The sequence below is a fragment of the Zingiber officinale genome, chromosome 4A (genome assembly GCF_018446385.1).
Source record: "Zingiber officinale cultivar Zhangliang chromosome 4A, Zo_v1.1, whole genome shotgun sequence".
Lineage (NCBI taxonomy): Eukaryota > Viridiplantae > Streptophyta > Magnoliopsida > Zingiberales > Zingiberaceae > Zingiber > Zingiber officinale.
This window is the reverse complement of record NC_055992.1, coordinates 31,396,961-31,541,139: the sequence shown is the minus strand read 5'-3', so window position 1 is coordinate 31,541,139 and position 144,179 is coordinate 31,396,961. Positions and strand designations below refer to the sequence as shown.

General features: G+C 37.5%; 1 protein-coding gene across 3 annotated transcripts; it reads right to left on the bottom strand.

The window, feature by feature from the left end:
- Positions 1–77,571: 77,571 nt before the first annotated feature.
- LOC121969778 (vesicle-associated membrane protein 727-like) lies at positions 77,572–79,936 on the bottom strand. 3 transcript variants are annotated; one of them, XM_042520023.1, is made up of 6 exons: positions 79,811–79,936; positions 79,250–79,489; positions 78,960–79,155; positions 78,756–78,876; positions 78,050–78,112; positions 77,572–77,881 (listed from the first exon to the last, which is right to left on the bottom strand). In XM_042520023.1, exons 2-6 carry the CDS (start codon positions 79,437–79,439, stop codon positions 77,738–77,740), a joined length of 714 nt encoding a protein of 237 aa, XP_042375957.1. In that variant the 5' UTR covers positions 79,440–79,489; positions 79,811–79,936; the 3' UTR covers positions 77,572–77,737. The 3 variants fall into 3 exon arrangements, with proteins under 3 accessions (XP_042375957.1, XP_042375956.1, XP_042375958.1); XM_042520022.1 differs by having other exon boundaries at positions 79,815–79,910; XM_042520024.1 differs by lacking the exon at positions 79,811–79,936 and adding an exon at positions 79,635–79,798.
- Between the last annotated feature and the right edge of the window lie 64,243 nt (positions 79,937–144,179).

The following is a 144,179-nucleotide window of genomic DNA, read 5'->3' as shown; positions in this document are numbered from 1 at the left end:
CTTTTTAAATTAATTTGGCCGGCTCTCACTAGCTTGAGTTCAAGCTAGGGCCGGCCACCCAATTTTATACCTAGGCCGGCCCTAGCTTGGTTCCCAAGCTAGCTTGGCCGGCCCCCTTTAGGTGGATATAGAAGGTGGGTATAGGTGGGTATAGTACTCTATAAATAAGAAGCTACGATAGGGACCGAGAGGAGGAATTGGTTTTAGTCTCCCGATAAAATTAAGCATCCCGTGTTCGCCCCGAACACACAACTTAATTTTATCAATAATAATTCATTCCACTAGAGAACTATTATTGAACTACCGCACCAATCCCAAATTACATTTTTGGGCTCCTTCTTATTATGAGTGTGTTAGTCTCCCTGTGTTTAAGATATCGAATGTCCACTAATTAAGTGAGTTACTGACAACTCATTTAATTAATATCTAAGTCCAAGAGTAGTACCACTCAACCTTATTGTCATGTCGGACTAAGTCCACCTGCAGGGTTTAACATGATAATCCTTATGAGCTCCTCTTGAGGACATTATCAACCTAGTATCTCTAGGGCACAGTTTCCTTCTATAATCAACAACACACACTATAAGTGATACCATTTCCCAACTTATCAGGCTTATTGATTTATCGAACTAAATCTCACCCATTGATAAATTAAAGAAATAAATATCAAATATATGTGCTTGTTATTATATTAGGATTAAGAGCACACACTTCCATAATAACCGTGGTCTTTGTTTCTTTATAAAGTCAGTATAAAAGAAACGACCTCAAATGGTCCTACTCAATACACTCTAAGTGTACTAGTGTAATTATATAGTCAAGATAAACTAATTCTTAATTATACTACGACCTCCCAATGGTTTGTTCCTTTCCATTTTGGTCGTGAGCTATTGTTTATAATTTATAAGGTACTGATAACATCATCTTCTATATGTGACACCACATACTATGTTATCTACAATATAAATTAATTGAACAACTACAAACAAATGTAGATAAATTGACCAAATGTGATTCTTTATTTAACATAAATGTTTACAAAAGCTTAGGCTTTCAGTATACACTCCAACAGGCGGTATATCGACCATTTCTACGATTCAGGCTCAGAAGCTGTTATCACATGGCTGTCAGGGATTTCTATTGTTGTTGATTAATGCTGACGACAACAGTGGTTCTTAGATATCAGACCTTCTAGTGGTTCGAGAGTATCCAGATGTATTTCCAGATGGGCTACTAGGCTTGCCTCCCCGAAGGCAAGTGGAGTTTGCTATTGAGCTGATTCCGGGGACCGCGTTGGCATCGAAAGCTCCTTACCGTATGACACTGAAAGAGTTGGACGAGCTAAAGGTTCAACTCCAGGAGTTATTAGACAGGGGATTTATTCATCCTAGTGTATCTCCGTGGGGTTCTCCGGTATTGTTTGTCAAAAAAAAGATAGTACTCTGAGGTTGTGCATCGATTATGGATAGTCGAATGTAGTGACCGTCAGAAATAAGTACCCCTTACCACAAATCGAGGATTTATTTGATCAACTCAAAGGTACATCAGTGTATTCTAAGATTGATCTGCGGTCCGGATATTATCAGCTGAGAGTTAAAGATTCTGATGTTCAGAAGATAGCATTCCGCACCAGATACGAACATTATGAGTTTTTAGTAATGTCATTTGGGCTTACCAATGCTCTAGAGGTATTTATGGATTTGATTAACCACATTTTCCTGGAATATCTTGATTGATTCGTCATCGTTTTCATCGACGACATTTTGATCTACTCACGTTCTGAGGAGGAACATGCACAGCATCTTCGCATAGTCTTAGAGACTCTTCGACAACATCGTCTATATGCGAAGTTCAGCAAATGTGCCTTCTTGCTATCTTCAGTCAATTTTCTGGGACACGTGGTTTCTAATAGAGGTATTTCCATAGACCCTCAAAAGATCGAGGCTGTCATCAACTGGGAATAGCCGAAATCAGTTCAGGAGATCCGTAGTTTTTTGGATTGGTCGGATATTATAAACGGTTCGTTGAGGGTTTCTCTCGCATTGATATGCCGCTGACACACCTGACCAGAAAAGGTGTGAAGTTCACGTGGTCAGAAGCCTGCGAGACCAGCTTCCTGAAGCTGAAGCGAAGATTAGTGTCGACACCAGTTCTAATTTTACCTTCTGGAGAGGATGGATTCGTACTCTACACTGACGCTTCTCTACAAGGTTTGAGCGCTGTTTTGATGCAGCATGGCAGGGTAGTCGCTTATGCTTCTCACCAGTTGAAGGAGCATGAGAAGAACTACCCAGTACATGATCTAGAGCTGGCCTCCATTATTTTTGCTTTGAAGATTTGGCGGTATCATCTTTATGGTATTACATTTGAGATTCTCACTGATTATAAGAGTCTCAAATATCTTTTCACTCAGAAGGAACTCAATCACTGACAAAGGAGATGGATGGAGTTCCTGAAGAATTATAACTATACCATTAGCTACCATCTAGGGAAAGCTAATGTGGTTGAAGTCCAGAGGGACTTTAGCTTACCACCGAGTTTTAGTCACAGACTTGATTCAGGGTTTCTCTGAGTTGGGTCTTGAGGAGCAGAGACAGATAGAGCAAGGTATCCTTGTTACCATGGTTACTCAGTCATCAATCAGGATGAGGATCCGAGAGGCCCAGGCTGGTGATCAGCGCTTACAGTCCATTGGCAACCAGATAGCTTCTGGGTAGCAGATGGAGTTCACCTGAGATGATAAGGGTATTATTTATTTTCGAGGCAGATTATGAGTACCTCAATCTCACCTGGTTATAGAGGAGTTACTTCAGGAGGCTCATTGCTCCCGATTTGTTATCCACCCAGGCGAAACCAGCATGTATCAAGATTTGAGGTGTTCCTATTGGTGGAACGACATGAAAAAAGACATTGCAGAGTTTGTAGCTAGATGTCTAGTCTGTCAGTAGGTGAAGGCTGAGCACCAAAGACCTACCGGATTACTTCAGAGGATTCCTATTCTGGTGTGGAAATGGGATCACATCACCATAGATTTTGTGGTGGGTTTGCCTAGGACACGATGAGGTCATGACACGATTTGAGTAATTGTTAATCGATTAACCAAATCCGTACACTTCTTAGCGATTCAGAAGACCGATTCTCTGGATCGATTGGCAGAGCTGTATTATCGGGAGATCATCAGATTTCATGATGTTCCTTTGAGCATTATATCGGATAGAGACTGACGGTTCACATCTCGGTTCTGGCAGAGTCTGCAACAGGCCTTGGGCACACAGCTCTGTTTCAGTACAACATTCCATCCGCAGATAGATGGACAGTCAGAGCGAACCATCCAGACATTAGAGGACTTGCTGAGGTTTTGTGTTATGGATTTCGAAGGCAACTGGGAGGATCACCTACCATTAGTAGAGTTTGCCTACAACAACAGCTATCATTAGGCTATCCAGATGGCACCGTTTAAAGCATTGTATTGAAGACCTTGTTGGACACCCATCCTCTGGGAGGAAGTTGGGGAGGCCCAACTGCTAGGACCTTATAGAGCTCAGCAAGAGACAGAGTTGGTCCGCACTATCAGATGGAGGATGCTCGAGGCGCAGGACCGTCAGAAGAGTTATGCTGATCAGAGAGAGAGACCCCTGGAGTTCTCTACAGGCGACCATGTATTTTTGAGAGTCTCACCCACGAAAGGGGTGAAGAGATTTGGTCTCCGAGGTAAACTAGCTCCACGATATATTGGGCCTTTCCAGATCTTGGAGAGGATTGGAGCGGTAGCTTACCGTCTGGCGCTACCACTAGCTCTGGCAAGCATTCACGATGTATTCCATGTGTTCATGTTGAGGAGATACGTATCTGACCCAGCACATGTTCTGTCAGATATATCAGTTCTCATTCAACCTGACGTTACCTACGAGGAAGTTCCGGTACGGATTCTGGACCACAGAGAATGTCAGCTGTGGAACAAGATTATCCAGCTGGTTAAAGTCGGATGACAATATCATTTTGGCGAGGAGGCTACCTGGGAGCTTGAAGATACGATCCAAGCTCGATACCCCCATATTTTTACTTGAGGTATGTGGGTTAGATTTTCCGTTCAGTATTTATACTGCCAATTTATTGCTAGTACTTGCTGATGGTAAATAACGTAAATTTGGGGACCGGATTTTTATTAGTGAAGGATAATGTAAAACACTGTAACAAAATAATAATAAAATAATAAGGTTTAATGGATGAATAATCTTAACGGAATTTTTAGGCATTTTTAGAGATTTTCTGGGAATATTTTTGGAGCTCGTATAACATATTTTGAGGGGATGAATTTATAGGCTTGAGAAAAACTTGTTTGGAATATCCAAATTTAGTGGGAATTGATAACGAATTAACATAGTGTTTAATCAAATTAACCTAAGTTGATTAATTAACCTAGGTTTATATGCCTAAGACGATTCCTTCTCCTTTTTCCTAATTCCCTCCCCCGATCCGTAATATCCTCACCATCACTTCCTCTTCTTCCCCTCTCATCTCCTCCGTGAGCTTTCTCCACCACATCCACTGCCGCCAACGTTGAGAGCCACCCGAGTGTTGCTTGAGGCCCTCTCGTTGGTACCCTTCTTCCCGATTCCCATTTCTTCATCTGCCATCTACTCCCCGACGCATCTCGACGCCACGAATCCTGATCGCACTGGCATTTTCTCCGAGCGAGAGTCTTCCCGATCCTCCACCCGCAGCCTCTCCCTCACGGTGACATTGGGTGTGTGCCACCCGATCTTGACGATGACAACCATCCCTAGCAAACCAACCAGAAGATCCAGCGATCACCTGGATTTGTTCGCGGTAGATATGTTCCCATGGGCACCGATGTCATCTCTGAGGGTGTCGTGCCAGCATATCCACTAGCCTCACCTTCCCATCGAGCGATCGATGGAGAAGCAACCCGGGCCACTACAAGTATGACTCGAACGTGTGCCATCATCGGAGGGTGACTATTCAAGGTATTTTCCAACCAGATCTTTAGGGATTCATGGAACTAGTGTAGTGAGTTCTCTTTGGTTGTTCTTCTCTTATCTGGACTAATGAGGGGCATTCAACATAGTGTACTATTGGATTCTTGTTGAATCGATCATGGATCTCATCAGCACATCCTATTGTTGAGGATTCAGTTGGAGAAGAGGTGGCTGATTGGGGGTAAGTTGTTAATTAAATGTTATGAATTAAGAATTAGAGTTGAATTCTTGGATGTGGTTGTATTGTTAGTGAATTGGAAATGATGGAAATAAAGGGGCAGCGACTTTATTGTGGTTTCGGCCAAGAGTTTCCAGTAGTGAGCTTCTTCGGATAAGTTAACATTGAAGTCTTTGGATTTGGGTAAGTTTAGGTAATGGTTTATGCATAGATGTAATGCAATTTGATTATGGAATGTGTATGTTGGATTCATGATATCTAGAAGTTGATTTAATGGATTAAATGATGGATCGATTAGGGTTTTTGCTAATTAGGTTGTAGTATAATTAAGGATGATTGGGGGATTACTCAAGAATCATGTTCGATTAGCGTTACCCTAATTAGATTAGGAATTTTATTTAGCTATTTACTTCCTGTGTAATTAGCTAAATACATTATGTGATTGTAGGACGTTGTTTGAGATGAGCATCTCGACGTGGGATTGTTAGCACGATCAACAGATAATGGCGGGTACCTTTGACTTATCTCTTTTGATATTATCATTTTGATATGCATAATAGGTTTTAGCTAGTAGTAATGATTATGTTTATATTTGCTTGGTATGTTACTACTTGATACTCGTAGTATACTCATATTGTTATCTGTTATGCATTTATGTTTATGCCTCTTGATTCTTACCATGTGTACTTATGTTCATAGAAATAGTGACTTACAATGCATTATTGGGTATAGACCTAGCTATTAGATATACTTCGCATGTGTACCTAAATTTATTATCTAGCATGTGTACCTAGTTTTATTATCTGGCATGTATACCTAGATCCTTATTATGGACATGGTTTTCCTTTTGGTACATATTATATGGAGGATGATATTTTCAGGAGTTATATACTTTAGTGTCTTGCACCATTTTACATAATTGCATGCTAAGCGATTGTCGGCTCCTTTATAGTTGAGCACATCGCCAGTTACATGATCTACACACACAACCACTCATGGATTAGTGGTACATCAGGCAGCATGTGTGCAGTTTGCTCTGTCGGGGCTCCGCTGGTCCGCTCATGTGTAGTGTGACTACAGCGTGGTAGTGGGCAGGGATCCCTCCTCTTGACTATGACATAGGGAGATGAGAGCTTAGGCTCCCCCACTATGTTTGGGGTAGGAGGATAGGTGTACTCCGATAACATCCTATCCACTCGGACACTCAGGAGTAGTGATGGCAGAGTGCACAGTTGTCATATCCCTACCCACTCGACCTCACCTTTGCGTGTGAGGTGGCTGACAGTTATCATAGCCCTACCCAGTCAAGGATGCCATGTTATTTGCATCATATACATGGATTGCATTTATTGCTTGTGAATGCTACATTTTGGATGCTACATTTTGGTGGTTACATATGATTGACATGCATACAGGAGACATGAGGTATTTGGTCTGACGACCCTTATATCCGGATAGGAGCTCTTGGTTAGAAAACTGCACTGCATGATTGTTACTGATAGTTATATCTTAGTATGAATGTCTGATCTATACCCGCTGAGTTCTTGAACTCGCTCCATTGATTATTTCCTATTTTAAGTTGAAGTCTTTAGGAGGTTCCAGTTGCTAGTCCCCACTCTATATCATGACAGTTTTCATTTTTTTTTGGTCTTTTGTTTCTTGTTATGTGATATATATACTTGTGATGTGTGTTCCTGCCACTCGTGGATCTTATATCGAGATTTTGGTATGCTTCCCATGTTTTTCGCTGCGATGGTTTTCCGTTGTGGGTGGTGTTTTCCTCGTTGTAGTAGAGTAGGTTTTATATTAAACTGCGTGGTTGAAATTTGTTGTACAGTCAGCCTGAGGCTATACCATTATAAATGCGTGGAATGTTTATTTAAATTATTATTTATGTACCAGACATGTTGGCCGAGGATTGAGAGGCCTTGTGGGCTATATATTTAGGTTTCTGATTGTCACCGATACAGGGAAGATGTTGTCGAATTTTCGTCTTTCCAGGACTCCTCTGGGGCGTGACATCAAATATGTCGATGCAATCCTAGATCACGTTTTAAAGAATTGAGATCAACCTCTTCAGTTTCTGTATTTTGAAAATCTTGTAAGAGGAATTTTAGATAAAATATCATTGTTATTTGATCTTGTCGATGGAGTTATAGGAGCAAGTGGATCTAACAAAATTTTCCATTTGAAGTGTATGAAGATGGAGTTATAGGAGTAGATAGATCTAATAAAATTTTCCATTTAAAGTGTATGAAGCATGTGATAATGAAAAACTTGAATTAATTCAAATAAGTGAATAATAATAACAACATTAAACCAAACATTAAATTAGTGATAAAAAGTGACTAATAACAACAACAACATCAAAAAAAAAAAAAAAAAAAAAAAAAACTAAGTTTTTTTTATCATTTCATCAAATATTAAATCAACAATTTCAACTTCAATTATTTAGGTACTTTAATTTCTAAAATCACAAGTTTAGATTAAAATGCCTAAAATTAATCATTGCTGGTTTAAATCATTGTATACTTTCTATTTTAGCTTCAAATAACGCAAAGCTAAAATTCAAATGACTATTTTTTCTAATTGTTGGGTTTTTCGGGCCGCGAAAACCGTTTTTTCGCGTCGCGAAAACCCCGAATCACCCTAGCCAACGGATCCGTGTAAAGAGTATAGAATAAAATTTACGAGTACGAGTTTACAACTTAGATCTACTCCTAGATCTACATGAAGAAAGATTTATACCTTCGATGCGTGCCCTTTTCGTAATCCCGCAAGTCCAAGATACGCCGGATCTCAAGATTGTCAATGTAGATAATCCTCTAGTAGTATCCACACGAACAAGGTGTGTTCTCTAACACACAAGGATGGAGAAGAGAGCACCACAAGTGTGCTAGCACTTTCTAGGGCTCTTGGATGGGATTGGAAAGAAAAATAGAGAAGATGAAATACAAGAACACTCTTCTTCTTCTTCTATGTGACAATCACTCTATTTTCTTTCATGAAACTCAAAATCACTCACCTTGTTTCTTCCTTGAAACTCACGGCCAAGAAAGAGGAGAGGGAGGAGGAAGAGAGCTAAGGAGGAAGAAGCATTCAACACCACAAAATCAATGCCACAAAATGAAACTCTTTTCTTTATGTGGCCGGCCACATACATGTAATTCCCCTCATTAATGTGGCCGGCCACATTAAATGGAATGGTGTGTAACCTCCATGAGGTGGCACACCATGATGAGGTGGAGATGATGTGGCAAGGTTAGTCATGCCATGTAGGATGAGTCAACCTTCATGATGTGGCAATACATCAAGTCAAACTTGATGTCTCAACTTCCATTTGGTCAAGTCAAAATTGACCAATTCTCTTCCTTGTTGAGTTAAAACCAACCTTTGGTTGGTTCAAGTCAATTTTAATTTAATGAATCTCAATTCATTAATATAAATTGACTCAATGAATCAAATTTAAATTAGACTCATTCAAGAATTGAATCTAATTGAGTCTAACTTAATAAGTCTAATTTGAATCCAATCTTTGGTGCATCATATAAACCTAATCTCCATCCACTTGTTCTTTGTGTGTGACCCAATAGGTTCTTGTAACGTTGACAATGTTTCTAAACTCCTTTAGAAATATAAGCAATGAGCGGCATCTAGCAATACATCATTGCTATCCAAGTTACAAGAATGTTGAGATCCAACATCACCTTGTGACTACTAATTGTGACTTCTCACAATATGTGACATTGTCCTTCTATCCTAGACATCTAGATTGATCAATGTGAGGCATAGACCGTGTCATCCTCTAATCAATCTAAATCTTGAAATCCAAGTAGACTCACTCGATCAAATGAGCTCAACATCTCATGTTGACTCATTTGGGCATGGCCATGTACTTCGTGGTCTAACTCTATCAAGAATACCGATGTCGCTCCCGTCATATGGGAGGGATAGATCCCATCTACATCACTCACATCCCTCTGCATAATTCGTTATATACCCAGTAATCGCCTTTATAGTCCACCCAGTTATGGGTGACGTTTGACGAAACCAAAGTACATAACTCCTTATGTAGGGAACCATGGTGACTTCAGGTCAAAGTACCAATAGTCATACTAATAGTCACATGAGAAAGTATATGACACTTATATAACAATCCATGATACTTTCTCATGGCGGGTCATTCAGTATACATTCTCCAATGTATACCCATGTGTCAACTTGATATCTCCATATCCATGACTTGTGAGATCAAGTCATCGAGTTGACCTACATGCTAGTCTTATTGCATTAACATTGTCCCTAAATGTTAATACTCGACTAGGAATGATTTAGAGTAGTGTTCCCTATATCATCTCACTATCGATTCAACCAATCGATTGATATAGGTAAGAACCTTCTACTCAAGGACGTTATTATACTTAGTTTATTTGGCACCAATACAAGTATAATAACCAAAACCAAATGCCTTTATTTATATAGAATATGATACAACAAGTCCAAAATACAATAATCAAATGATTGGCTCTAGGGCTCTAGCTATCAATCTCCCACTAGCACTAGTGCCAATCAGTATAGGCTCTAAGCCCCAATGACCTAGTGTGACCATCATGCTTCCTCTGTGCCAAAGCCTTGGTCAAGGGATCTGCGATGTTAGCCTCTGTAGGTACTCTGCAAATCTTCACATCTCCTCTCTCGATGATCTCTCGAATGAGATGGAAGCGTCGTAGTATGTGTTTGGTCCGCTGGTGTGAGCGAGGTTCCTTCGCCTGTGCTATAGCTCCATTGTTGTCACAATAGAGCTCAATGGGATCAGCAATGCTAGGAACCACCCAAGTTCAGTGATGAACTTGCGAATCCAAACTGCCTCCTTTGCTGCCTCTGATGCAACAATATACTCGGCCTCTGTCGTAGAATCAGCTACCGTGTCCTGCTTCGAACTCTTCCAGCTCACAGTACCACCATTAATGCAAAACACGAACCTCGACTGCGATCTATAGTCATCCTGGTCGGTCTGGAAGCTAGCATCACTGTAACCCTTTACAGCTAGCTCATCATTGCCTCCATATATCAAGAAATATTCTTTAGTCCTTCTTAAGTACTTAAGAATATTCTTGACCGCTATCCAGTGACTTTCACCTGGATCTGACTGGTATCTGCTCATCATGCTTAAAGCATACGAGACATCAGGTCGAGTACATAGCATGACATACATGATAGATCCTATGGCTAAAGCATAAGGGATCTGATCCATGCGGTCTCTCTCCTCTCTAGAAGAGGGACTTTGAGTCTTCGAAAGACTCACGCCATGTGACATCGGCAGAAACCCCTTCTTGGAGTTCTGCATGGCAAACCGAAGGAGTACCTTGTCAATGTATGTACTCTGACTTAGGCCAAGCAATCTCTTAGATCTATCTCTATAGATTTGTATCCCTAGAATGCGGGATGCTTCACCTAAGTCCTTCATTGAGAAACAAGTCCCTAGCCAAGTCTTGACAGACTGTAGCAAAGGGATGTCTTTCCCAATGAGCAGTATGTCATTCACATACAATATGAGGAAGACAACTATGCCCCCTACAACCTTCTTGTAGACACAAGGTTCATCTTCGTTCTTGATGAAACCAAACTGTTTGATTGCATCATTGAATCGAAGATTCTAGCTCTGAGAAGCTTGCTTTAGTCCATAAATGGACCTATGCAGCTTGCATACTCTGCTAGTATGCTGTGGATCTACAAAACCCTCAGGTTGTGTCATGTACACATCCTCGAGCAGGTTTCCATTCAGAAACGCGGTTTTGACATCCATCTGCCAGATCTCGTAATCGTGGTAAGCTGCAATAGTAAGCATGATCCGAATGGACTTAAACATCGCTATTGGATAAAAGGTTTCATCATAGTCAATACCATGAATCTGCTTGAAACCTTTAGCTACCAAGCGACCCTTATAGATAAGTCTATCCATGTCAGTCTTTCTCTTAAAGACCCACTTGCACCCAATGGGTTTTACCCCTTCAGGTGGATCAACCAAAGTCCATACTTGGTTGGTGTACATAAATTCCATTTCGGATCTCATGGCTTCTAACCATTTCTCGGAATCTGGTCTCATCATAGCTTCATGATAGGTGGTAGGCTCATCATCTATGAGCACAACGTCATCATGGTCAGACAAGAGAAATGAGTATCTCTCAGGCTGACGACGTATCCTATCAGACCTGCGAAGAGGTATGTCTACTTGAACTGGTTGTTGTTCCTCAACTCCTTGTGGAACAACATGATCCACAACACTTTGTGGTTCCAGTTCAACTTCCATCGAGGCTTCAGTGCTATCATTCGCATCTTAAACTTCTTCAAGATCGAATGTGCTCCCACTAGTCTTTCTAGAAACAAAGTCCCTTTCTAGAAAGACCCCAGTCTTTGCCACAACTACCTTGTGCTGACTGAGAATGTAGAAGTAATATCCCTTAGTTTCCTTGGGATATCCAATAAAGTAGCACTTGTCAGATTTGGGTCCTAATTTGTCTGAGACTTGACGTCTAACGTAAGCCTCACAACCCCAAATCCTCATGAAAGACACCTGGGCATCTCTCCCAGTTCATATCCTATATGGTGTCTTTATCACGACCTTTGATGGAACTCGGTTGAGTATAAAAGCTGTCGTGTCTAGAGCATAGCCCCAAAGGTATGTCGGAAGATCTGTGTGACTCATCATAGATCGTACCATATCTAATAGAGTATGATTCCTCCTTTCGGATACACCATTCCACTGTGGTGTTCCAGGAGGAGTGAGTTGGGATAGAATCCCACACTCAGCTAGGTACTCACGAAACTCATGGCTAAGGTATTCTTCACCTCGATCTGATCAAAGTATCTTAATACTCTTGCCAAGCTGGTTCTGTACTTCATTCTTGAATTCTTTGAACTTTTCAAAGGATTCTGACTTATGTGTCATTAAGTACACATAACCATATCTACTGAAGTCATCAGTAAATGTGATGAAATACCTATAACCTCCTCTAGCAGCGACATTGAAAGGGCCACATACATCACTATGTATAAGTCCTAACAAATCAGTCGCTCTCTCGCTGTGCCCACTAAAGGGAGTCTTGGTCATCTTGCCTCATAGGCATGACTCGCATATCTCATATGATTCAAAATCAAATGAGTCTAGCAAACCATCCTTATGTAGCTGGGATAATCGCTTGTCATTTATATGACCTAAGCAACAGTGCCAGAGGTAGGTTTGGTTCATGTCGTTTGACTTGAACCTCTTGGTATTTATGTTATAGATAGGGCTCTCAAGGTCTAGAATATAGAGTCTGTTCATCATAGGTGCACTACAATAGAACATATCGTTTAAATAGATGGAACAACATTTGTTCTTTATTGTAAACGAAAATCCTTTCTTGTCCAAACAAGAAACTGAAATTATGTTCTTAGTCAAGGCAGGCACATAACAACAATCATCTAATTCTAGTACAAGCCCAGAGGGTAGAGATAGATAGTAAGTTCCTACAGCAATAGCAGCAACCCGTGCTCCATTGCCTACTCGTAGGTCTATCTCACCCTTCGTCAATGCTCTGCTATTTCTCAGCGCTTGTACATTAGTACAAATGTGCGAAGCACATCCAGTATCTAATACCCACGATGAAGAAATAGAGAGGTTGACTTCTATAACATGTATACCTAAAGTAGAAATCTTATTTCTCTTCTTCTTAAGATCTTCCAGGTATTCTTTGGAGTTCCTCTTCCAGTGCCTTGCTTGTCCTTGATATAGGTGACAAAGATGTTCAACCATATCATAAGCACCCATCAACTCATGTTGCTTCTGAAGCTCAGAGTTCATGGTCGCGAGCATAAGACAGGACACATCTAATGCATCATCTTGATGCTTCTTGTAAGCATCTCGGTTTGCTCGCATGGCAGTAGCAGGAGGAGCCTCCGGAATGGGCTGCTCCAGAACGTACAATTTACGTTCTTGAGTGAGAACTATTCTCAGGTTCCTGTACCAGTCCAGGAAATTTACTCCGTTGAGCTTGTCCTTCTTAAGGACAGAACGCAGAGAGAAGTTGTTCGTGTTTGACGTCATGGAAATTCTACAACAGAAATAAATGCAGAAATAAATATCATATTCTTTTAAATCATTTAATTAGGCCTTCAACTAAATGATGCTCCCACTGAATTCTATAATTCATGTGGGACAAGATCCACATCATACTAACCCTTGAGTTAGCTTTGACTAATACGCCCAAGATTTAGTATGATCGGTGGGTAACGATTACCAATTACATCTCTATGCAACTCTTGTTTATAGGATCATCATCCACAGTTATATTAAAACTTGAGTTAGCTTTGGCTAATACGCCCAAGAATTAATATAAATGTGATTTATGTCCTATCTTTCCCACCGTTGGAAGAATGCCTATAGTTGTACTCGATCCAACTGAGTTAACTAGTTACTCAATCTAATTGAGTTGTACTCACCCATGCGTTGATAGGTGGGACCAAGATTGTCCCTCCGTACCCTACCAAGATAATATGTGTTGCTCTGCTTTGGCAGATTCAACAACACATGTGATCGAGGTAGTGATAGGTATCACGGCACGGTAGGCATTAGAGTTAACGTGATTTAGATCTAATCTAAACGTCGATGTTGTATCATATACTCGATATAGATCTAATCTAATCGATAGGGTACATCTTGTACATGATGTAGATCTAATCTAATCGTAAGGGTGCATCTTGTGCACGATTTAGATCTAATCTTAATCGTTAGGCACTAATTAATTACTTAATTAACTAGCATGCATCACATACACACAAAAGCAATTAATTAAATAATTTTGTGATTATGTCATGGCTCTACTACGATCTTCTCAAGCCAATGAGAAGATCGGATGGTCAACCTAAGGTCAACAGCTTCTCAAGCTCCTTCCTTTGACCACCTCGTGTTGCTCGCGCCCTCCTCGTAACTCCGTCTCGAGTGGACCTTCCACCGCTTCAAAATTTACATTACAATTTTGAAACTCGAGTTACATTCGAGTCTAAATCTAATTTACAACCAGAATATAAATAGGGAGACACGACGCGCAGGTCGCATATCAAATACAGGACACACAAACACATGACGGCACGCAGGCCGTATTATAAATTACAACACAAATCCAATCATATTTGGTCTTTTTGGGCCATGACTATCACAAAAATAATATATAATTCAAAATTATATATTTTCATAATTTTTTGTAATTTTTCATAATTTTTTACAATTTTTATGAGTAAAATTTTCCGGCGGTCCCGTTTAGCGGTTTTCGAGCGCAATCACAGAACAAATCCCCTTGCGAGGCCAGGGGCATTGCCCCTACCCGCGATCTAACCATCACGAGGGTTCCTTTGTGATCCAAGAGCACCTTAGCCCGCTGTCCCAAAAAGTTTTGGGGTGAAACTTTGCCGTTTTGGAAAATTCTTCTCGGTAGTCGAAGCCTACAAGTGTCGAAACACTTGTGCTTCGCTTCTACGAGAAAAATACTCATAAAAACCATTTAAAACTTAAAATTACAGAAATTCATAGAATGTTTATTTTTCATAAAAATCAAAATAAACTCGTATTCATCTTCGCACGTGGCTCTGATACCACTGTTGGGTTTTTCGGGCCGCGAAAACAGCTTTTTCGCGTCGCGGAAACCCCGAATCACCCTAGCCAATGGATCCGTGTGAAGAATATAGAACAAAATTTACGAGTACGAGTTTACAACTTAGATCTACTCCTAGATCTACATGAAGAAAGATTTATACCTTCGATGCGTGCCCTTTTCGTAATCCCGCAAGTCCAAGATACACCGGATCTCAAGATTGTCAACGTAGACAATCCTCTAGTAGTATCCATACGAATAAGGTGTGTTCTCTAACACACAAGGATGGAGAAGAGAGCACCACAAGTGTGCTAGCACTTTCTAAGACTCTCGGATGGGATTGGAAAGAAAAATAGAGAAGATGAAATACAAGAACACTCTTCTTCTTCTTCTATGTGACAATCACTCTATTTTCTTTCATGAAACTCAAAACCACTCACCTTGTTTCTTCCTTGAAACTCACGGCCAAGAAAGAGGAGAGGGAGGAGGAAGAGAGCTAAGGAGGAAGAAGCATTCAACACCACAAAATCAATGCCACAAAATGAAACTCTTTTCTTTATGTGGCCGGCCACACACATGTAACTCCCCTCATTAATGTGGCCGGCCACATTAAATGGAATGGTGTGTAACCTCCATGAGGTGGCACACCATGATGAGGTGGAGATGATGTGGCAAGGTTAGTCATGCCATGTAGGATGAGTCAACCTTCATGATGTGGCAATACATCAAGTCAAACTTGATGTCTCAACTTCCATTTGGTCAAGTCAAAATTGACCAATTCTCTTCCTTGTTGAGTTAAAACCAACCTTTGGTTGGTTCAAGTCAATTTTAATTTAATGAATCTCAATTCATTAATATAAATTGACTCAATGAATCAAATTTAAATTAGACTCATTCAACAATTGAATCTAATTGAGTCTAACTCAATAAGTCTAATTTGAATCCAATCTTTGGTGCATCATATGAACTTAATCTCCATCCACTTGTTTTTTGTGTGTGACCCAATAGGTTCTTGTAACATTGGCAATGTTTCTAAACTCCTTTAGAAACATAAGCAATGAGCGGCATCTAGCAATACATCATTGCTACCCAAGTTACAAGAATGTTGAGATCCAACATCACCTTGTGACTACTAATTGTGACTCCTCACAATATGTGATATTGTCCTTCTATCCTAGACATCTAGATTGATCAATGTGAGGCATAGACCGTGTCATCCTCTAATCAATCTAAATCTTGAACTCCAAGTAGACTCACTCGATCAAATGAGCTCAACATCTCATGTTGACTTATTTGGGCATGGCCATGCACTTCGTGGCCTAACTCTATCAAGAATACCGATATAACTCCTTATGTAGGGAACCATGGTGACTTCAGGTCTAAGGACCAATAGTCATACTAATAGTCACATGAGAAAGTATATGACACTCATATAACGATCCATGATACTTTCTCATGGCAGGTCATTCAGTATACATTCTCCAATGCATATCCATGTGTCAACTTGATATCTCCATATCCATGACTTGTGAGATCAAGTCATCAAGTAGACCTACATGCTAGTCTTATTGCATTAACATTGTCCCTGAATGTTAATACTCGACTAGGAATGATTTAGAGTAGTGTTCCCTATATCATCTTACTATCGATTCAACCAATCGATTGATATAGGTAAGAACCTTCTACTCAATGATGTTATTATACTTAGTTTATTTGGCACCAATACAAATATAATAACCAAAACCAAATGTCTTTATTTATACAGAATATGATACAACAAGTCCAAAATATAATCATCAAATGATTGACTTTAGGACTCTAGCTAACACTAATTCCACAAAACTAGCTTTAAAACTTGAACTGAGTTTTTCAAACTTGGTATTTGCAATTTTAATGCATTGAAACATTCAAATATCAAATTATACGACACTAGAAATTTGGAAACCTCCTATTAAACAAGATAATTTTTTTGGAAAAATCCCAAACAAATTTAGAAATTCATTTGTTATCTCAAATCAATGCAAAGTTCATACCGACATCTAAAGATACAACAAATATCAATTATTGATATCAAAATCAAACCAAATTCGTATAATTCTGTATTGCCCAAAACTGGTCCATGTAAACCACATGCTTAATTAAAAATATGTTAAATGATTTGAATTAATTAATGTAGATTATTAAATACCAATTATATGATTACGTGATTAGCATTTTTATGCTGGATTATGTTATGGAAATTTAAGGGAGAAATTCGGTGCTTGGCCAAGTAGGAGATCAGGGGTTATTTTAAAATTAGAAATTTAGTTTACAAAAAAAAGTTTAAAGTTGAATCTTTGATGTGTTAGGGGACCTAAATATTTTATTAAGATATATGTACAATTTTAAAAATTAAGGGGGTAAAGATGGTAACTATTTATTAAGTAATTAAGGTAACCTTTAGCTTAAAGATTAAGCCAAGGTTTAATATTTAGTTAATTAATCAATTATATTATGGTGAATAACAATATGTATATGATTTAATTTATTTAGTATTAAATCATTTAATTGGACATAGTCTTGGAGCAATAAATAAGTATGAAATAGGGTGGTTATTATTTTTTTGGAAATTAAAAGAGAGGAAATAAAACCTAGGGTTCTTCCTCTTTAAGAGCTACCGCCCCTTACAAGGGAGAGGGAGACTGCGAGTTGATGGGTGAAAAATTGAAGGAGAAGTAGAGCCCCGAATGCACCCCTCGCTCCCTCGCGCCGATAGTGGGTCTTCTGAGTGTTTAGACGCAAAGGCATGTTCTAACCTCTTTTTGCAACTTTTAGTTTAGCTATGGTGTGTTTGATGTCATTTTCATGTGTATGGATGAAGAAAAACATGCTAGGTATTCATCTTATCATATCAGATTTATTTTGCAAAGTTTTCTTGACGAATCTTGATCTTTTAATTAAGTTCTTGATTGATTTGTAAGGGGGAACCAACCTAGGCATTCCCGCTATCCATAGACATGTTGGGAGTGTGTTTTGATATCAATTAAGGAATATGGTTGATGAGAATGACATGGTATAAATCTGGTTAAGGAAGTGATCAGATTTGGTGCAGTTTAGGCTCGTAGGGGTTGACGAAAGTCAGAAAAGTATTAGATCAGCCCTATTTTTATTAGTTTCGCATGCTAGGAATTGTATTTTTATGGAAATGCTACATGCATCTATATGTATGAGTTGTAGGAAATATATGTTCATGTAGGGGTTAAGATCAGCCCTGTTTTCATTAGTTTCACATGCTAGGGATTTTGTTTTAACACCACCCCCTCCCTCTTAGCTGCTATTTTTATTTACCTCCTATATACTAGCACTTTGAGCTCTATTATCATAACGATTAGTAGGATACTAATGCATGCAAGTTAACTATTTGTTTTAGCATGTAAATCATTTTATTTATTTAGCAATATCTTTCTACGCATGAAAAATAATAATATTTTGTTTAATAATGTGAACTATATGTGACAATGTGACGGGTAGGAGATGTTGAATAAGTGTGAATGGAGAAAAGGTGGAAGGGGATAGAAGCTATTGTGAATGAGATTTTAGTCCCACATTGAGAACTTCAAGGCATGTTGGTTAGTTTATATTTATTCATATGCATTGAGGATGTAAACAAATGCATGGGGAGAGATTCTCTCTCATGCATGGGTGTGCAAGGGGGGCACAAATCTAGGGTCCAGATTGCACTGAACCATGTTGACTCGTGTGCGGGCACGACCTGCACGTGCCGAATGCCGGATCTATCGGGACAAAAATTTGCCCGAGTGAAACAACCAACCTAAGTGATAATGAGTGAAACGCGTAATGGTATTTAACCGACTATTAACGCTGCCCATTGATCTGAGTTCCTATATAAGGAGCCTGTGATCACAAGCAGAAGACACACGGAAAGCAACAAAATCTCTCCACCGGTGTTCCCTCCTCCTCTATCGTGCAACTCCTGCTCGATAAAATACCCGTGATAGCAATCGGGTGCCTCTTAATTCGCCGTGACCACCAGTGCTTGGTAGAATTCACGGTCAGCCATTGTATCCTAGAAACATCGACCCTAGTAAGCCTCGAAGTACAGCCGGAGGTGGGACGGATCTGTTTCAAGGAAACTGCGACTCTCACAGGCCTTGGTCAACTTGCCCAGTCGGCCTCTTCGCTCGACCGACCTCTCCACTCGCTCGGTCGGTCTCTTTATCCGCCCGACTGACTTCTCTAACCGCTCGGTCTGTCGCTTCGCTCGTCCGCCCGACCTGCCTGCCTCTCGCTAGGCTTGTCTGCCCGCCCGACCGTACCACCCAATCGACCTTACTACCTGCCCGACTGTACTGCTCGGTCGGTCTCTCTGGTTGGATGGCTGCTCTGTCCGATCAGACTCTATTTTCTTAACTTCTCGGCTCGGCAACACAGATCTACTACTCAGCAGACCTACCCGCTCGCTAACTAAGTCCAATCCGTCGCTCTTCGGCGTGTAGGATAAACCAACCCTTGCTGGCATCCTAAGATTATCTGCTCAGGTCATCTCTATTGTAAGTTGAATTTAAATTTTGTATAATTTTAAATTCAGCTAAGTCCCCCAAAATCTCCGGCAATATATTGTTTTTCCAAAAAATCTTGAAACATATTTGCTTCTGTTGAGATGACCATAGAACTGAATATTGAGGTGCAATAGACTCAACATGTGCAGACCCCCTCCGCCCCAATTGGAACTGTGTCAATCAATCACGGGGAAAAGCTAGAGAAGTTCAGTGGACTGAACTTCAAGAGGTGGCAGCAGAAGATGCTCTTCTACCTGACTCCTAAGCGTGCTAAGGATGCTGATGCGCAAACCATCAGTGGAGTGGAGGCATGGACTCATTTTAAGTTCCTTTGCCGAAACTACATTCTCAATTGCCTTGCTGACTTGCTATACGCTGTGTATGACATGAAGAGAATGGCTAAGGAGCTGTGGGAGTCTCTGGACAAGAAGTACAAGACGGAGGCTGCAAGGGCCAAGAAGTTTATCGTGGGTCGATTCCTGGACTACAAGATGGTTGACTCCAAGACGGTGATCAACCAAGTCCAGAAGCTTCAGGTGATCTTGCATGAGATGCACTCAGAAGGGATGATTCTAAGTGAAACCTTCCAGGTGGCTGCTATCATTGAGAAGCTGCCTCTCGGTTGGAAGGGCTTCAAGAACTACCTGAAGCACAAGCAGAAGGAGATGAATGTAGAGGAACTTATTGTTCGACTTCGCATCGAAGAAGACAACAAGAGTTCAGAGAGAAAACTATTCTCTCAGGCTACTATGAAAGCCAACGTGGTCGAGCACGGTCAAAGCTCGAAATGGAAGAACCCTAAGTCTTCCAAGATAGGACCCAGAGGAGGCATCAACAAAAAAAAGTTCTCTGGAAAGTGCTTCAACTGTGATCGAATAGGTTACAAATCTTTGGAGTGTAGGAAGCCGAAGAAGAAGTAGGAGGCCAACTTAAACGAGGGACCAGAAATGGATGACCTCTGCGCTATGGTCTCTGAGTTAAATTTGATCGGTTTAAACCCGCGGTAATGGTGGATCGATATTAGAGCCACTAGACATATTTGCTACAATAAGGAGCTACTCCACAATTTTGAAGAAGCCACTGGAGACAAGTTGTTCATGGGGAACTCAGCAACCTCAAACATCATGGGCCAAAGAAATGTGGTACTGAAGATGACCTCTGACAAGAACCTTACTCTAAACAATGTGCTGCATATTCCAGAGATTCAGAAGAATCTAGTATCCAGATCACTGCTAATTAAGTAACCATGGCTTTCGTATTATTTTTGAGTCGAATAGAGTTGTATTGTCCAAGAATGGAATGTTTGTAGGAAGAGGCTATGTATCTGATGGGCTATTCAAGCTTAATATAATGGCCATTAGGCCCAAGATAAATAAAAATGAAAGTTTTTCCACTTATATGCTTGAGTCTTCATGTTGTGGCATGGTAGACTAGGACATGTTAACTACGATGTGTTACGTAGATTAATAAACATGCAAAGCATATCTGCATTCCACCTTGACCCAAAACACAAGTGTGAGATTTGTGTTGAAACGAAAATGACAAGGTCATCCTTTCAACATATTGAAAGAAGTAACGAACCACTTGACCTAATCCACACTGATGTGTGCGACCTAAAAGGTACGCCAACACGTAGTGGTAATAAATACTTCATCACTTTTGTAGATGATAACACAAAATACTGTTATATGTATCTTCTCAAAGGTAAAGATGAAACTATAGAGAAATTTGCTATCTATAAGACTAAAGTTGAAAACTAGCTTAATAGAAAGATTAAAGTGGTTCGAAGTGACCGATGTGGTGAATATGTATCACAATTGGCTGAGTTATGTGCTAAACATGGGATCAGACACAAAACAACAACTCCTTATACTCCTCAGCAAAATGGAGTTGCTGAGTGAAAGAATCGAGCTCTAAAGGAGATGATGAATGCTCTTCTATTAAGCTCTGGATTGCTAGAGTCCATGTGGGGGGAAGCTGTGTTAACAACTAATTACCTTTTAAATAAGGTGCCCCGGAAGAAAATAGATAAGAGCTATTATGAGTTGTGGAATGGAAAACAATCATCCTACAAATATTTATGAATGTGGGGGTGTATTGCCAAAGTGATGGTGCCTGATCCGAAATGAATTAAGATAGGACTAAAGACTATTAATTGAGTATTTATTGGATATGCACAGAACAGCAGTGCTTATCAGTTTGTTGTGCATAAATCACAAATATCGGAGATACACAAGAACTCGATAATAGAATCGAGAAATGTCTCGTTCTTCGAGCATGTGTTTTCATATAAGACCCGAGAGGATGCTAGCTCCTCAAAGCAGGCATATGAATCACACGACGAAGAAGATGATGATGAACCAGTCGAGGCTAAGCTTAGACGAAGCAAAAGAGCTCAGGTAGAAAATGTTGGATTGAGAAGCGCTACAGGGGGGGTGAATAGCGTTCGTGGCTTTCACTCGTTTCGGAATCGTAAAACTCGAGAAATTGCAGCGGAATTAAGTAAAGAAAAACACACGCAAACACGGGTTGTTTACTTGGTTTGGAGCCTGTGGTGACTCCTACTCCAAGGCCCACGCTCGTTGAGTGTTTACGTTGGGCAACACTTATAATCTCGAAAATTATTACAAGCTAAGTATAGAGAAGAATAGTAATTAACTTAATACTGACAACAGAGAATGAAAATTGAAGCTCCTGGTCGTCGGAAGTTTGTTGCAGCACTTCGGGATCGTCTCGTTAGTAGCTTGTCACAGAAGGTTGCTCAGAATTCGTTGTGGAGAGTGCTGCCTCGAGAGCCTCTTTTATACAATGTTGGAGGCGCCTTAAAGCTCATCCAAGGCGCCTCCAAGCCGCGAGTCGGCTGCATGGATCAGCACTAATCTGGTCGCATCCACTTGAAGGCGCCTTCAAGGCTGGTCCAAGGCGACTCCAAGACTGGTCCAAGGCACCTCCAAGACTGGTCCAAGGCACCTCCAAGGCCTGGTCCAAGGCGCCTCCAGCCTACTCCAAGGCACCTCAAGCTCTGCTGCACTGACTTCTTCTAGCTTGCACCCGAGGCGCCTCCAAGCTCCATGGAGGCACCTCGGACACTGTTCATCCAAGGCTAAGTGTGCTCTTTTGTCCTTGCACAATGTGTTAGTCCACAAAATGCACATCTATCCTGCAAGACAAAGTTAGCACACATAAATATGATAAGAATAGTGTTTGACAGTCTCTGACCTGTCCGAGTCTGAGTTTGGATTTCCGACCGAAAAACCTAGGTCGACCCGACGCCTACTGTTCCCTTTGCGGGGAACACGTCCTCACCTACTCCACTCAGGAGAGTTATCTGTTGTCAGTGCGATCCTCCAGATTGACTGTGTAACGACCATCCTTCTTACTACTACTACTCTCTAAGGATGAATGTTGCTTAACTACTAACTCTACTTAACCGGTATGATTAAAAATCACATGGAAACCCTATCGAAAAATTTCGACAGAGTCTCCCCTGTACCGGTGACCATATTCAACAATACATGCAATATATACTCAGCCACAAGCGGTTGGAACACATATCAATCAACCACGCAGTATAATAAATCCAAAATAAAGAAAACAATACCACAACTCATCACACCATATCACAATTCATCTACTATGTCCTAATCACATCAAAATATCATGTACTATCTCAAATACTTCTAACATAGCAAAAGACAATAGAAACTAAAAGAAAACTTCTTTCTTAGTCCCAAGGCTTCCATAGTCCTGGCATCACACATCCTTCGAACACCTCCTTGTCGCCTTCCTTTCCATATCTTTTCCTTTCCTGTATCTGCAGTAAGAGGAAGTGCAATCTATAAGCAAAATTTGCTTAGTAAGCGCTATCTAACTCACAAAAACACGAATATGCATGTATACAGAAAGAACTAGAAACTATATGCTCTAAAAGAAAATAAAGCATAAACATAACTACTCATGTCAAACTAATAGCAAAGAAAAGCTAAGGAAACTACTCATATAATTCCAATAGCTAATCATGCTATACAAGGATAAAACTGCATGCTGGTAGATAAAGCTAATCATGCTAAATATCAAATCAGGAACAAACAAAACTAATACTGCATGCTAGAATTCAAATGAATTAAACTTTCTGACTCTAAGCATAAATGAAGCTTGTTTCATTTGTTTCAAAACTTATATTTTATTACTTTAAAATAATAATCAACTTCTCTTGGGCCCGGCATTGTACCAATTTACGCGCATCTTTAATATGAGTCTAGGTAGCTAATCCCGAAACTACTAAGGTACTTCTAGGCGATCTTGTGCCTAGGGGCGATCTAGGAGCCCACCCAATGGACCTTGTGTCCGGTACATGCCATTAAAAAGTAAAATACTTATTTTCTTTTTAACTATAACTTCCTTATACTTGTTATTCTTTAATACTTCTAATATATAATGCTTTGGCATTTTAATAAGCACCTGGTGTGCCAAAATCCCTAAAGTCTTGACTTTGGGATCTATTTAAGCCTTGACCTTTTACTTCCTTTTCTTTATCTTTCTCATACTTTTCTTAAACTCAAAATACTGTTAGGGTATTTTTAAATATGCATCTATAAGTGAAATCAACTAGGTAACACACAATCATGCATATTTAAAAGAAATCTAAAGCCTTGTTCTACAATGCTTTCTATAAACTATCTGTATTTTAAAAAATAAAGACTACAGCTTTAGTTGTACCATAATTCCAAACCTCCTAAGCAGTTAGGTGAAGCCACTACATTAAACCTCAATAGTACTGTAACATTCAAATATCGTAAAATCGATGGATCACAACTGCACAAATTCAGCTAACATGAGGTAAACTTCAACTCTACTCATTCTACAATCTTGCTCATTTAGTCATGATAAAGAATTATCTAAACCAACCCTTACTCTATCTAGAAGAAAGATTTTGTCATTAAACAAGTATTATACCAACATTTAGAGTCATCAAGAAAGAGTAGAAATCATGCTCAGAATTGATGTAACATTTAAATCTCTTTTCTCATCTTCTAAACTAAACTTCTACTCTAAAGTTACTACTTGCATATCTAAATCAATCACATACTTCTTACCTGTTAAATTCATTACATCACTTCAAATCATCTTTTAGTCTTAATACATGATACTCACCAAAACATCATATTACATATGCTCATATTCACCCTTTCATCCACACTTCTGCACTAAGGGAATTACACTACCTACTTCATCATAAATAAACCAAAAATCACTGCCGGATCAACCTCCAATTAGCCTAATAAATCAAAACCTAATCCAAGCCATTCTATATTCATTGCCTAATAGCAAAACAAAGGGAAACTAAAAGCTTAAAGATAAATCTAACTTTATATATACTTGAAATAAAAGACAGTTCGTTGTATAGATATATATATAAACTAAAACTAAAAATCTACAACTGAAATATTTTCATGAAATCTGAAACTAACATGCTCCAAATTAATCTAACTCGTTCTAAACTGCAAGACTTCCTCAATTCTTATCATAACATGTAAAGAACATCTTTAACCCAATAGAACCTCACAAATCTACAAAGGAATATACTTGAAACCTCTTAATCTACACCGAAAATTTCCACAAGCAAGGAAAGAACTAAAATGTTTCTTATCTTCTAATTCTTTTATTATAGAATGCCTCGGCATTTCTTCGAGCACTTGGCGTGCTGTTGATCCCAAATTCTGAAATTTAGAGATCCTATCAAGACCTTGGTCCTTTCTTTACTTATAACTACTTATAATCTTCTAAAAAGATTTAATGAAACACATGCTTTAAATTAAAGAACTATTCTTGCTCGTTAAGGAAGTAGTAAACTTCAAATCTGCACTCTAAAGAAACTAAACCATATACTTGTGCATATCTAATAGTAAAGAAAACTGATCATGCTCCACTCATAGCAAACATAACCAGAAAATATACTCTTATTGAAAATCTGCATTTGCTAAAGAACTAAACTAAATCTACACTTAATGAAGAACAAAACTACACCACTAAAGAACAAGATGGAAAATTCTGCACTTAAACTCTAAAGGGGTTGTTTGTGACATTTACACCATAATATTCAGCCAGCAAGTTCCTCTCAAAGGTTTGGCAGGTGAAACATACCAACATAGTTGAAGATATGATTGGAATTAACACCAATTTGGCATGTACAACTTCTAATGATAGTAATGATTCCTAACTTATTGCCTTTAACTAATTATTAGTGCAAACACTATAATTGTCTCAAATTAACTTTCAAGCTTACTGTCATCATGGCAGCAACAACAAGTAATCCGATCATTGGGTTACTTGTCTAACTCATTGCTGCACCACTCAAATTCCTAACTCATTGCCATCAACGACAAAATCATTTGTGCAAACTAAAGGCTCCAAATTCTAAACCATTTCTGTCCAAAGAGCTAACCCCTCAAAGCAAGAACCCAAATCAGAGAGGAAAAAGGAACTAAATCTTTACTACCTAACTTCAAATAGTACATAGACAACTTAAGCATCTTGAGGTCGTAATGAAAGGTCAACTATTTTGAAAGTATCAAAAACTGAATATCATCTAATTAAACCCACACGCTTAACCTATACCATTTATTCCCTTTCTTTGAAATTCACGGCAACAACTTAAGGAAGCAAACCTCCTTAATAACATGCTTCAAAAGAGAACTGTTAACTTAAACACTCCCTAAATTGAATGCTCATGATGTTAATACAAGCAAAACCATATAGCACAGGAAATAAAACTTGCTGCTCATGATATTTATAGGCTGTTCAAAACTGAATGGCACAAAAGAACTAGATCCGAAACCCAGAAATAAGGTTATTCATAATCAATGAGGTGGCAAAGAACTAAAATCTGCAGTGCTAAATGCAAGGCTGCTCAAGCTTACCGAATCATTAACAAAGGAAATCTAAACAGCAAGTATCTAAAGCTAACACTGCATGCTTTACACTAGAACAGATCTAAAACCATTCAAATCCCTTCTCCTCTTCTTTATCAACCCACGACAGCAACCCAAAAGCAAGAATCCAACACAACCTTAAAACTAAATTATGCAACATTAATTGCAACCCAAGAAGAAGGTACAGATATATTCAACGCATTAACAAACTGAACTATGTGCTCAGATTAATTAATCCTCTTCTCATTTTTCTGATGAAATCCACGGCAACCAAAAGAATCTAGCAAATTTGCTACTGAAACCTAAAAATCTTAATTGTTCTCTATGCTCTTTGTCTAGAACAACAAAACCCAAAATCCAGCTACAAAGCTTGGAGGTAAAACGCCTGCATACTTGAACTTTACCATTCATGTTCTTCCTTAAACCTCAAACCCAACCCACAATCTTCATAGAAAATTTGAAAACAAAAGGAAAAAGAATTCGGAGCTATCCTACTGCAGGTGAGTAGCGACTTACATCGGTTTCTTGAACTCACATCCGGAAGGGAAGGACCCTAGGGTTTCGGAGGCTTGCATGATTGTGGCCTCTCCCTCGTGCTCACGGTTTCCTTCTCGACGAGAGGAGCTCGACGGTACGAAGACTTCACGGAGAGGGATGCTTGCCGGCCGCCGGAGACGCCGGCTGCTTGCTGCGTTTTTGCCCGAGAGGAGTTGCCGACGCCGTCGCGAGAGAAGAAAGGGAATTTCGGGAGAAATTTTAGGTTTAGGGAAAAGAATTTAAATCTTATACTTAAGGTTATCTTCGTTTCCAACTATACCTTATATACATTTTATTCCCTTCTTGATTAACAAAATACCCGCAGACCAGTTGGTTGGCTGAGTTCGGTTAAGGTCTGGTTCAGGTCTGAGGTCTTGGGTTCAAAACCCAGCTTTAACACTTTTATTATTTTTTTTAAACTTCTTTATCTTGGTAAAAATACCAAACGAACTCCAAAAATTGTGTAAAAATACTCTAAAAATTCCTAAAAATCTCTAGAATTTTTCTATAGCATTTTTAAATATTTTTGAATTATTTTTAGGGCTCAAAATGAGGAAATCTGGGTCGTTATAGACTGGACTTTTGCTTAGTGCTCGATGCTTTCGGACTTTCTGCTAGACGTCTGCTTCCCGACCCGTACAGTCTTCCACCTGGTTCGCGACACCAGGACTTTCCACCTAGGGTTACCACCCCCTAGGACTTTTGCTTGAAGCCCTCGACCTACCAAGACTTTCCGCATAGGGTTACCACCCCCTATGACCTAGGGTTACCACTCCCTAGGGTTTTCCACCTGCCTAACCTCAGTTAGGACTTTTGCCTAAGTACCCTTAGGACTTTCCTGCAAGCTCATTCAAACTGTTAGATCACAACATAACCTTAATTTTGAATCCTTTGTCATTATCAAAATACTGGTTCGATCGTCGGATGCTTCCCGCACTAACAATCTCCCCCTTTTTAATTATTGCAACTTAAATTCAAAGTTAAGTAAAACAAGCATAAGTGAATGTATCAATAAACATAAGGAAGCTTTTTAAGTAAAAAGTTCAAGTAAGAACATAAGCAAGCTAAATGTATAAGGCTCCCCCTTAATAGGAGCTCTCTTTCTCTTATCCTTAATTTGAATTTGAATTTTGAATAATTTGAATTTATCTTACTCTCCCCTTTTATCATATATCAAAAAAAACTTTTGTATGGAGAACAATAGAAAAAACATAACATGAAAGGATTAAGTTTTTAACAACTTACATTTTCAGCTTAAAAAGATATATTTTAAAACACTTTAAAGCAATATTTCTTGTAAGTGAAATTTGCTTTTGTCTTTGAAATAAACAAATTAAAGCCTAAGAAACATTTTCAGCAGGAAGTTGGTTTTAAGAAAACTAAGTTTAGTAACTAATTTAGCTAAAAAGATTTTTCTTTGAACCGAAACATAGCTAAATTAAGATTACTGTTTCGAACAACTCCTTTTACTTAGGCAAAATTTGTGCAAATTTAGGAAAAATTAAAACAAATGATTTTTGAAAGGCAAGTTTTGGAAAATAGTAAGCTTAAATTTTGCAATGAAAGCTAGTTTCGAAAGTCTTTGTTGAAAAATATTTCGTTAAAATTTTTAAAGCCCCCCTTTTTTTAAAAATAAAAAATCTTTTGACCTGACTTAGTTAATTTTGAAGATGACTATAAAAGTCATAAAATATTTAAAAGAATTTTAAATTAACGGCAAAAGAGGAGCAATTTTTTTAGGAACTTAATGTCTAAGCATGAGTTAGGTATCAGAGCCTTAAAGTGCAAGCATAAGTCAACTTGAAGTTTTAATATCCTTAACCAACTGTCTAACCTTTACCTACTGGCTGAATACCTAGAGGGTAATAGTTTTCACTTGGTTAGTCAAGTTAAGTTAGTAATCCAGTTAGATTTGACTAGGGCTGGATCATTTAACTTGATTAATGTAAAAGTAGTTTTTAACGCCCAGACTCACTATGATGCACAGAAATAAGCATTCTGGATTCTAGGCTGTACCCTATGCATCTCACGCCGTTCTAAGTCTTGCAAACACAAATAAGTTATGCCTAGTGTGTTTGGGAGATGCTCTAGCTGAAAATAGGGGAACATGATTTCTAAGAGGAAGAACCTAGGCTAAGTCCAAATTTTGAAAAGCTAATAAGATTAGGATTTTGAAAACATTGTTTTTTCTAAAATTTTAAAAGATAATTTTAAGATTGAGCAATTTTGAACACCAAAAAATATTTTGAAATTCGATGTAAGAATTGGTTTGAAAATCAAGATCTATTCTACCCAACACATTCCTATTTGTCTTCTTAATGCACTAAACTCGAGTTCAGGTAAGGGTTTTGTGAAAATGTCAGCTAGGTTTGATTTGGACTCAACATGGTTAAGTACAATTTCACCTCTAGCTACATGATCCCTTACAAAATGGTGTTTTACCTCTATGTGTTTAGGGTTTAATTGAACTTATATTATCAATAAATTTTTTTGTATTTTTATATTCTAGTTGATAGTCTTTTAGTGTATGCATCATCCACAAAAGTTGAGAAGCACATTCTCCTAGGGCTATGTATTCAGCTTCAGTAGTGGATAAAGCAACGCAGTGTTGCTTTCTGCTTGACCAACTTACTAGGCACTGACCTAGAATTTGGCAGCTACCACTTGCGCTTTTTCTATCTAGTTTGCACCCAGCATAGTCTGAATCAAAATAGCCAAAAAGGTCAAAGGTGCAAGTTCTAGGGTACCAAAGTCCTACATTTAGGGTGCCCTTAATGTACCTAAGTATTCTTTTAGCATATGTTAGATGTGACTCTTTTACACAGGATTGGTATCTTGCACACATACATACTACAAATAGTATATCGGGTCGACTTGCAGTTAGGTAGAGTAAGCTACCTATCACACTTCTATAGTGTTTTGGATCTACTGGTTTTCCTTCTGGGTCAGAATCAATGTTGATATTAGTTGTCATTGGTGTATTTATAATTTTTAAATTTTCTATGCCAAATTTTTTAATTAGTTCCTTAGTATATTTAGTCTGATAAATATAGATTTCATCTTTGGTTTGTTTAATTTGTAAGCCTAAGAAAAATTTGAGTTTCCCTACTAAGCTAATTTCAAATTCATTTTCCATTAATTTAACGAATTCTTTTAAAAGTTTAGTGTTGGTTGAGCAAAAAATTATATCATCAACATAGATTTGGGCTATGAAGATGTCTTTCTCTAAGATTTTGACAAATAAGGTCTAATTTATTTGACCTTGGTTAAAGCCTTTAGGTAATTAGATAACCGTTCATACCATGCCGTAGGTACTTGTTTTAGGCCATATAAGGCCTTTTTCAATCTGAATACATGGTTTGATTTGTCTACGTCCTCAAATCTGGGGGGTTGGCTTACATAAACCTCTTCCTTAATGAATCTATTTAAGAAGGCTGACTTGACATCCATTTGGTATAACCTAAATCCTTTATGTGCTGCATATGCCAACAACATCCTAATGGATTCAAGTCTAGCTACTAGTGCATAGATTTCGTCATAGTCTAAACCTTCAACCTGGCTAAACCCTTTGGTTACTAATCTGGCCTTATTTCTTACTATATTACCCTGATCATTCAATTTATTCCTAAATACCCATTTGGTGTAAATTATGGACTTGTCTAAGGGTTTAGGTACAAGTTCCCAGACTTAGTTTCTATCAAATTGGGCTAACTCTTCCTGCATAGCAATGATCCAGTTTGGGTCAGGTAGAGCTTCTTCTATGGTCTTAGGCTCAATTTTAGAGATAAGTGCAATCTGACTCAAGTTTCTATACGAAGCTCTAGTTCTAACTCCTAGGTTTGGGTCACCCAAATTTGGTCAGGTGGGTGAGAAGTACTTATTCTGGTTGGTCTTATACTTAAGTTAGTAGTTGGTTCCTCTGGTCTAGTGTTAGGTTGAATTTCTTCATCTTCTATAATTCTTCGGTTAATGTCAATATTTTCATTTTTATTAGATAGGTTATTTTCTTCATCAAAGATTACATTAGTTGTTTTTTCAACTTTTAGGGTATTTTGGTTATAGACTCTATAAGCCCTACTGGTTGTGGAGTACCTTAAGAATATTCTTTGGACTGATTTGGGTGTGAATTTTCTTAAGTAATCTTTAGTGTTTAAAATGTGAACTTTACATCCAAACACTTTTAAATAGTTCAAGTTGGGAATTTTATTATAATATATTTCATAGGGGGTTTTATTGTGTAATTTGTTAATAAGAATTCTATTTTGAATGTAGTTTGCTGTATTTATTGCTTCGGCCCAGAATTGATGATTTAAATTGTACTCATTTAGCATGGTTCTAGCGGTCACTTGTAGGGTTCTATTTTTACGTTCCACCAAACCGTTCTGTTGGAGAGTTCTAGGACATGAAAATTCATGTTTCTATCCATTAATTTTACAAAATTGGGTAAACATATGATTTTCAAATTCACCCCCATGATCACTCCTTATTCTTTTAATTTTGGTATCTTTTTCATTTTCTATTAACTTGTAAAAATTATTAAAAACGTCAAAGGTTTCATCTTTTGTTTTTAGAAATTTTACCCAAGTGTACCTAGAGTAATCATCAATTATTACTAAGCAGTACTGATTCTTGCTTAGTGACTTTGCTCCATGTGAGTCAAATAGGTCTAAATGTAGGAGCCAAGTAAGAAGTCAGTTCTATGTAGGTTGGTTGATTTGTGAGTTGATTTGGTTTGCTTACCTTGTTGGCAAGCCTGGCAAATTATATTTTCTGTAACGACCACCCTTCTTACTACTACTACTATCTAAGGATGACCGTTACTTAACTACTAACTCTACTTAACCGGTATGGTTAAAAATCACATGGAAACCCTACCGAAAAATTCTGGCAGAGTCTCCCCTGTACCGGTGACCATATTCAACAATACATGCAATATATACTCAGCCACAAGCGGCTGGAACACATATCAATCAACCACGCAGTATAATAAATCTAAAATAAAGAAAACCATACCACAACTCATCACACCATATCACAATTCATCTACTATGTCCTAATCGCATCACAATATCAAGTACTATCTCGAATACTTCTAACATAACAAAAGACAATAGAAACTAGAATAAAACTCTTTACTAGTCCCAAGGCTTCCATAGTCCTGGCATCACACATCCTTCGAACACCTCCTTGTCGCCTTCCTTTCTATATCTTTTCCTTTCCTGTATCTGCAGTAAGAGGAAGTGCAATCTATAAGCAAAATTTGCTAAGTAAGCGCTATCTAACTCACAAAAACACGAATATGCATGTATACAGAAAGAACTAGAAACTATATGCTCTAAAAGAAATAAAGCATAAACATAACTGCTCATGTCAAACTAATAGCAAAGAAAAGCTAAGGAATCTACTCATGTAATTCTAATAGCTAACCATGCTACTCATCTAACAGATAAACATGAAAACTACTCATCCACTAGATAAACATGGTAGAATAAAGAACTAAACTTACTGATTTTTAGAACTATATGAACCTTATTTCATTTGTTCTAAACTTAATCTTTAATACTTTATGTTTATGTAAAACTCGTTTTACTTGTTCAAAAACTTATACTTGTAAAACTTCAAAATAATAATCAACTTCTTCTTGGGCTCAGGCATAGTACCATCTTATGCGCGTTCCCTAATAGGTTGGGGTAGCGAGCCACCAATCCTAAAAGAGCAGACCTCGGTCTACCAGGGCCAAGACCTCAGAATTGGACACCTGGATTTGTTTAACGACAACCTCAGAAGTCGGCTACTAGCCTCTTCTTAAAAGTAAAATACTTATAATCTTAATTACTTCTTCTTTAAATGCCTTGGCATTTTAATAGCACCTTGTGTGCCAAAATCCCTAAAGTCTAGACTTTGGGATTTACTTAAGGCCTCGACCTTTTCTTTCTTTTCTTTATCTTTCTTATACTTTTCTTAAACCCAAAATACTGTTAGGGTATCTTTCGTGTGCATCTATGAATGAAACTAACTATGTAACACATAATTATGCATATAATACAAAAGCAATCTACACATACAATACTTATCAAAAATCTGTACTAATGCTTAACAGAAATATGCATACTAGCTTAATAAAAATCTGCTCTTGTAAACTTAATAAAATCTGCACTTGTAGCTTAATTAAAATCTTCACCAAAGCTTAACAGCCTAGGAAAATATGGTTGTTCTTCATGCATTGTATCATAACATACCATTCTACAAAAGCAAACTACATGCTTTAAAGGAAACTAAACTCTTTCATGTTCCTTGCTCATCAACAGGAATCCGAAATCTATAACCCTTTAAATTAACTGATCATCCTTGATTTACTTGGTTAAATTATATCCATAAAGTATCTTATCGATCTTAACTTACTTAACAAACGATATCAACTTTGGAAATCCACTAATCTGTCCATAGAGAAAGGAAATTCTGAAATCATCAAAATGTGCAGGAGCCTTAGATGAATTCACACTTCACCCTATAGATCTACTACCAAAACTATAACAAAAAAAAACTACAAGACCAATTACAAGCCAATCATGCACATTAAGGTTGCACTGCTCATCAATTACAAGCTGATCATGCCTGGAAGAAATAAATCTGCTACAGCATGTTCTGAAAGCAAGGAAAATGACTAAATCCCAACAATACTTCAACTTAGCCTTTCTTAGAGCACAACCACTTAAACAATTATGACTTTCCAACATGAACAATACAACTCGAATCCTCAGATCGCAGTTTAATAAAACTCATCAACCTCATAACATTCCAACTAACAATCCTCTTCTATCGCTTAACCTCACTATCCGAATCTCATACTCAAGTAACTGGAATGTAATTGCAATGCTAATTACAAGGGCTTCATCTATACCATTTAATTATTTTCTTTTCTTTTTCTTTGTGGTTCACGGCAACTAAATCTGTTCATGCTTGCTAGACATGATAACAAACTAAACTCTGTTCAGGCTAATAAGCATGTAAATCTGGCAGTTTATTTAAGGTCAATAGTTCGACACAAAACTACATGCTTAATCTAACCACTTTCCTCCTTTGCAATCCAAAGAAAGAATCAACAAACAGGAATTACAATCCCTAGCAGCAAGCTTCAAAAATCAACACAGCAGCAAACTTCGGAAATCATGAACACAAAAGAATCCGAAAACTGAAACCACAAGAAAATTCATGCAAAGCTTCAGAAATAAGAAAAGAACAAGGAATAAAACCTCGGAGCTATCCTACTGCAGGTGAGTAGCAACTTACCTTGCATTCTTGGATTCAAACCGAGAAGAAAGGAAGGTTCTAGGGTTCGGAAGGCTTGAGATCTCCGGCCCTTCTTCGTGCTAACAGTTCGCTCTTGACGAGGGAAGCTCAAATCCGAGAAGAACTCGCGGAATCCCTTTGGCCGACCACCGGAGAGATGCTAACTTCCAGCTGCGTTTTGTCTTCGCTCGGGCAGAATCGCCGCCGTCGCACGCGAGGAAGGAGAAGGGAAAAGCTAGGTCATGGGGAAATAATCGAGCCCTAAGTTCTCCTCTTATAACCTTAATATTCTGTTAACTTCTTTAAATAAATTTGCTACCTATTCTTAAACAAAACCGCCCGCAGCACACTTGGTTAGCTAGATTTTAACCAAGTCAGAGATCTTGGCTTCGATTCCTCAGCCGCGCACTTTTATTTCCAATTTATTTTACTGTTCCTAACTACTACTTAAATATATATCGCTCCATATATGATTAACAAATCGAGCGCAGCTCGGTTGGTTGGCCTGGTTTTGCTTGGGTCCGGGGTGCTGGGTTCGAAACCCAGCTTCTACAACCTTTTTTTTTATTTTAGTTTATTTTTAAAACTTATTCTCCTTGGTAAAAATACCAAACGAACTCCAAAAATTGCATAAAATACTCTAAAAATTTCTAAAAATATCTAGAATTTTTCTATAGCATTTCTAAATATTTTTGAATTATTTTTGGGGCTTAAAATGAGGAAATTTGGGTCGTTACAATTCCCCATACCTTATAAAATATTCGTCCTCGAACTTAGAATAATTCTAGATCTCTTTGTCTCATACTGTCCTTACGCTCCTAAATAATTTCCTCGTGCTTCTGGTTCTAAATAACTTTCACTAATGGTACTCTTTATCCCTTAGTCTCTTAACTTCTCGGTCCTCTATCATTCATATCGAATCATATCCATTAGTGGTCCTTGGAAGGCCTGTTATAAAGTCTCTGGAGACCATAGGTGTACTGGTCACACCAAATGGCATGACTACAACTTCGTAGTGTCCATATCGGATACTGGAAACTGTTCTGGACTCTTCATTCTCCTTTCACTTTCAACTAATGGTTCCTAGAACGCAAATCTATTTTAGAGAACACTATTGTCCTCTTTAGCTAATCCAATAAATCATCTATTCTGGGAAGAGGGTACTTGTCCTTAACTGCTACTTTGCTCAGCGCTCTAAAATCTATGCACATCCGCATAGATCCGTCTTTCTCCTTAACGAACAACTCTGGAGCTCTCCGGGGTGAATAACTAGGGCGAATGAAACCCTTGTCAAGTAGCTCCTAAGATTGTTCTTGTAACTCTCTTAGCTCTGCTAGAAAAATTCGATACAGAGCTTTTGAAATTGAACTGGTATCAGGAAACAACTCAATTTCAAACTCTACTTCTCTGTTGGGAGATAGTCCAAGTAGCTCTTCTAGAAATACCTCTGGATATTCACAGACTACCCGAACGTCTTCCTGCTTGGGTCTTTCTTGTTATCATTGTCCTTCTAGTTCTAATTACTTAACTGGGGCTTCTGACTCCCCACTGTCTTATCCTCTATCTTAACATCTAGTTATGCCAAGAATAATACCTGATATCTTCTCTATCCTTTCTAAGCATACTTATGTATATATGAATATACAAAAACAAAACTAAAATTGTCTCTATTCTTTCTAAGCATATGTATCAAAACATAAATTTTCTTCTTTCCTAAGCACATATAAGCAGATACTCTATATTGCAAATAATAAAGAAAGCATAAAAGAAAATTAAATACTTTCTTACTTGAAGACGGCAAGGTTGGTGCTGATGTGTGATGCTGGAGAATGGGAACTGCTCTGATACCAACTGTAACGACCACCCTTCTTACTACTATTACTCTCTAAGGATAACCGTTACTTAACTACTAACTCTACTTAACCGGTATGGTTAAAAAGCACATGGAAACCCTACTGAAAAATTCTGGCAGAGTCTCCCCTGTACCGGTGACCATATTCAACAATACATGCAATATATACTCAGCCACAAGCGGCTGGAACACATATCAATCAACCACGCAGTATAATAAATCTAAAATAAAGAAAACCATACCACAACTCATCACACCATATCACAATTCATCTACTATGTCCTAATCACATCAAAATATCATGTACTATCTCAAATACTTCTAACATAGCAAAAGACAATAGAAACTAAAAGAAAACTTCTTTCTTAGTCCCAAGGCTTCCATAGTCCTGGCATCACACATCCTTCGAACACCTCCTTGTCGCCTTCCTTTCCATATCTTTTCCTTTCCTGTATCTGCAGTAAGAGGAAGTGCAATCTATAAGCAAAATTTGCTTAGTAAGCGCTATCTAACTCACAAAAACACGAATATGCATGTATACAGAAAGAACTAGAAACTATATGCTCTAAAAGAAATAAAGCATAAACATAACTGCTCATGTCAAACTAATAGCAAAGAAAAGCTAAGGAATCTACTCATGTAATTCTAATAGCTAACCATGCTACTCATCTAACAGATAAACATGAAAACTACTCATCCACTAGATAAACATGGTAGAATAAAGAACTAAACTTACTGATTTTTAGAACTATATGAACCTTATTTCATTTGTTCTAAACTTAATCTTTAATACTTTATGTTTATGTAAAACTCGTTTTACTTGTTCAAAAACTTATACTTGTAATACTTCAAAATAATAATCAACTTCTTCTTGGGCTCAGACATAGTACCATCTTATGCGCGTTCCCTAATAGGTTGGGGTAGCGAGCCACTAATCCTAAAAGAGCAGACCTCGGTCTACCAGGGCCAAGACCTCGGAATTGGACACCTGGATTTATTTAACGACAACCTCAGAAGTCGGCTACTAGCCTCTTCTTAAAAGTAAAATACTTATAATCTTAATTACTTCTTCTTTAAATGCCTTGGCATTTTAATAGCACCTCGTGTGCCAAAATCCCTAAAGTCTTGACTTTGGGATTTACTTAAGGCCTCGGCCTTTTCTTTCTTTTCTTTATCTTTCTTATACTTTTCTTTATCTTTCTTATACTTTTCTTAAACCCAAAATACTGTTAGGGTATCTTTCGTGTGCATCTATGAATGAAACTAACTATGTAACACATAATTATGCATAGAATACAAAAGCAATCTACACATACAATACTTATCAAAAATCTGCACTAATGCTTAACAGAAATCTGCATACTAGCTTAATAAAAATCTGCTTTTGTAAACTTAATAAAATCTGCACTTTTAGCTTAATTAAAATCTTCACCAAAGCTTAACAGCCTAGGAAAATATGGTTGTTCTTCATGCATTGTATCATAACATACCATTCTACAAAATCAAACAACATGCTTTAAAGGAAACTAAACTCTTTCTTGTTCCTTGCTCATCAACAGGAATCCGAAATCTATAACCCTTTAAATTAACTGATCATCCTTGATTTACTTGGTTAAATTATATCCATAAAGTATCTTATCGATCTTAACTTACTTAACAAACGATATCAACTTTGGAAATCCACTAATCTGTCCATAGAGAAAGGAAATTCTGAAATCATCAAAATGTGCAGGAGCCTTAGATGAATTCACACTTCACCCTATAGATCTACTACCAAAACTATAACAAAAAAAAAAACTACAAGACCAATTACAAGCCAATCATGCACATTAAGGTTGCACTGCTCATCAATTACAAGCTGATCATGCCTGGAAGAAATAAATCTGCTACAGCATGTTCTGAAAGCAAGGAAAAGGACTAAATCCCAACAATACTTCAACTTAGCCTTTCTTAGAGCACAACCACTTAAACAATTATTACTTTCCAACATGAACAATACAACTCGAATCCTCAGATCGCAGTTTAATAAAACTCATCAACCACATAACATTCCAACTAACAATCCTCTTCTATCGCTTAACCTCACTATCCGAATCTCATACTCAAGTAACTGGAATGTAATTGCAATGCTAATTACAAGGGCTTCATCTATACCATTTAATTATTTTCTTTAATTTTTCTTTGTGGTTCATGGCAACTAAATCTGTTCGTGCTTGCTAGACATGATAACAAACTAAACTCTGTTCAGGCTAATAAGCATGTAAATCTGGCAGTTTATTTAAGGTCAATAATTCAACACAAAACTATATGCTTAATCTAACCACTTTCCTCCTTTGCAATCCAAAGAAAGAATCAACAAACAGGAATTACAATCCCTAGCAGCAAGCTTCAAAAATCAACACAGCAACAAGCTTCGTAAATCATGAACACAAAAGGATCCGAAAACTGAAACCACATGAAAATTCATGCAAAGCTTCGGAAACAAGAAAATAACAAGGAATAAAACCTCAGAGCTATCCTACTGCAGGTGAGTAGCAACTTACCTTGCATTCTTGGATTCAAACCGAGAAGAAAGGAAGGTTTTAGGGTTCGGAAGGCTTGAGATCTCCGGCCCTTCTTCGTGCTAACAGTTCCCTCTTGACGAGGGAAGCTCAAATCCGAGAAGAACTCGTGGAATCCCTTTGGCCGGCCACCGGAGAGATGCTAACTTCCAGCTGCGTTTTGTCTTCGCTCGGGCAGAATCGCCGCCGTCGCACGCGAGGAAGGCGAAGGGAAAAGCTAGGTCATGGGGAAATAATCAAGCCCTAAGTTCTCCTCTTATAACCTTAATATTCTGTTAACTTCTTTAAATAAATTTGCTACCTATTCTTAAACAAAACCACCCGCAGCACACTTGGTTAGCCAGATTTTAACCAAGTTAGAGATCTTGGCTTCGATTCCTTAGCCGCGCATTTTTATTTCTAATTTATTTTACTGTTCCTAACTACTACTTAAATATATATCGCTCCATATATGATTAACAAATCGAGCGCAGCTCGGTTAGTTGGGCCGGTTTTGCTTGGGTCCGGGGTGCTGGGTTTGAAACCCAGCTTCTACAACCCTTTTTTTTTCGTTTATTTTTAAAACTTATTCTCCTGGGTAAAAATATCAAACGAACTCCAAAAATTGTATAAAAATACTCTAAAAATCTCTAAAATTTTTCTATAGCATTTCTAAATATTTTTGAATTATTTTTGGGGCTCAGAATGAGGAAATTTGGGTCGTTACATTTTCTAGGTTCTTTAATTTGGGTAGCCCTCTAACTAGGCCATTTTGACTCATTCTTGAAATGAGTTTGACATGGGTGTGACCCAGTCTTCTGTGCCATAGGTTGGTTTCCTCTTGTTGTGTCAAAAGACACTTTATTGAGGATATGGGCAGATCAATTGTGTAGATGTTCTTTTTCCTAAGCCCCTTAAGTATAACTTCGGGGTTATCAATATTTTTAACTAAACACCCATAATTATTAAAAATAACTAAGTAGTCACTATCACACAATTGACTTATACTCAGTAAATTAAAGTTAAAATTTTCAACTAATAAAATGTTTCGAATAATGAAATCAGAATTAAGTTCGATAATATCTTTTCCGATTATCTTAAGTTTACCATTGTTGCCGAATGCAACTGATCCTAGGTTCTTATATTTAAGCTTAGTGAACTTCAACCTATCTCCAGTCATATGTCTGAAGCATCTACTATCCAACATCCATTAATCCAATTCCTACACATAAGGTATTTTGAATTGGATTCTTTTAGATGGATCAAAAGACAATTAGATTGAAATAAGCTCCCTAATTTTCAATCTTACCCAATCTAGGTTAGCAATCAGTTATTTCTATGGGTGATTGTTAGATGGTTGAATAATTATTTTAGAAAAAGCTTAAGTTACTTAATTTGAGAAATATTAAGTTAATTAAATTTTGAAAAATATTAAGTTGAAAAATATTAAGTTAATTAATTTTGAAAAATATTAAGTTGAAAAATATTAAGTAAATATCAAGTTAATTGATTTTGAAAAATATTAATTGATTTTGAAAAATATTAAGTTAATTAAATTTGAAAAATATTAAGTTAATTAATTTTGAAAAATATTAAGTTAATTAATTTGAAAATATTAATTTAATTAATTTTTAAAAATATTAAGTTAATTAATTTTAAAAAATATTTAAATTAAATTTTGAAAAATATTAAGTTAATTAATTTTGAAAAATATTAAGTTAATTAAAATTTTAAATTTAATTTAATTTAATTTTTAAATTAATTTAATTTTAATTTAACTTATTTTTAATTTTAATTTTAATTTTAATTTTAATTTTAATTTAATTTTAGTTTTAATATAATTTAATTTTAATTTTATTTTAATTTTATTTTAATTTTATTTTAATTTTATTTAATTTAATTTTAGTGTTTATTTAATTTAATTTTAATTTAATTTTAATTTTAATTTAATTTTAGTTTTAATTTAATTTAATTTTAGTTTTAATTTAATTTAATTTTAATTTAATTTTAGTTTTAATTTTAATTTAATTTTAATTTAATTTAAATTTAAATTTAATTTAATTTTTGTCCTTAGTCATCTCACCCGATCTAGATTTTTCAATCAGGGGAACTTATAATTTTGTGAGATGAATTAGGTTCAATTATATGGTTTGGTTTAACTTTATCTTAGATTCAGGTTTAGCTTTGGGCTCAACAAATAGACATTCTTTGGATAAACTTTTGGGCTATGGTGAGTCACTTGGACATCATTAAAGTAACCATGTCTTCGAGGTTTTCCAAATAGTCCTATCCACTGAACTTAGTACAAAACCTTGGTCTAACTAGTTAGGATTCATAAATGGTAGCTTCGGTCAGTTCCACTTAGCCAAATGCACCAAGTCGAAGCCATATCTTCCTAGACATGCATAGACTAAGCTTCCCTAACGTACTATCATCCAATACTTCACCAGTACCGTGGGTCAAGTTAAACTTAACCCTTTTTTTATTCTAGGCCTAATTACCGGGTAGATTACGTTTGGTTACCCTATCGGGTAGATTCCTTTTAAAGGTGGCAGCTATTCTGGAGCCTCCATTATTGATTTTCCTTTAATATGTTAAGATAATTTTTATTTATTTATTTATTTATTGTTAAGATGAATTTAATTTTTTATTTATTTATTTATTTGTTAAAATAATTTTTCTTTTTGCTCCCCCTGGATCATATCCTCGATAAGGTTTATCAAGATAATGTACTTGATCCTTGGGGACCCAATATTGACCAAGTTGGACTTGGGTACCCATGCTTGGACTAGTTTACTATTTGGTTTGTTGACTAAGGATAGATAAGATTGGTATTTCCTTTTGGATTTAAAACCTAGTCCAGTTCTATTGTAAACGGCTCTTTGAGTCCTAAGAATTAGGCCAAGGTTCTTGGACCCCAAAGAAAACCGTTCTAAGGTCTTCTCCAAATCCTTGACCTGAGTTTTCAAACTAGAATTTTCTTCCTCAAGTTTTTGGACTTGAGTTGAATTTCCAGTCTGAACTGGGTTAGGCAAGGTTTTGGAGTTAGTCACTTCTTTAAGGACTGCTACTTCCTTTAGAAGTGACTTGACCCGAATGTTTGATTTTGCTAATTTGCGTAATAGATAATTAACTAAATTATTTAACCGAGAAATACTTACAGAGGGATTGGGCCCTTCGGAAACGGATACAGATCCGTGGCTTCTGTCCGAGTCTGCTTCCGATTCGCTCTCACTCTCGGACATGTTGATTTGGTCCCGGGCCATTAGTGCTAGGAGGCTCGTTTGTTCAAGCTCATCGTTGGTATCTTCTTCTGAGGATTCTTCAAAGGTCGCTGTCAGCACCTTCTTCTTCCTCTGCTTCTTTGCATCCTTCTGATTTGGGCAGTTGGCCTTGATGTGCCCCTTCTGGTTGCACCCGTAGCAGATCACCTCGAACTTGACTTTTGAACTAGGTTGAGCCTCCTTGGATTATACTGCCTTCTTTAGGTCTCTCTTGTTAAAGCCCTTCTTCTTCTTGTAGAGCTTCTTCACAAGGTTCACGAGTCGGTTGTCAATTCATCGTCTTCTTCATCTGAGTCGGGTTCTTCTTCCGGCTTTGGTTCTGTTCTTTGCCGTGTTCTTGGTTCACGTGTTCTACTGGTACCTGCAAGCAAAGCTACACCTTTCTCGATTGGCTGCGCATTAGTCTGCTCTTGTAATTCAAACTCAGAAAACAACTCATCTATTTTTATACTAAATAAATCCTTGGAAACTTTGTAGGCATCCACCATTGATGCCCACAATGTGTTCCTCGGAAAAGAGTTGAGTGCTTACCTTATGACGTCTCGATTCTCGACTTTCTGCCCAATTTCATAGAGGGAGTTGAGAATATCTTGTATGCGTGTATGGAGTTGACTTGCTGTCTCTCCTTCCTGCATTTTGAGATTATATAGTTTATTAAATAGTAAATCTCTTTTACTCACCTTGGTGAAGGAGGTGCCCTCGTGGAGTTCGATCAGTTTCTCCCATAGCTCTTTTGCGCTGGAGAATGGTCCAACTCTGTTGAGCTCCTCCTTGGTCAGTCCACATTGGAGGGTGCAAGTCGCTCTGGCATTGGCTTCCGCCTTCTTGATTAGAGCAGGTTCCCAGTTCTCGCAGGATGTAGGCTTGCCATTTTCATCGATTGGCAATTGTAATCCAGTCTTGACGATCATCCACGTCTCGAACTGGATTTTTATAAAGTTCTCCATTCGTCCTTTCTAGTACCCGAAGTCTTCTCCGATGAAGAGCAGGGGACGAACGGTACTGTAACGCTCTTGTTGGGCCATTGATACCTTGCACGACAAAAAATAATAAAATCTATTCCAAGACTTGGTCTTGGATTAGTAGTGCGGGAATGATAAACAAACGAACTCGAGTGGCGTTGCACCAACTTCGAGCAAAAACTGATTTGAAAGAGAAAAACTTGATCAGAAAATAGCAATTATGCTAATTCCGATCGACTCCGAAAAATAGAAAATACCATGAAATAAATGCGTGATTGGTGGTTGCACCAGATCAACGCTAACCCGCTCTGATACCAATTGTTGGATTGAGAAGCGCTAAAGGGGGTGAATAGCGCTCGTGGCTTTCACTTGTTTCGGAATCGTAAAACTCGAGAAATCGTAGCGGAATTAAGTAAAGAAAAACACACGCAAACACAGGTTGTTTACTTGATTCGGAGCCTGTGACAACTCTTACTCCAAGGCCCACGCTCCTTGAGCATTTACGTTGGGCAACACTTATAATCTCGAAAATTATTACAAGCTAAGTACAGAGAAGAATAGTAATTAACTTAATACCGACAACAGAGAAATGAAAACTGAAGCTCCTGGTCGTCGGAAGTTTGTTGCAGCACTTCAGGATCGTCTCGTTAACAGCTTATCGCAGAAGGATTGCTCAGAATTCATTGTGGAGAGTGCTGCCTCGAGAGCCTCTTTTATACTCTGCTGGAGGCGCCTTAAAGCTCATCCAAGGCGCCTCCAAGCCGCGAGTCAGCCGTGTGGATCAACACTGATCCGGTCGCATCTCATCCACTTGAAGGCGCCTTCAAGGCTGGTCCAAGGCACCTCCAAGGCCTGGTCCAAGGCGCCTCCAGCCTACTCCAAGGCGCCTCAAGATCTGCTACGCTGACTTCTTCTGGCTTGCTCCCGAGACACCTCCAAGCTCCATAGAGGCGCTTCGGGCACTATTCATCCGAGGCTAAGTGTGCTATTTTGTCCCTGCACAATGTGTTAGTACACAAAATACACCTCTACCCTGTAAGACAAAGTTAGCACACATAAATATGATAAGAATAGTGTTTGACAGTCTTTGACATATCTGGGTCTGACTTCGGATTTCCGATCGGAAACCCTAGATCGACCCGACGCCTACTGTTCCCTCTGCGGGGAACGCGTCCTCACCTACTCCACTCAGGAGAGTTACCTGTTGCAGTGCGATCCTCCAGATCGACTGGACTTTTGCTCAGTGCTCGATGCTTCTAGACTTTCTGCTGGGCGTCCGCTCCCCGACCCGTACAGTCTTCCACCTGGTTCGCGACACCATGACTTTCCACCTAGGGTTACCACCCCCTAGGACTTTTGCCTGAAGCCCTCGACCCACCAAGACTTTCCGCATAGGGTTACCACCCCCTATGACCTAGGGTTACCACCCCCTAGGGTTTTCCACCTGCCTAACCTCAGTTAGGACTTTTGCCTAAGTACCCTTAGGACTTTCCTACAAGCTCATTCAAACTGTTAGATCACAATATAACCTTAACTTTGAATCCTTTGCCATTATCAAAACACTGGTTCGATCATCGGATGCTTCCCGCACCAAAAGAAAAATCTTACGGATCAGATTTTATCACTTTTATATTGGAAAGTGAGCCCCGAAGTTACTCAGAAGTAGTAAGCTCATTTGATGGACCTCACTAGAGAGAGACAATTGTGTCTGAGATAGAGTCTATCTTACAAAATCACACTTGGGAACTTGTGGATCTTCCTCCAAGAAGTAAACCACTAGGGTGCAAGTGAATTTTCAAGAAGAAAATGAAGTTAGATGGCACAATCGATAAGTATAAGGCCAGATTGGTAATCAAAGGATATCGACAACTAGAAGGCCTCGATTACTTTGATACGTATTCTCTGGTGTCAAAAATAACTTTCATTAGAGTACTGTCTATGAAATCTCAAAATACATCAGATGGATGTAAAAACATCTTTTCTAAACGGGGATTTAGAAGAGAAAATCTACATGGAGCAACTTGAGGGATTTTCTGTGCCAGGACGGAAAAGCAAGGTTTGTAGATTGGTGAAGTCATTATATGTCTTGAAATAAGCACCGAAGTAGTGACATGAGAAATTTGATAATGTCATGAAGGAATGTGAATTCAGGATTAATGAATGTGATAAATGTATTTACATGAAAGTCACAGAGAGTGACTATGTTATCTTGTGCCTCTATGTAGACGACATACTTATTATTGGAAGTAATGATAAGATAATCAAATCCATTAAAGATATGTTGAACTCAAGATTTTACATGAAAGACATGGGCCTAGCTGATGTGATTCTAGGAATCAAAATTCTTAAAACCACAGAAGGACTTATTCTTAGTCAGTCCTATTATGTGGATAAAATTCTTGAGAAATTCACCAAGGGTGATACTGTATTGGCACGAACGTCGATAGATACGAGTCAACATCTATTAAAAAATTGAGATAAAAGTATCTCTTAGTTAGAGTACTTTCGAGTGATTGGAAGTCTGATGTACTTAATGAGTTATACACGACCAGACTTAGCCTACGCAGTAAGTAAACTGAGTAGATACACAAGTAATCCCAGTGTTGAGCACTAGAAAGGGATAACAAGAGTACTGAGGTACTTAAGGCATACTTGTGAATATGGTCTGTGTTAGTTAGAGCCATAGAGCCAATCATTTGATGATTGTATGGACTCATGTATATCATATTCTTGTATATTAATAAAGGCATTTGTTTGGTTATTATACTTATTTGTATTAGTGCCAAATAGACTAAGTATAATAGCGTCCTTGAGTAGAAGGTTCATACCTATATCAATCGATTAGTTGAATCGATAGTGAGATGATATAGGGAGCACTACTCTAAATCATTCCTAGTCGAGTATTAACATTCAGGGACAATGTTAATACAATAAGACTAGCATGTAGGTCAGCTCGATGACTTGATCTCACAAGTCATGGATATAGAGATATCAAGCTGACACATGGGTATGCATTAGAGAATGTATACTGAATGACCCGCCATGAGAAAGTATCATGGATCGTTATATGAGTGTCATATACTTTCTCATGTGACTATTAGTATGACTATTAGTCCTTAGACCTGAAGTCACCATGGATCCCTACATAAGGAGTTATGTACTTTGGTTTCGTCAAACGTCACCCGTAACTGGGTGGACTATAAAGGTGAATACTGGGTATGTAACGAATTATGCAGAGGGATGTGAGTGATGTAGATGGGATCTATCCCTCCTATATGACGGGAGTGACATCGATATTCTTGATAGAGTAAGACCACGAAGTGTATGGCCATACCCAAATGAGTCAATATGAGATATTGAGCTCATTTGATTGAGTGAGTCTACTTGGAGTTCAAGATTTAGATTGGTCAGAGGATGACACGGTCTATGCCTCACATTGATCAATCTAGATGTCTAGGATAGAAGGACACTTGTCATATATTGTGAGGAGTCACAATTAGTAGTCACAAGGTGATGTTGGATCTCGACATTTCTTATAACTTGGGTAGCAATGATGTATTGCTAGATACCGCTCATTGCTTATGTTTCTAAAGGAGTTTAGAAACATTGCCAACGTTACAAGAACCTATTGGGTCACACACAAAGAACAAGTGGATGAAGATTAGGTTCATATGATGAACCAATTGGATTAGGTTCATATGATGCACCAAAGATTGGATTCAAATTAGACTTATTGAGTTAGACTTAATTAGATTCAATTGTTGAATGAGTCTAATTTAAATTTGATTCATTGAGTCAATTTATATTAATGAATTGAGATTCATTAAATTAAAATTGACTTGAATCAAAGGTTGGATTTAACTCAACAAGGAAGACAATTGGTCAAGTTTGACTTGACCAAGTAGAAGTTGAAACATCAAGTTTGACTTGATGTATTGCCACATCATAAGGATGACCCATCCTTGCCACATCACATGCCACCTCATGGAGGTTACAACACCTCCCATTCCATTTAATGTGGCCGGCCACATTAAATGAGGGAGTTATGTGTGTGGCCGACCACACTAAAGGATGATATGTTTTTCATTTAGTGTGTGTTAATGTGTGGTAATTGGGCTTCTTCTTCCTTGCTTCTTCCTTCTCTTCTCTTGCTGGTTTTTTCCGTGACTTCCATGGTGAGGAGAAGATGGTTGAGTGAATCCAAGAGCAAAGGAAGAGTGAAGGTCACAAAGGAAGGATACTACTAGTGAGTGTATAAGATTTCTTTTGTACCTTCTTCTTTTCTTCCTTTCCAATTCCATTCGAGAGCTCTAGAAAGTGCTAGCACACTTGGGGTTCTCTTCTCCATCCTTTGAGTGTGAGAGACACTCCTTGTTCGTGTGGATATCATTAGAGGAGTGTCTACGTTGACACTCTCGAGATCCGGCGTACCGTTGGACGAGCGGGATTTGCGAGGGCACGCATCAAAGGTATAAAGTGTTTTCCTTTGTAGATCTACTGTAGATCATTGTTTATAACTCGTACTTGTGTTTTCGAAATTTTTCCTTGCACGGATCCTACGGCTTTGGGTGATTCGGGGTTTCCGCGACGCGAAAAGCGGTTTTCGCGGCCCGAAAAACCCAACAGTGTTATCAGAGCCACGTGCAAGGCTTGTACGAGTTTGATTTTTGGTTTTATGAAAACTAAAGTTTCTGTAATTTTCTGTAAAATTATGATTTTATAGTTTTTATGGGTAATTTTTCCGTAGAAGCGAAGCACAAGTGTCTCGACACTTCTAGGCTTCGGCTACCGGAAAGATTTTTCCAAAACGGCTTCGTTTTGCCCCAAATCCGTTTGGGACAGCGGGCTTGGGTGCCATTAGATCGCAAAGGAGCAACTCACGATGGTTAGATCATGGGTAGGGGTACTGCCCCTAACCCCGCAAGGGGATTTGCTCCGCGATTGCACCCGAAATCGCTAAAAACAAACCCGCCGGGAAGATTTTTCCGAATCGGCAATGTCTCGGCCCAAATCATTTTGGGACAGCGGGTTTAGGCACTGTTGGATCGCAAAGGAACCCTCGCGATGGTTAGATCGCGGGTAGGGGCGCTGCCCCTGGGCCCCGCAAGGGGATTCGTTCCGCGATTGCGCCCGAAACCGCTAAACGGGACCGCCGGGAAATTTTACTCGTAAAAATTGTAAAAATTAATTTTAAAATTTTAAAATTATGAAAAAATATATAATTTTGAATTATATATTAATTTTGTGATAGTCATGGTCCAAAAACCCAATATGATTGGTTGTGTTGTAATTCATAATACGGCTTGCGTGTCGTTATGTGTTTGCGCGTGTTGTATGTTTTTATTTATTCGCGACCTGTGCGTCGTGCCTTCTCTTATATTCTTGTTGTAAATTAGATTTAGACTCGAATGTAACTCGAGTTTCAAATTGTAATGTATAAATTGAAGCGGTGGAGGGTCCACACGAGACGGAGTTCCGAGGCGGGCACGAGCAACACAAGGTGGTCAAAGGGAGTAGCTTGGAGAAGCTGTTGACCCTAGGTTGACCATTCGATCTTCTCATTGGCTTGAGAAGATCGTAGTAGGGCCATGACTAAATCACAAATATATTAATTAGTTAATTGCTTATGTATATGATGCATGTTTAATAAGTAATTAATTAATTAGTGCCTTACGATTAGATTAGATTTAAGTCGTGCACATGATGCACCCTTGCGATTAGATTAGATCTAAGTCGTGCACAAGATGCATCCTTTTTGATTAGATTAGGATGCACAAGATGCATCCTTTGCGATACCTATCACTACCTCGATCACATGTATTGTTGAATCTGCCAAAGCAGAGCAATACATATTATCTTGGTAGGGTACGGAGGGACAATCTTGGTCCCGCCTATCAACGCATGGGTGAATACAAACTCAATTAGATTGAGTATTCCTAGTTACTCGGTTGGATCGAGTCAACTATAGGCATTATTCCAACGGTTGGAAAAGATAGGTCAAAATCACATCTATATTAACTCTCGGGCGTATTAGCCAAAGCTAACTCGAGTTTTAATATAAATGCGGATATTGATTCTATAAACAAGAGTTGCATAGAGATGTAATTGGTAATCGTTATCTACCGATCATACTAAGCCTTGGGCGTATTAGCCAAAGCTAACTCAAGGGTTAGTATGATATGGATCTTGTCCCACAAGAATTATAGAATTCAGTGGGAGCATCATTTAATTAAAGGCCTAATTAAATGATTTTAAAAGAATATGATATTTATTTCTGTAAATTTTCTGTTGTAGATAACCATGACGTCGAATACGAACTCTTTCTCCCTGCGTTCTGTCCTTAAGAAGGACAAGTTCAACGGAACAAATTTCCTGGACTGGTACAGGAACCTGAGAATAGTTCTCACTCAGGAACGTAAACTGTACGTTCTGGAGCAGCCCATTCCGGAGGCTCCTCCTGCCACTGCCACGCGAGCTGACCGGGATGCTTACAAGAAGCATCAAGATGATGCATTAGATGTGTCCTGTCTTATGCTCGCAACCATGAACTCTGAGCTTTAGAAGCAATATGAGTTGATGAGCGCTTACGATATGGTTGAACATCTTTGTCACCTATATCAAGGACAAGCAAGGCACTGGAAGAGGAACTCCAAAGAATACCTGGAAGATCTTACGAAGAAGAGAAATAAGATTCCTACTTCAGGTATACATGTTATAGAAGTCAACCTCTCTATTTCTTCATCGTGGGTATTAGATATTGGATGTGCTTCGCACATTTGTACTAATGTACAAGCGCTGAGAAATAGCAGGGCATTGACGAAGGGTGAGATAGACCTACGAGTAGGCAATGGAGCACGAGTTGCTGCTATTGCTGTAGGAACTTATCATCTATCTCTTCCCTCTGGGCTTGTACTAGAATTAGATGATTGTTGTTATGTTCCTGCTTTGACTAAGAACATAATTTCAGTTTTTTGTTTGGACAAGAAAGGATTCTCGTTTATAATAAAGAACAAATGATGTTCTGTCTATTTAAACGATATGTTCTATTGTAGTGCACCTCTAATAAACGGACTCTATATTCTAGACCTTGAGAGCCCTATCTATAACATAAATACCAAGAGGTTCAAGTCAAATGACATGAACCAAACCTACCTCTGGCACTGTCGCTTAGGTCATATAAATGACAAGCGCTTATCCCAGCTCCATAAGGATGATATGCTGGACTCATTTGATTTTGAATCATATGAGGTATGCGAGTCATGCCTACGAGGCAAGATGACCAAGACTCCCTTTAGTGGGCACAGCGAGAGAGCGACTGATTTGTTAGGACTCATACATAGTGATGTATGTGGCCCTTTCAATGTCGCTGCTAGAGGCGGTTATAGGTACTTCATCACATTTACTGATGACTTCAGTAGATACGGTTATGTGTATTTGATGACACATAAATCTGAATCCTTTGAAAAGTTCAAAGAATTCAAGAATGAAGTACAGAACCAGCTTGGCAAGAGTATTAAGATACTTCGATCCGATCGAGGTGGAGAATACCTTAGCCATGAGTTCCGTGACTATCTAGCTGAGTGTGGGATTCTATCCCAACTCACTCCTCCTGGAACACCACAGTGGAATGGTGTATCCGAACGGAGGAATCGTACCTTATTAGATATGGTATGATCTATGATGAGTCACACAGATCTTCCAACATATCTATGGGGATATGCTCTAGACACGGCAGCTTTCATACTCAACCGAGTTCCATCAAAGGCCGTGATAAAGACACCATATAGGATATGGACTGGGAGAGATGCCCAGGTGTCTTTCATGAGGATTTGGGGTTGTGAGGCTTATGTTAGACATCAAGTCTCAGACAAATTAGGACCCAAATCCGACAAGTGCTTTTTCATTGGATATCCCAAGGAAACTAAGGGATATTACTTCTACATTCCCAGTCAGCACAAGGTAGTTGTGGCAAAGACTGGGGTCTTTCTAGAAAGGGACTTTGTTTCTAGAAAGACTAGTGGGAGCGCGTTCGATCTTGAAGTAGTTCAAGATGCGAACAATAGCACTGATGCCTCGATGGAAGTTGAATTGGAACCATAAAGTGTTGTGGATGATGTTGTTCCACAAAGAGTTGAGGAACAACAACTAGTTCAAGTAGACATACCTCTTCACAGGTCTGATAGGGTACGTCGTCAGCCTGAGAGATACTCATTTCTCTTGTCTGACCATGATGACGTTATGCTCATAGAGGATGAGCCTACCACCTATCAGGAAGCTGTGATGAGACCAGATTCCGAGAAATGGCTAGAAGCCATAAGATCCGAAATGGAATCCATGTACACCAACCAAGTATGGACTTTGGTTGATCCACCTGAAGGGGTAAAACCCATTGGGCGTAAGTGGGTCTTTAAGAGAAAGACTGACATGGATGGACTTATTTATAAGGGTCGCTTGGTAGCTAAAGGTTTCAAGCAGATTCATGGTATTGACTATGATGAAACCTTTTCTCCAGTGGCGATGTTTAAGTCCATTCGGATCATGCTTGCTATTGCAGCCTACCATGACTATGAGATATGACAGATGGATGTCAAAACCGCGTTTCTGAATGGAAACCTGCTCGAGGATGTGTACATGACACAACCTGAGGGTTTTGTAGATCCACAGCATACTAGCAGAGTATGCAAGCTGCATAGGTCCATTTATGGACTAAAGCAAGCTTCTCGGAGCTGGAATCTTCGTTTTGATGATGCTATCAAACAGTTTGGTTTCATCAAGAACGAAGATGAGCCTTGTGTCTACAAGAAGGTTGTAGGAGATATAGTTGTCTTCCTCATATTGTATGTGGATGACATACTACTCATTGGGAAGGACATTCCTATGTTTCAGTCTGTCAAGACCTGGCTAGGGAGTTGCTTCTCAATGAAGGACTTAGGTGAGGCATCCCGCATTCTAGGGATACAGATCTATAGGGATAGATCTAAGAGATTGCTTGTCCTAAGTCAGAGTACATACATTGACAAGGTACTCCTTCGGTTTGCCATGCAGAACTCCAAGAAGGGATTTCTGTCGATGTCACATGGCGTGAGTCTTTCAAAGACTCATGGTCCCTCTTCTAGAGAGGAGAGAGATCGTATGGATCAGATCCCTTATGCCTCAGCCATAGGATCGATCATGTACGCCATGCTATGTACTCGACCTGATGTCTCGTATGCTTTGAGCATGACGAGCAGATACCAGTCAGATCCAGGTGAAAGTCACTGGATAGCGGTCAAGAATATTCTTAAGTACTTAAGAAGGACTAAAGAATATTTCTTGATATATGGAGGCAATGATAAGCTAGCTGTAAAGGGTTACAGTGATGCTAGCTTCCAAACCGACCAGGATGACTATAGATCGCAGTCGGGGTTCGTGTTTTGCTTAAATGGTGGTGGTGTGAGCTAGAAGAGTTCGAAGCAGGACACAGTAGCTGATTCTACAACAGAGGCTGAGTATATTGCTGCATCAGAGGCAGCAAAGGAGGCAGTTTGGATCCGCAAGTTCATCACTGAACTTGGGGTGGTTCCTAGCATCGCTGACCCAGTTGAGCTCTATTGTGACAACAATGGAGCTATAGCACAGGCGAAGGAACCTCGCTCGCACCAGTGGACCAAGCACATACTACGGCGCTTCCATCTCATTCGAAAGATTATCGATAGAGGAGATGTGAAGATTTACAGAGTACCTACAGAGGCTAACATCGCAGATCCCTTGACCAAGGCTTTGGCACAGAGGAAGCATGATGGTCACACTAGGTCATTAGGCCTTAGAGCCTATATTGATTGGCACTAGTGCTAGTGGGAGATTGTTAGTTAGAGCCCTAGAGCCAATCATTTGATGATTGTATGGACTCATGTATATCATATTCTTGTATATTAATAAAGGCATTTGTTTGGTTATTATACTTATTTGTATTAGTGCCAAATAGACTAAGTATAATAGCGTCCTTGAGTAGAAGGTTCATACCTATATCAATCGATTAGTTGAATCGATAGTGAGATGATATAGGGAACACTACTCTAAATCATTCCTAGTCGAGTATTAACATTCAGGGACAATGTTAATACAATAAGACTAGCATGTAGGTCAGCTCGATGACTTGATCTTACAAGTCATGGATATAGAGATATCAAGCTGACACATGAGTATGCATTAGAGAATGTATACTGAATGACCCGCCATGAGAAAGTATCATGAATCGTTATATGAGTGTCATATACTTTCTCATGTGGCTATTAGTATGACTATTAGTCCTTAGACCTGAAGTCACCATGGATCCCTACATAAGGAGTTATGTACTTTGGTTTCGTCAAACGTCACCCGTAACTGGGTGGACTATAAAGGCGATTACTGGGTATGTAACGAATTATGCAGAGGGATGTGAGTGATGTAGATGGGATCTATTCCTCCTATATGACGGGAGTGACATCGATATTCTTGATAGAGTAAGACCACGAAGTGTATGGCCATACCCAAATGAGTCAATATGAGATATTGAGCTCATTTGATTGAGTGAGTCTACTTGGAGTTCAAGATTTAGATTGGTCAGAGGATGACACGGTCTATGCCTCACATTGATCAATCTAGATGTCTAGGATAGAAGGACACTTGTCATATATTGTGAGGAGTCACAATTAGTAGTCACAAGGTGATGTTGGATCTCGACATTTCTTGTAACTTGGGTAGCAATGATGTATTGCTAGATACCGCTCATTGCTTATGTTTCTAAAGGAGTTTAGAAACATTGCCAACGTTACAAGAACCTATTGGGTCACACACAAAGAACAAGTGGATGGAGATTAGGTTCATATGATGAACCAATTGGATTAGGTTCATATGATGCACCAAAGATTGGATTCAAATTAGACTTATTGAGTTAGACTCAATTAGATTCAATTGTTGAATGAGTCTAATTTAAATTTGATTCATTGAGTCAATTTATATTAATGAATTGAGATTCATTAAATTGAAATTGACTTGAATCAAAGGTTGGATTTAACTCAACAAGGAAGACAATTGGTCAAGTTTGACTTGACCAAGTAGAAGTTGAAACATCAAGTTTGACTTGATGTATTGCCACATCATAAGGATGACTCATCCTTGCCACATCACATGCCACCTCATGGAGGTTACAACACCTCCCATTCCATTTAATGTGGCCGGCCACATTAAATGAGGGAGTTATGTGTGTGGCCGGCCACACTAAAGGATGATATGTTTTTCATTTAGTGTGTGTTAATGTGTGGTAATTGGGCTTCTTCTTCCTTGCTTCTTCCTTCTCTTCTCTTGCTGGTTTTTGCCGTGACTTCCATGGTGAGGAGAAGATGGTTGAGTGAATCCAAGAGCAAAGGAAGAGTGAAGGTCACAAAGGAAGGATACTACTAGTGAGTGTATAAGATTTCTTTTGTACCTTCTTCTTTTCTTCCTTTCCAATCCCATTCGAGAGCTCTAGAAAGTGCTAGCACACTTGGGGTTCTCTTCTCCATCCTTTGAGTGTAAGAGACACTCCTTGTTCGTGTGGATATCATTAGAGGAGTGTCTACGTTGACACTCTCGAGATCCGGCGTACCGTTGGACGAGCGGGATTTGCGAGGGCACGCATCAAAGGTATAAAGTGTTTTCCTTTGTAGATCTGCTGTAGATCATTGTTTATAACTCGTACTTGTGTTTTCGAAATTTTTCCTTGCACGGATCCTACGGCTTTGGGTGATTCGGGGTTTCCGCGACGCGAAAAGCGGTTTCCGCAGCCCGAAAAACCCAACAGTCTGCACTATATGAGATATCCTACTGTGATCGAAGGATACAGTGATGCGAGTTAGATATCTGATATAAAAGACTACAAGTCTCTGAGTGGATATGTATTCACTCTTAGCGGTGCCACTATTTCTTGGAAATCTTCTAAGCAAACTGCAATAACCAGATCCACGATGGAATCTGAGTTTGTAGCTCTTAACAAATATGGTGAAGAGGTTGAATGGCTACGACAATTCTTAGAAGATATTCCACAATGGTCGAAACCTATGCCAGTAATTTGCATACATTGCGATAGTCAATTAACAATTGCTCGTGTACATAGCCATCTATATATGGTAAGTCTAGACATATATGCCGCAAACATAATACCCATTAGACAACTACTCTTAATAGGAGTTATCACTATTGACTATGTGAAGTCAAAGGATAACCTAGCAGATCCGCTAACCAAAGGGTGAAATCGAGAGTTAGTTGCAAGCTCATCATAAGGAATTGGCTTGATGTCATTGTCAGCAATCAATGCAGAGGATACCCAACCTATGCTGACTGGAGATCCCAAGAACTAGGTTCAAAGGGACAACTAATCTGCACTGACTAGACACACTGTGGGGGATAGCCCATTGAAATAGTGACTAGACTAGGGTAAGCTGATGGGCTTTTAATGATAAAGAAGAGTAGATAACAACTCTTGAGGGATCACCTATGTGAGAAAGAAGTGGGGCCGCTTCAAAGAGAATTAGAGGCACAATTCTTAGAGCTTCTCATAGAATCAAGCGTATTCATAGCCAAGAACGAACATACTCATGAGAACTGAGTTGTATCAGGGAGAGTCTTGGGTGAGATTTGTCACTTCTTACACAGACGGTAGCATAGTTCAAGGACATTGTGTCTACTATCAGCTAATAAGCAACCAAATCTTCATAAGGGAAGGTTCAAAGGGTAAAACCTACCTATCCTATACTTAACTCAACTGTTGAATGCTATCACATACCCCATCTTTATTCATGTGGGGGATTGTTTAATATGTGTGAATGGAGAAAATGTGGAAGAGGATAGAAGCTCTATTGTGAATGGGATTTTAGTCCCACATTGGGAGCTTCAAGGCATGTTAGTTAGTTTATATTGATTCACATGCATTGAGGATGTAAACAAATGCATGGGGAGAGGCTATCTCTCACGATTGGGTGTGTAGAGGGGTGCAAATCCAGGGTCCAGATTGCACTGAACCATGTTGACTCGTGTGCGGGTACGACCTACGCGCACCGAATGCTGGACCGGTCGGGGGAAAATTTGTCCAAGTGGAACAACCAATATTTTACCACATAAATCTTTTGCTGCTGTGTAACAGATGCATTAAATTCGAGATTAATGCAGAATCAAAACAGTCGAGTGATAATGAGTGAAACGGTTTGCGTTTCATTGTTCGGTGAGTAATGGTATTTAATCGACCATTAACGTTGCCGTTGATCTGAGCTCCTATATAAGGATCCTGCGATCATATGCAGAAGACACACAGAAAGCAACAAAAGCTCTCCACTAGTATTCCCTCCTCTTTGTCATGCAACTCCTACTCGACAAAGTGCCCGTGATAGCAATCGGGTGCCTCTCAGTTTACCGTGACCACCAGTGCTTGGTGGAATTTACGGTCAGCCATTGTATCCTGGGAAACAGATGATCCTAGTAAGCCTCAAAGTACAGTTAGAGGTGGAGTGAATCTATTTCAAGGAAACTACGACTCTCGTAGGCCTCGGTCAGCTCGCCCGGTCGGCCCCTTCACTCGACCGACCTCTCCGCTCGCCCGGTCGGTCTCTTCGTCCACCCGACCAACTTCTCTGACCGCTCGGCCTGTCGCTTCGCCCACCCGCCCGGCATGCCTGCCTCTCGCCAAGCATGTATGCTCGCCCGACCTACCTCTCACTAGGCTTGTCTGCTCGCTCGACCTGCCTCTCGCCAGGTCTGTCTGCCCACCTGACCGTACCGCCCGATCGGCCTTACTGCCCAACCATATTGCCCAGTCGGCCTTACTGCCCACCCGTCCGTACTTCTCAGTCGGTCTCTCTGGTTGGACGGTTGCTTTGTCCGATCAGACTGTGTGCTCTCGACTGTCTCGACTGTGTGCTCTTGACTGCCCAACCATATTGCCCAGTCGGCCTTACTGCCCACCCATCCGTACTTCTCAGTCGGTCTCTCTGGTTGGACGGTTGCTTTGTCCGATCAGACTGTGTTCTCTCGACTGTGTTGGTTGGTCCTAGGAAGATCGTATCGGTTCCACTGTATAAAAATTTTGTACAAGTGTCGAACCTTTCCTAAACAACCTATTGTGTGTTTTAGAAGTTAAATTAGGAATCGCAGATGGAACTTAACATCATTGATTCCAAATTTTACTTATCTGTTCTTGATGGTTTAGATTTGGATTGCAAGTGGAACTTAACACTATTGATCCAAATCCACCTATGTTATTAATTCCATTAAATATTAATTTCTAAAATTAGCTTCCAGGACTGCATGGCGAGGCACATGACCTTCTTGGATATGGGAGCAACCACTACCGCCTAGACAAAGCCTTTTAAGGAAAACTAATATTTAATTTCCTTAAATAACTCTAGGTTTAACCAAAAAGAACAATCGAATCACAAATTCAAAAAATAAAGAAAACACAAACTTGAAAAATAAATTCGAAAAACTAGATCTAATGCCTCTTGTGTTTGGAATTCTTACATAGAGAAATAACTAGCATGATGCGGAAAATAATTGCTAATTATACCTTCTCTTTGTAAGCTAATAACCTTGAGATCTTCTGCCGTATTCCTTGCCTCGCCTTGGACGTCGTGTGGGCGACGATCTTCCAAGATGAGCACCACCCAAAAGCTTCCTTCCTCTTCTTCTAAAAACTGGCCACCACCACTACCAAGGAGAAGAGAGCAAAAGGGAAAAGAGAGGGGAGAGGGAGGGTCGGCCACTTGAGGAACACCAAGCAAGAGAATAAGAGTTGTATCTCATGAGGCCTCTTCACCCCTTCTTTTATATTACTTGTCCAAGGCAAATAAGTAAAGAATTTTTACAAAAATTAAAATCTTCCTCTAGTTTTTCCTTTTCCCTTTTATTTTTCCTTTTGTTTCCTCTTGATTGAATCAATCATCAAATATCAATTTGATGATGATTTAATTTAATTAATTTTGGCCAGCCCCTTGCTTGGGCACCAAGTAAGGTGGTCTGCCACCTCATCAAGGGAAGAAAAAAATATTTTTATAAAATTTTATAATCCCTTATAAAATTTTACAAGCTCTCTTTTAATTTTCTAAAGCGGAGGTTAAAAAAGGAAAGTTTTAAAAATTAAAACCATGTTTTAAAATTTAAAACTTCTCTTCAAAAATTTCCTTTTTTAACATGAATAGAAAATTTTAATTTTAAAACTTCTCTTCCTTTTTTCTAAAACCATGAGGATGGTTAAAAAATGAAAGTTTTAAAACTTTTAAAACTCTCTACTAAACCATGTGGTCTAATTCAAATAAGGAAAGTTTTTAAAATTAAAATATCTCTTTTAAAACTTATAGTTTTCTACAAAGAGAAGATTTTAAAAATTCAAAACACCCCTCCTATTTGAATTAATCATGGTCGGCCCCTACTTGCTTGGTCACCAAGCAATAGGGCCAACCCCTAGAGAAGAGGATGTGGCTGACCCTTGCTTGGTCACCAAGTATTGGGTCGGCCCCTTTCTTGGACACCAAGATGAGCCTTTCTTTGGATGGACTTGAGGCTTTAATGAGACTATGACAGGGACCTAGAAGAGAAATTGGTTTTGGCTTTCCGATGAGCTTGAGTATCCCGTGTTCGCCCCGAACACACAACTCAAGTTCATCGATAATAACTCATTCCACTAGAGAGTTATTATCGCACTACCGTACCAATCCCAAATTACATTATGGGCTCTTTCTTATCATGAGTGTGTTAATCTCCCTGTGTTTAAGATAACGAATGTCCACTAATTAAGTAAGTTACTTACAACTCACTTAATTAATATCTATCTCTGAGAGTAGTACCACTCAACTTCATTGTCATGTCAGACTAAGTCCACCTGCAGGGTTTAACATGACAATCCTTATGAGCTCCTCTTGGGGACATTCTCAACCTAGAAAATTAGGACACAGTTTCCTTCTATAATTAACAACACACATATAAGTAATATCATTTCCCAACTTATCGGGCTTATTGATTTATTGAGCTAAATCTCACCCTTTGATAAGTTAAAGAAATAAATACTAAATATATGTGCTTGTTATTATATTAGGATTAAGAGTATCCACTTCCATAATAACTAAGGTATAGTTCTTTTATTAAGTCAGTATAAAAAGAACTTAACTAATATGGTCCTACTCAATACACTTAGAGTGTACTATTATAATTTATTAGTCAAGATAAACTAATACCTAATTACACTACGACTATTCCAATGGTTTATTCCTTTCCATCTTAGTCGTGAGTGACTGTTTATAATTTATAAAGAACCGACAACATGATCTTCTGTGTGTGACACCACACACCATGTTATCTACTATATAAATTAATTGAACAATTACATTTAACAAATAAATGTAGATATCGACCAATGTGATTCTTTTATTTCAAAAATAAATGTTTACAAAAGCTAGGCTTTTAGTATACACTCTAACATACTGCTCGGCTCAATAATATAGACCTGCTGCTCAGTAGATCTACCCGCTCAACGACTGAGTTCGATCTGCCGCTCTTTGGCATGTAGTAGAAATCAACCCCTATTGGCATCCTGAAATTATTCGCTCAGATCATCTCTATTGTAAGTTGAATTAAAATTCTGTGTAATTTTAAATTCAACTAAGTCCCCAAAAATCTCCGGCAACAAATTATTTTTCCCAACAGGAGAATCCAGCTTAAGAAGAGTCTGGTGAAGCTTACCAAAATAAAAGAGATTTGGGAATCCGGCTTAAGAAAGCTTCGATGAACCTTACCAAAACAAAAGGAATTTGGAAATCCAGCTTAAGAAGGGTCCAATAAACCTTACCAAAATAAAAGAGGTTTGGGAATCCAGCTTAAGAAGAGTTTGGTGAACCTTATCAAAGCAGAGGGGTTTGGAAATCTGAATTAAGAACGGTCTGGTGAACTTTACCAACTAGCACTAAGATAAAAATTTGACCAAACGATCATAGGTTAAGATGCAAAGTTACTATGATTTATACATTGATCAATCAAACAAAGGAGTCATTTTCATTTAACAAACTTCACTAAAATATTTATGTTGAGGTTGAGAAAATGTGTATGCCTTTATACATTTATTTAAAGTTAAAATTAAGCATTTGTTTAAAGTTAAAATTAAGCATTTGTTTAAAGTTGAAGTTTATGCAAAATGTTAAATGTTAAAGTTATGTTGAGTAAAAGTTATTTTAATGACATGTGCATGTATATATGATATTTGTTATTGAGATTTGAACGTGTTGAGTCTTTAAATTTACTAGATCTGAATGTGCATCTGTGAAGTTGAGGCAAGAGGCAATGATTATTGGATATATTGGGATGTGGCAGTACACTTCTGAGACCTTTCAGTTATCCGCAAAATAAGTTTAATAAAATTTAATGAATTTTTGGTGAGAGGATTTTAATTAGAGTTGCTTAAGTTTATTTAGAATTGTTTGAGGTTTATGGAATATAGTTTTTTTCTTTCTTGTGATGGATTAGTTATGCTCATTTAATTAAAGTTTGATGGTTTGAATCATTTTAGAATTCTTAAAAATTTTCCTTAGATGTTTCAGAGTTGCAATTGAAGCTGGAAATTATACTATTTCTTTAAGAATTAAATTGTTGGAATGTTCTATTTAAATATGGCATTAGAATTTTTATCACATTGAACTTTGAAAATTTTGTCGATGAATAGAGTACATAAACAGTGCATTTCGTGAATAATCTTACTATCTTACTATTTTATTAAAAATCTCCCCCCTTTACTAACTAACTTTGGTGAAGCCTAAAATGAATTTACGTTCCTGTCCTTTTTTCTATTCACACTAAAAATAATTTCAACGTTTATTAGTAATTTTCTTTGGTTGTTTTATATAAAAAATATAGTTCTCTTTAGTCCCACATCTTAGAATTTACAACACTATGATCAAAGAAGCTTCTATAAATATTTTAGGCCGACGATATTAAAAAATATACTTTTCTTAGTTTCTTTTATTAAGATAAGTATAATATTAAATTAAAATAATTTTTTGCATAGGGAAGTCCATTACAATAGTTTATTGCTGGGATTCTCTAACGTGACATTAGAAAATTCAAATAATTCGGATTTTCAAAGATCCAAATAATTTATATATTATTATATTACACACGCAACGCGTGTGTACGATCACACTAGTGTGTATAAAAAATCTTCTAGTGTTATTTAAAGTTTGAGTTAGAGTTGCTTCAAATTCAATCCAAAAATTTGCTCACCCTCAAATTGCCTCTAAATTATTGATTTTGGATTGGAATCGAGCTCAAAACTTCCTAAAAATCAATGTCCCAATCCCCATCTTGCACGATGGTTAATGATGGGGAACAAGTTCACGCATAGCTTCGACGTAAAATAGGGACTGACAACTCATCTCAAGGTCGCGACATTACTTCGAAATTTTAGTATCAAACTATCAATAGAAAGCTTAGGTCGCGGGCTTTCAGAATATATAATCAATTTCAAATTTTGATGATCGACAGCAACATAATCATAGTGAAAGTAGTGGCAAGGAATTTGGCGTGAATTGGGAAGATTTAGTCGAGAAGAGAGAATGTAAATAGGAAAGATTAGATCGGTCGCCCCTCCACCTTTCCAACATCATTTTAAACCCTATAGTAATAAATAATAATGTTATTAATAATTTTAAAGCGATACCCTAACCTTGCATCCAGGTGATGTTCCTTGCCAAACGTTGGGATAACTTTTCTAGGTCTGGATATACTTTAGAAAGGTCTTTTAGCTTGGACATGACATTTGCTTGATATTGGGTGGAGTAGACCCGATCATGATTTAGAACCAATGGTTCAATAGTTTGGAACCACCAGTTTGATAATTTGGAACTGTCGGTTCAATGGTTCATGGGGGGTTGACCATTAACCTTAACCATCCAAGATTGTTACAATTCATGATTTGAAACCACTAATTCACGATTCATGCACGGTTCACCACGGTCATGGTTCACATATGGTTCACTATAATTTGCCAAGGTTCAAGATTATTATATTAAAAAATTTACAATTATAAATTCATTAAAAAGAGGGGTTGCACTTATTTAAATTGCCTACGTATCCCCTTAGGGTATTGGAGAATTAAAGATTACGTAGTTCTTTTAACTTTTTACTCTTTTACCTTATGAAGTGGTATTATTACTCACTTTCATTTCCCACTCTCATATTATTTGTTCCTTCAGTATCAAATTCTTTGACTTCGTCATCTGAATGTTTCATTTCTTAGATTCTTTTTTCGATTTTGGTCAAATTATCGAGTAATACTTAGGCTTCCAATGAATCGGGAGACAACTTCGATCGTTGTTCATCCAACATGTTACCACCGGTACTGAATATCTGTTCCACAATAATTGTTGACACTGGATAAGCTAAAATTTTTTTGGTAATCATGAAGAGGACGGGAAAGCTTTGAGCTTTATTTGACCACCACTTTAGGATATCGAAATCCGCTTCGCTATCTGCTTCATTAAAATAAAAAAATGTTATAAAATAATTCTCAAGTTTCACATAATTCTCAAGTTCCTATGTGAAACTTGAAAATCCTCATAGACGTTTCGTCCATTCTTTTAATAAAATCTGTACTTTTGTATGTTTTAAATTACTATTACTAGTATTTTATATTTCAGAAATATTAGTTTGTATTCCATATTTTATACAATATTCTTTGTAAATATCATATAAATAATTTCTATTATTATATATAATATTATTAGAATTAGGAGAAGAATAATTTTTAAATGAAATTAAAGCATCATAATACAAATATAATATTTTTTTAAAACTTCTAATTTATATTTAGGGTCTAAAATAAATGCAACTAATTAATAAATTTCAGGAATTGTAACGCCCGAAAATTCTCAAACTTGCATTAGAATTATTCTATGATTTTTTTGGAATTTTTAGATATTTTTCCGGAATTTTCCGAGTAGCGGAAGTAGCAAAAGTAATTAGATAAGCAAAATGGTTTAAGTAGGAATCGAACCCGGGACCTCTCGGGTCCGCTAAACCTTTAGTTAGCCTTAGTAACCAGTTGAACCCAGCAGGGCCGTGCTGAAAGGAAAGGGAATCAATTATATTTATAATTGGTTTGGCCGAATTAATTACTTAGTATGAATAGGAAGGTTAAGTTGGGGTTGGTTTATTTTGAGAACTTGGTTCGGCAACATCCTTCTCCACCGAAACCCTCTCACGCCACCTCTCCCTTTTCTTCCTCCTTCTTTCGGCGCCACACCAAGGAAGACCTAGGGTTCTTTCTCTAGGGCCCCAAGGACACTTTCCGGCGACGACTCCAATACGGAAGAGGTTCTTCTCCGCGAGAGGAATGCGAAGACGTGAGCGGATCGTCGAGAAGATCATCTCCACCGGAATTCTAGCGAATAGAATCGTAAGAAATTACGAACAGGAGGTAAGGAACCCCTCACCTGCAGTATAATAGCTACCGTTTGATTTCCTGTGCATTAGTTTAGTTATATGCGTATGTTTTCGACACATAGGGTGTACTTAACCTTCCTCGCAGGTTTAGGGATTTAGTGAGTACCTTTAGATGGGCCGGACACATCTTTTCTCCTTCAGTTGGAGGTTTAGATGTTGTTGGGTGCCTAAAGGTAGTCTCCCTAATAGAGAGGGGAGTTAAAGCGCTCTAGGTGTTCGATTAAAGAATCAGCTTAGAAAAGAATGCAACTTAGGCATTTTTATTAGCACAGTTGAATGCATTAGAAGCATTCAAAAATTAGTAAATCAGTTTATTCTAGCTTATATGGGACTACGGTCCAATGGGTGGGCTCCCACAGTCGCCTCTAGGTTCAGACAACCTAGCTCTAGGTTCAGATAACCTAGAAACAGCAATTTAGAACAGTTTAGCTATACTCAGTATTTTACTTTTCAGTTGACACTGTACTGGATTAGATATCCATTGGGCTGGGCTCCCATAGTCGGTCCCTAGGTTTAGATAACCTAGTAGCTCTACTAAATTCGGGACTTGCAACCCCGGGTCTAGTTAGAGATGCGCGCATAGCACGTACAGTTGCCGGGCCCCTCAGCAGCATGTTTAGTATTTTCACTTACTATATGTATATGGTTTTCAACCTTTTAGAAATTAGTTCATGAATTCAGTACAGTTCTAGCAGTAGATCAGTATTAGCGTAGCTCAGTTCTTAGTATCAGCTTAGTTTTTCCCTGTGAATATGCATGATGACTTTATGTTCAGCTTTAGATATGTCATGATTGTATGTTTATATGCCATGCCATGCTTAGTTTATTCAGTATACCCAGCATATGTTTTAAACAGCATGATTTAAAATCATATTTGCATCGTTGCATGTTTTTGTGAGGTAGATGGTTTCTTACTAAGCTTTTTAGCTTATAGATACTACTTTTCTTATACTGCAGATAAAGGTAAAGGAAAAGTGGACCAGTAGCGGAGGCTGGAGGTCAATGCAAATCAAGATGTGTGTGGCAGGAACTGGAATAAAAGATTCTAAGGGATTTTAGCAAGTTTTATTTAAGCATCAGAACTTTACAGTATTTTGTTATTTGCACTCTAGTTGTTAATCACTATGAATTAGTTAGCTATGCACTCTATTATGCTTAGAACCCTTCTCTTATGATGTGAGAATGTTAGTTGCCATTGTTAGAGTGTTTCCTAGCCTTGTTAGAATTGTTGTGTGAGGTTTTGGCACGCCAAAGTGCTGAAATCAGAGTTCCCGGGCGAAATCAGAACTCTGATCGGTCTCCAGACCGATCAGGGCCTGGGCAGTGCCACTGGATCGGTCAGCCGACCGACCTAGACAGATACAGTATGCTACTGTATCCTCCTGGATCGGTCAGCCGACCGATCCAGCACGATACAGTAGCGTCCCAGGAGAGTTTCAGGTGCCTGGATCGGTCAGCCGACCGATCCAGACATACCGATCCAGCCACCGATCCAGTTGGGAACAGAATGACCGCAGCTCCGATCGATCTGTGGATCGATCGGCAGGTCTGTAGGTAGTTGGGAAGTTTAGTTTCTAGTCTCTAGCTCAGTGGGGATGTTCAGTTTCCCCTCCTTAGCATGTGTACACCAGCAAAGAAGGTCTTTAGACCTTTCTTATCAGTTGTATCCGTCATTAGTAGAGTAAAATTTTAATTAGCCCAGCTTTCCGCGCAGTATAGCATATCATAACTGTAGCGATCGACCTTACAGCCTAGTACCCAGAAGGTGGGTCGTTACAGAGTGGTATCAGAGCAGAATTCCATACTTCCTACACACACATCAGCATTGAACCTGCAGCTTCCAAGTAAGAATACCTCTACCTTATTTATGCTCCTTGTCTTGTTATTACAGTTCATGATTATATGCCTACTGCTTGTTAGTATGTGATAGTTTTAGACATGACATCAGTAGTTATATAACTGTGATTACATTAGTTATGTTATGTTCTCTATGCCTTTAGAAATGGCACGAGGACGCCCAGCTAGAAGGGCACTAGCTACTGAGCCCCAGCAAGAGGCAGACAGTTCAGTGCCTCCTCCAGACCTTACAGCATTAGTGGCTCAGTTACAGCAGCAGCTAGCTGAACAGCAACAGGAAATAGCCACCTTAAAGGCTAATCAGCAGAATACCCCTATAGTCACCCCGGAACCGAATTTGACGACTCCAGTGGTCTTAGAGGTTCCACCAGCTCAGCCTACAGCACCAGCACCAGCAGTCCCAGCAGCTGAGCCAAGAAAGGAAGCCTATCTGATCCAGTGGCAGCGAGTCAAGCCAGAGAACTTCTCAGGCACTAGTGAACCATGGGATGCACAAGCCTGGTTCAAAACACTGGAGAGCACGATGGAGCTTCTGGACTGGCCAGAACACGAAAAGGTGAAGTGTGCCTCCTTCTGCCTGACAGGAGACGCACGCATGTGGTGGGAAAGAATCAGAACGAAGCACCCAGTGAACCAGATGTCATGGGCTGACTTCGAGAAAGAATTCTTCGAGGAGTTCTTTCACATACGGGTTACAAACCGCCACTACGACGAGTTCACTGAGTTTCGTCAGGGCAATCTTTCAGTTGAGGAAGCCGTGAAGAAATTCAACAGGTTGGCTCGTCTATGCCCAGAGCTAGTCAGCACAGAGAAGGAACGAATCCGGTTGATGCTCAAGATGCTGAGGCCAGAGATAGCAGTGAACGTGGCTGGTGGCATACATAGGCCACAAACCACAGAGGAGTTAGTGAGCAGTGCCTTGACCACAGAGCATTACCAGAATAGCATAAAGCAGCAGAAGCAAGTTTCCTCAGAGTCCAAGGGCCAAGGAAACTCTCACACTCAAAAACAGCAAGGCCACAGCTCCAACTGGAAAGGGAACTCCAACAGCAAGCGCAAATCAGGGAGTGACCCAAAAGGAGGACCATCTAGCAAGCGACCTAGTTATCCAAAGTGTGCTACTTGTGGGAAATTCCACCCAGGGGTTTGTCGCAAGGGCACACGAGGATGCTTTGAATGTGGACAAGAAGGGCACATGGCCAAGCAGTGCCCGAACAAGACCGGTCTTCCTCAGCCACAGCAGATTCAGTATGCAGGCCAGCCAGCTCAGTTATATCAGATGCAGGCCGCTCTAGAAGGTCCACTTATCAGCCAGGGCAGATTAGAAGCCCCTCCAGCTATGGCGAATGCGAGGATCTACTCACTCACCAGAGAGGACGTAGCCAATGCCTCGACAGTTGTTACAGGTCAGCTTAGCATTTTTCAGCAAGTAGCAACTGTTCTATTTGATACTGGGGCAACCCATTCTTATATAGCTAGGGCGTTCGCCGCAAAGTCAGCAATAGCTCCAGAGGTACTCAGTGGTCAGTTTCTGACGACACTACCTTCGGGAGAAGTTATGGCGTCCACGCACTGGCTCAGGGCCAATCATTATAGCAGACAGGGAACTCTTTTGTGATCTGATCCTGCTAGAAATGACTGACTACGACGTCATCCTTGGAATGAACTTTCTAATCAGATACGGTGCTTCCATAGAGTGCCATAAACAGAAAGTCGTGTTCCAACCCGAAGCAGAAGCACAGTTCGAGTACATCAGAGAACCAAAGAGAAAAGCCAGAAAATTTCTCTCAGCTATGAAGGCACAGAAGTTGATGGATTCGGGATGTACGGGGTACCTAGCACATGTAGTCAATACCAGCCAGGACAGGGACCAACAGCTAGCAGAGGTCCGAGTTGTATGTGACTACCCAGCAGTCTTCCCTGAAGAGTTACCAGGCCTAGCACCAGTCAGGGAGATTGAATTTGAGATAGAGCTCTTCCCCGGCACCGATCCTATTTCCAAAGCGCCTTACCGCATGGCTCCAGCCGAGCTGAAGGAACTTCATGAGCAACTACAGGAGCTACTTGACAAGGGCTTCATACGCCCTAGTCACTCACCATGGGGAGCGCCTGTACTGTTCGTGAAGAAGAAGGATGGAAGCATGCGGCTATGCATAGACTACAGAGCACTGAATCAGGTCACGATCAAGAACAGGTATCCTCTTCCCAGGATTGATGACCTGTTCGACCAGTTAAAGGGAGCAACAGTGTTCTCTAAGATTGACCTCAGATCAGGATATCACCAAGTCAGAGTCAAGGAGGGTGATATACCGAAGACAACATTCAGGACCAGATACGGACATTACGAGTTCGTAGTCATGCCTTTTGGCGTGACAAATGCTCCAGCTACATTCATGGATCTCATGAATAGAGTATTCAGAGAGTACTTAGATAAGTTTGTTATTGTGTTCATCGATGACATCCTTATCTACTCAGGAACTCAGGAAGAACATGCAGAGCACCTGAAGACAGTACTACAGACACTTCAGCAGAATCAGCTATATGCCAAGTTCACGAAATGTGAATTCTAGCTTGATCAGGTGTCCTTCCTGGGTCACATCATCTCAAAGGATGGTGTCATGGTAGACCCCAGCAAAATAGAAGCAGTAAGTAACTGGAAAAGACCGAAGAATGCCAGTGAAATCAGAAGCTTTCTGGGATTAACAGGTTATTACAGAAAGTTTGTAGAGGACTTCTCCAGGATAGCCTCCCCACTGACAGCTCTCACCAGAAAGAACAGAAAATTTCAGTGGACAGAGGACTGTGAGAACAGCTTTAGCGAGCTCAAAAGGAGATTGACCAGTGCTCCTATCTTAGCCTTACCAGGAAATACAGATGGCTTCGACATTTACAGTGATGCCTCTAAATTGGGATTAGGAGCAGTGCTGATGCAAGACGGAAAGGTGATTGCCTATGCCTCCAGACAACTCAAGGATTATGAGAAGAATTACCCTACTCATGACCTTGAGCTTGCAGCAGTAGTGTTCGCTCTCAAGATTTGGAGACATTACTTGTATGGAGCCCAGTGTAGAGTATATACAGATCATCAGAATCTGAAGTACTTCTTCACTCAGAAGGATCTGAATATGCGACAGCGCAGATGGCTAGAGCTGGTCAAAGACTATGATATTGATATCCTCTACCATCTCGGAAAAGCCAATAAGGTAGCAGACGCACTCAGCAGAAAGTCCAGTGCTACCTTATTATCTCTTACAGCCATGTCACCGCCCCTACAGAAGGAGATCGTAGATTTCGGTCTCGAACTCCTCGTTGGACAGCTCTCTACTATGACCTTAGAGTCTACCTTGCTTGGTGATATTCAGTCAGCTTAGGATCAGGACCCTGAAATTCAGAAAATCAAGCAAGGGCTAACAGAATCGGAAAGTAGAGAATTCAGAGTGTCCGATAGCGGGGTGTTGTATTTTGGTGACAGACTCTGTGTCCCAGATCAGGAGGAGCTACGGAGACAGATTTTAGATGAGGCTCACAGGACTCCCTATGCAATGCATCCAGGTTCCACCAAAATGTATCAAGACCTGAAGAAACGCTTTTGGTGGCCCGAGATGAAGCGAGACATCGCCAGATATGTTAGCATCTGCCTCACCTGTCAGAGGTTCAAGGCAGAACATCAGCGACCAGGAGGAGTTCTGCAGCCTATACAGATTCCAGAATGGAAGTGGGAGGATATCTCTATGGACTTCATAGTGGAACTACCCAGAACCATGAATGGTTTTGATGTCATCTGGGTAATAGTCGACAGGTTGACTTAATCAGCCCACTTTTTAGTTATCAAGATATCCTACTCCATGGAGAAGCTAGCTCAGTTGTATCTCCAGGAAATCGTCAGACTTCATGGAGTCCCACGTACCATTATTTCAGACAGAGACAGTAGGTTTACATCACACTTCTGGGAGTGTGTACAGTCAGCATTGGGCACGAAGTTAAAGTTCAGCACAGCATTCCATCCGCAGACAGATGGTCAGACAGAGCGAGTAAATCAGGTACTCGAAGATATGCTCCGAGCGTGTGCCCTAAACTTCAAGGGAAGTTGGTGCAAATATCTGAGCTTAGCAGAATTTGCATACAACAACAGCTATCAGGCCACTATCGGCATGGCACCTTACGAGGCTCTCTATGGGCGGAGGTGTAGATCTCCAATCTACTGGTATGAGAGTGGTGAACAGAAAGAACTAGAGCTTCAGACAGATCTAGTAGCAGATACCACGGCAGCTATACAGCAGATCCGCCAGAGGATAGAGACAGCTCAGAGCCGCCAGAAGAGCTATGCTGATATACGGCGCAGACCCTTAGAGTTTTCAGTTGGGGATTCAATGTTCCTCAGGGTAGCTCCCATGAAGGGAGTAATGCATTTTGGGAAGAAGGGCAAGCTAAGTCCCAGATATGTGGGACCATACCTTATTAGCAGAAGAGTGGGCAAGGTAGCATATGAGCTAGAGTTACCCCAGGAAATGTCAGCTGTCCACAACATATTTCATGTCTCTATGCTGAAGAAGCATACCCCAGATGTCACCCAGGTGATTGAGCCCCAGTCGGTACGGATCCGTGAAGACCTCAGCTATGATAGTCGGTCTATTCAGATAATAGACCGAGCAGTTAAGAAATTGCGGAATAAGGGAGTACTATTAGTCAAAGTCATTTGGCACAGTCACACAGCAGAAGAGGCAACTTGGGAGACAGAAGCCAGCATGAGACAGAAGTACCCAGAATTGTTCTAAGTTCGAGGACGAACTTTTTATAAGGTATGGGGGATTGTAATGCCCGAAAATTATCAAACTTGCATTAGAATTATTCTATGATTTTTCTGGAATTTTTAGATATTTTTCCGGAATTTTTCGAGTAGCGGAAGTAGCAAAAGTAATTAGATAAGCAAAATGGTTTAAGCGGGAATCGAACCCGGGACCTCTCGGGTCCGCTAAACCTTTAGTTAGCCTTAGTAACCAGTTGAACTCAGCAGGGTCGTGCTGAAAGGAAAGGGAATCAATTATATTTATAATTGGCTTGGCCGAATTAATTACTTAGTATGAATAGGAAGGTTAAGTTGGGGTTGGTTTATTTTGAGAACTTGGTTCGGCAACATCCTTCTCCACCGAAACCCTCTCACGCCACCTCTCCCTTTTCTTCCTCCTTCTTTCGGCGCCACACCAAGGAAGACCTAGGGTTCTTTCTCTAGGGCCCCAAGGACACTTTCCGGCGATGACTCCAACACGAAAGAGGTTCTTCTCCGCGAGAGGAACGCGAAGACGTGAGCGGATCGTCGAGAAGATCATCTCCACCGGAATTCTAGCGAATAGAATCGTAAGAAATTACGAACAGGAGGTAAGGAACCCCTCACCTGCAGTATAATAGCTACCGTTTGATTTCCTGTGCATTAGTTTAGTTATATGCGTATGTTTTCGACACATAGGGTGTACTTAACCCTCCTCGCAGGTTTAGGGATTTAGTGAGTACCTTTAGATGGGCCGGACACATCTTTTCTCCTTCAGTTGGAGGTTTAGATGTTGTTGGGTGCCTAAAGGTAGTCTCCCTAATAGAGAGGGGAGTTAAAGCGCTCTAGGTGTTCGATTAAAGAACCAACTTAGAAAAGAATGCAACTTAGGCATTTTTATTAGCACAGTTGAATGCATTAGAAGCATTCAAAAATTAGTAAATCAGTTTATTCTAGCTTATATGGGACTACGGTCCAATGGGTGGGCTCCCACAGTCGCCTCTAGGTTCAGACAACCTAGCTCTAGGTTCAGATAACCTAGAAACAGCAATTTAGAACAGTTTAGCTATACTCAGTATTTTACTTTTCAGTTGGCACTGTACTGGATTAGATATCCATTGGGTTGGGCTCCCATAGTCGGTCCCTAGGTTTAGATAACCTAGTAGCTCTACTAAATTCGGGACTTGCAACCCCGGGTCTAGTTAAAGATGCGCGCATAGCACGTACAGTTGCCGGGCCCCTCAGCAGCATGTTTAGTATTTTCACTTACTATATGTATATGGTTTTCAACCTTTCAGAAATTAGTTCGTGAATTCAGTACAGTTCTAGCAGTAGATCAGTATTAGCGTAGCTCAGTTCTTAGTATCAGCTTAGTTTTTCCCTGTGAATATGCATGATGACTTTATGTTCAGCTTTAGATATGCCATGATTGTATGTTTATATGTCATGCCATGCTTAGTTTATTCAGTATACCCAGCATATGTTTTAAACAGCATGATTTAAAATCATATTTGCATCGTTGCATGTTTTTGTGAGGTAGATGGTTTCTTACTAAGCTTTTTAGCTTATAGATACTACTTTTCTTATACTGCAGATAAAGGTAAAGGAAAAGTGGACCAGTAGCGGAGGCTGGAGGTCAATGCAAATCAAGATGTGTGTGGCAGAAACTGGAATAAAAGATTCTAAGGGATTTTAGCAAGTTTTATTTAAGCATCAGAACTTTACAGTATTTTGTTATTTGCACTCTAGTTGTTAATCACTATGAATTAGTTAGCTATGCACTCTATTATGCTTAGAACCCTTCTCTTATGATGTGAGAATGTTAGTTGCCATTGTTAGAGTGTTTCCTAGCCTTGTTAGAATTGTTGTGTGAGGTTTTGGCACGCCAAAGTGCTGAAATCAGAGTTCCCGGGCGAAATCAGAACTCTGATCGGTCTCCAGACCGATCAGGGCCTGGGCAGTGCCACTGGATTGGTCAGCCGACCGATCCAGACAGATACAGTATGCTACTGTATCCTCCTGGATCGGTCAGCCGACCGATCCAGCACGATACAGTAGCGTCCCAGGAGAGTTTCAGGTGCCTGGATCGGTCAGTCGACCGATCCAGACATACCGATCCAGCCACACCTGGATCGGTCTGTCGACCGATCCAGTTGGGAACAGAATGACCGCAGCTCCGATCGATCTGTGGATCGATCGGCAGGTCTGTAGGTAGTTGGGAAGTTTAGTTTCTAGTCCCTAGCTCAGTGGGGATGTTCAGTTTCCCCTCCTTAGCATGTGTACACCAGCAAAGAAGGTCTTTAGACCTTTCTTATCAGTTGTATCCGTCATTAGTAGAGTAAAATTTTAATTAGCCCAGCTTTCCGCGCAGTATAGCATAGCATAACTGTAGCGATCGGCCTTAAAGCCTAGTACCCAGAAGGTGGGTCGTTACAGGAATATGGAAAAAAATTGTTTCCATTTTGTTTTTATTGCTAATACAGATAAAAATTTATTGGTATTATTTTCATTTAAAACTAATATTATATTATAAAAATTTCCTAAAACTAAATGAGAAGTAGAATAATAAAAACTAGAAAATTGTTCGATTGTATCATTAAATATTTTTAAAATTTCACAAACACTACTACAAATATTCTATTATTATGAAAATAAATATATATCAGTATTATTGATATTTTGTGCAAAGAATGAACATAATAATTTTCTATATTGAAATGAATCTTGTAACAATTGATATGTCAAATTTCAACGCGTTAGTACATCACGTGGAAATTTTTTAGGTCTCATTCTATTGTTTTTACAAAATTTACCTTATTGTTTTATTATAGAGGGATGCAACCATAATAAGAAATATTAGTTATAATTAGTTTAATATGATTTTCTAAAATTCCTAATTCATCTTGAACACATAAATTTAAGTTTTTCAATATTAGCGGTATTAGAACTATCATTATCAAATGATATTGAAAATATTTAATGAGTTAATTCATATTCTTCTAAAATTAAACATAATAATTATGAGATGTTGTGAATACTATGCAATTCATGAAAAACTCTATGTGCTAACAATCTTTTTTGGATATTCTAGAAGTTTTTGATCTAATGGCAAATCATACTCATATATGAATGTGTTTGCCACTGATTACTCCAAATATTGAACCATAAAGAAATTTTATTATTTAATTTACTAACTTCTTCAATTAAATTTTTTCCTTGTTTTATTTTTTTTTAAATTATACGTGTAAGTGTAGTTCTAGTAACACGTTTAATAAATGGATTAAGAGATTTTTACAAAAATCTTCAAAAGTATATTTAGATCCAAAACTAAATGAAAAATGTTATACGGAAACAAATTTAACTAATGATTCTCTTAATTTATTATTGGAATATAAAAGTAAACTAGATTCAGTATTTTTACTAGTGGAAAATCTACATAATTGTGCCTGAGATGGTCAATTCCATATTCCGCCATGTGTTTTACCTCTATATGTCATTTCAATGACTCATAGTCGCCGTTGCCTTACAATTTATAGAAAGCATTGCAGTACTTACATTTTGTATGCAATTCTCCAGATGGAAGACTGACATTCTCAAAATGCTTAGTAAAACTAGAAGATTTTAAAGAAGGAACTTTCTGAACCTTATAAGTAATTGTATCAATACTTCCTTGTGCTTCTAATGTTAGATTTGGAAATTGCTCGATCTCATCATCGATGGATTGAATGTTGAACTCATTCAGATTTACTATTTCATTGCTCCTCCAAGATCGAGATAATGAACCTCCTTACCCCCGGCCTCCTTCTCACCCTTGGCCTTCTTCTATTGTAGTCAGAATTTGGAAGTAGAAGTCGAAAGTGTGTAGAATTGAAGTTGAAAGTGTATAGAGATTGCATAATTGAGAATGAGAGTAGAGAAGATGAATGTGAAAATAATAAAATGAGCTCTCTATTTATAAAATTTAGAGAGTAACAGACAATAAATCACAACCATTAATCAAAAAATAATCAAATAACTTTAACCATTAAAAAAATATTAAAAAAATCCTCTCAATGACTAGTAACCGGTAGTTCTAACGATCATAACCGCTGGTTAACCTACAATTCCAATGGTCATAATAAAAACCAAAACAAATGAAATAAACCTTGAATCGGTGGGCTGAACCGACAGTTAACCACCAGTTTAGTGGTTATTTTGAGCTTGAACTGTAACTGGTCTGGTAAAGGACCAGGCCAATTACGATTTCTGATCTGGAATCAAGTTAACGAGTAGTGGACTTTTTTTTGCTTCTTTGCAAAAACTAGGATGCAGTGAATTATAAGGTACTGTCAACTTAAAGTCTCGGGTTCGAATCTCCATATAGCCAAGATAAATCTCCCTCGTACATCAATCGCTATTCTAATAACTAGTAATTATCCATAATTTATCTCTTGGAGTAGATTGGTTCACTAAATAAAATATATCAACCTTCCTTGGCCCCTGTGTAAATCCATTCCTGATTTCAATTAAATCATTTTACTTAAACATGTACTTGACTAACATGTACTTGACTAGAGAATATGTGTTTCGTGTCGAAGTTCACAAATAAGCTTGAACTCAAATCGATTCAATTTGGTAAAATGTTTCTCAATCAACGAAATAATCAAATCAATTATAGACGGTTGCTAATGAATAAAAACATTCTATTTTAACTTGAGTTTGCATGATTATCAATTGTGTTCTTGTCTTTGTATTGAATATATCGGAATGGTCATGAGTTGATTCAAGACTTAAGTGGCATTTGATACACGGGGGTTGAAAATAAGGAATTGAATTAATCTTCAAATCTTGTGTTTGGTTGATAGAAATAAGAATTATATTTTGGAATGAATTTCAAAAATTTGGGCATTGATAAAACTCACCTCCTCCCTTGGGTTTCACTCTATCCAAAACTTAAATATCATCTAAATTATTTTGTATAAAAATAACTTTAATATATTTATTCAATTTTTTTTATATCACTCTCTCTCCTTGTGGTCTCTTATCATATTCTCTCTCATCACACTTTCTCTTTCATTATATTTTTTTTCTCATTATTTCTCATCACATTTTCTCCATCATTTTCTTTCTCATCACGCATTTTCTCCCATCACACATTCTTTTTTTTTTTCATTTTCTCTTATCACACTTTCTCTCTCTTCATTCCCTCCCATCATACATTCTCTCTCATCACATTCTCTCTCCTCATCTTCTCTCACCATACTTTCTTTCTTCTCAATCTCTTCCATCACATTCTCTCCTTATTTTCTCTTATCATACTTTCTCTCTCACATCATCTCTCTCATCATACTTTCTCTCTTCTCAATTTCTCTTATCACACACTTTCTCCTCATTTTCTCTCATCATACTTTCTCTCTTTATTCTCTCCTATCATACTTTCTCACTCGTCACACTTTCTCTCTCCTCATTTCTATCATATTTTTCTCACATTCAACTATCTCTCACATCTAAGTTTTTCTCTTATTTTCCTCTAAAAAAGAAATTTTAGTTCATTCCAATAGAAAATATTCAATTAACCAAACATTATTTTTAAGAGTAATATTCATACTCATACCCATATTCATTCTACAATATTATTATTTTCATTCTCATTCTAATTTTTAGGAAAGAACCAAACACCATCTTATTTACACAAGATATGATTCATGGCTATAGGATTTGCAATGACTGGGATGAACAGAGTCAATTGGAACGATATCAACAATATAAAGACCACAAAATTATCCAAGTGACTCAATTGACTAAAAATTGAGTCGATTAAAGAAATAATCATGTGATTATCTAAATAAGCTGACTGTTAATAATCGACTTTGATTGAACAAAGATGCTGCTTAAACATGAGCATGGCTTATAGTCAGAGTGCATGAATGTGATGAAGGGTTGGACTAGTTTTTGTCGTGTTCACACACGGATGTGCTTTTCAAACACTTGTGCCAAAGGCATGACATGCTCGCGTCAGCCACTTGTTATGCTCTCTTTTCTTACCCGAAGAAGTTCACGTGCTGAGACCTAAACAATAGGAAAGGCTAATCATCCTCTTGACACTTTTATCCCCCTGATGCAATTGTGAACTCATATTAGGTCTAGGTCGATTTTCAACTGATACAGAATGTCCTATTAATTGATTCATTTTCTCATATGTATTATTGTTATTGGGTGAAATCTTCTATAATTTTCCCTCCTTTCAAACAGTGAGGGATCGTCGAGATGATGAATTCGTCTTTTACTGTCAATTGTAAACTTCTGTTGGCCTCCGAGACAATGACGTCTTCTCAGTTTCCTAAGTATCTAAGAATAGAATCTTAATTTTGACAAATTAATATATAAATTTTTCTTAAAGAGTGATTGACATTATCCTAATGATAGATGAAAAATTTTTATAGGACCGAATCGATTATCCTCAAAATTAATCAATGCAGGCTATATTTGATGTCAATTTAAAAAAAAAATTGTGAACTTATGTTGAATAATGCTCTAGTAGTATTTTTTTCATAATTAAAATGTATTTATCTTTTAAAAAGAATAAATTTATTAAGTAAGGGCTATTATAAAAAAAAAAAAAAAAAGCCTCATTAGAAGAACGCTTCCCTCACCCTGTATAAGTAACTCATTCTCTTTTTACATTATGAATTCTCTTTTTAGCTCTTGCTTTTTTTTTCTCCTCTTTAAAAGTTTCAAGGTCCAAAAGTTAGAACTTGAAACTTAGAATACTCTATTTATAATATAAGATGATTATGTTCCAAAGAGTTTCTTACCGTCTATCTCTAAACTATGTAAAAATAAATAAATCATAAGATCAATTTATAATTAATCATCAAATAACTAAAGGATGGAAGGAGTTTTTCTCCAATGACATGCATCCGCTGACAATTAATCCATGCTCCATTATAAGAAATCTATCACTCTCTAATCAACTAGACACAAATATAGAGATTAGAATACTCCTATTTTAGATTAAATGTGGTGTGGTTGTATTTTTAGAGATGATGGTTGATAAACTGTAAATACATAGGTAGAACAATATCATATTCAAAGAGAAAAAGTCACTCATTTTCTTTCCATTTTAGATCTCTTATTCGAAGTGGTAAACTTACCTAATAATGTATATCGACTTCTGAACGGGTGACTAAGCAATTAACATGTGATAGTATTTTTCAAAATACAACATCTACCTACCATAAGCATCAACCATACGAAAGGGATGAATCACTTCACCTGAAAAGGTACTTTAAAAGAACATAATCCATCTCATTATGCCGACGCTGTCAGTTTGAGTCATCAACTTACCGATAAGTTGATTGTCCAACCACAAATTAGTTGAATTAATTTCATCAAATTTCACCCAACAAATAATGCTTGTGATGTTTTATTTTCGTCAAATCATCAACAAAGAATGTTTTTGTCCAATCTATTCATACAACAAGAAACTCTAAACCAATTGATTTAGCATCCGAACCGGCATCATTGATGTTCTAATTTATAATGCAATCACTTAAATAGTTGGCAAGCTCATGCTTCCTACGAAAATTGAATAGTTTTCCGCATTAATATTGATATGATACAGAAAAAAAAATATGATTGGAAATTAAAGATCCTAGATTTTGACCTTACCTGATCATACAAATCTGATCTTGCTGACTTATCATCGTGCCTCAATTTGCGCAAGTAAACAAAGTACTGAAAGCCGCCTTTGCTACAATTGTACATCAAATCCAAAAAGTGCATATATACATATTTTTGTAATCTATCTGCGATTCGAATAGATTTATTTATTTACATACCAACGCATAGACAGTTCATAATGATACCGTAAGATACATAACACACAATAGTAACGTGAATTAGCATTTAAACCCTTTGCAAGCCATGAACCAGAGGGCAAGTATCACTGCAAGGGCAATAACAGCTACCATCAGTTTGAACCGAAGACTCTGCAACCACATCCTCCTCCGGAGCTGCCTGCCGTGCCTCTGGAAATCGTCAGCCTTAAACAAACACCAAACAATGAGAGAAAGTTCAGCATTATAATTTCCCTTGTATCTCAAAGACTATAAGACTGGTAAAACACCAAGCAAATGCCGATTGGCTCTCTTAAGACACCAAGCCAAAGCCCAATTTGTCGGTGTTAACGTTCTTAAAAAACAACAAAGTACCTGAAACTGCAAACTTTGAGTCTTGTCCACCAAAAGTTCAATTTTCTCACCTCGATCAAGAACCTAGGAAGATACAAGATGAATTTTAATACCAGCAAGCAACAACCATTAGTCGAGTTTCAAACTGCTAAAGAAATATTAAACAGTCACAAAGATTGGCTCAACTGCTCAAGGTCATAGCACAACCTACTTGCATACCATAGGATTAAAGAAAGTGGAAATTTATCTTGTAGTAAAATAACTATGAAAAAAATCACAAAATATGAAAGGCTACATTAAATGGCATTTTAGCTCAAGGTTGTACCATAGCCTACTAGCGAACCTCAGAATGAAAGAAAGTGGAAATTTATCTTGTAGTAAAAAAAACTATGAAAAAAAATTCACAAAATCAGAGAGACTGAATTATATGGCATTCCTATTTAAATGATCGACAAATAATTGTTCAAGAATGCTCCTACAAACATGGTGGGATACATATGAGTGCAATATTTTAATTCTGCTACCAAGCTTTAATTTCTTCTGAAGGATCTCATAATGTTTCATGTCAAAAAGATCTATAGTAATTTATCATCAAGTTTTAGATAGTAATACAGCAAGAGAGATATTAGTAAATGTAATTTTTTGTATGGCGTATCCATAGTCCGAAAGAGGCAATTCAGACAAGCTTAATCAAGCATTTTCTGCATTCAAAATCTAAATCACATACCTTCTCAATATTGTCCATCATTATATCTTTAACCTCTGTAACTTGTGCTTTTAACTTGGAGATCTTGCTCATTTCTTCTGGATGATTTATGCAATACTGCATATGCCCTTTCAGCCTAGGACTGCTCAGATGAATAAGATATCAAACTACCATCCATTTGAATGAATTAGAAATCTATGGTGGAAACAGGGTGGGCACACATACCCAAATTCTCGGTCAAGGCTATAAGCAATGCAGAACCTATCCTCAAATAGATCATCATCCTCTTCACCCGCAAGTGGGTGAGGGCCTCCTCCCCCAATACTTGCTCCATACAATTGAATGAAATCATTTTTTACTCTCTCTAGAAATACGAAGGGTAAAGACCTTCCAACCACCTCATCAGCTACGACAAGAAATACTACACAGAAGAAAGGCTCAAAATTTAAAGTTCGAAAAATAGAATTCATGGATAATGCAAGGAAACAAATTTAAAAAAAATCACAGAATCATACCGAACTCTTTATCTAATAGGAAATTGAAGGTATGACCATCACATGAATAGGTAAACTTGTTGCTATTCTGAGGAAGTTTCTGCAAGCACTGTACAGCAATAGTACTGAAGTTCCCAGAAAAGGCAGTGTACTCTGCGAGCACAACTGTGCCTTTGGCCACAAAACTATAAACTAAAGGTTGTTTGCTCATGGCACTAAAGTAAAGTTCTCGGAATAATCTGTATCAGTGAATCCTATCGTCTGCACAGAACGAGAGTAAGGATTTCAAGAGATCCTATCTTTTGCACTCAAGCTAAACCACAAAACAAGAAATTGCAGTTACAGTTTCCATCAAGATTTCTTTAGAGACAAAAAAAAGGAAATCAGAAAATTTTGTAATACATACGTCAACATTACTTGGATTGAAAAAGCAAGAGATAAGACATAGGCCAGCATCGAAGCTTGATCGTGGAAAGGAAAATAATAATAATAATAATCCGAAACAAATCGAGCATACAAGAAGAAATGTAAACTGAGAGCAACTCGATAATAAGAATTGACAGAAAAAAATCACAATCTGACCGACAGAGTCCCCCAAATGTAGAAGGATCGCACGCGGAAAACCCTAGTCTCTGTTGCTTCGTCTGCAAGTCGGTTGCGATTGCTAAATGACGCTGAGGCCGAGAAAGGTAGCAAGCAAAGTCCAAGTTTAAACGCCCCGCGGTGTCACACACATTTACAAAATTGACATTATAGGAGCACAATGTCGAAAATACCCATACTCATTCGGAGTGATTCGAAGGAACTATGGGTATATCAGTAATTTCGGAAGAAGCGCACTCGCGAATGGTTGTTAAGAGAGATGGAATGGTGGTTTGACATGGCGCGTTCCTGCGCGCTGCAATTCCCATAATGACCCTCTCTTTGTCCGTTTTTACCAGTGATGCCCAATCATGACTTCTAAAGGAATATCAAACAAAATAAATAAAGAAAGAAAAATTTTAGTTTTAAATTATAATTGAAGGGTTTGATTTTATAACCATTCTTTGAATTTTTTTAATATATCATATATCCAAATTTTGTATTTGTTATTTTGAAATATTGGTGTGTTGAGTGGCAAAGGCTCAATAATTTTATGAATTTATTCATCAAAGAATTTTATCTTTTAATAATATTGACAGAGGCGTTAGGTGAGTAAATCATCTTTTATCATATAAATGACATGAGTCATGTCCTAGGGTTAGAGTGCCTCAGTAAAATATTCAGATTATTATCCAAATATCTATAGTTAGATCCCCAAGTATGATGTATTTGTAAGAATTTTTCTTTTAAATGGGTCGTGTAACTAACAAATGCTGGGCTTCTGAGCTACTCATTGTGTGTGCTTCAAGATTTATTCTAATGGTCGATAAATTTTTTTATAGAACTAGACTAATCACCTCAGGACTAGTCAAATGAGGTTTACGAGGCATGAGTGCATAGTTATGTTAAAGTAAAACTTTTGCCTGTGCTCATTTTATACGATTGATAACCAACTAAGTAAAGGTGACAATTGAATTGGATCACCTGCACCTGACTTGAGTTGGCCTAATTTTGTTCATGACTAGCATAACCTATTTGGAATGTGATGTAGGTTGGTGCTATATTTTTTTTTTTTGACCTCATTTTTTTTAGCACTTTCATGTTGAATGTATAAAAGTTACTAAGAGATTGATCAGTTTTGATGTGTTGGTAATGTTAGTTTTTATAAAAACCTAAGCCGTGTGAATTCTAAAATACGAAGAACTTATATATAGAAAATACAAGACCAAGAAGATTTAATTTTATCAATTAAACAAGATATAAGAAAATAACACAAAAATATAATGACAAAGAACTTGATTAAAGAATCATTATCCTTGTCTTAGCATCGTCGGCTTGATCCTTGTAGAAGAAGATGCAACGGCAAGAAGAAGGTCTTCCATGAGGTTTAGAGGGTGATGGCACTGAATGGCTTCTTGTCGATGGGGAACAAGAAATTAGGTCAAGATTTCTTAAACCCTTGGGGCCTCTCCTTTATATAGGAATTCAATCCCTTATCAGCCCATAGATGATAATGGATTAGGTTAAAAGGTTCTACACATTGAACTTGTATCCAATAATCTAGACCCCAATAAACATAAGTTAGATCACTTTAAAGGGTTCAGATTATATTCACATGTTCAACTTACAAATAAATCCACCTAATAGGGATAATAAAATCTAACAATCTCCCACTTGGGTTGCATGTGAATTGTATGTGAAATACAAGTAAAATTTTAGTTGATATCAAACTTATAAGTACAAGATACCTCTGTAAATAATCTGGTCCATTAACTTCATTAATAAAGGACTATAGAGGTCATAACTACTGTATATGATCGTAGCAAGTCCCAACAGTAATCACAATATCAATGTCATTAACGACATAAATCAAGATACGGATGTAGAGTATGAAAATTACATGAAATATGATCAATACTTGTCAGTTTCTAACTAGTCCTAAGGTGACCTCAAAAGAAGTCAAATCATATCTGCAAATACTTTATGCTAAACTGCAAGTGCAAATCATGATCTAAACTTTATTATTCTAAAATGAATCTGTTGGATCGAAAGTGCTAGAGGGGGGTGGGTAAATAACGCTCGTGGCTTTCACGTGTTTAGTATTCAAAAATTCAAGTAACGCAGTGAAAATAATAAAAGACAAACACACACAGAAGACCAAGGTATTTACTTGGTTCGGAGCCTGTGGTGACTCCTACTCTAAGGCTCGTGATCGTAGATCGCTTTCGGTGGGCAATCATTATCAATCCGAAAATCTTTTCTAATTTAAGAGTACAAGTGTTGAATAAAGAAATAATACCGACAATACAAAAGAATTGAAGAACGGAGTCGTCAATTGTCGGAGTAGCAGAGCACAGTTGAAGCATTCGGAGCAGCGTTCAAAAGCACAGGTTGTTCTGTTCGAGTTGTTCTGGAAGCTGCAGCCCGAGGCTCCTTTTATAGCCTTTACAGATCTGATCCAGATCCTCGAAATCTGGGATCAGGTTTGACCTGAGGTGGATCGGTCAACCGATCCCCGCATTCGATCGACCGATCAGATGATTTCCCCCTCATCCGATCCGCCCGATCCGCTCGCTCCGCTTCGATCTGGTCAAGTATTATCCCCGGTTCGGTCGACCGATAACCAAGTTCGGTCAACCGATCCCCTGGTCGAGCTTGGTCCACTCGCTGGAAATCTGATTTGTGGCTTGGGGGTTCGGTCGACCGATCCAAGCGTTCGGCCGACCGATCTCGATCAATTCTGACCCTGCACAGAAACTGTTAGAACTGTTCTCCTACAAAACAGAGTTAGAATATAGCAGATAATATATAAGTAAATAAATTGACAATCTTCGGACTGCCCGGTTCTGACTTCGGATTTCCTACCGGAAACCCTAGGTCAAATCGACGCCTATTGTTCCCTCTTCCGGGGAGCGCGCCCTCACCTACTCCACTCAGGAGAAGTTACCTTTTGTCATTTTGGTCCTCCAGACCGATTGGACTTTTGCTCGACGCTCGAATCTTCCGGTCTTCATGTTGGACGCCCGCTCCACGACTTGTCCAAACTTCCACCTGATTCGCGATACCAGGATTTCCACCTAGGGTTACCGCCCCCTAGGATTTTTTTTCTCGAAGACTCCGACCCCCCAAGACTTTCCGCCTAGGGCTACCACCTCCTAGGACCTAGGGTTACCGCCCCCTAGGGGTTTCCACTTGCCTAACCGTAGCTAGGATTTTCCTGCAAACTCATTGAGTATATCAGATAACAAGTAACCTTAACTTTGAATCCTTTTGCCATTATCAAAACTCGGGTTCGATCGTCGGATGCTTCCCGCACCAACAATCTCCTCCTTTTTGATTATGACAACAAAAATTCAAAGTTAAGTTAAAATAATGCTATAAAGAATTTTCAAAGAACAATACAAGCATGATAATATAAATTAAGTATAGTAAATGAAGAGCTCCCCCTTAATAAAAACTTTAATTACGAAGAGAACTCCCCCTCAATAAAAGCTCCTTAATTTCATTTGAATTTTCTTATACTCTCCCCCTTTGTCATATATCAAAATTTTCTTATATTCTCCCCTTTTGCCATATATCAAAATTTTCTTATACTCTCCCTCCTAAGCTTAAGTAATCATTGGCCTTAGCTAAAAAGGATATTTGGTTAACTTAGCCTTAAAAAAATGTGAAACTTAGAAAATTTTTTCCACAAAATCCTTTAGATAATACTTAAAGAAAATAGATATGTAAAATATTAAAACACCTAGCTTCTAGCTAAGTGAGCAAACAAGAATGTTTATCAAAAATAAGAAAATGATCTTAAGATAATTTGATTTTGGAAAAAAATTTAGCTAAATTTCACTTAGCTTTTTAGAATAAATTTCCTTGTAACACTTTTTAACTAAGTGAAAAAAATTTATTATAAGTTTAAAAAGGCTTTTGAAAAATACTTAGCCAAAGTTTGAAAAACTTTTGCAAGAATACTTAGCTTTTTAGAGGAAATTTTTGGCCAAGTAAACTAAAAATTTCAAAGCTTAATTTTAGAACTAAATTTGGCTAACGGAAAGTTTTGATTTGAAAAATAATTTAGCTAAAAAGTTTGAAAAAAATAGGGGCGAAAACTTTAAGATAAAAGATGTTTAACAGATCTTTAAAAAAATTGATTTTAAAACTCCTTGATTTAACTAATTTTAGCTAAGGTCACTCTCAAAAAAAACATTCAAAGAGTCCTATAGTCCAAGCATGAGTAACTTCAATTCCTTAGTCACATGTCTAACCATTAGCTACTAGCTGTTCACCTAGAGGGCAACAGTTTTCACTTGATTAGTCAAGTTAAGTTAGTGATCGAGTTAGATTTGACTAAGACAAGATTACTTAACTTGATTAATGTACTTTTGGTATTTAACGCCCAGACTTATGTCAATGCACTGACATAAGCATTCTTAAGTCCAGGCAGTACCCTATGCATCTCACACCGTTCTAAGTATTTTCAAACACAAGCAAGTTAGTCCTAGTGTGCTTGTGAGATGCTCTGACTGAAACTAGGGGTACATGATTTCTAGGGGTTAATATCCTAGGCTAAACCAGATTTTTGAAAAACTAACAAAATTTGGAACTTTAAAAAAATATTTTTTCCTAAGATTTTAAAACCAAAAAAATTTTGTTTATAAGTTGTGAAAAGTAAAAGATAAGTTCTATTCTACCAAGCACATCTCTATTTGTCTTCTAAGTGAACTGAACTCAAGTTCAGGTAAGGGCTTTGTGAATATGTCGGCTAGGTTTGATTTTGACTCAACATAGTTAAGTACAATATCACCCCTAGGTACGTGATCCCTTACAAAGTGGTGCTTTACTTCTATATGTTTAGTTCTTAAGTGGTGAATTGAGTTTTTTGTTAGATTAATTGAGCTTATATTATCAATTGAAATTTTTATTTTCTGATATTCTAGTTGATAGTCTTTAAGGGTATGCATCATCCATAACAATTGAGATGCGCATTCACCTAGGGCTATATATTCAGTTTCAGTGGTAGATAAAGCAACACAGTGTTGTTTTCTGCTTGACCAACTTACTAGGCACTGACCTAGAAATTGACAGCTACCACTTGTGCTTTTTCTATCTAGCTTGCACCCGACATAGTCTGAGTCAGAGTAACCGGTTAGGTCAAGGGTGCAAGATCTAGGGTACCATAGTCCTACATTTAGGGTTCCCTTAATATACCTAAGGATTCTTTTGACAAAGGTTAAGTGAGACTCTTTTACACAAGATTGGTATCTTGCACACATACCTACTGCGAAAAGAATGTTTGGTCGGCTCGCAGTTAGGTACAGTAGACTCCCTATCGCACTTCGATAGTATTTCAAGTCTATTGGTTTACCTTCTAAGTCTGAGTCAATTTTAATATTAGTAGTCATTGGTGTATTAATATTTTTTGAGTTTTCCATTTCAAATTTTCTAACTAATTCCTTAGCATATTTAGTTTGATAAATATAAATTCCATCTTTGGTTTGTTTAATTTGTAAACCTAAGAAGAAGTTCAGTTCACCTACCAGACTCATTTCAAATTCATTTCCCATTAGTTTGGTGAATTCTTTTAAAAATTTGGAGTTGGTTGATCCGAAAATTATATCGTCTACGTAAATTTGGGCTATAAAAATATCTTTTTCTAAGATTTTTACAAAAAGGGTTGGATCTATTTAACCTTGGTTGAACCCTTTTGATATTAGATAATTGGACAGACGTTTATACCAAGCCCTAGGTGCTTGTTTTAGTCCATATAGGGTCTTTTTTAGTCTAAAGACATGATTTGGTTGTTCTAAATCCTCAAATCCTTGGGGTTGACCTACATACCTCTTCTTTAATAAATCCGTTTAAAAATGCAGATTTGACATCCATTTGATATAGCTTGAATCCCTTGTGTGCTGCATAGGCCAGCAGCATCCTAATGGATTCAAGTCTGGCTATAGGGGCATAGGTCTCATCATAGTCTAACCCTTCTACTTGACTGAACTCTTTAGCTACTAACCTAGCTTTGTTTCTGACTATTTCGCCTTGATTGTTTAATTTGTTTCTAAAACCCCATTTAGTATCAATTATGGTCTTGTTAATGGGTTTAGGTACTAATTCCCAGACCTGATTTCTTTCAAATTGGGCCAACTCTTCTTATATTTCTAAGGTCCAGTCTGGGTCTGGTAGGGCTTCATCTATAGTTTTGGGTTCAATTTTAGAAATAAGGGATATTTGACTTAGGTTTCTATAAGATGACCTAGTTCTGACTCCTAGAGTTGGATCACCCAAAATTTGGTCAGATGGGTGATTGGTGCTTATTCTTGTTGGTCTTATACTTGGGTTAGTAATCGGTTCTTCAGATTCATTAATTTCAGGTTGAATTTCGTCATCATCTTCTGTATTTCTTGAGTTAACATTTTCTGTATTATTATTTTCATTTATTATATTGGGTGGTTTATTTTCTTCATCGAATATTACATTTGTTGTTTCTTCAATTTTTAGGATATTTTTGTTGTAAACTTTATATGCCCTACTGGTTGCTGAGTACCCTAAAAATATTCTTAGGGTTGTTTTTGACAAAAATTTCCCTAAGTAGTCTTTAGTATTTAAAATAAATACTTTACACCCAAATACTTTTAAATAGTTTAAGTTAGGAATTTTATTATAGTATATTTCATATGGTGTTTTATTCTGAAATTTGTTAATTAAAATCCTATTTTGTATATAACAGGCTGTATTAATTGCTTCAACCCAGAATTGATTAGATAATTTGTATTCGTTTAACATGGTCCTAGCGGCTTCTTGTAGGGTTCTGTTTTTACATTCTACTAGACCATTTTGTTGGGGGTTTTAAGGCAAGAATATTCATGCTTATACCCATTAAGTTCATAAAATTCAATAAAGTTATAATTTTCAAATTCTCCCCCATTGTCACTTTTGATTCTTTTTATCTGAGTGACTTTTTCATTTTCTATTAATTTACAAAGGATTTTAAATACTTCAAAAGTTTCATCTTTAGTTTTTAAAAATTTTACACAAGTAAATCTTGAGTAGTCATCGATTATTACTAAGCAATATTGATTTTTACTTAGTGACTTGGCTCCATGTGAATCAAACAAGTCTAGATGAAAGAGCTCAAGTATTGAAGTTGTTCTGTTTAGGTTGGTTAACTTGTGGTTTGACTTTGTTTGTTTACCTTGTTGACAAGCATCACAAGTTAAATTTTCAATAGATTTTAATTTGGGCAGACCTCTAACTAGACCGTTTTGACTCATTTTTGAAATGAGTCTAGTATGAGTGTGACCCAGTCTCCTGTGCCACAACTCAGTTTCCTCTTGTTGTGTTAATAAACACTCAAGTGAGGAAGTTGATAGGTCTATAGTATAAATGTTATTTTTTCTAATTCCCTTAAGTGTGGTTTCAGGATTTTTAATATTCTTAATTATACATTCAGTTTTTGAAAATGTGACTAAATAACTTGAGTCACATAATTGGCTAATACTAAGTAAATTGAAACTAAAATTTTCAACCAATAACACTTTTCAAATATAAAAATCGAAATTTAATTGGATATTATCTATTCAGATTACCTTAAGGGTTCCGTCGTTGTCGAACGCAACCGACCCTAGGTTCTTGAGTTTCAGCTTACTGAATTTCAATCTATCTCCAGTCATATGTCTGGAGCATCCACTATCTTGCATCCATTGGTCCAAATCTTTATGTTCCAACATAAGGTATTTGATTTGGGTCAATTTAATGGATTCAGAAGATAGTTTGATTGAAATCAACTTAGTGTTCCATCTCACCCATTCTAAATGATCAAAAACATAGTATCCCTATGGGTGATTGTGATATGGTATATTAGATTAATTGGGGTTAAGTTTTGGTTAAGTTAAAATTAATTGAGTTGATTAAGTTGAATTAAGTTGAATTAATTATTTGAATTAAGTTGAATTCATTTGAATTAATTATTAAGTTGAATTAAGTTGAATTAATTATTAAGTTGAATTAAATTGAATTAATTATTAAGTTGAATTAAGTTGATATTATTTTAGACTAAGTTCAATCTAGATCCATCTTACCCGATTCTAAGTTATCAAATAGGAAATCTTAGGTAGTTTTGTGAGATGATTATCTTTAATTTAGATTATTTATAAGAATTAATTTACATTTGAGTTAAACTTAGGTTTTTCAATTGGTTAATTAAATATATATTTCGAAGATTAGCTCTCATGCTGTGGCGAGGCACTAGACCTTCTTGGTTATGGGATCATCCACAACTTTTAGACAAAGCCTTTCAAAGAAAATATATATTTAATCTTCCTTTTTGAAACCCCTAGGTTTAACTAACCAAGTGTAAATTACGCCTTGGTCCTTAAACTATCCTAATCTAAACATGCATAATACAAGGAAAATAAGTAAACAATCATCAATTAATTTTATCTATTTATTAAGATAGTTTTTCTATTGGCTCCCCCTAGATCAGCCTTGATATGGTCTATCAAGGTAATGTACTTGATCCTTGGGGACCCAATATTGACCAAGTCCAACTTGATTGACCAAGTTAGACTTAGGTGTAACACTCCACCCTCCTCGCTACTGGACTGTGAGGGCGGAGCGCTACTGGACTACTAACTTTACTTAACTATCCTTGTTCACATGTTGATAGTAATTCCTAAAACTCTCAGAGAACTCAAAACTTACAATTAACTAGCAGCGGAAGACTAAATGACTCATCTAATACATTCTTAATAAATGACAATCTTAATAAATTCTTATGCTAGGTCCCAAGGCTTCTATAGTCCAGGCATCACACATCCATCCGCATCTCCTTGTCGCCTTCCTTTGTTATAACTTTTCCTTTCCTTTATCTGCAGTAAGAGGAAATGCAGCTATAAGCAAAATTGCTTAGTAAGCGCTATCTAACTCACAAAACTCGAATATGCATGTAAATATACTGAAATCTAAAAGCTGAATGCTCAAAAGGAAAACTACTCATGCTCATCTACAAGCAAAAGAAACATACTGAAATGCTAAACGTGTAAAACAAATCTATACAATCATGCTATCATAATCTTGTTGAATTTTAAACACTTTCTGAATCTTATTTCACTTGTTTAAAAACTTATACTTTAATACTTTTATACTTATGTGAAAACTTATTTTACTTGTTCAAAAACTTATACTTATAATACTTCAAAATAGTAATCAACTTCTCTTGGGCCCAGGCATAGTACCATCTTATGCGCGTTCCCTAATAGGTTGGGGTAGCGAGCCACCAATCCTAATAGAGAAGACCTCGGTCTACCAGGGCCAAGACCTCGGAATTGGACACCTGGATTTGTTTAACGACAACCTCAGAAGTCGGGTACTAGCCTCTTCAAAGTAAAATATCTTATTATCTTAATTACTTCTTCTTTAAATGTCTCGGCATTTTAACAAGCACATTGTGTGCCAAAATTCCCTAAAGTCTTGACTTTGGGATCTACTTAAGGCCTTGGCCTTTTTCTTTCTTTTCTTTATCTTTCTTATACTTGTTAATACCTCTAATAAAAGAATGCTTCTTTAAAAAGAAACTGAAATGTTTAAACAAATTCTAACTTTGAAATGCATAAACAAAAATCTGCATACTATGTTAATCAAAATTCTGCATACTATACTAATCAAGATTTTGCATTCTATGCTACACTATTTCTGCATACTATGCAAACATAAATTCTGCACTATAATACTTAACCAAACTGCACTATAATCTTTTTCTTTAAAAACTGCACTATAAGTTCCACCAAAAATATGTACTACAAGTTCCACAAAAAATCTGCACTATAAATTCCACCAAAAATCTGCACTACAAGCTCTAAAGAAATCTGCATTTTAAGCTCTAAGAAATCTGCACTATAAGCCTACATAAAAATCTACACTATAAGTTTAATTTAAAATCTGCACTATAGGCTTAATTAAAAATCTGCACTACAAGCTTAATTAAAATCTGCACTATAAGCCTACATAAAAATCTGCACTATAAGCTTAATTAAAATCTACACTATAGGCTTAATTAAAAATATGCACTATAAGCTTAATTAAAATCTGCACTATAGGTTTAATTAAAATCTGCACTATAAGTTTAATTAAAAATCTGCACTATAAGCTTAATTAAAATCTGCACTATAGGCTTAATTAAAATTTGCACTATAAGCCTAATTAAAAATCTGCACTATAAGCTTAATTAAAATCTGCACTATAGGCTTAATTAAAATCTGCACTATAAGCCTACATAAAAATCTGCACTATAAGTTTAATTAAAATCTGCACTATAGGCTTAATTAAAAATCTGCACTATAAGCGCTTCTCATGCTTCGAATTCAAGAAGAACAAAGGTCCGAAACTACTCCTACTGCAGGTGAGAAGCACTTACCTTGCTTCTTGGACTCACAACCAAACAAAAAGGGCTTCTAGGACCTTGGCCGGCCGCTGGAGACGATGCCCTAACTCCCTTTCATTTTTTGCCCGAGCTCCGCCATCGTACGCAGAAGAGAAGGAGAGAATGGTTTAAGTCACGGGAAAACAGAGCATCAACTTATCCCTTTTTATAACTTAATATTTTTGTTAACTCCTTAAATAAATTCGCTACCTTTTCTAAACAGACAAATCCAACATCAACTTATCCCTTTTATAATCCAATATTCTGTTAACTATCTTAAATAAATTCGCTACCTTTTCTAAACAGACAAATCCAACATCAACTTATCCCTTTTATAATCCAATATTCTATTAACTATCTTAAATAAATTCGCTACCTTTTCTAAACAGATAAATCCAACATCAACTTATCCCTTTTATAATATTCTGTTAACTATCTTAAATAAATTCGCTACCTTTTCTAAACAGACAAATCCAACATCAACTTATCCCTTTTATAATATTCTGTTAACTATCTTAAATAAATTCGCTACCTTTTCTAAATAGAAAAATCCATTTGCCCACCTGGTCAGCCGGGTTTTGACTGAGTCAAAGGTCGTGGGTTCAATTCTCGGCTTGGACATTTTTTTGTCGAAACTTCATTCGTTTAGTAAAAATACCAAATGACCTCCAAAAATTACATTAAAATACTCTAAAAATTTCTAAAAATCTTTAGAATATTTCTAAAATATTTCTAAATATTTTTAAGAATTTTTAGAACTCCTAATGAGGAAAATTGGGTCGTTACATTAGGTACCCATGCTTGGACTATCTTACTGTTTGGTTTGTTCACTAAAGTTAGATAGGATCGATATTTCTTTTTAGTTTTTAAATCCTAATCCGGATCTGTTGTAAGTGGATCTTTGTTTTCCAAGAATTAGGTAAAGGTTCTTGGAGCCCAAAGAAAACCGTTCCAACATTTTCTTCAAATCCTTGACCTGAGTTTTCAGACTGAAATTTTCTTCCTCAAGCTTTTGGACTTGAGTTAAGTTTCCAGTCTGAACTAGGTTAGGCAAGGATTCAAAATTAGTCACTTCTTTAAGGGTTGTTACCTCCTTTAGAAGTGACTTGATCCTAATATTTGATTTTGCTAATTTTCGCATTAAATAATTTACTAAATTGTGTAAACGTGGGATACTTACAGCGGGGTCAGGCCCTTCGGAAACGGATACGGATCCGTGGCTTCTCTCAGAATCAACTTCTTATTCGTTCTCGCTTTCGGATTCGTTGATGTAGTCCCGGGTTGTCATCGTGAGAAAACTCGTTTGTTCGAGTTCTTCGTCGTCGGATTCTTCTGAGGATGACTCGTCCCAGGTCACCTTCAGAGCCTTCATTTTCCGTTGTTGCTTCTTTGCATCCCTTTGATTTGGGCAGTTGACTTTGATGTGCCCCTTCTAATTGCAACCGTAGCATGTCACTTCGAATTCTACCTTTGAATTTGGCTGAGCCTCCTTGGATTGAATTGCCTTCTTGAGGTCCTTCTTGTTGAAGCCTTTCTTTTTCTTGTAAAGTTTCTTTATTAGGTTAACGAGTTCAGTCGTAAGTTCGTCGTCTTCATCGTCTGAGTCAGGTTCTTCTTCTGACTTCGGTTCAGTTCTGTTCTTTATTCTCGGTTCGCACATTCTGCTACTACCTATAACCAAAGCTATACCCTTCTCAACCGGGTGTGCATTAATCTGCTCATGCAATTCAAATTCTGAGAAGAGTTCATCTAATTTAATCGAAGATAAGTCCTTGGATACCTTGTACACATCTACCATGGATGCCCATAAGGTATTCCTAGGGAAGGCGTTGAGTGCATACCTTATTACATCCCTGTTCTCTACTTTATGTCCTATTGTGTGGAGTCCATTCAGCAGGTCTTGAATTCTGGCGTGAAGCTGGCTTGCTGTCTCTTCTTCCTGCATTTTGATATTATATAATTTATTGAAAAGCAGATCTCGCTTACTCACCTTAGTTTCTGATGTACCCTCATGTAGTTCGATTAGCTTTTCCCATAGCTCCTTTGCACTTGAGAACGGTCCTACTCTGTTGAGTTCCTCCTTTGTTAGACCGTACTGAAGTATACAGGTTGCTTTTGCGTTTGCTTCTACTTTCTTTATTACGGAAGTGTCATAGTTCTCGTAGGGTATCGGCTTCCCGACGTTGTCAATTGGAAGTTCGAGCCCTATCTTGGTGATCATCCAGACTTTGAACTGGGTTTGCAGGTACGACTCCATTCGCCCTTTCCAGTAGCCGAAGTTTTCACCAGAGAAGAGCGGGGGACGGACTGTGTTATAGACTTCTTGTTGGGTCATTTGAAAACTTGCACACACAAAAGAGAAAAAAATCTGTTCCAAGACTGGGTCTTGGATTAGTAGTGTGGGATGTATAATAAAAGCAAAACGAACTCGAGTGGTGTTGCACCAACTTCGAGCAAAAATCGATTTGAACGAAAAAAAATAGATCGGAATATAGCAACTATACTTAATTCCAATCGACTCTGAAAAACTGAAAATACCATGAAAAAGTGCTTGATTAGTGGTTGCACCAAATCGAAGCTACCCCGCTCTGATATCAATTGTTGGATCGAAAACGCTAGAGGGGGGGTGAATAGCGCTCATGGCTTTCACGTGTTTAGTATTCGGAAATTCAAGTAACGCAGCGGAAATAATAAAAGACAAACACACACAGAAGACCAAGGTATTTACTTGGTTCGGAGCTTGTGGCGACTCCTACTCAAAGGCCCGTGATCGTAGATCGCTTTCGGTGGGCAATCACTATCAATCTGAAAATCTTTTACAATTTAAGAGTACAAGTGTTGAATAAAGAAATAATATCGACAATACAAAAGAATTGAAGAACGGAGTCGTAAGTTGTCGGAGTAGCAGAGCGTAGTTGAAGCGTTTGGAACAGCGTTCAAAAGCACAGGTTGTTCTGTTCGAGTTGTTCTGGAAGCTGCAGCCGGAGGCTCCTTTTATAGCCTTTACAGATCTGATCCAGATCCTCGAAATCTGGGATCAGGTTTGACCTGAGGCGGATCGGTCGACCGATCCCCGCGTTCGGTCGACCGATCAGATGATTTCCCCCTCATCTGATCCACTCGATCCGCTCGCTCCTCTTTGATATGGTCAAGTCTTATCCCCGGTTCGATCGACCAATAATCAGGTTCGATCGACTGAGCCCCTGGTCGAGCCCGGTCCACTCGCTGGAAATCTGATATGTGGCTTGGGGGTTTGGTCGACCAATCCAAGCGTTTAGTCGACCGATCCCGGTCAATTCTGACCCTGCACAGAAACTGTTAGAACTGTTCTCCTGCAAAACAGAGTTAGAATATAGCAGACAATATATAAGTAAATAAATTGACAGTCTTCGGACTTGTTGATACAGTCTGACCTGGCTGTTGTTTTGATGTTGACACGGATTTAAGTTTGTATCAGATGTTAATTAAACTCGGTTTGATTAATGATCAAGGTTGATCAAGTGGAAGGGAAAAGTCCAAGTTGGAAACTTGGCACGCGAAGTCGGAGAGGGCTCGGTAGCTCGTTCTCTGGACTAGGTCAGAGAGGGCTCGGTAGCTCGTTCTCTGGACCTAACGAAGTCGGAGAGGGCTCGGTAGCTCGTTCTCCGGACTAGGTCAGAGAGGGCTCGGTAGCTCGTTCTCTGGATCTGACGAAGTCGGAGAGGGCTCGGTAGCTCGTTCTCCGGACTAGGTCAGAGAGGGCTCGGTAGCTCGTTCTCTGGACCTGACGAAGTCGGAGAGGGTTCGGTAGCTCGTTCTCCGGACTAGGTTAGAGAGGGCTCGGTAGCTCGTTCTCTGGACCGGACGAAGTCGGAGAGGGCTCTGTAGTTTGTTCTCCGGATTAGGTCAGAAAGGGACCTAAGTGGACATTCCATGGTACATTGGATCGGTCGGCAGACCGATCCAGTGACACATAAGACAGTGGATCGGTCGGCAGACCGATCCAGTGAAACTAAGTTTCCATGGATCACTCAGTAGCACACTGAGTGTAATCTGATCGGTCTGTAGACCGATCAGGAAACACTCAGTAGCACACTGAGTGCAATCTGATCGGTCTGTAGACCGATCAGGAAACACTCAGTAGCACACTGAGTGCAATCTGATCGGTCTTGGAGACCGATCAGGAGATGATATTGCGAAGAAAAGAAGGCAGGGGATCGGTCTGCCGACCGATCCACCTGCAGTCTGATCGGTCTCCACGACCGATCAGACAAGCTGTGGACCGATCAGGATATGTCCTGATCGGTCCATGGATCGGTCTGGTGACCGATCCACACACAATCAGATTTGTTTCTGCGATTCCTCCACTGCATTTGATCTGCCTGATTCATATAACCCTCTGTGCTGTTAGCTTTTGAGTTTGCAGGATCACAGGTATCATTCCAAGCCTAATTTCAAATTAAGTCCATAAGAGGAATACGACAAATGGTCTTTCTGCTGTGATTCGCGGCGCATGGTGGATTTGAGGCATCAACGGCTACTGGTGTGATCTGGCTGCGATCCGCTTGACTCCTGGTGATTGGTTCGAGCTCAGAAGACACCAGTGAAGACTGTGATTTCATTGGTGTGAGTTCAGAGAACCAGTAAGGAGGAAGAGGGATTGGCTGCAGCGATGATTCTGTGCAGATTGACCACGATCCGTGACAGCAGAGGACAGGGGCTTAAGAAGCAGTAAAAAGGGAGAGGAAAGAATAACGAGAAAGCAAGAAAGTTCTGTTGATCGTTGAGGTGTGCTAAGTTCTTGAGCTCTCGGGTGAGAAACTGCTGTCTGTGAGTTCTCTGTTTCCACTGATCCTCGCGTGGTTGTAAGCGATAGTTCATTCTTCTTTGCCACCGAGCTCTGTAAGTCTTGTGCTTTAACATATATATTTCTTGAGACTTTGTGGAGAGGTTACTCCACCGAGAAGGAGGATCTTTAGCCGGAATTTTTCCGGGGTGCGATCTACCGAAGATCGAGGGGTCGTCCACCTTACGGACACGCCGAGGAGTAGGGGTAAGTTATCCCCGAACCTCGTAAATCCTTGTGTTAGTGTGCTTGTTTCCTCCTTGTTTTAGTTTCCTAATTCCGCTGTGCTAACAAGTTTCTTTGTAGAAATTTGTGTTTAAGTTTTTAAGAGGCTATTCACCCCCCCCTCCCTCCCTCTAGCCATCTAAGATCCTAACAAGTGGTATCAGAGCCTGGTGCTCTTCATCTGGACTAACATCCTAAGGAGCAAGAAGATGGCCATGAAGGAAGGATTCAGCACCAATCGTCCTCCCTATTTCGACGGAGCATATTTTCAGTATTGGAAGAGCCGCATGGAGTATTACCTCAAGACTGATATCTCCATGTGGTTCTCGGTCAAGGAAGGATTCACACCACCAAAGGACGAAGAATGTAAGGAACTCGATTCATCAAGGTGGTCTACCGAACAAACTCGTAAAGGGCAAGCCGATGCCAAGGCGGTAGTCACCTTACAATGTGGGATTGCCAAGGACCAACTCGTCAAGGTAGGTCCATTCTCGAGTGCAAAAGATTTATGGAACAAGCTTATCGAGCTCCAAGAAGGAACTCGTGATTCTCGGATAGCCAAGAGGGACCTATTCTTGAATCAACTACAAAATCTCACCATGAAGGAAAACGAAACGGTAAGTGAACTACATGGGAGGTTCAAGGAAATCATCAATGGTCTACATTCCGTAGATGAACGCGTGGAGAATCGCGATCTAGTAAGGTACGCTCTTAAAGCCTTTCCAAGGAATGCCTTGTGGTCATCTATGGTAGATGCCTACAAGGTTTCCAAGGATCTTTCCATTGTTAAATTAGACGAATTCTTTTGTGAAATGGAACTTCATGAACTCGCTAACAAAGGTCAAAGAGAGAAAGGTATTGCCTTAGTTGCAGGACCAAAGAACAAGGATGGAAGAAGAAGAGGGAAAAGAAGAAGGAGAAAGAGATTTCTTCATCTACATCCTCCTCCGAGTCCGATGATGAAGGTGGATCATCATCAAGCGAGATGGCAAATTTTGTGAGGAGAATTATGAGAAGAAGCCGAAGATACAAAGGAAAAGGTAAACCTAATGATCAAAATATCGATAAGACTAATGTTACATGTTATGAGTGTAGTAAGAAAGGTCACTACCGGAGTGAGTGTCCAAAACTCAAGAAGGAGGAACGGGCCAAAAAGAAGGAGGAAAGAGCCAAGAAGAAGAAAGCTCTCAAAGCCACTTGGGATGAATCTTCCTCAAGCTCATCGGAGGAGGAAGAGAAGAAGGAGAAGAGTACTCGGCAATTGGCACTCATGGCAAGGGAGGAGTCCGAGTCCGAGAGTGATGACTCAAGCACTTTGACTTCATCATCTTCGGATGATGAAGAGGTAACCTCTTCTCACTTAGAAAAATGCTATAAGACTATTACACATTTGTCTACCTTGCTTAAAAAATCAAAAATAGAAAATAAATCATTAAAAGAAGAAGTAGAAAACTTGAGGGCCCTTAGGGAAGATGAGGTTGATGACCTACATCTAGAGGTCCTTGAGGATGAGAACAAGGCCTTAAAGGGTGAGGTTGAGAAACTCAAGAAAATGCTTGAAAAATTCTCAACTAGCTCTAAGACCCTAGACATGATTCTAAATGCCCAAAGGGCGGTCTACAACAAGGCTGGATTAGGATACCAACCTAAGGAGTCTAGCTTTATTTCTTTAGTGTCAAGAACCCAATTTCATAGATCGCATGTTTCTAGGGTTCATGAGACTAGGAAGAAGGAAACAAAGGCATGGGTGCCTAAGTCTTTCATTGTAGATGCATTAGGTCCCAAGATTTGGGTAACTAAAACATCTATCTTTCGTGTCTTGTAGGCATTGGTAAAGGGGGAGCGTCTATCAACTTGGTTTGTTGATAGTGGATGCTCCAAGCACATGACTGGGGACAAGTCACTATTTTCTACCATTCAAAATAAAAATAGAGGTAATGTGTCCTTTGGTAATAATGGTAGCCTTAAGGTTATAGGGGTTGGAGACATTCATATATCCGAATATCTCCAAATCAAGAATGTCCTTCTAGTCAAGGGGATGACTTTTAATCTCCTAAGTGTCAGTCAATTGTGTGATACGGGTTACACAATTGAGTTTCATTCGAGTCAATGTCTAGTCAAAAACATTGACACACTTGACACGGTACTAGTAGGCACAAGGGTAGATAACATTTATCAAGTTTCTTTTAAAAGTGCTACTAATGCTCTTGCTAAGTGTTTCATGTCAAAAGAAGAAGAATCGTGGCTTTGGCATAGGAGGTTGGCTCATGTGAACATGAAGAATATCCGGAAGCTGGTCAACAAAGGGTTAGTGCGAGGCTTACCAAGCATCAAGTACCAAAAGACCAAATTGTGTGATGCATGTCAGAAGGGTAAGCAAACTAAAGCACCTCATAAAGGTAAAAGCGCTGTAAGTACAACCACTGCCTTAGACTTATTACATATGGATTTGTTTGATTGCAGTAGTGTTATTTCGTTAAATGGAAGTAGATACTGTTTTGTGATTATTGATGACTTTACTAGGTATACATGGACCTTATTTTTGAAAACTAAGGATCAAACCATAGATATTTTTATTTCCTTTTGTAGAAGAACTGAAAATGAAAAATCAACAACAATTAAAACCATTAGAAGTAATCATGGTGGGGAATTTCAAAATCATAGGTTTTTAGAATTTTGTTAAGAAAAGGGATATAGGCATGAGTTCTCTACTCCAAGGACCCCACAGCAAAATGGGGTTGTGGAGAGAAAGAACCGAGTCTTACAAGAGGCTGCACGAAGTATGCTCAATGAGTACTCACTACCGAGTTACTTATGGGTTGAAGCTGTAAATACAGCTTGCTATGTGCAAAACCGAATCCTGATACATAGGTTTTTAGGAAAGACTCCCCATGAACTTTGGTTTGGAAAACCCCCTACAATTAAACATCTTAGGGTGTTTGGTTGTAAGGTGTTTATTTTGAACACCAAGGACCATCTTGGAAAATTTTCGGCCAAGGTTGATGAAGGGATACTGGTCGGGTACTCGCTCACCAGCAAAGCCTATCGAGTCTACAACAATAGGACTAAATTGATTGAAGAGTCCTCTGATGTAGCTTTTGAAGAAATCCCTAACTTAAATGATCAATCAAGGGATGTAGGAGAAATTCAATTTGAACTTAGAAGGCTAAGTTTGAATGATCGAAACATAGAAAGAGTCGAAGTTGACTCTGATGATGATGAGCAAAGGCAACAAAGAACTCAATCTGATCCTTTGCCTGATATTGAGTCCTTGCCTGTGCCTAGTGAAACCATTCATGAGGCACCACCAACACCAAGACAATCTAGGATAGCCACTAGTCATCCCCAAGACCAAATTGTGGGAGACATCCAACAAGGGGTTAGGACTAGGTCATTCTTTAGAAATGAGTCTAATGAAGTCGCATTGATTTCAGAGATTGAACCAAAATTAGTTGATGAGGCATTGCGCGATCCTGATTGGATCATATCTATGCAAGATGAGTTAGGTCAATTTGAAAGGAGCCAAGTGTGGGACTTAGTTCCTAGACCTAAGAAGACCACCATTATTGGAACTAAATGGGTCTTCAAAAATAAGTTAAATCAAAAGGGAGAAGTTGTAAGAAACAAGGCAAGACTTGTAGCCAAGGGCTATAGTCAAGTCGAAGGTCTCGATTATGATGAGACTTATGCTCCCGTGGCCCGATTAGAGTCCATTCGTTTGATGCTAGCTTTTGCTGCACATAGAGGTTTCAAGCTCTATCAAATGGATGTTAAATCTGCCTTCTTAAATGGCTTTATTAAAGAAGAAGTCTATGTTGAACAACCACCGGGGTTTGTGAATACCGAAGCTCCAAACCACGTGTACAAGCTCAAGAAAGCACTTTATGAGCTTAAACAAGCACCACGAGCTTGGTACGAAAGGTTGTCAACATATTTACTAGAAAAGGGTTTTGTAAGAGGCCAAATAGACCCAACACTATTTCTACATAGAGATGGTGAAAACATTTTTGTAGCCCAAGTGTATGTCGATGACATAATTTGTGGCTCAAATAACAAGGGCTATTTGAATGAATTTATTTCTCACATGGAAAGTGAGTTTGAGATGAGTCTAGTAGGAGAATTGACATTCTTCCTTGGACTTGAAATCAAACAAACTCGAGATGGAATTTATGTCCATCAGATGAAATACACTCAAGAGATGCTCAGAAAATTCAAAATGAGTGACTCTAAGGAAGTATCCACTCCAATGGCGACAAACACTCGTCTTGACAATGATGAGAGTGGGAAACCAGTTGATCTAACGCAATATAGAAGCATGATCGGTAGTCTTCTATATCTCACAGCTAGTCGACCGGACATACTTTTTGCTGTGGGCATGTGCGCTAGATATCAAGTTTGTGCCAAGGAATCTCATTTAACTGCAGTTAAGAGAATTATAAGATATCTCAAGGGCACAATTAGAGTAGGACTGTGGTACCCTCGTACGGAGTCTTTTGATTTGATAGGCTATACCGATTCCGATTATGCTGGATGCAAATTGGATCGGAAAAGCACTAGTGGGGGTTGCCAATTCTTAGGATCATCATTGGTTAGTTGGTCAAGTCGGAAGCAACATTGTGTTGCTCTCTCCACGACCGAGGCTGAATACGTTGCCATGGGAGAGAGTGTATCACAATGGTTGTGGATGATTCACACTCTAGAAGATTATGGACTTTCATATAAAGGAGTGCAAGTGTTGTGTGACAACATTAGCACAATAAACCTAACGAAAAATCCAGTCCATCATTCAAGGACCAAACACATTGAAGTGCGTCATCACTTCATTAGAGATCACGTAGCTAGGGGAGACATTGCACTCACATATGTTGAGTCAAAGTCAAACTTAGCCGACATTTTCACCAAACCCCTTCCGGAAAATGAATTTAGTCATTTAAGGAGAGAATTGGGGATGTGTTTTGCTCAATAGGCCATTAGGATTTCATCATGATCAATAAGGACAACTAAAACTACAAGAGAAATTGGGAAATCAATTTGGGCAACTTGGGGACATCTCACACAAACTATAAGGTTTAACAAATTGTTTTTTGTTTGCTAGAAATGGGGTGAGATGCTAGGATCAGCCAAATTATTCAAAATGTATCATGCATCCCTTGAATAATTAGGTTGAAGAGACATAAATTGAGTATGGGGAAGGCCATTACATAATTCATGTGTATTTGGCTCCTAGATCTTACTCATATATTCCAACCAAGGAATCTTGGTTGGACCTGTGTCTAGAAATCATCTAACCTTGTTGATGTGTTGATTGATACCCTTGATTGATACCTTCCTGATTTTAATTGAAAATAGGACAAGTTGGTGAAGAAATTTTGACATATTTTGACAAACTTGTAACTACTCATAGCAAGGATATATTTTGAACCGATAGCCTGAGTCAGATTTACTACCTTGGTTCACTATAGATCATAGTTTCAGCAAACAAACAAAACAAACTTCTCTGGTTTTGAAACCTTGAGATTCAACACATTTGTTATGAAGTATCTGAAACTTTCGAGCCCTAAATAATTCCAAATCATTAGAGCTCATCATTAGGAAATATTCATTGGTATCACTGAATATAATCTGTGGGCTCTTCAGATCCTAGGTTCTGAACTTGGAAGTTGTTGAACCAAGTTTCAGAGCCTTCTATACGAATTTCAGAGACTGAAATCACTGATTATCAGACACTGATCGGTCCAGGGACCAATCAGGATGATATCTGATCGGTCTCTACGACCGATCAGGAGAGTTCCACCTCTCTGTTCGATATCTGATCGGTCCGGGGACCGATCAGGAGGTTCCCTGATCGGTCTCCACGACCCATCAGGAGGCTCTGGCACGCGACCTCTGATCCACCTCTGATCGGTCCGGGGACCGATTAGGAGGTTCCCTGATCGGTCTCCACGACCGATCAGGACACTCCCTGACCGATCGGGACGTTCCCTGATCGGTCAGGATTTCTCCTGATCGGACAGCCGTCCGATCTTATGATCTGATCACCCCCTTTAACTTCCCCCAATCCTTTGTTCTCTCATTTCACACCGAAAACCCTAGCCGAACCACTCCTCAGTCCCGACTCTTCTCTCCATCTTCTCCGAAAGCCTCAAATGGCGGCCAGGTAACTTCCTTTCTCCCCAAAATCTGTTCATTTTTGGTATTTTAGCTTCTTTTCACAGTTTATCTCTGTGTGTTGTCTCGGTTCTCGACTCTGTGGCTCCCGTGGACTCCCATTTGCCCCGACCATGTCCCATTTTTGACCTATTTAGGAAGAAATCAGCCGGTGAGGGTACGTCTAAGTCATCTGCTGAGAAATCCAAGTCCCAGACACCCTCCCGACCTCAACCTTCCTCTTCTTCAAGATTCCCGAACCGACAGTTTGAACAAGCGTTTCAACAGAGGACATTCAAGCTGCTCCCATGTCGATCTGTGGATCGAAAGTACATGGATGAGTTTTGTCCCTCTGTATCCGAAACCCTGGCATATTACAAACTTGACTCGTTAGTCTACCTAGAAAGGGACATCAACTATGACCTAGTATCTAAATTCTACAACAATCTTCATCAGGGCAGTGATGGTGCTTATAGAACCAGAGTTGCTAAAAGAACTATCGATTTCTCCATCGTAGAATTCTTTGGGTATCTAGGTTGCCGAATGTGTTCAGGAGATCCTTTTCCCATTTATCCTAATTTTCCCCATCCTTTACCTCCTCCATTTGATGTCTCACCTAATTCCATCTATGAGTACTTCTTCGGTCATCCTAGACCAGATGGACTGGATGAGTTGGATGTCGAGTTTCCTACTTTTGCGGCTTTGAGACTATCTCCTCCTGACTATATTCTTTTTAAGGTAGTCACAAACTGTCTTCTTCCAATCACATCCAAACCTCTAGCAGAGATCCGATCCTATCATTGTTTGATGCTTTATGGGTTGCGTCGGCGTCTCGACTTTGACATTATGTCCAGCATCTATTCTTCGATCATCTCATATACTCAGCCTAGCAGCTCCACTATTTATATGCCATATGGGCATATAATTATAGATTGGCTCGAGACCCTTCTGATAGATGTGTCTAAGGGTAGGATAGTGAAGATGGTCAGACAGGATTGCAGACTTGGGAAACGGGCATTTTCCAAGTCCGGTGTCTTGGGACAGAATGGGGCTGTTCAGTGGAAGGATGGGAGAGGTCTGGGAGAGTTACCACGGGCACTTCCTCGACAGGTTGCTACTCCTCCTCTTGCTGCTGATGAGGCCGATCCTGATCTGCGCTGGCAGATCGCTGAGCTTGAGAGCCGCTTCGATCAGCACGATGAGCTGCTGTCTGCTGAGCTCCATGAACTGCGTGTTCAGATCGACCAGCGCTACGATGACTTACGCAGTCAGCAGTTGGTGATGCAGCAGCTGCTTCTGGGCTGGATGGCCAACTACCCACCTCCGCAGCATTTCTAGGGTCATCCACCTTCGAGCTCCAGCATGCCGCCTCAGGGTTACGTGCCTCCCACAGATGATGATGAGGTTCCTCCTGTTGAGGATATTGATTGATACATTCTGTGTGTCACTTTGCCTATCTGTGTTGGATACTATTTGTTGGATATCTTTGTCTGACCTGGATACTTATGCTACTCATATATTTTTGCTATTCATTTGTCTATTTCTTGCTTTTCCTTATGCTTCAGTTCATATTAATATGCTGTTCCTATGCCATGATTTGATTGTATCTTATCTCTTTCTTACTGTCATATAATACACTTAGAGGGAACTCTAGGTGCATTAAGAAAAAGGCAGTATGGGTTAAGGGGGAGCCTTTTGAGTTTTGTCACCTCATTTGCACCTTTTCGGTGTTTGACAAAGGGGGAGAGGACACCTAAGTTTAGAGATGTATGAAGGCTTGATTTTAGGGAAAAGATAACGGGAAGGATCTTGATTCCCGTTATTGACTTAGTGGTGTATCCATCTTAGGGGGAGGATCTTGATTCCCCTAAAATTATGAAAATAAGAACATTTCTGATCTAAACTTAAATCGTGTTGTCAAACAACAAAAAGAGGGAGATTGTTGATACAGTCTGACCTGGCTGTTGTTTTGATGTTGACACGGATTTAAGTTTGTATCAGATGTTAATTAAACTCGGTTTGATTAATGATCAAGGTTGATCAAGTGGAAGGGAAAAGTCCAAGTTGGAAACTTGGCACGCGAAGTCGGAGAGGGCTCGGTAGCTCGTTCTCCGGACTAGGTCAGAGAGGGCTCGGTAGCTCGTTCTCTGGACCTGACGAAGTCGGAGAGGGCTCGGTAGCTCATTCTCCGGACTAGGTCAGAGAGGGCTCGGTAGCTCGTTCTCTGGATCTGACGAAGTCGGAGAGGGCTCGGTAGCTCGTTCTCCGGACTAGGTCAGAGAGGGCTCGGTAGCTCGTTCTCTGGACCTGACAAAGTCGGAGAGGGCTCGATAGCTCGTTCTCCGGACTAGGTCAGAGAGGGCTCGGTAGCTCGTTCTCTGGACCGGACGAAGTCGGAGAGGGCTCTATAGTTTGTTCTCCGGATTAGGTCAGAAAGGGACCTAAGTGGATATTCCATGGTACATTGGATCGGTCGGCAGACCGATCCAGTGACACATAAGACAGTGGATCGGTCGGCAAACCGATCCAGTGAAACTAAGTTTCCATGGATCACTCAGTAGCACACTGAGTGTAATATGATCGGTCTGTAGACCGATCAGGAAACACTCAGTAGCGGGCTCTCCATGCCAGGCTGACCTGATCGGTCCCCGGACCGATCAGATTACACAAAGAAGGGTGGAGGATCGGTTTGTAGACCGATCACTGTCTGATACTTAACGGTCTCAGTAATTCAGTAACTGAAGATCGTAGAGATTATGTCCCGATCGGTCCATGGATCGGTCTGGTGACCGATCCACACACAATCAGATTTGTTTCTGCGATTCCTCCACTGCATTTGATCTGCCTGATTCATATAACCCTCTGTGCTGTTAGCTTTTGAGTTTGCAGGATCACAGGTATCATTCCAAGCCTAATTTCAAATTAAGTCCATAAGAGGAATACAACAAATGGCCTTTCTGCTGTGATTCGTGGCGCATGGTGCATTTGAGGCATCAACGGCTACTGGTGTGATCTGGCTGCGATCCGCTTGACTCCTGGTGATTGGTTCGAGCTCAGAAGACACCAGTGAAGACTGTGATTTCATTGGTGTGAGTTCAGATGAGGATGTAGCGATGATTCTGTGCAGATTGACCACGATTCGTGACAGCAGAGGACAGGGGCTTAAGAAGCAGTAAAAAGGGAGAGGAAAGAATAACGAGAAAGCAAGAAAGTTCTGTTGATCGTTGAGGTGTGCTAAGTTCTTGAGCTCTCGGGTGAGAAACTCCTGTCTGTGAGTTCTTTGCTTCCACTGATCCTCGCGTGGTTGTAAGCGATAGTTCATTCTTCTTTGCCACCGAGCTCTGTAAGTCTTGTGCTTTAACATATATATTTCTTGAGACTTTGTGGAGAGGTTATTCCACCGAGAAGGAGGATCTTTAGCCGGAATTTTTCCGGGGTGCGATCTACCAAAGATCGAGGAGTCGTCCACCTTACGGACACGCTGAGGAGTAGGGGCAAGTTATCCCCGAACCTCGTAAATCCTTGTGTTAGTGTGCTTGTTTCCTCCTTGTTTTAGTTTCCTAATTCCGCTGTGCTAAAAAGTTTCTTTGTAGAAATTTGTGTTTAAGTTTTTAAGAGGCTATTCACCCCCCCTCTAGCCATCTAAGATCCTAACAGGACTGTCCGGTTCTGACTTCGGATTTCCTACCGGAAACCCTAGGTCGAACCGACGTCTACTGTTCCCTCTTCCGGGGAACGTGTCCTCACCTATTTCACTCAGGAGAAGTTACCTTTTGCCTGTTCGATCCTCCAGACCGACTGGACTTTTGTTCGACGCTCGAATCTTTCGATCTTCATGCTGGACACCCACTCCATGACTCATCTAGACTTCCACCTGGTTCGCGACACCAGGATTTTCACATCGGGTTACCGCCCCTTAGGATTTTTGCCCGAAGACTCTGACCCACCAAGACTTTCCGCCTAGGGCTACCACCCCCTAGGACCTAGGGTTATCGCCCATAGGGTTTTCCACTTGCCTAACCGCAGCTAGGACTTTCCTACAAACTCATTGAGCATATCAGATAACAAGTAACCTTAACTTTGAATCCTTTTTCCATTATCAAAACTCGGATTCGATCGTCGGATGCTTCCCGCACAAACAGAATCTATATCACATTTAAAACACTAAATGCTAAACAACAACAGTAAATCATGATATTATAATTTAGAATGCCCAACAAATAAATAAAACCCCATGAATATTTTAAACTTAAGTACGTGCAATAATGAAAATAAAAATATTTATCTTTATTATTAAATATAGAGTAATAAAATGAATCCATACTCCCATTATATGAGTTCTACTTCCATAAGAACCCTCATATCTACAACATGCACATGAAACATCTTAGGCACCAAGCCTTTGGTGATCGGTCATATGAAATCTGTGTTGATATGCTCTACCATGACCAGACGACTTTGAACTTTTTTTTTTAAAACCCTAAAAATTTAATGTCAATTTGCTTAGACTTCAACGAACTGTGGTTGTTCTTAGTATAAAGTTATGGGGCTTTATTATCACAGTATATTCTTAGTGGCATGTCATTACCATCAACGATCTATAATACTGTGATGAAGTTTTACAGTCAAATCCCATGATTAGATGCTTCGTAGCATGCTACCAAATCTGCTTCCATAGTAGAAGTGACCACTAGCGTCTGTTTGGCACTCTTCCAAGATATAGTCTCTCCAATAAGTATGAAAATATAACCTGAAGTGGATCTCTTGCTATTCAAGCATCCAGAAAAATCGGAGTCTGAATATCTAATCACCTCAAGGTGATTTGACCTCCGATACATGAGCATATGTCCTTTAGTTCTTTGTAAATACCGCATCACTCTTTTAACTGCTTTCCAGTGCAATGGTCCTGGGTTACTAACATATATGTTTAACATCTCTACTATAAACATTATATTTAATCAAGTACAAACTTGTGCATACATGAGACATTTCACTACTAACGTATATGAGAATTGTTCCATCTCCTTTATTTCAAGTTCAAGTTGTGGACACTGCTACAAGCTGAACTTGTCACCTCTTGACACAGGTGTGTACCAGGTATCCAATTCTACATACTATACCTTATAAGCATCTTTTCAATATAAACTTGTTATGAAAGTCCAAGAATGTCTTTTAAATTATCATAATAGATATGTATACTAAAAATAAAATATGTTTTACCAAGATCTTTCATTTCAAAATTACCAGATAGAAATGATTTAATTTCAAGCAGTAAACCCTTATTATTATTCACAAGCAATATATCATCCACATACAAAACACGTATAACAAACTTGCTCCCACTAAATTTGACATATATGCACTAATCAACAATCTCTTTAAATCCAAATGAGGAACCACTTGATCAAATTTCTAGTACCATTGACGAGATGTCTATTTTAAATCATAAATAGACTTCTTTAATCTACATACTAGGTGCTTTGAGTTCTTAGACTCAAAGTTCTCTTGTTGCACCATATATATAGATTCCTCTATGTCTCAATTGAGAAATGCAATCTTTATACCTATTTGATGTAGCTCCAAATTATAATGAGCTACAAGTGTCATGATTACCCTAAGGGAGTCTTTCGTCAACACATATGAGAAAGTTTTCTTATAATCAATGTCTTCTTTCTGAGTTAATCCCTTGGCAACAAGACGGGCTTTATACTTTTCGATATTCCCCCTTAAATCCTACTTGGTTTTAAATATTCATTTACAACCAATGGGCTTCTTGTGTTCAGGCAATTCGATAAGTTCTCAAATATCATTGTCTGCTATAAACTTTAACTCTTCTTGCATGGTGTTAATCCACCTTTTAGTGTTAGAGCATTATTTGCCCTCTTGAAAAGATGCAGGATCACTTTCCAACCCTATGTCATAATCATGTTCAAGGAAATAAACATAATCATGAGAATTTGTGGTTCTCCATTCACTTGTGGATCACCTTAAAGGCATTTATGTTTGAGGTGGTTGAGACTTATTCATCAATATGAGGCAATACCTTAATTTTAGTGGTAGACTCCTCTAATTTTATTGAAAATGTTATGGGAATATCTTGGTTCACTACGCTCACTAGATGTATAATATCCATATTATGCAGTATGGTAATCATGCCGCTACTGATCGCACTAGTAGTGACCATAGGAGAATCGCCAACACTTTCCTTAAAAAAAATACTTCCCTGATTTTATCACTCCCATCGTCCTTATTAAATTTGACATTTCTCGTTTTGAAGAAGGATCTCTTAGAGGGATTATAAAATTTATACCCCCTTAATTTCTTATAGTAAGCTATTAAATTGCAATTAACTGTCTTTAAATCTAGTTTCCTTTTTTTAGGCCTGAAGGTCTAGACTCGGCTGGACAACCTCAGATGTGTGCATGCCTAATGCTAGGTCGTCTACCCATCTACATCTCGACTGTGATTTTAGTGACTACCTTACTAGGTACTATATTGAGTAGGTAAACTACAGTCTTGAGTGTTTCATCCCATAAAGACTCTGGTAGAGAAGTGAAGGCCAACATACTTCTCACCATGACTTTTAAGGTTCGATTGTGATGCTCAGCTACACCATTCTGAGTGGGTGTATGAAACATAGTATATTGCGGCACAATCTCACACTTAGAAAGGTAATTTGCAAAAGGTTCTGGACATTATTCACCTGATCCATCACATCAACCATAATATTAATTCACTTTCACGATCAGATCAAACAGCTTTAATTTCTTTACCTAGTTGAAGTTTAACTTTGAATTTGAAAATTTTAAACATGTCCAAAGATTGCGACTTCTTATGAATAAGGTACATATAGTCAAATCTGAAATATTCATCTATGAAGCTAATAAAATATGTGTGCTCATTCTAAGATGCCTTACAGAATGGTCCATAAATGTTCGTATGTATTAGTTCCAAAACATCACTACAATGGCTAGCTCCCTTGTTCCTTTTATTAGTGGTCTTCCCCTTAACACACTCTATGCAAACATTAAAGTTTGACATGTCAAGAAAATTGAGAATTCCATGTGACATTATGTTTTTCTAGGTGTTGTTTGGATATATGTCCTAAATGCCTATGCCATAACATGGAAGAATTCTCATCAGTTAATTTATGTTTTACTATGCCTTATTATGGTGTCAACTATAGGAGTAAAGATGTTCAATTTATAAATCTTATCAACCAAGGAACCATTGTCAACTAACACTAAATTAAAAAAATATTAAAAATTCTATTTCTAAATGAATAAGAATAACCTGATTTGTCCAAACAAAAAATTAAAATTAAATTTCATCTAAAAGATGGTACAATAAATATATTTACTAAATCTAGAAAGACATTGGTTCCTAAACAAAGCCAAAAAAATACCAATTAACATGTCTTTCACTTTCTTTCCATTTCCCATATAGATGTATCTTTCACCATCAAACAGAAGCCAACTCGTGAGACAGCCTTACATAATAACACTTATGTGAATAGTAGCACTGATATCTATCCACTAAGTGTTAGTGAGTATAATTGCTAAATTGACTTCCGAACTAACAAAGTTGAGAAGTTTACCTTTCTTTACACACTAGTTGGCGTACTTGAGGCAATCTTTCTTCATATGACCTTTCTTCTTGTAAAAGAAATAAGTGGATTCCTTATCTTGCTTCTTGTGCTCATTATGACGATTGTCTCTAGAATATGCAGTTTGTTTTCCTTTTCCTTTGTTATTGATCTTCTTTCACTTCTTACTTGCACTTTGAAACCCAAATGTTAAGTGAACACTCTCAAATGTCTCAATCTTTAGTCTCCCCTCCTTTTGCACACATTCAATGAACTCATTGAATGTCCACTTTTTCTTTTGAGTATTATACGATCTCTTAAAAAGAATGAACCGTGCAAGCAGAGATATCAAGATGAAATGCACTAAAATACTCTCGGGCATATCGAGTTTTAGTGCTTTCAGACTTGTCACAATATTAGGCATCTGCATTTATACTCCCTTATGTTTCCTTTACCACTATACTGCATGGTTACCAACTTCGTAAAAAGTGTGGTAGTCTCTACCTTTTCATTTGACAAGAATCAGTCTGCCAGTTGGTCTATGAAACTCTTAGCATATCCTCCCTTTGTTATTGAGCCTTTTATTGGTGCCAATATGGAAAGCCTCATGATGTTTAGACTCATGTGATTTGATTTCTCCCACAGCTAAAATTCAATCCTCTACTCTATAGTGCTAGCACTGGTCAGAGGTACAAGGTAATCATTCCTTAATGTATAGTCTAATTCCATACAGCATCAGACTACGATCACGTATTCTTTCCATTCAATAAAATTCAAACAAGTTAATATTAGAATATTATTAATACTGGCAGTTACAGAATTTATTGAAATTAAAAGAGTGTAGATTATATAAGTTCACAATTTAATTAAAGCCAAGAATATGAATAAAATTATGTAAATAAAATAAAGTTTTAAATGCATATAAATGAGTTCTTTATAAGATACCCAATACAACATTGTATTTTACTCTGTAGACTAAAATACAATTTGTTAGCGGTACTATCTGACGTAACTTAAATTTTAATTGGCCACACAGTGTGTTTTCTTTTGAGTCGACTCATTGTATGTATAATATGATATTTTATATGAGTATATATTAGTCTATAACTCACAACAACCTTAATCAACCACATAATATGTCTTTCTTTAAGCTGACATATTTTGTGCATGATCTGGATAAAACAAAATTTTATTCCATAGTTGTAAGCTACCTTGAGCATATATTTAACATAAAAGTAACATTCCTTTAGGCCTATTATTTTTAGCATAGATATGCGTCTATCAACATAAAATACACTAAACCTACCTAAGGTGTCTTCCTTTGGGCTAACATAATAGCTCAACTTAGAAGCACATTATGTAGATAGACCCATGAAAATACTAGGACCTTTAACCAAATAAATAATTACTTAATCAACCTTTCTAACTCTAAATTAGACTTATTAATCAATTGATGTCTTATTGCAATCAATCGGTATCACCCAATGTTAGGATGTACACTAAAAGCCTAGCTTTTGGTATAAACATTTATCTAGAAGTAAGAATCACATTAGTCAAATGTCTACCTTTATGATAAATGTAGTTGTTCAATTAATTTATATTGTAGATAACATGGTGTGTGGTGTCACACACAGAGGATCATGTTATCAGTACCTTATAAATTATAAACAGTAGCTCACGACCAAGATGGAAAGGAACAAACCATTGGAAGGTCGTAGTGTAATTAGGTATTAGTTTCTCTCAACTATATAATTACACTAGTAAACTTAGAGTGTATTGAGTAGGACCATTAGAGGTCGTTTCTTTTTATACTGACTTTATAAAGGAACAAAGACCTCAGTTATTATGGAAGTGTGTGCTCTTAATCCTAATATAATAACAAGCACATATATTTGATATTTATTTCTTTAATTTATCAATGGGTGAGATTTAGCTCGATAAATCAAAATACCCGATAAGTTGGGAAATGATGTTACTTATAGTGTGTCTTGTTGATTATAGAAGGAAACTGTGTCCTAGTAAGCTAGGTTGATAATGTCCCCAAGAGGAGCTCATAAAGATTATCATGTTAAACCTTGCAGGTGGACTTAGTCCGACATGACGATAAGGTTGAGTGGTACTACTCTTGGACTGAGATATTAATTAAAATGAGTTGTCAGTAACTCAATTAATTAGTGGATATCCGACATCTTAAACACAGGGAGATTAACACACTCATAATAAGAAGAAGCTCAAAATGTAATTTGGGATTGGTGCGGTAGTTCAATAATAATTCTTTAGTGGTATGAATTATTATTGATGAAATTAAGTTGTGTGTTCGGGGCGAACACGGGATTCTAAATTTCATCAGGAGACCAAAACCAATTCCTCCTCTCGGTCCCTATCGTAGCCTCTTAATTATAGAGTACTATACCCACCTATACCCACCTTCTTACCCATTCTATAGGGGTCGACCAAGCTAGCTTGGAGTCCAAGCTAGGGCCGGCCAAAGGCATGGTTCATGGGTTCATGAGGTGGTCGGCCCTAGCTTGAACCCAAGCTTAGGTGGCCAACCCTATTAAAATAAAAAGGAATTTTATTTTTAAAATTTTTCTTATGTGGATTACATGGTTTTAAAAGAGAGTTTAAAATTTAAATCTTTCCTTTTATAGCTTTCTACAAAAGATTAAAAAAAGATTTGAAATCTTTCCTTATTTGTAGATTGAAAGGTAGATTTTAATTTTGAGAAAACTTTCCTTTTTTAACCATGTTCATGATTTAAAAGAGTTTAAAAATCAAATATTCTCTTTTATTAGTTTCTACAAAAGATTAAGAAAAGATTTGATATCTTTCCTTATTTGTAAATTGAAAGGAGATTTTAATTTTTAGAGATAACTTTCCTTTTTCAAAATCATCCACATGTTTAAAAGAAAGATTTTAATTTATAAAATTTCCTTTTTATAATCCACCATGAAAGGAAAAATTATAGGAAATTTTTTTTATAAATTTCCGGAGACAAATTAGGAAGTTTTAATTATTATTATAATTAAAACTCTCCTTGTTTATAGCTTAAGAGGTGGCCGACCATTGTAATTGAAAAAAGGAATTTGATTTTAATTAATTAAATTTTTCTTTTTCATGGCAAAGGAATTAAGGAAGTTTTTTTTATTAAAATTTCCTTATTTGCCAAGACCAAGGAATATAAAAGATGGGGTAGAGGTGCCTTCATGGCTAACGACTCTATTCTTTTTCTTCCTCCCTCTCTTCCTTGGTGGTGTGGTCAGCCCCTTCTTTTTCTCTCCTCTCCTTATTGTGGCCGAAACTTCTTCATTGGTGGAGTTCTCTTGGTCGCCGGATCAAGCAAGGAGAAGAATGAGAGAAAGGAAGCCTAGTCTCTAGCATCCCTTGGAGCATTGGTGGTGGTCGAACCTCTCCATCAAGGAGAACTCTTGATGGCCGAAACCTAGAAGGAAGAAGAAGGTGTTTGGTGGTTCTTATCTCGAAAGATCGTTGCCCACACAACGTCCGAGGTTAGAAGAGGAATACGGTAGAAGATCAAGAGGTTATTTGCTTATAAAGAAAGGTATAACTAGTAATTGTTTTCCGCATCATACTAGTTTTCTTTGTATAGTTATTTTTGGAAATACCAAACACAAGAGGCATATGATTCTAGAGTTTTCGGATTTGTTTTGAATTTGTGTTTCTTTTGATTTATTTTTTGAATTTGTGATTCGATTGTTCTTTTTGGTTAAACCTAGAGTTATTTAAGGAAATTAAATATTAGCTTTCCTTAAAAGGCTTTGTCTAGGCGGTGGTGGTTGCTCCCATATCCAAGAAGGCCATGTGCCTCGCCATACAGTCCTGGAAGCCACTTTTGGAAATTAATATTTAATAGAATTAATAACATAGGTGGATTTGAATCAATAGTGTTAAGTTCCACTTGCGATTCAAATCTAAACCATTAAGAACAGATAAATTAAATTTGGAATCAATGATGTTAAGTTCCATCTGCGATTCATAATTTAACTTTTAAAGAACACAATAGGTTATTTAAGGAAATGTTCGACACTTGTACAAAAAAAAATTTTGTACAGTGGAACCGGTATGTTTTCCTAGGACTAACCAACAATTGGTATCAGAGCTAGGGTTTGCCTCTGTGTGTTTGATTTTCAAATTAGGTTATACACATGTCATACATAATTTAGGCAGGATAATAGTAGGATGTGCTAACTTTGTGGTTGCAGGCTCCAACTATTATGGCTTATAGATGTTGTGTGTGATTGGACCCTTGGACATGTCAAGGGCATTATTGTATGTGTGCATGATTGTATGTAACTAATACAGCAGGAGCTGTATTAGCCCTAGGATTTTAGAATTTTATTTTCGATCTAGATTTCATGTACATTCCCTCGAGGAATATAGGATCAATATATGTAAAATTCTATTTTTGTCGCGGATCGGATGCTTGCAAGGCGTGGTACTTTTGGAGCACCAGAGGCGCAGCGAAATAAGAAGCAAGATGGATGCGACGATTCGACCCGATGGCGGTGGCTAAAGATGACAGCAGCTAGGGTTGGAGCACACGAAGGGCAGTGATGGAAAAGGCCATAATAGTTGGAAAAATAATTTCCATATTTATTGCTTTTATTTACTGTGATGTGTATGTATGCATGTGGTGTATGCTAGGATAGTTTAAAATTCCTCACTTTAAATAACTAAGTGGGAGAGAGATTTATTTTAATAAATTCCACGGTCTCCATTACTGGTTTGTAAGTGATACAAACAAACTTGCGCGTTGGCTCTGAGTGCCTTCCTCCATATCGGATGAGTTTGTTTGCGGATCACTAGATCAAACTTCCATTTTAGATGACTATAGGAAATTAATTAAGAGCGTGTGATCTTCCCCATCGGAAGGGGCACAATCTTATTAATGGAGTTAGTGTCAAGTAATGGTATACACTTAGGCACATCTAATAGTATCCTCCCCATCGGAGTCACTACTATTATTTGTGTGATCGAAGAAAACCAACTATTAATTTGTCAAAAAGACAAGTTGACAAGATAATAAAATTAAAATCACCTCTTACAAATGTCGAGTTTTTGTATACGTCCACACTATTGTGGCATACAAAATTCACGGTGTATGAGGTAATTTTATTTGTTAGGTTGCCAAGAAAATAAAATTAATGGGAAAAACTCCTCTTACAAATGTTTGGTTTTGTATACGTTCACACTATCGTGGCATACAAAATTCACGGTGTTTGAGGTCATTTTATTTGTTATAAAGACTTCTTGACAAGATAATTAATGGGTAAACCCCTCCTCTTACAAATGTTTGAATTTGTATGCGTCCACATTATCGTGGCATGCAAAATTCACGATGTTTGAGGTGTTGGTGAATTTAAATGATATTGTTTTGAGGAATCAATGTTATTTTAAATTTAAAAATTTTTGACCAAATATTTGAATATACCAACTATTAATTTTATTTGTCATAAAGTTTGGATGACGAGATAATAAAATTGATGGATAAAATCTCCTCTTTGATTTTGTATACGTCCACACTATCGTGGCATACAAAATTCATGGGGATTTTAAGGTGTTGGTCTTGACCAAATATTTTGTGATTCTTAGGATTTAAAATGTTTGTCAAATCCTCTAGTTGTTATACTATAGAATAGACTTAGTAGTCCCAATTGTAATGATTGGAAATAGGACTTGGACATTTAGGTAAACTGTCCTCTTAGAACTAAGAACAAAATAGGTGTATTTCATTCATTAGTTAATACATAATTAGTGGTGTTATCTACTGGTACCTGGTGTGTAGATACGGGAGCCACTGATCATGTCTGCAATTCATTGCAGAGGTTCCAGGAAACCCGATAACTATATGAAGGGGAAGTCACCGTCTACATGGGCACTGCTACAAAAGTGGTAACTGTTGCAGTGGGAGATGCTTATCCTATGATAGGAATAAAATATGGATTTTTAGAAATTGTCTTTACGTACTAAGTTTAGAAAGGACCTGATTGCAGTTTCTAAACTATTAAAGAATAGATATTGTGTTTATTTTGATAACAAAGTTGTTATCAAGAAAATAGGAAAGATATATGTTCTGGTACGTTAGTTGACAATTTATAATCCAATAACTCCCACGATGCAATAAATGGAAATTAATAACATATTTTCTAACTTTAATAAGAGAAAGTAACCTTCGAAAATGAACCAATCACATCCTTGGCAGTCTAAGGCTAGGTTATATTAACTTGAGTAGGATTCAAAGGATAAAAAACCAATGAACTCTTGGGTTCATTGGTAGTGGAAATCTTTCCAATCCTGCTGGTCTTACTTGGAAGGAAAACTAACCAAGAAGCTTTTAAGTCTAAGGGGTATGAAGCCAAAGATATGTTGGAATTGGTTCATTCTGATTTGTGTAGACCTTTGACTATCCAAGCAAGAGGTTGTTTCGAATATTTTGTCTCTTTTATAGACGGCTATTCGAGATAAGGATACATTTACTTGATGTGTCACAAGTCTAAGTGCTTTGATTAGTTCAAAGAGTACTAGGCTGATGTGGAGTAACGTCAAAGTAAAAGTATCAAGACACTACGGTGAAATCATAGTAACGAGTACCTCTTAGGAGAGTTTAGGAGTCACTTATCAGAAGACGGGATTTAATCCCAACTAACTACACCTGGTACACCCCAACAGAATGGTGTAGTAGAAAGAAGGTATAAGGCTCTTATAGAATAATTAGATCGAAGATGAGTTATTCAGAAAATTACCAAAATCATTTTAAAGATATACACTGGAAACGGAAGTGAACATAGTACCTTCTAAGTCAGAACTTTCTACTCCCATAGAATTGCAGAATGGGCATAAGCCTAGTCTGAAGCATATTCAGATTTGGGTGGTCTAGCACATGAAAGACACTGATAAGTTGGACATGAGTTCACTTGTTTGTGAGTTATCCTAGAAAAATGAAAAGAGGTTTATAGTCCTTAAAATCAGAAAGTCATTGTTGGCACCAATGCCCGATTTTAGAAAAGGACTATACTATGAACCACAAGCCCATAAGTAAAATTATTCTTAAAGAAATGACATGTACCAACTGTACAAGATGAAATATCACAAGAAATTGCAACACGTATCACAAATGATACACAATTGTAGAAAGTGTCTCGTCATAGTGGGAGGGGTGTTAGGCAACCTAAAAGATTCATGTTTTGGAAGAGTCTTTGGACTTGATCCCTGGTAGACATGAACTTGATCTCCGGACATATGATGAAGCACTCCAAGATAAAGATGCAACATCTTTGCAAAAAAAAATACAGAATTAGAATATATGTATTCATATAGAGTATGGGAGCTTATAAAATCACCAAATGGTGTAAAAGCCATTGGGTGAAAATAAGTCTACAATAGGAAAAGAGGGATAGATAGGAAGGTAGAAACTTTCAAAGCAAGGCTTGTTGAAAAAGGAAACTTTTTTACCGGTAGCCATGCTTAAGTCTATCTAGATTCTTTTATCTATGAGATTTAGCAAGTGGATGTCAAGACAACTTTCCTTAATGGAAGTCTTGAAGAAAATATCCATATAAAGCAACCAGAAGGGTTCATTGTAGAGAGCAAAGAGCATCTTGTGTGTAAGCTCAATCAGTCTATGGACTGAAGAAAAGCTTCAAGGTCTTGGTACATCCGGTTTAATAAAGTAATCCAGACTCATGGATTTATTTTATAACCGAATGAGTTTTGTGTATAAAAGAAGTGTGATGGAAACGTAGTGGTATTTCTTGTACTAGATGTTGATGACATTTTTGATAGTTGGAAACAATATCAAAGTGTTATCGGAAGTAAGGGTATGGTTGTCCAAACAATTTGATATGAAGAACGTAGGAGAATGTGCACACATTCTTGGGATCAAAGACATAAGAGATCACAAGAAAAGAATGTTGTGCTTATCCCGAGCTTCATACAATCCTTGCTCATTTTAGCATACAGAACTCCAAGAAAGGTTTCTTACCTTTTAGGCATGGAGTAGTTTTATCTAAAGAGATGTCTCCGAAGACATCAAAAGGGGATAAAGGACATGAAGGCAGTTCCTTATGCTTCGGCTGTGGGAAGCCTAATATATGCAATGCTGTGTACGAGACTGGATATCTATTTTGTCGTGGGCATGGTTAGCAGATATCAAAGTAACCCTGGACAAGGACATTGGTCTGCGGTAAAGCATATATTGAAGTACCTTAGAGGCACTAGAGATTATATGCTAGCTTACAAGACAGATAATTTGTGGGTTGCATGGATTTTGACATCCAATCGGATATGGACAATAGTAAGTCGACCTCGGGGTTTTGTGTTTACTTTAGGAGGTAAAGTCATAACTATGAAAGAGTGATAAGCATAGGTGCTTTTTCGGACTCCACCACAGAAGCTGAGTATATGGCAGCCTCTGAGGTAGCCATAGAAGTTGTATGGCTCAGATACTTCAAGATAGACTTAGATATGATTTCTGGTTTGCCCAAAATAATTTAGTGCAGTAGTAAACTCGAAGAAACTATAAGTCCATAAGGCAAGTAAACACAATAGAGCGCAAGTACTACCCAATACGAGAAATCGTATAACGAGGAGAAGTTGTTGCCGCTTAGATTGCATAAAGTGATAACCTGGAAGATCCTTTCACTAAGGCCCATAAGGCAAGAACTTTTGATGGACATGTTGAAGGGTTGGGAATCAGATGTATGGCAGCAGATATAGTAGCTTAGTCTTTTATTATAAGTGGAAGATTGTTAGGATATATACTAAAAGCCTAGCTTTTGGTATAAACATTTATCTAGAAGTAAGAATCACATTGGTCAAATGTCTACATTTATGATAAATGTAGTTGTTCAATTAATTTATATTGTAGATAACATGGTGTGTGATGTCACACACAGAGGATCATGTTATCAGTACCTTATAAATTATAAACAGTAGCTCACGACCAAGATGGAAAGGAACAAACCATTAGAAGGTCGTAGTGTAATTAGGTATTAGTTTATCTTAACTATATAATTACACTAGTACACTTAGAGTGTATTGAGTAGGACCATTAGAGGTCGTTTCTTTTTATACTGACTTTATAAAGGAACAAAGACCTCAGTTATTATGGAAGTGTGTGCTCTTAATCCTAATATAATAACAAGCACATATATTTGATATTTATTTCTTCAATTTATCAATGGGTGAGATTTAGCTCGATAAATCAAAATACCCGATAAGTTGGGAAATGGTGTTACTTATAGTGTGTCTTGTTGATTATAGAAGGAAACTGTGTCCTAGTAATCTAGGTTGATAATGTCCCCAAGAGGAGCTCATAAAGATTGTCATGTTAAACCCTGCAGGTGGACTTAGTCCGACATGACGATAAGGTTGAGTGGTACTACTCTTGGACTGAGATATTAATTAAAATGAGTTGTCAGTAACTCAATTAATTAGTGGACATCCGACATCTTAAACACAGGAAGATTAACACACTCATAATAAGAAGGAACCCAAAATGTAATTTGGGATTGGTGCGGTAGTTCAATAATAATTCTTTAGTGGTATGAATTATTATTGATGAAATTAAGTTGTGTGTTCAGGGCGAACACAGGATGCTTAATTTTATCGAGAGACCAAAACCAATTCCTCATCTCAGTCCCTATCGTAGCCTCTTAATTATAGAGTACTATACCCACCTATACCCACCTTCTTACCCATTCTATAGGGGTCGGCCAAGTTAGCTTGGAGTCCAAGCTAGGGCCGGCCAAAGGCATGGTTCATGGGTTCATGAGGTGGTCGGCCCTAGCTTGAACCCAAGCTTAGGTGGCCAACCCTATTAAAATAAAAAGGAATTTTATTTTTAAAATTTTTCTTATGTGGATTACATGGTTTTAAAAGAGAGTTTAAAATTACAAATCTTTTCTTTTATAGCTTTCTACAAAATATTAAGAAAAGATTTGAAATCTTTCCTTATTTGTAGATTGAAAGGTATATTTTAATTTTGAGAAAACTTTCCTTTTTTAACCATGTTCATGATTTAAAAGAGAGTTTAAAAATCAAATATTCTCTTTTATTAGTTTCTACAAAAGATTAAGAAAAGATTTGATATCTTTCCTTATTTGTAAATTGAAAGGAGATTTTAATTTTTAGAGATAACTTTCCTTTTTCGAAATCATCCACATGTTTAAAAGAAAGATTTTAATTTATAAAATTTCTTTTTTATAATCCACCATGAAGGAAAAAATTATTGGAGAAATTTTTTATAAATATCCGGAGACAAATTAGGAAGTTTTAATTCTTATTATAATTAAAACTCTCCTTGTTTATAGCTCAAGAGGTGGCCGACCATTGTAATTAAAAAAAAAAGAATTTGATTTTAATTAATTAAAATTTTCTTTTTTATGGCAAAGGAATTGAGGAAGTTTTTTATTAAAATTTTCTTATTTGCCAAGACCAAGGAATATAAAAGAGGGTGTAGAGGTGCCTTCATGGCTAACGACTCTATTCTTTTTCTTCCTCCCTCTCTTCCTTGGTGGTGTGGTCGGCCCCTTCTTTTTCTCTCCTCTCTTTATTGTGGCCGAAACTTCTTCATTGGTGGAGTTCTCTTGGTGGCCAGATCAAGCAAGAGAAGAAGGCGAGAAAGGAAGCCTAGTCTCTAGCATCCCTTGGAGCATTGGTGGTGGCCGAACCTCTCCATCAAGGAGAACTCTTGGTGGCCGAAACCTAGAAGGAAGAAGAAGGTGTTTGGTGGTTCTCATCTCGGAAGATCGTTGCCCACACAACGTCCAAGGTTAGAAGAGGAATACAGTAGAAGATCAAGAGGTTATTTGCTTACAAAAAAAGGTATAACTAGTAATTGTTTTCCTCATCATACTAGTTTTCTTTGTATAGTTATTTTTGGAAATACCAAACACAAGAGGCATATGATTCTAGAGTTTTCCGATTTGTTTCGAATTTGTGTTTCTTTTGTTTTATTTTTCAAATTTGTGATTCAATTATTCTTTTTGGTTAAACCTAGAGTTATTTAAGGAAATTAAATATTAGCTTTCCTTAAAAGTCTTTGTCTAGGCGGTGGTGGTTGCTCCCATATCCAAAAAGGTCATGTGTCTCGCCATGCAGTCCTGGAAGCCAATTTTGAAAATTAATATTTAATAGAATTAATAACATAGGTGGATTTGAATCAATAGTGTTAAGTTCCGCTTGCGATTCAAATCTAAACCATTAAGAACAGATAAGTTAAATTTGGAATCAATGATGTTAAGTTCCGTCTGCAATTCCTAGTTTAACTTCTAAAGAAAACAATAGGTTATTTAAGGAAAGGTTTGACACTTGTACAAAAAAAAAAAATTGTACAGTGGAACCGGTACATTTTCCTAGGACTAACCAACACCCAATTCATTACCTCGATCGATTTAAAAGCTTACGATATACAACGATAGGATCATTATTCAATGTCATTTGTTACCATTCTCATGCAAGGAATTTTTCTAATGCCATTTAATACCATTCTCACGCGTGGATCACTGTTTCACTTAAAACAACAAAGTGTGAATTGATTGGAACAAATCCAATCGATTAATAATGGATCCTTTAAACCTTTTTAATCGTTTGTAAAAATTCTAATCGATTAAAAATTTATCATGTCTTAAGTTTAAAATTGTTAATTGATTGGACATCAATTCTAATTGATTAAAAGTACCAATCCATTAATTGATCGATTCCAATCGAGTATATCACGATTTCAGCCTGTTAATCGATTAGAAAAAAATTCTTAATCGATTGATAGCAAGATTTTATCACGATTTAAGGCTTTTAATCGATTGAAAAAATTGGCAATCAATTGGTAGCTTGAAGCGATTGATCTGATCGATCAAAAATTAATCCTTCAATCTCGTCGTCCTAATTTACCAATTGATTGGTGTTAACTGAATTGATTGGATCAATCGATTCACATTAATTATGTTCGCTATTTTAGGTTTGGTAATCGATTGGCCGACCAAGCAAATCAATTGAGCCATCGTGATTTGATGACCTAAACAATTAGGTTAAATGTGATGGTACTTCCATCGTCCTTCGTGTTTTTCATAGAAACATGAGAAATTTAGAAAATAAGTCTATCCTAGGTTTTTCTTATATGATTTTCAGTGAAAAAAACTGTATTATGCTAAGAAAACTTTATTGAGTATACAAACTACAAATTGACAAAAACCTTAACCTAATAGCCATGAAAATGATGAAATGTAAAGCTCTAATACCACATGTTAGTTCTTACAAAAATCTACGTTGTATGAATTCTAAAACATGAAAAACTCACATATAGGAAATGAAAGAACAAGAAGATCTAGTTTCATCAATTAAATATGACATAAGAAAGTAATGCATAAATATAAAGACAAGGAATCTGATTAAAGAGCTAATGTCCTTATCCTAGCATCGTTGGCTTGATCCCTGTGGAAGAAAATGCAACAGAAAGAAGAGGAAGGTCTTCCAAGGGGCTTAGGGGGTGACTGCACCAAAAAGCTTCTTATCGATGGGGAACAAAAAATTAGGTTAAGATTCCCTAAACGCTTATAGAATCTTGACCTACACCGTTTATTGATTCCACCGTGCAAGTCCCTACACTTTCATCATTAACAACTTCAATTCATGTAATATCAACAGTGTCAGCAAAAGCTTTGCATCTAAAATTTGCAACAATAATATCATCAATTATCTACAACTATAATATCACAACACAAAGAACTAGAGGAGCCCTGTAGAGAAGTAGAATCATAGTCAGGCTTGTCACAAGCTCTACAATCCATCTTCTCACTGGAGCCTTTTGCTTGTAACTGGCTGATGGATGCTGCAATTTGATCTAAGTGTATTTGCAATTTCAATTTGTCTTGGCAGCTTCTTGTTCAGCCTGAGCAACATAAGATACTTGTTGCTCTATCATTTGCTGCATAAACTCCTTCAAATTTTGCCAATCTGGTTGACGGGGGCATGAACTTCTTCACTAAACTCTTAAAATGTTCCCAAGGAGATGGATCAATTTGCTGGACTAGATGTAACCATGTAGGCATAGGATCATCCTAAAATCCCTGTGGATTCTAATATGCTGGATAAAGTTTAATGAACTAACTTTGTTCACCCTCGTATCTAAAATGTGAATTATTCACCCACTTAGAATAATAGGCAACTAAAAATGACTCATACATATTATGCTACTCCATAGGTGGGTAGTATTGAGATTCAGGCTGATAATACTAATTCTGAGGATGGTAGAACTAAGGTTCAGGATGATAGTATTGAGGTTGCTTAGGTTGATAGAACTAAGGCTCACATATGTTCGTTGCTTGCATTCGTTGCATGATTGAATTGAGTTGTTGAGATTGGTTCTTGACATACTGTTTGAGGAGAGAAGTGATCTCATCTAATTAACTCTCCATCCTATCTCCAAAATGTTGATAATATGGATCCATGATTAAAGAAATTTCTTATTCTTATGTTGAAACACTTAAACAAATAAGATCAAAAGATATGGGAAACATATAAAATCAAACACATGGATATATGAACATGAAAGCATTGATACAAATTTTTTTCAAATTTTATGTGAAAATAGAAAACAATCATAAAATTATCAGACACTACTATATTCCCCAGCAATGACGCTAAATTTAATAAGCACTCATATGTCACACTACGGGTATATCAAAATCAATTAAGTACCAAATCCTCTCAACACTAACATAGCATAGGAAGTAGCATGAGTCATCTTCCAACGAATGTAGCTAGTGCATGATAAATCTCAGAATTAATTTTATTGAAATGTGGGGTTTGGTTTGAGTTGCTAAATGCTACAAGTGAGTAATGAAAGACAACCTATCTAATCTAAATTATGATTGCCATGAACTAAAGAACACAAAGCGATTAATGAATTTAAAACAATTAATGAAACCTAATTTAATCTAATCTACTTGCAACAAATAGAAGATAAAGAAAACTAACCATGGAAATAAATCACTCATTGCATTAGAAAAGAATAAGACGTCTACATTATCCTAAGCTACTATAAAATAGAAATCAAGCATTAATAAGACATTAAGAACTCTTAAATGAATATCCACAAAACTACTAATCAAACTACCAAGATCAAATGCATAGGAAATTAAATGAACAATTCATCACATGAAAAATAGATCTACAGCTCTCATCAATAAACCCGAGATCTAAAGGTGCTTATGAACCAAACTAAGACATTCCCTAGCTTGTTCCGAATCTGATATGTAGAGAGGCAAAACATAGGAAGTCGACGATGGGGGATGAAATGGATGATCGGCGCTGGGAATAGGTTAATCTGCAACTAGGATATGACAAAGAACTCCCTCGATCTCTCCTAGCTATGAGATGGTGGTAGATTGGGACGGCAGTACAGAATTAGTGAAAATAAGTGACTTCAGGCAGAAATTAGTAGTGACAATGAATTGATTGATCGGCAACTGGATCTTGGAATCGAAAAAGAAGGAGTAACCCTTACCACTTCGGCAATCTTCCTCCCCCGATGAATTCAGCTGTAGATGATGAAAATCATTGATGAAAACCTCTATCCCTAATGAAGTTGTGTGCACCTCTCCTCTGTCGCCCAAAAATTGTGATCCTCTCCTCCACTGTAGCTTCTCATTTTTAAATCTAATCAGATATGATCGAATGACTCTGATTACTTTAGATCTAATTGAGTGGATGAGATACAATTTAAATGAATGATCTAGATCATGCAAGTTTCCATGAAAGATCAAAATGGCTTGATTTGAGTAGGCGGTTCAGATCATCCCAAATCTGATCAGATGGAACAGAATCAATCACATCTTGATGAATGTCTAAGATCAAGCATATCTTGATATTTTAATCAATTGACTTCTGATTTGATTCAACGTCTCCGATTAAACTAGATTTTACTCTCTTTTTTGCTCTAGACTTTAAGCCCAATTTGGTCCAACTTGGGTTCAATCAAATTATTATCTTGATTCCCTACAAATAATAATCACACAAATTTAATTAAAAATCCATAAAAATAGGAAAAATTATACCAAAGCCCTAAAATGAATCCAACTTAATGACATAATATAAATTAACAATTAACTATATGAGAAGATTAAAATGTGAAAATTAAGGCTAAAATAATATGCAAAAAATGGTGTTCTTTCCCATTCAAGGGGTATGTATAGGATGAAGTTCAAATAGAGGGTATGCATAGAATGAAGTTCCTCCCCATCTAGCTGCATTTGATCGAAAGTTACTTTAAAAATGATGTTGATGGAACTTCTAGTACCAATAAATACTTTCTTTACTCGATAATTCGCGATGAAAGCCTCAATTACTAAAGTGTCATCATGGGGGGGCCTCAATTCTCACCAAATCTTTGAGTCCAAAATTTCTGGAAGGACCTTGTCCTCTTCTCCAACTAGTACTAATGACATAACTTTCTAGACTTCTTCTATAAGCTTTTCAGGCTCAAATGGAGTCCCCATCTGTGGGACCACTCGAGATCATGTTCACAGTCTCTCGATCATCAATCTTGTTCATGCTTATATTTTTTTCTTCTACTTTCTAACGAGACCGAGTGGAACCTCAGGGTCTCTTTGAGGGAGAATGAGATCATCGACTCATGCGTTGATTGGTATTAGCATCATGATGGTGACAATATTTGTAAGGTCCAAGAGACTTCCTTTTACTGGGCCCACTCTGATTGACGTTCTACTAATCAGCTACTCATTTTAATTCTCTCGCATACTACTGATAATCCTGAATGGAATGAGTACTTGATTGATGGTAGGTATAATATTGAGTCACCTCGGGGGACCTTCGACTAGTTTGGGAACAAGAGTCGGGACTACTTCCACTACCTGTGCTATCCCCCCCCCCACATTCGTGAACTCTCGATTTCGCAAGGACAGAGGAGGGTTGAGGCTCTATGATCTAGATGAGTGGGGATGAGAGCGGGAGTCAGAGTTTCCTTTCTCTTCATAGACTGGGCTTCTTCGACTTGAATATACTTAAGTGTCCAAACTTGTAATCCTTCGAAATTGGTTGGGATTTTATCACCAAAGATCTGAAAAAATCTACATTAATCAAGCCTTGCGAAAAATCACTAACCTATACTTCTGGGGTAACTACAAGAGCGTCCATGACCACCTGATTAAACCATTACAAATATTCTTTCAGATGTTCTTTGAATATCTGCCTGAGGGCGAACCAATCATGCAATATTTTTTGTTATCTTCGGCTGGTTGTAAAGTGTTGCATGAAGATAGCTTTAAACTCCTCAAAAGTTTGAATAGAAGAGGTAGAGAGTCTATTAAATCATCTCTACACCAAGCCGGAAAGCATGGTCAAGGAAACTTGACACTTAGACGCCATCCGCATATTGATGTAATAAAGAAGCATTCTCAAATTTACAGATATGATCTTGGGGGTCTGTAGTACAAATATATTCCTTGATCTACAACACTCAAAAGTGTCTTGGGAACTCATCTTGGAGGATGCCCCTCGAAAATGGATGGCCCCGAAGAACTTTTGTTCCACCAGATTTGAGGCCCTTTTCCTTTGGAAAATCCCACTGAGAGGTTTCACTAGAAGATTCTACAGAATGCTCTCTTGTTACAAACTTATTGATCGATATGGGAGAAGTAGTCTGGGACATTCCCATAAGCCAAGGTACCTTTTGGTGTTCCATAGTTGCTTCAACCCACCAGGGCAATGGTTCAATTCAGGGATTGATTGTTGGTGAAGGATGCGAGGGTTGCCCCTTTAATATCGCTTGCACCGTAGCTACTACCAATGTAACGATCACCCTTCTTACTACTCTCTAAGTGTGACCGTTACTTATCTACTAACTCTACTTAACCGGTTTATTAAAAATCCCTAGAAAAACCTTACCGAAAAATTTCGGCAGAGTCTCCCCTGTACCGGTGACCATTTTCCATAATACAAGCATAATATACTCGGCCACAGGCGGCTGGAAATATATTTCAATCAACCACGCAGTTTAATAAGAAATGAAAACTAACCACAACCACGCAGTTTATAATTCAAATCATGCAGATAATGAAAAACCGAAAACATACTTCTTACTACATAATTTTCTTATCAACTTAATAAGAAATTAAACTAAACAATTTCTTAAACTAAATGAGTTCTTTCGCTAAGTCCCAAGGACCTCCATAGTCCACACATCACACACTCCTCTTGCATCTCCTTGTCGCCTTCCTTCACTGTATCTTTTCTTTCCCTTTATCTGCAGTAGGAGGAAATGCAGTCTATAAGCATAAAGCTTAGTGAGCGCTATCTACTCACAAAAACTCGATATGCATGTATATAAATAAAAACATGCTAAATCTGAATGCTAACATATAAAACTACTCATGCTCATATATAGCAAAGGAAATCATGCTAACTAAAATGCTAATCATTGTATAGCTAAATATGCTCATAAACCAATAAGAGAAGCATACTAAACATGTAAAGCTACTAAACATGTAAAACTACTAAACATGTAAAGCTACTAAACATGTAAAGCTAAACATGCTCATAAGAATAAAACTATAACAACATGCTGAAAGCAAATAAAACTAAACATGCTGAATAATCTAATAGCAAGAAACAAATAAAACTACTACTGAATGCTTCAAACAACAAGAAACTAAACTTTCTAATTCTAAACATATTTGAAGCTTGTTTCATTTGTTTCAAAACTTATATTTTAGTACTTCAAAATAATAATAAACTTCTTTTGGGCCCGGCATTGTACCAATTTTTGCGCGCATCCTTAATAAGAGTCGAGGTAGCTAATCCCGAAACTACTAAGGAACTTCTAGGCGATCTTGTGCCTAGGGGCGATCTAGGAGCTCATCCATTGTACCTTGTGTCCTGGACCTTGTGTCCGGTACATGCTATTAAAAAGTAAAATACTTTCTTTTTAACTATAACTTCTTTATACTTGCCCTTACTTGGCATTTAAGCAAACACCTTGTGTGCGCTTTTGATATTCAATCTTCTGGAATTGAAATCAAGTATAGACCTTGGTCTTTCTTGCTTATAGCTTATTTATAAAATCTGCACTTAAGCTCAATAAATGCTTATTCAATTTTACAACTACAGTGCATGAATAAAGTCTAATAGCAAAACAAGGAAGACTGCTTATATTCGTAAACAGCAAAGCAAAGAACTAATCATGCTCGCATACAACAAACATAAAGAGAACTGCTCATACTCAAATCCATAAGAAAGGCATAAAAATGGGATCTAACACTGCTCATGCTCAGCTAAAGAAAAATGAAAACCAAACATGCTTAGCTAAAGTAAATGAAAACCAAACATGCTCAGCTAAGGTAAATGAAACCGAAATGCCTAACACTTAACTTATTTTCATAAGGGAAACAAACTGAGCTCTCTAAGCATGCTACAACAGATATGAATCAGGAAAACTGATCATGCTAAATTAGCAAATAAAACCTATTCTAAAATAAAACTGCTCATGTTAAACTAATCATGCTTAATTATTAGCAAATAAAACTAATACTATGTACTCAGACGAAAGGTTGTTCATGCCTTCTAAATAACACAAATAAAACTGCCCAAGTGCCTAAGGTGGCCAAGGGTAACTAAAACTGGAATGCTACATTTAGGTTGTAGATTATGCCACAACTATCTAATTTATTCTAGCACAATTTGAAAAGCATTGACAACCAAAGATGAAGCATCAACTTCTTTTTGTTGTAAAATTAAAACAAACTTTAATAACACCTTCTTAGCTTAACCCTTATCGTAAAACGACCTAAAATTTCCAATTATACCTAATCAGATTGGTAAGGAACAATTCAAGGTTTAATTACTTCATAAAAACCACAGTAGACAGCCAAAAAGGATACCAATGTGCTGCTATTAGGATAAATTGCTACTAGAAACCTAAATTTTGTAACTGTTCATCATGCCTAACCTAAACTAATCCTTCTCTTCTTCCTTTTGGTTTCACGGCAGCAAACAAAGAATAATACAAGCTTCATGAAACATGCTCCGAAATCTTTTAAGATACAAAACTATATACAACTGCACATATATGTAACTATTTTTTTTTTTATTCAATTCAATCTAGATACTCAATTAAATTAAACCATCTCTTGATCCTTCTTTGAAACCCACGGCAGCAACACCCAAAATCGCAGGAACCAAAAGAAAACTAGTCGAACAACAGGAAGGCGCAGAAATACCAAATCAGAGCTCATTCGCAAATCAAAACTCGCGGAACAACTCCTACTGCATGTGAGAAGCAACTCACAGTGATTTGCTTGGACTTACAACCGAAGAAATCACTTCAAAGATTCGGAGAGACTTCAAATCCCGCGGCTCCTTTTTGTTTCCGAGCTCCCCGGGTCGAGGTGGTCACCTACGGGTGAAGATCGGCCAGAAAGAGCCTTCGCCGGCCGCCGGAGGGTGAAAACCCTAGCTCCTTAGTGTTTCCGCCCGAGAGAAGAACGGCGTCGCCGCGTGAGAAGAGAAGGAGATTTTTGAGAGAAAATTTTGGGTTTTCGAAATAAGATTTAAATCTTATACTTTAGGTTATTTTCATTTCTAACTTTACCTTATATACTTGTCGCTGCATATCTGATCAGTAAAGACTGCTAGCGCAGTTGGTCCGTTGAGTTTTTCTCGAAGCCACAGGTCTGGGCTTCGATTCTCAACCGCGCCCCTTTTATTTCCAATTTATTTTCTTGTTCCTAACTACTAGTTAAATATATATCTCTCTATATATGATTAACAAAAACCGTGTAGCTCAGCTGGTTGGGCCGGTTTTGCTTGGGTCAGTCCGACCCGAGATCGTGGGTTCAAATCTCACCTTCAACATTTTTTTTTTTAAAACTTCTTTCTTTTTGTAACCCTACTAAACCTCCAAAAATTACGTAAAAATACTCTAAAAATTTCTAAAAATCTCTAGAATATTTTAAAAGTATTTCCAAATATTTTTATGGACTTTTAGAACTTGAAATAGGGAAAATTGGGTCGTTACAACCAATTTGTCAAAATCCTCTATTACCATGGAAATGATGTAAGGTCTTCCAGCATTATCCACCTTAACATTCTGGTTCAGGTCTTTAACTCAATGTTCCAACAGACAGCATTAATTTGATTCTATCTACGAATGTTGACTAGTAAATCATCGATGAATTGGTTTTGTTGCCATCGTCATTCGCTTGATGACACGAGGATGATGTGGTTATGCAAGCCTAGACTATAGTAAACAAGAAGAAAAGAGGTTAGAACGATAGTTAGGAGTTTCTAGGCACAACCACTCCGATGCTCAAGTTAGAAAATGAAGAAGAAGAGTATTAATATTTTGATGTATATATGTGTGTGCATATATACCTTAGATGCCAGAAAGGACTACCTTTTATAGAAAAATAATAAACTTTTTCCTTTTGTTCCTCTCTTCACGTTATTATTATTTAAGTCATTAAATAATGCAAGACTTATTCATGCCACTATCTTTTTCTCGAAATAATTTGAGTTTTGCGTGATAGTTATCTTTTTTTTCGAAATAATTTAAGCTTATTACGATAGTTATCCTTTTCTTGAAATGACCCTACATTCCGAGTCGAGTCACCGAGGATATGGAGACCAAGGAGTACTCCAGATGCATCCAACAAGTCAGGGTGGACCCAAGGAGTTGAGGTGCACTCGAGAAGTCGGGGTGCACCCGAGAAGTCAAGACGAACCCAAGGAGTCGGGGTGCCTCCAAGGAGTCGGTGTACTCCAAAGGAGCTAGGTGCACTCGAGAAGCTAGAGTGCACACGAGAAGTGGGGGCCTGCCCAAGGAGTCGGGGTGCTCCCAAGGAACCGAGGTGCACTCGAGAAGTCGGGGTGCACACAAGAAGTCAAGGTAGACCCAAGGAGTCGGGGATCAACTCAATTTTTTCTTTGCTGGAACCACCATTTCAACAAAGGTTGTCAATTTCTCTTATCCACATGGCACCCACTAATTGCCCTCTAGATCACTATTAATAAATAAAATATTTCTTTCTGAGAACAATAGATTAATAAATTAACCGTCGACTGAGATGGTGATATTAATCAATTGATGCTAAAATAGGAAACTAATGAGTTATTGAGTGTATAAAGTTACAACAAATGGTTGAACTCACACTTGCTATAGTGGATCAATCTATTGATGGACAATAAGTAGTCAAGTGATTAACAAATTATAAACTTGGGCAGAAGACGGTAAAAGTTAGTTTCATGGATAATTTTTTGCTAACATTTTTGGATGTTCTTTGGGTGAGTGCTACTACATTCTAAGGTCATCACTAAGTAATCTAAATAAGCTATCAAAAGACAAAGCAAAACAATCTCAATTGTTGTAAAGTTTGTTTACTTGTATCATTCTATTCTTGCTAGTAATTTGTATTTTCTTTGTACTGCTATAAGATATTGTAAGAGGTTTTTTCTAAAGGTGCAACTAACAGTCTGGATTGCTAGAGGGGAGGGGTGGATAGCGACCTGCTAGAGGGGAGGGGTGGTAGCGACCTGCAAATAAAAATGATCTATTTTTCTTGTTAATGAACTAGCAAGGACACACACTTAGTTAATATGAAAATAATATAAACTTAAAAAGAAGAGGCCGAATTTACTTGATTTGTAATCAGGAGGCTGCTAATCCAAGACTATGAAAAGCTCCACCAAGATCTCCTTCTTCGAACACAAGTCTGAGGCAGAGAAATCCCTTCCAACAATTGAGTACAAGACTAAATTAAAGAACTGAAAGTAAGTGAATTAAATGAGTGTGTTGTAGGAACTTCAAGCTTTAGTACTTTATTTATAGCCTTCGTCTTTGATGTAACCATTTACTAACGTAGCACTTTTGGGGCACGAAGTGGTCTGGCGCCTAGATTCGTCGACCTCTATCTACTCTAGCAACGGTTCACTAACGACTCTAGATGACTCCTTACTTTCCAGGCACCTAGAAGTGGTTCGAGCGCTTGGAATCTGCTAATGTGGATGTTGTTCTAATCTATTTCGACAATGACTCCTACTGACGTGTCAATGACATTCGGGCTCCTGGAAATGTTCCAGACACCTAGAATGGTTAATGTATGGACTTGATCATTTTCTTCTCCAATTGCCTGGATGATTGTCTAGTTGCTCAAAATTGAGCTCACCCTAATTCAATTTCATTCTTCTCCTCGAGCAGTCTTACTTCCGACTTATTGTCCCTCGGATGCATCCCATGCATCATTTTCACTCCATGGGAGTACTATTCTGTAACTTCTTGTCTCTCGGATATACTAAGCTCATCGGCTCCTTCACGTGCCATTCTTCACGACCGTTTGTGTCTTCTACCATCTTGGATGCTTGTGTGTTTCCTTAAGTCCTTGTACACAGGGTGTTTGGCTAAACTTATTAAAAACAGCTTATAAGCTCGTACAGCTTATAAGTTGTTTTAGGAGTTTATAAGTTGTTAGGTCTTATTTTAAAAATAAGTTGTTAAAGTGTTTGGGTGAACTTATTACAAAATAAGTTGTTAAAGTGTTTGGGTGAACTTATTACAATCAACTTAAAGATATTGATGTGTTTGGTATTATAAGATCTTTTTATTAATAAAATTACCAAAAAGGGTATAATACTATTAATAGAGGGTTTTGATATTTTTATTAATAGAGGGGTTTGGGCGAATTTCTGCACCGGGCGAGAGAAAATTAGAAAGAGGCGTTGGCGAAGAAGACAACACAACGTTGGAAGAAAAGTCGGCGGAGATAAAAAAATATTAGGCTTATAAAAATTTATGGAGGATAAGATGAGGATTTATGAAATTATATAAGGATATTTTAGATAAACAAATTATTAAAATAAGATTTTTTTTTAAAAGTAGGGTCTTCCATATTTTTTTAAAAATAGCTTATAAGCTCCAAAACAACTTATTTTGACAGCTTATAAGTTGTTTGAAAAAAAAATTACCAAACAAATTTGAAAAACTTATAAGCTCCAAAACAGCTCATAAGTTATTTTAGAGAGCTTATAAACTCAGCCAAACACCCTCTTAAACACACAAATTAAATCCATAAGGTTTAACTTAATCTTGTGGAATTCATATCAAAAGTGTAACTCAACTATTTAGGGTACTTACATTTTCTACATATAGAGGATATTTAAAGAGGAGAAAAGATAAATGTTATTTTGGTCATAGAGCATGGGGTACGAACTGTGGTTCCAGACCACGTAAAAAGTTATGGTATTGCAAAGTATGTTTCTTGTGTTTATTTTTATATTTATTTTCTTTATGAAACAAACAAATTATAGAAATGAACACGATCGAATAAAAAAATATATGACATATGCCTATTCACACCTCCTTTTGGACCGTATGGTATGACTTGTGAGAAAAGAAGAATTTACTGGGCATAAAATAGTGAGTAAACCTATTATTTTAACTAATGATATGGTTTATAGATCAAAAATAAATTCATAGATTTATCAATAAATATCATTTCTCAATCATTAACTCCGCCCATGATGACCGGTCATGGCCGATCCCAAGCCCGGATAAAGGAGGAGGGTTGCGTTAGGTTGCCAGCCAGCGTCAAACTATGACAAATATTCAATGAATGAATCCATTAAACTATTGTGCTAATGCTAGGTTGTTCCCCGGAAGGAACGCGTTGCAGGGTCCGACTATAACGTCTCGGCAAGGACCGCTACATCTCCAGAACTCGGGTGTAGTGATAAATATGCAAGAGTTCGCGTTACAAGGTCCGACTGTAACGTCTCAACAAGGACCGCTACATCTCCATGAGAACTTGGGTGTAGTGTTAAATAGGCAAAAGTTCTCACACCATAGGTTAGATAAGAACAAATATGATAGGAAAACTAATAATCTAAGATTTGGAACATGGAATATAGGAACTCTCACTGGTAAATCAATGGAGGTAGTAGATATGATGATTAGGAGAAAAATTAGTATTTTGTGTGTACAAGAGACAAAATGGATAGGCGAGAAGGAAAAGATGATAGAGAACTCGGGTTTTAAGTTATGGTACACTGGAAAGAGTAAAGTAAGAAATGGAGTGGGTATCATTGTAGATAATTTGTTACAGGATGAAGTTGTAGGAGTAGTTAGAAAAGGGGATAGAATTATAGCCCTTAAGATAATAGTGGCGAAAGAAACTATGAACATAATTAGCGTATATGCACCACAAGTAGGATTAGATGAAGCTACCAAATCAAGGTTTTGGGAGGACTTAGATGAAATATTACAAAATATTCCACCAAATGAAATGATTTTAATAGGAGGTGATCTAAATGGGTATGTCGGAGTGAAAAATGAGGAATATGAGAGAGTATATGGGAGTTATGGATTTGGAACGAGGAATGAGGAACGGAAAACTATATTAGATTTTGCGATAGCATATGACCTTATATTAGCTAATATGTTTTTTAAGAAAAGAGAAGAACACTTAGTCACATTCAAAAGTGGGAATAATAAATCGCAAATTGACTTTCTTATGGTTAGGAAGAAGGATAGAAAGATTTGTAAAGATTGCAAAGTCATCCCTGGAGAAAGCTTAACTACCCAACATAGGGTAGTAGTGTTGGATATACGCCTCAAACATAGTATCAATAGAAAGAGAATATATACAATTCCTAGAATTAAGTGGTGGAAGTTAAAGGATGGGAAACAAAATATATTTAAGGAGAAGGTAGAAGTACAAGCATTAGGTGAAATATACGATGACTCTAATACAACATGGGATAAGATGACATCACCACTAAGTAAAGAATCTTGGTAGTGGAATGAGAAAGTACAAGAGAAAGTAAAGGAAAAACGAATAGCTTATAAGGAATTATATATTTGTAAGAACGAGGAAAACTTAAAAAAAATATACAATAGCGAAAAAAGAAGCTAAGAAAGTAGTGAGTGAAGCAAAAAATGAAACTTTTGAACGGTTATATCAAAAATTGGATACGAAAGAAGGGGAAAAAGATATTTATAGAATAGCTAAAGTGAGAGAAAGGAAAACAAGATATCTTAGCCAAATAAAATGTATTAAAGATGAATGTAATAAGGTATTAGTAAATGATGGAGAAATAAAAGAGCGGTGGAAGAGGTATTTTCATCAACTTTTTAATGAAGGTTTAGGTGACCAACTTAACTTAGGTAATTTAATTAGGTCAAATGAGCATAGAAATTTTAATTTTTATCGTAGAATTCAAACATCAGAAGTAAAATAAACTTTAAATGAGATGCACAATGGAAAAGTCGTTGGACCAGATGATATTCCGATAGAGGTATGGAAGTGCTTAGGAAAACAAGGTATTGAATGGCTTACAAAATTATTTAACATGATATTGAAAACGAAAAGAATAACTGATCAATGGAGGATAAGTACTCTAGTTCTCTTATATAAGAACAAGGGAGACATACAATGTAACGCCCGAAAATTCTCAAATTATTTTTAGAAATATTCTATGATTTTTCTGAAATTTTTAGATATTTTTCCGGAATTTTCCGAGTAGCGGAAGTAGCAAAAATAATTGGAACCGTAAAATAGCTTAGGCGGGAATCGAACCCGAGACCTATGGTTTACGGATAAGTTTAGTAACCGGTGAACCCAGCAGGGCCGTGCTGAAAGGAAAGGGAATCAATTATATTTATAATTGGTTTGGCCGAGTTAATTATTTAGTATAAATAGGAAAACATAAGTTGGTTTGGTTTATTTTGTATTGGTTCGGCAACTCTCCTCACAAAACCTCACGCCACCTTCCTCTCTCAAACCCTCACCGCCGCCTCTCCCTATCCTCCTTCTCACGGCACACCAAGCCCCCAAGGGCCAAGGGAACTTCTTCCGGCGACGACTCCAACACGAAAAAGGTTCTTCTCCGCGAGAGGAACGTGAAGACGCTAGTGGATCGTCGAGAGGATCGTTTCCATCGGAAAACCAGCGATTTGAATCGTAAGAAATTACGAATAGGAGGTAAGAAACCCCTCACCTGCAGTATAATAGCTTCCGATTGAGTTTTTATGCTTTAGTTAGGATGTATACAGATTTTTATCGATATCTAGGGTGTATTTAACTCTCTTCGCCGATTAGGGGTTTAGTTGAGCACCTCTAGATGGGCCGGGCATGTCTTCCCTCTTCAGATAGGAGGTTGATGTTGTCGGGTGCCTAGAGGCGGTTTCCCTAATAGAGAGGAGAGTTAGGGCACACTAAGTGTTCGATAAAATAGCTAGTTTAGTAAAAATGCACTATATGCATCTTTAACAGCTCAGTTAGATACGTTAGAAGTATCTATTCAGTATTCTCAGTTTATTACAGCTTATATGGATCAGATATCCAATGGGTGGGCTCCCACAGTCGCCTCTAGGTTTAGATAACCTAGCTCTAGGTTCAGATAACCTAGAAACAATAGAATAAGCAAGTATTAGTTATTTCAGTATTTTATTTTCAGTGGCACTGTACTGGATCAGATATCCATTGGGTTGGACTCCCACAGTCGTCCCTAGGTTTAGATAACCTAGTTAACCCTACTAAATTCGGGACTTGTAAACCCGGGTCTAGTTAGGGATGCGCGCATAGCAAGTACAGCTGCCGGGCCCAAACAGCATGATTATGTATTTTCACTTATTATGAATTAGTTTTCAAAACTCAAAATTAGTTATGTTAGCTGAGTTGAATTCAGTATCAGTTAGTTTCAGCTTAGCTCATTATATGTTCAGCCCAGTTTTTCTATGATTTGGGTATGATAGCTCTATGTTCAGTTCATGTTCACATGCTTTAGTTAATAGTATGCCATGGCTAGTTTTGATTGCTGTGTATTGTATGATACATGCCATGCTTAGTTTACTCGGTATATTCAGCATATGTTTTAAACAGCATGATTTTAAATCATATTTGCATCGTTGCATGTTTTTGTGAGGTAGATGGTTTCTTACTAAGCTTTTTAGCTTATAGATACTACTTTTCTTATACTGCAGATAAAGGTAAAGGAAAAGTGGACCAGTAGCAGAGGCTGGAGGTCAATGCAGATCAAGATGTGTGTGGCAGGAACTGGAATAAAAGATCCTCTAGGGATTTGCACCTACTATAGCATTTTACAGTTCATTAGTTTAGTTTTCGTGGTTTATGCACTTTTGAAATGCTAGAATGTTTAACTTATGGAAGATTGGTTTAAGTTGTTAGTAATTATGTTAGAATACTAGTTTTTATGTCATCAGTATGTTCCTCATGTAGTGTATAACTCATATGTGAGATTTTAGCACGAACAAGTGCTGAAATCAGAGTTCAGGGCTGAAATCAGAACTCTGATCGGTCTCCAGACCGATCAGGGCCTGGGCAGTGTCACTGGATCGGTCAGCCGACCGATCCAGAAAGATACAGTAGGCTACTGTATCCTCCTGGATCGGTCAGCCGACCGATCCAGCACGATACAGTAGTGTTCCAGAGAGTTTCGGGTGCCTGGATCGGTCTGCCGACCGATCCAGTTGGGAACAGAACGACCGCAGCAACGATCGATCTGTGGATCGATCGGCAGGTTCGGTAGGTAGTTGGGAAGTTTAGTTTATAGTCCCTAGCTCAGTTGGGATGTCCAGTTTCCCTCCCCTAGCATGTGCACAACTCTTAGGTACACCTAGAACATTCAGATTAGTTTTTCAAAGATAATAGTTAGCAAAATTTTAATTAGCCCAGCTTTCCGCACAGTATAGTTTAGCATTAACTGTAGCGATTCGCCATACAACCTAGTACCCAGAAGGTGGGTCGTTACATACAAAATTGTGCAAACTATAGGGGTATTAAACTAATGAGTCATACTATGAAACTTTGGGAAAAAGTAATAGAAAAAGATTAAGGAAGGAGACCACAGTGACAGAAAATCAATTTGGGTTCATGCCTGGAAGGTCGACAATAGAAGTTATACATCTCCTTAGACAATTAATTGAAAAATATCGGGAGCAAAAACAAGATCTACACATGGTATTCATTGACTTAGAAAAAACTTATGATAGAGTCCCAAGAGAAATTATATGGAGAATTTTAGAAAAGAGAGGTGTTAGCGTAACATATATTGAACTAATTAAGGATATGTATGAGGATGTAACGATCAGAGTAAAGACTTCAGGCGGAGTAACTGAAGCATTTCCAATAAAGATAGGGTTACATCAAGGATCAACCTTAAGTCCCTATCTTTTTACACTAATTATGAACGAACTCACTGCGCACATTCAAGACACAGTACCGTGGTGCATGTTGTTTGCAGATGATATTATTTTGGTAGATGAGACACGTGAAGGAGTAAATGTTAAGCTAGAATCTTAGAGGGAAACACTAGAAGGGAAAGGTTTTAAGTTTAGTAGATTAAAGATAGAATATATGGAATTTAAATTTAGCAATATTAGAAGTAATGAAACAATTGTTAAGATAGGAGATGACGAGTTGTCCGGAACCGAGAGATTTAAATATTTAGGATCATTTTTACAAAATGATGGAGGAATTGAGAGAGACGTCTTACATAGAATACAAGCAAGATGGGTGAAATGGAGGGGAGTGTCGGGTGTTTTATGTGATCGTAAAGTACCTCTTAAACTTAAAGGTAAGTTCTATAAAATCACGGTTAGACCTGCTATGTTATATGAAGCTGAATGTTGGGCTATGACTCGAGCACATGAGCATAAGATGAGAGTTGCAGAGATGAGGATGTTAAGGTGGATGTGTGGACATACGAAGATGGACAAAATAAGGAATGAGAGCATTAGAGAGAAAGTCGGAGTTGAGGACAAACTTTGAGAGACACGTTTAAGATGGTACGGACATGTACTTAGACGACCAATAAATGTTCCAATTAGGCGATGTGAAACTATGATAAACATGCATATCAAACGAGGAAGAGGAAGACCAAAAAAGACTTGGTTGACAACAATAAAATAAGATAAAATTTATTTAAATATAGATGATGATATAATAGGAGATAGAGCTCAATGGCGTAAAAGGATTCATACAGTCGACCTCACCTAGTGGGAAAAGGCTTAGTTGTTGTTGTTGTATCATTTCTCAATCATTATTTTGACCGATATTTTTTTTAAAAAAAATTATCAGCCAAATAAATGACCATTAATTTAAAAAAAAATAATAGTCAAATATATATTTGATAGGTATTTTTAATTAAACTATCATCCAAAATATATTTGGATGCAAAATTTAAAAATAAATACTTAATTTTTTTTATAAATTTGTCAATTATTTCTATAAAATAACATCAATAAAATAAAAAAAATAAAAACAATAATGGATAAAAAGATAAATTTACCGAGAGTATTAAATTATTAAATGTCCAATAACTTATATTTGGATGCAAAATTTAAAAATAAATACTTAATTTTTTTTTTATAAATTTGTCAATTATTTCTATAAAATAACATCAATAAAATAAAAAAAAATAAAAAAACTAATGGATAAAAAGATAAATTTACCGAGAGTATTAAATTATTAAATGTCCAATAACTAATAAAAGGATGTTATAATAAAAGATCTAAGTATGAAAAATTTTCTAGACAATCTTCTATTTTATGGATAGAGTTCTCGGGATTATAATATCATGGTAAAATATTCAGATTATCATTTAAATATACGCGGTTCGAATCTCAGCTATGGTATATTTATAAAAAAAATTCTTTAAATGGGGCTCGTAATCAAATGGTGTTGTACTTCTATATTAATCGTCATATATGTTTCTTAATTTATTTTTGATGATCAAAAATTTTTTTTTTATAGAATTAGACAATAATCTAATAAGTTGATGTCGCATGAGAAACTATCATAATATTTTTTATATGTTGACTTAACCTGTGACTGGTATTTTTTTTTTTTTTTCATATTTTAGTTTAAATATATGTCCTCCAAGAGGAAAAGACACCTCAACAGTCTCATATTTATTTTTAATCTAAATATTATTTTTTTTGAATAGATTAATTTTAAAAGTGACTAATCCATATCAATAAAAAATTTCTATTCAGCCATGAAAATAAATTAAAAATATTTAAATTGACTAATTTTCTTAGAATTTTCATTCCACATCATAACTAGAATTTAAACCTGATGTATAATTAATCACTTAAAAGACCTAACTATCATAGTCCTGGAGAAAAAACCAAAAGTGATAATTAAAAACCTCATCTTTATGAATTATATATCCAATGCATATTATCAAGATCAAGACCAGGACTAATTTATTCATGCATATAAGCAAAAGTGAAAATAGTGGAAAAGTCAAATGTCAGGATCACCAAAACACTGATCCGATCGATATTATCAAATCAAAGAAAATGTGATAAAAAAAGTAAACCTATACCAAAAAATATATATATTGGTATCTAATTAACAGTTAAATCACCAACCTTTAAGTTACAGTCCCGTGCTGCTCGGCTTAATGGTAGAGAAAACAATTATAAAAATCATTCCGTGGGGAATGAAAATAAATGAAATGATGAATAAAAATGCTTTTAATATCAACTAACAAAAAATTATCTCATTGAATTACTTATGTAGTAGTAAAAGATCAATATGCTCATCTCAACACTCCTGTTAATTTATCCTAGGATTAATATGGAGAAAATAAATTATAGATGGTTACTAACCTTTAGGGTACATTTGGTTCGGGATTATTCTTGATAACCTTGGTTATCCATCCAAAGTTATCAACAAAAATCTTATTTGATTTAGGTATTCGATGATTCCCGAGTAATATTCCATGCCCGACACGTCAGCAAAAGGGTCATGCAGCCCGGAATCGGAAAACCTCAGAAAACTAAGGTTTTTCTTGATTCCGGGGTTAACAAATTTTTTATACTAAAAATACCCTCCGATAAGAAAAAACATGGAAAAAAGAGAAAAAAATGTAAAAAAATATTAAAAATAAATAAATAAATGTTTAAAAAAATTTAAAAATTTTAAAATAAATAATTTTAAAAATAAAAAAAATTAAAAATATAAATTTTAAAAATAAAAAATAAAAAAAAATAAAAAATTTTAAACAAAATAAAAATTTTAAAAAATTTAAAAAATTTAAAAATAAAAAATTTATAAAAATTTTAAAATTTTAAAAATTAAAAATTAAAAAATAAAAAATAAAAAATAAAAAAATAAAATAAATAAATTAAAATTAAAATTTAAAAAATGTAAAAATATAAATATGAATAATATAAAAAATATAAAAACATTAAAAAAATTTAAAAAAACACATAAAAAAGTAAAAAAAATATACAAGAAAAAGAAAAGTAAAAAAAACATAAAAAAATAAATAATAATAATAATATGTATAGTTGATTTTGTAACTGAGGGTAATACGGTAAAATATTAAACTAAAGTATTCATTAAAACCTTCAAACAAACAAGTTTTTGTTGCATTACCTAGGTTGAACCAAACAACATTTGGTTATGTTTTATTCCCCATAATCTTGGTTATGTGATTACCTGGTAATCACATAACCAAGGTTATACATGATAACTTGAATCAAACGCACCCTTAGAGTAATGATTAACACATAAGGGAGGTATTTACTTCGGCTTTACCGAGATTCGAATCACAGACCTCATAATGACAACACCTTATGTGTTAGTGACTATACCATCTTGAAGGAACTCTCATTGAACTACTCACGTCGGATAGGATAATAATTATTTACGGACTAATAATAAGGAAGATTTGAGTAGAAGCAAAAGAGTCATTAAGAAAACACAGAAAAATCCATAAAAAACAAGAAAATTTTATTTAATATCAAGAATAATCCTTAAATATGTTATTTATATAAATTTTAACTCTAAGACCAAATAAGGAAAAAAAATACAATATATAGACCTTAATTTTCATATTATAAAGACGGGAAAGAGATTATGTTGAAAAGGAAAAAAAATCATAACAAAAATCCTAATAGAAAGAATTTACTAAAGAAGACACTTAATTAGCCTAATCCTAACTCATAAATGTCAAACATACTAAATATACCCTAAATTTCATTAAAAACAAAAATTATTAAAAATAGTATATAAAAGTATGTTCGAAAACTCAGATGAGGGCCTCAACAATGATTTTTAGGTCTAGAACTTAGCGGTTATGGTTCTCCATAACATATATAGATTTTTTAATTATACACGTGGGAGCGTTAACAAAATCTGATTTTGAGCTCCAAATCAAAAGTTATGCTTCTTTGATATTCAATGGCTTATATTAGATTGGGTTGGTACTACATCAACTACTTAAGCTAAACGTTATAAAAACCTAAGTGAAAATAAATTATCCTTGTAGACTGTCACAAATGGTTTATATAGTAGTATTGTCATAAATAAATTTGGATTGATTTTTATGGTGCAGAAGCGCGAGTTACCTCACCCTCTTGCATGGGCTACTCTTGCTGGTGAAATCTCCTGTGATTTATCTACTTGTATCTAGTTGAGGGCGACAATTGCCTGAGATAAATGTTATCACTTTCTATCATTAAACAACAACAAATTGCCCCACAGGTTGACACAGTTGATACTTATATGTGTGGTTGTTCCAATAGATCTTGGGATCCATTTTCAATATGTACAAAATAGCTCACTCGGTGTTTGACCTCTCTCATGCAAAGAACCACTAAGCTAGGGCAAATGTCCTCGTGATTTATCCCCTTCCAGCGAATGTGGGGTCATTCTAGAGGGATCACTAAAGTGATGACTTCACCTATTGACCAACTAAGTGACAACACATCGCCCCCATGGGCTAGTAGAGTTACTACTAAGTGAGGAGTTGCTCCAATGGGTCTCGAGTTTGAATCACGACAATAGCAATGGTGCTATCTTGTGTAGGTGACCTCCTCACCTAGGAGGTCGTTCGACAAGCTAAATGGTCCTTCATAATTTACCTCCCTTTCATATGATATAGAGTCGGGAGTGAAGGGGCATCTGACTTGAAGATAATCTTCTTTTACTCTAACTAAGAGACAACAAATCAGTTTTTCTTATCAGAAGAAATTATGGAACATAAAGATAGTTTTACGAAAGCAGATCTTCTGGTCCTTTTTTTTTTTGGACCAGGGGATGGATCACTCATAATTGTAGTCGGATCATGGCCGCAATCCAGTCGTAATTGGTTGCGATCCCTTCCTGGGTTCATCGTCCCCTCAATATTATAGTTTGATTCGGAGTGAGCGGCTGGAGGTCGCCCGGAGGCCACCAGTGGTGGACAAATGGGCAAGTTACTGGCGCCGAGTAGGGGTGGCCTCTGGGTGGCCTCCGACCGCCCATTTTGAACTAAACTATAATTTAAAGGGGATGATGAATTCAAAAAAAAAATCGTAATAAATTATGGCCGGATTATGATCATAATCCGGCCACAATTATGAGTAATTTATTGTCTGATCCATAAAACAAGAGACCAACAAATCTGTTATCTAATTTTACTATGCTCGGACGAACAGAGAACACCAACCAGTATAATAAATTTCCATTTAAAACATAACTAATATAATAACAGACACAAACAGAAATATAAATTAATACTTTTGACATGATAGAAAAAATTATCAAAATATCCAAATTAGTTATGATTTCAAAATCAAACTGTAACATTTCTAAACCAGATTAAAAAATCTCATATACGTTTGATGATAAAGAAAAACACAAAACAAAACAAACTTCAACCGGACTAAAAGGGGTACATTTGGAGTGCAAGTCTGTAAACTGTCAGATGGAATTTAGATAAGCTCCAGGGACAAAAATATAGCTGCAAAAGTTTACATGTTAGGATTTTATTATTGATAGATTTATTTGAATCTTTAAAGTGATCTAATTTATATTTATTAGGTTTTAAATTATTAGATATGAATTCAATGTGTAGAATTTTTTAGCCTAATTTATTATCATCTATGAGCTGGTAACGGATTGTACTCTTATATAAAAAGAGAGATCTCTAAAGGTTTAGGGAATTTTGACCTAATTTCTTGTTCCCTATCGCAAAAAAATTTTTGGTGTCGCCACCTCCAAAGTCCCTTGGAAGACTTTCCTCTTCTTTCTATTACATCTTCTTCCACAGGGATAAAACCAACGACTCTAGGACAAGGATAATAGCTCTTTAATCAGGTTCATTGTCTTTATGTTTATGTATTATTTTCTTATATCATATTTAATTGATGAAACTAGATCTTCTTGTTCTTTTATTTCCTATATGTGAGTTTTTCATGTTTTATGATTCATACAGCTTATGTTTTTACAAGAACTAACATGTGGTATCAGAGCTTTGCGTTTCATCATTTTCATGCCTATTAGGCTAAGTTTTTCATCGATTTGTTGTTTGTATGCTAAATCAAGTTTTCCTAACATAACACAACTTTTTTATCGTTGAAAATCATATGAGAAAAACCTAGGATAGACTTATTTTCTAAATTTCTCGTGTTTCTATAAAGAACACAAAGGATGATGGAAGAGCCGCCATGTTTAACCTAATTGTTTAGGTCACACTGCAACAAATCTGCTAAAAGATAACTGTGGAAAACCGTTGAGAAAGATCCAAAAAATCTGTTGTAAATCGACTTGTTGAGAAAGATAGGGGCACTTAAAGACAACGATTAAGAACTGTTGTCTTTTCACTTGAAATACAATGGTGAAAAATCATTGTCAAAGATTGCCCTATCTTTCTTAACACATCGATTTACTATGGATTTTTTGGATCTTTCATAATGATTTTCTATCGTTGTCTTTAACTTAAAACAAGAACGATTTTTCACCATTATCTTTGTGCATTTGATCTTTCTTAATGCGTCGATTTATCATAATTTTTTTAGGTCTTGTAGCAAAAAGAATTATATTATACATCATACAACGACATATATACAACTTAAAACAAAAGTGTTATAGCAATATGACATATAATTGTGGCAAAAGGCGAATACGCTCGCCCCCAGCGCCCCCGTCAATCCGTCCCAGAGCCAACACGGAGGAGGTAAATCACGGACGACTACTAGCCTTTGGAATAATGACTAGCACATAAGGGAGATATTTACCTCGACTTTACCGAAAAGCAATATGACATACAAGCTCTTATATATAAGTGTTGTAGCAAGTGTTATAACAATATACATCATACAGTAGCATAAAAAGGAATTATAGCTTTTCTACTT

What these genes read in the sequence shown, in the direction of transcription:
- LOC121969778 (XM_042520023.1), bottom strand. Translation starts at nt 79,439, where the DNA reads ATGAGCAAACAACCTTTAGTTTATAGTTTTGTGGCCAAAGGCACAGTT. An exon ending in CCTATTAGATAAAGAGTTCG is followed by an intron (nt 79,156 to 79,249) that starts GTATGATTCTGT and finishes TCTTCTGTGTAG; the next exon opens with TATTTCTTGTCGTAGCTGAT. An exon ending in AGCCTTGACCGAGAATTTGG is followed by an intron (nt 78,877 to 78,959) that starts GTATGTGTGCCC and finishes TCATCTGAGCAG; the next exon opens with TCCTAGGCTGAAAGGGCATA.